Below are 144,179 nucleotides of genomic sequence, written 5' to 3' on the forward strand. Positions count from 1 at the left end.
GATGAAAATGGGCCTACATACAAAATACAGCCTTTTTTTTTTTTTTTTTTTTTAATCTCTGATGTCTGTTAACTTTGGAATTGGGCGCAGTGGGTCGCACGTCCGCCTCAACGCTCAATCCTTGGGATCTCCGTTCGACCTCGACCAATGAGGGCAGGAATTATAATCCACGCCTTCCCTCATTAAAATATTTGCAAGTCACTTGGGGTGTCTTAACAGTTTTGCACATCGAGAGACTGAAATTGTTGGCCATTCTTGCAAAACAGGTCGAGCTCAGTGAGTTTGGATGGAAAGCATTTGCAAACAGCAGTCTTAAGCTCTTTCCAGAGATTTGGGCATTCTAACACCTGGATAAGTTTATTTGTGAAGCATTCCATTGTATATTTGGCTTTGTTTTGGATCATTGTCATGGAAGATAAATCTCCGTCCCAGTCTGAGGTCTTTTACAGATCCCAACAGGTTTTCTTCCAGAATGGGCCTGTATTTAGCTCCACCCATCTTCTCATCAATTGTTACCATCTTCCCCGTCCATGCTGAAGAAAAGGCCCAAACCACAATTCTGCCACCACCGTGTTTGATAGAAGGGCACGGTGTGTTCTTGGTGATGAGCTGTGTTGCTTTTATGCCAAACATACTGTTTTGCATTGTGGCTAAGAAGTTGGATTTTGGTTTCATCTGACCCAAGCACCTTCTTCCTTATGGTTGGTGTGTCTCCCTGGTGGCTTTGTGGCAAACTTTATGGATATCCTTGAGAAATGGCTTTCTTCTTGCCACTCATGCATAAGGACCAGATTTTTGCAGCGTACGGCGGACTGTTGCCCTATGTCCCGCCTCAGCTGTAAATCTCTGCAGTTCATCCAGAGTGATCATGGGCGAATCAGTCTTCTCCTTATTCAAGATGGCAGTTTAGAGGGAACGACTGGTCTTGGTAGATTTGCAGTGGTCTGATACGCTTTCCATTTCAATATGAAATTGTCATCAATGCAGCGCTGCATCATGTTGTTGTCATTATTACAGAACGATTCCAATTTTTTTTCACTAGTTTGTTGGTTGCCGCTTGTACTGAATAATTTTTCAACGCTACAGTACAGTTGTAGTTTAGGATTTACTGATGTAGTACATTTTTAGGTAAAGTTTAATTGCATACTAGTAGGCCAAAAGTGATGGAAAAAGTGGATGGGGGTGCCGCAGATGGAAACACACGGTCTACTACTAGTGCACTGAATTGTGTTGCTAGTAAGGATAACAAGTGTACTAGTACATGGACCTCAAATATATGAAATAAATGCTCAGTTAAATTTCCATTTTTGTCTGCAGCCTTTTAATTCCGGTCGTCGAGTAGTGGTGGAGTGTCACAGCCGGGAGCCAGGCATGAGGAAGGAATGGCACAGTGGTTCAGCTTCCCGTGGAGGAGGCAGCGGAGGAGGCTTCTCTGACACCCGCAGGATGAGCAACAGTCGCAGCAGCATAATGTCACCACCCTCTGGGTAAAATATTTTGTCATTATATGTACAAGGTTTTACATTAGTTGCTTTACAAAGAAATGGCTTTTTTTGTTGGTTTTTTGGTTTTTTGGTTTTGTTTTTTTTTTGTTTGTTTTTCTTTTGCGTTTTTTCACTACTGTATGTACACCGTTTGTTGAATTAAGCACTTCATACAAGGGATGGATGATAATTGTCAGATGAGTCAAACAAAACATAACTTAACAAATACTATTGCAAGGCCCGAAATAAGGCTTGGCATCACTGTTTGTGGTGTAAATTTTTGACTTGGCGCTGCTTATAAATGCATACAGTCAGTAAAGTGAGAAACAAGCGCCTACCTTTGGTCGCAAAAGGTATTTGAAAGACAGGTCACTTTGCCAGGTTTTGCTAGACAGTTCGTGATGAGTTTCGAACAAGTGCCATGGTTCCCACCACACGTTTTCTGTACTGCGTTCTCGTGGAGGCTGCATGTTCTCTTCACAGCATATAATTGAAAATAATAATAAACTAAATAATTATGGCAAAAACTTGCTGAGCGCAAACCACTGAAAAAATGAAGCCTACTGAGAACCAAGCACATACTACAACAGACCTGTAAGAACACCTAAAACAGCCTTAAAGTTTTTTTTTTGCAAGAAAAAAAAAAAAAAGTACAAAAGTACCAGAATCACTCGAAGTTAGAATGGACTTAGCATGGGTCTCAATTGACAGTTAGTACGGTATACTAGGAGCTGAGAAAAGCAAAGGCTTTTGGCTTGCAAACATGTGGTAAACATTGTCATCTAAAGGCTTTTAGGATGGAATTGAAACCCCATATCTCCGGAGCGCGCCAGTGAAACCAACTTGGGTTGAACTTGCGGGGTGTCAAGCGTAAACCAAGCTGGAGACGTACTTGCAGGATTTGCTCGCTTGCTATTTCTTAAGCTTAATGATGTCTTAACCTTGCGTTTGCCTCCTGGTGGTAGGATGACTGAAATTGCTTGATTTGACATGTATTGGTCAGTGGATTTTTAAATGTTAATATCGCCGATTTTCATCTTAGCTTAATTAATCGTGGCAGCCAATGTCGTCATTGCGATTAAAATTCGATTAAACATGCAGCCCTACCGTAATTTATTTATTCATTTTTTTAATTGGCTACATGAGCACTTGTCAGATGTTGAAATATGTTAGGGAATTTCTGGAGTCACTCTGTTTTGATCACAGCAAACATTTGTTTGGATGAAACTTCAGAACGCGTTTCATGTTTAAAATGGCTTGCCTGCACTGGAACCTGATCAGTTGCGGTGTCTTTTAAACCTGTAAGCAGTGAACTCTTGCAAATGTTGGTTGGTTGTCAGGGTTAAAATGATGTTCCCAAACAGTCTATACTTGTGCAACAAGAAAAACACTGAGGAATTCTGACCAAGATGACATTCACTACATGTAAGATGTTGCACCTCAGTGAGATAATCTTTAAAAAAAAAAAAAAAAAAGAAAAAATAGATATTTTAAATGTGAGGGCTGCACAGTGTAAAACTGGATAGAACGTCGGCCTCAATAGTTCCGAAGTACCGGGTTTGATTCCGGCACCTGCCTTCCTGTGTGTTTTTTGCATTTTTCTCCCCTTGCTCTCATGGGTTTTCATTGGTTAGTCCGGTTTCTTCCCACACTCCCCCCAAAAACATGTATGCTAGGTGAATTGGGCACTCCCGAATTGGCCTTTAGGTGAATCGGTAGTTTGAGTGGTCGTCGGTCTCTATGCGTTGTGATTTGCTGGCACTCATTTGAGTGTGTCCCCCACCTTCTGCCCAAAAACTGCTGGGTAAGGCGCCAGCAACTCAAGTGAGGAAAAGCGGCTATATGAAATGGATGGACGGATTTTTCAATCTGATTGATTATTATCTATTGGACAATGACTATATCAGAGTATTTTGTATTACAGCATAAATATTCTTGAACTGTAATATTTTTTTTTTTCCCCTCCCACCCACCCCAGTCACTCATCGGGAATGAGGCGCATCGTCCAAATCACAAGCAGCTCCGTTTCCAGCGGTGGCAGCTCGGGGAGCTTTAAGCCTTTCAAAGGATCCCGACAATTCTAACATGACCACATCAAATCGATCAAAACTGAGGACCCTCTGATGTTTTATTTCTTTGTATAGGTATTTTAGGTGGCTGTGGCGCAGTTAACAATTTTCATTTTGTACAAAAGTTTTCGTCATAGGCGTTTTCTTTACATTTCTGCTTTGCACACAATTTGAATTGTATTTAGGAGTGATGTAAGTCTTTGTAATATGTTTAATATTTGCCTCCACTTGTCATTTGTTGTCATGTTTTCTTCTCATGATGGCAGTTCATGTCCCTTTCCTCCTGAACTGAAAAAATGTTTCTCGCATGTAGCACAAAAAGTGTCATTACTGGTAGTATGTTTTGTAAAAATCTAAGAGTTATAGATTCGTTTGGAAATTTTTACAAGCTATTATTTAGCTCCCATGCGTACCTCATAACTGTCAGTACATGTGAATGAAATAAAAACATTCAAACATGTTGTAGTGACGTTCCAATCAGTGTTTGAATCTAATAAAATCCATTTGAGATATATGTACATACATACATACGCACACAGTGTTTGGAGTAATGCATTACAAATACTGTATATTGTAACTGCTGTTGATGGGGAATCTCCAATCTCGCTGTGTTTTTGGTGAATTTCTGGCTAAAAATGCATTGTCCTGCATTACTTCAATCACATTTGTAACAAGTATGCTATTTTTTGTGTGTGTGATACATTACTGCTTTACAGTAAAAAGTAATGCATTACAGTAATTGCATTTGTAATGTGTTACTCCCAACACTGATCACTCTGTGGTTAAGCATCACTAAGGTTTAACAGTGCACTGGTAGCAACAATACAACTAATGCACTTGTGGTTTCCCCTATTTGATGGACCTTAAGCTGGATATTGGATATGCTCATTCACAAGTCATGTGTTCCTTTTTCATTCCAAATGATGACAGCAGAAGATGGTGATGATTGGGCTTTTATTGGCAATTCTAATCAGGTTGAATGTCCCTCGTCTCTAAGGCATTTAGTTATTTTTTTTTTTTTCACCATTTACATCATGTAACTGCAATGTGAAAAGCTACATACATTATTTGGTCATTTATGTAAATAGATTAAGTTAAAACAAATGAGTCCTTTGTTGAAAAGCATGTTTGCTTCAAAAAAAAATCAGAAGGGGTCCTACAGGAAAGTGAAAGAATGAAAATGAGAACATTGAGTCGTTTCTGTGAATACAAAGCTGCAGCTCCTTTGGAGTTGTGTTTAGAACATGAACATAGCAATTTGTCATAGTCATCAACAGCAACAACATTAAAACAGCCCTTCTTGTTATTTAATAAGTTAATAGGAGTTCAGCTGGCTTAAGATTGCTACCAGGTTTCGATAACTTTTGGCCATCAGGTTTTTTTTCTTTGTTTTCTCTGAAAGGTACCCAAGAGAACAACAGTGCCCTTTTGCACTCTTACGATCCATACAAAATGAGGTATGTTGCTTTGCTGTAAGTGCATATCAAAAACCAAATGAAAACCACTATTAGTTTCTGTTTCGAAATATACACTTTACAGGATTTACTTTTTTTTTTTTTTTGCAAGGCAAAGGAGAAACCATGGTGACACAATATGTCCTTCCCATCAACTAACTTCAATCTTAGTGGGATTGACTGGAATGAAAACAAAAAGTATTTTAAAAAGGCCTTGTTTAATTCGTCCATAGCAACTGCCATCAATGTCATTTCAGTTTCAAAATCTCACCAGCATTATGTCAAACCAATAACCTCATATTGGCTCTTCATCTGTGAATTCAATTTACAAATTCTGCACTTGTAAAAGCACCCCCCCCACACACACACACAATATTGTTTTTCCACTAAATTATGTTGTCCTTTGTCATCTTTTTCTACAGAGGTACCATTTTTGTTTCCTTTTTATATTCATTGGAAATGTTGCTGAACCCTGTTGAAAGGTGGCTCGTATTAGTTTACAGTGAACCCCTGCTATTTATTCTACTATTGCTGCTTGATTCCCTTAGAATGGCTAACATTTGCAGAAAGATGCCACTAATTGGCAACAAAGCGCTACATGAAGATCCTTCCATCCACCAGGTTGCCGCACTATTCTCTAAATGAAGCTAAACTCATTTTAGTATACAGTACACAGCTCAGTGACATCAAGGTGGTAGCAAAGCACTACATGAAGTTCTTCAACTCACTTCAACATAGTTCCTTGGCATCAAAATCCCACAAGATGTCAGCAAAGTACTACTGTTTGTTTTTTTTCAATGCTCACCAATAAAGTTTACTGGCAACAAGAGCGTAGCAAAGTGCAAGACGAAGGTCCTCAACTGACTTGAACATAGTTTCTTGTCGTCTTGCCAAGATGGTGGCAAATCACTCATCTCAATTCCTCATCTCACACTACAGTTCATTGGCACCAGGATGGCAGCAAAGCATGCTTTAAAAAAAAACAATAAACAAACAGCAGGGGTTCACTGTACAATTTAGGTAGTCCGCAAGCGAAAGCAGCTTTAGTTTGGTGTATTGTCTACGAATCAAGCATTCTTCATAGTGTGCACGCGCATTTGTGTAGCAATAGTTCAACGTGTGACTCTACAGGCCAGAGGAAGTGCGTTCATACAAAGCTTGTAAAAGAGCTAGACTAGTATGTCCCTTCACAAAAAGGCCTGAGTAGTTGGCATGTTGGCGGATTGTCTCAAACTGCTCCGACGCCTGGATTTATCCTAGAAAACATCGAAAGGCGTCTTGGATGTCTATTTAAAAAAAAAAAAAGCTTTGAAGAGGAGTTTCCCCTCCACACGTGTTTCCCTCCTCTTGAGTCAAGGCATCCGACTGGAATGTTTCGATTCAAAGAAAAAAAAAAAAGTTCTCAGCAGTGTCCTCTTGCAGATGCATTTCAGAAATATGTACACAGTCATGTGGACGAAGCGCATCTTTATGGAAAGCCATTTCAGTATTTCCCCTAGATCCTTCATATCCAACTTCCACGTACTAGTACACAGGTAGACGGACAGTATCTTGCTAGTGAGGTTTCCCACTAAGAGTGTGACTTTTGGATGATTGGTACAAATTGAAGCCTTACACACAACTACAGAGCACTAAATGCCGAATCCATCTAGTTGACATGAGTGGTGCACTAGCAGCCTCCTTGATGCTACAAGAAACACAAAAAAGGTTAAGTAGTTTTGCCTCACTGGTCCTACCGGTAAAACAAATACATGTTCCATCAATTACACAGAAATGTCCGTATTTTTTGTTTATGTTTTTTGAAGGACTATTAGTTAGAGACAATAGTAGTACTAGAACTCAGCTGTCATTCTACTAGCAATACAAATTATACAACTAGTGAGGGCAAAGAGCATACTAATATATGTATTTTAAGACGGATATACAGATATCAAATATGATCCAACAGCTTTGATAATCCTACTAGCAGGACCTCTTTATTGCACCAGCACAGTGCTTCTCATATATATATATATATATATATATATATATATATATATATATATATATATATATATATATATATATATGTGTGTGTGTGTGTGTGTGTGTGTTAATTTCATTTTATATTAAAGTATTCAAGACGCTTTAATTAAGCTATCAATTCAACAAGTTTAATATATTTTTTTATAAATGTAATAATTTGCCAAAAATTGGCAGCAACCTGTTTGGGGGAAATTGACCCATTTGTTATAAGGAGGCGTACAATTTGCAATTTTGGAAACTTCAGTATAGTTGAACAGTGACAAAAATACTCAAATTGAATCTGTTGATGAATATGAAGGGCACCTAAATGAAAAAGGGCTTAAATTATATTTTTTTGTTTTGTTTTGTTTCCGCAAACATTTGCAATGTGGGTCCTTGGAAAAATTGTCTTTTTAAAGCGGTTCCTGTGTCCAAAAAGTTTGAGAACTCCTGCACGAGTAGAACAAGTGTGTGAAACTTTTTCCCCACTACTGTGTGACATTTTTGTGCGCTATTAACCACAAATTAAAAAGCAGTAATATGACAAATACATAATAATAGTTAGGCAAAGCTACACAAGTTGGGGTCTGTGTGCAACTAGATCTATTGGTGAAACACTAAATGTCAAAGAATGAGTATTTATTCGATATCCATTTTGAGGTCCAAGTAGTCTGCTCTATGTCCTCACTGGTAAGGCTATTCAGCGCAGGTGTAGAACAACTGTCTTTACATGTAACATTTTTTTTTCAGCTTTGACTTACAGTAGGACAAGTACTAGAGGCAAAACTGCACGTTGTCACTGCTAAATGCTATAAGAACTTGCTATATATGTGACTTGACTATAATGTTATATATATATGTATATATATATATATATATATATATATATATATATATATATATATATATATATATGTATGTATGTATGTATATATAAAAATGATTCACCGCTGTAAAAGTCGGGACTATCGTTGCATCAATGTTTGATCATTTTCCGGACTGGCTGAATACAGAACACGCATTCTAAGTGAGGCTGGCTGCAGTAACGCACGCAAACCAATAAGGCTAAACTGTGACGAACAATGTTCACCGTATCAGAACAACTTGAGTGGGCATACAAAAGCATCACTGTTATTTCCAAAGCAGGCAAACAAGAGAATTCAAAAAGACTATTCGGGCCACACTTACTAGATAAAATGCTTGAAAAATTATGACAACTAAACATTATTTCACAACATTATATTCTTTTTTTTTTTTTTTTAACCAGAATACACTTATCATTTCATGAGAAATGAAGTTGAGAAAATGTGAATGAAGTTAGAACCTTACAAGCAGAGTTGCATGACAATAAACACGCAATGTTGCAAAAATAACGTAATGTCGTAAAAAAAAGTTAGATAAGATTGTAACTGAAACAAAAGTTCTAATGCTAAAGTTCTAATGGTACGACGGTAAAAATACGTCCATTAAGTCGTAATATTGCAAGCATAAAGTGGACTTTACTGAAGAAAATGAAAAAAAAAAAATCTGAGAACTTTAGCAACGTGACAAGAAAAACTACAAGCATTAGTTTGTAAAGTTGCAAATTGTCAATTACAAAAACGGGAGGACTGTAGTCACGTTATAACACTAAAATCAAACATGAGAATAAAGTCTTGTTACAAAAAGAAAAAATTTGAAATATCACGTCTTACAAGTACATTTTGTTTATGTCATAGTTGGATATTTGTGACGTCAATAAAAGAACAGTCAGTGGCACCGGATTAAAATTTCATTTAAAAAAAGTCAAGTTACTTAAATAATACAACAGGAGTCAGTTAAAATAGGTTACCATATAAATTTGTAATGCTAAAACAAAAAATGTTTGTATGATTACAAGAACAGGAGCAAAAAGATTGTTTCAAGTCTGCTTGTGATATTATACCGTAAAGTCGTCTACAGCAAAGTTATATTGCAAGAACAAAATCATTATTTTAGCGGACTGGAAGCTATTACTGTTAATTAACCTTCAAGTCACATTTACATAAATAATGTTGTAGGCAAAATGCTGTAAAGTTAGAATAGTCATCACATAAATTGATGTAATGGAACAACAGTAGAGTCAAAATAGCGCTGTGCAAACATCACCGGAAGAATGCGACATTATAAAAGAGCCGCAATGTAAAACCTTTACAAGGATGAAGCCTAATTATTCTTACATTTACGTATTTACACAACAGTGTGTGAGCCGCTATTGCAAATTACAAATTTGAACAATTTATTGCAAACTTATTCCGCGATTTTCTTCAGATAAATCTTCATGCTTGTAATATTGCAACTTTTTTCTTATAAATTAGCATCTTTACTTTTTTCCTTTACATTGTTTGATTCCATGATTTTTATTGCAGTATTTTTTTGTGTGTGGCCCTATAGTCCTTTGTATAGAAAAATACCTCGGTCATCTGAGCATTTATTCCATATCCTTGACAATTAACTTAAGGTCCATGTACTATCGTACTCTACAGCACGCTAGTAGCACAAACGCTTCCACTGCTGTATGACACTACTCTAATAAATGGATCTCAAATAAATGTTCAATGTGTGTGACATTTCAAAATTCTATTAACATCCAGGCTGAACAATTAATACATTTCAAATTGTCAACAATGCGGCAGAATGCAATTTTCAAAATCACAAAAGCTACAATTTGGGGGGGAAACAACTAAAGCAAAATCCTTTTGTTTTGGTTGGTCGGTAGACTTTAGTTTTGGTATATTTCAAATGTTTATTTTTTTTTAAATACAGTTTTTAAATATGGTACATTCAGTGCTTAAGACAAGCAGTGGACAAGTTGACATGTGATTGTTTGGATATGATTATTGACTTAAAAACTTGTTTACAAAATTGATTATTAAATTGAAATCTCCAATTCAAACTGATTATCTGTATATATATGAAATCGCACTGGATTTGCTTTAAATTTAGCATGAGCCTAACCCGTAAGACAAAAACATTAACATTTTGTTTAACAAAACACAAATGAATTTTATGCCTGTTAAAAAAAAATACACGTGAAGGGGACCTTAAAAAATTACCACATATTAAACTGCATTGCATTATTGAGTAAATAAATCATAATTGTATTATTTTCTAAACCAGTCCCCTCTAGTAGATAGAGCTTAAGATGGATATCAAGAATCCGGAATAAATGGCTTTCCACGCTTTAGTGTAAGTCAAAGTGACAACAAAGAAATGTTGGCATCAATATCTCACTTTTGCAGATGAATTTTGTTGCATAATGCATACCAAAATAATAATAACAAAGTTCTAAGGTTCATGCTAAGGAGAACATGAGTGACACAGTTTCCATTGATGTTCGCTCTTTCACTAAAAAAAACAAAACAAAAAAAACACCGTGACCAATATAGTGTGCAACTTGTAACAAAGTTTGGCTGACTCGGTCAAAGGATCCTGGGGGGGGGGGGGGGGGGGGGTGTTGAGGGCTATCTGCCGAGGATGGAGGCTAGCAGGCACCAGTGGTTTGGGAAGCAAATCCTCTCATGAGTGTCTCCTCAAGCGTCTCCTTTCCTCGCTGGACGCCAAAAACACATCAAACACGTACACGTATGGCAAACACCTTGAGCACTTAATCGATATGCTTTATATCCAAGGTCCATACTCTGGTATGCTTTTTGTTCTCACTAGTAAGACAAATAGGCACACGAGTAGAATGTTAAAGAAATGCTTCATTATAACTCAACATTAAAATTACATGAGTGTGTACATAGTGTATATAAGTGTGTGTGAATACATATACACACATAACTAGACAGACAGACAGACAGACAGACAGACAGACAGACAGACAGACACAGACAGACAGACAGATAGATAGATAGATAGATAGATAGATAGATAGATAGATAGATAGATAGATAGATAGATAGATAGACTGTACATACACACTCATGTAAGTTGAAGTTTGAGAGTTTTGAGAAAAACATGTTTAAAGTTTTGGCACATTCATCTTTCAATGGTGTGCATAGTCTACCAATCCCTTATTTTCATACACTTTGATTACAATTTGAACCCTATATATAGTACTAGTGACACTACCAAGGAAAAAAAAATCATACAATACTAGAACGACTGTGTCTTATTTGTATTTTTATCCGCTACTATTTCCACTGGGACTACGTAGGCAAAACTACCGGTGCACATTTTGCTACTGAAAACGTCCAGAGGGCGACAGGAGGGTGACGCATTCCTACTAGTCGGTCAAAGGAATGTTACTAGTGCTGCACAGTAGTTTAATTAATTATAATGTTTAATTGCATACTAATAGGTCAGAAGTGGCATTATTAGTGTAAAAAAGAATGACTAATAAGGCAATCATTCCACAAATGCGCTGAAACGTCTCACCAGCGAGGACAACTAGTGCACTAGTGTATGTACCGTTAGCTGGATAAAAAGCATATGGACCACAAGCTCAAATGGCTTGCCATACGCTTGCTTAGTGTTACAAAATGACACATTTGTCTTTATCCTTGGCTTCCTTCTTGGCTTTGCGCTCGCCGCTAGATGACTGTTTTCCTGGGCTGGCTGTGGACTGGCCGGCCGCCGCAGGTGCCGCGCCGGCCGTCTCGGCGCCAGCCGATGGGCCGCCGGCTCTAGCTGCCCCTCTGTCCGCCTCATCTCCCCCTGCGGCATCCTGCTGAGCCTGCAGCACACACATGAACCATAGAGGCCGGCAGGTGTCATCCAAACATTTTCTATGCTACTTTGTCCCCCTAAAAGGTTTGAATTTGCTTAAGGATGTCACAAGGTAGCGGCAAAATATTGCTCTTTGATTAGACGAGGTGATTGCAAGAATAAAGCTCATCCTCTCACTTCGATATAGTTCTTTGGCCTCAAGATTCCACAAGGTAGTGCCAAAGTAAACTGGGTAGGATTGGGAAATTAATGATTTAAATTCTGGCTTCTTACGATCCAAAATCATTATAATTAAAGAAAAATAATGGATGCGTTGAACCGCGCAGTATGTGTGTGCAGGTTCCTACAGTATGTTGTGAAAATGCCTGAATGTATTATAAGCAAAAAATATATGCCAAATCTTAATTGACCCTCCCTCAATGACATACGAGTTGAGTTTACAGAAATACTACTCAAACATACTCGGTTTTATAAACATCGCTGTGCTAAAGGTCAATTAGCATTGGGTTCCAGGAGGGATGTATCTTCAAATGACCAATGTTCACAAACAAATACTATCGTAAACAAACAATAAACACGTTAAACTAGGCTTCCCTGTCACAAAAATGATGTGCCCGTTTTTGCGTTGAAAGTATGGGCACCCATCTTAAAAAATAGGTTCCTTTGTGTTTTTCTCTACTTTTGTATTATACCGGCCCCAGGTGGCCAAATACATAAAAGGGCGGCACAATGGCCATTGAGTCAAGCAAAAACCTCGGCAAATTGGTTAAAATCTTTACATTCGATTTGATTGTGTAATTAATTGATTTATAAAGTGTAATACTGTACTGGACAGTGCTATTTCCCTTATTAAAAAAAACAAAAAATATGTTTGTAATTTGGGATTAATGGCATTTCTGTTTGACAAGGAAGGATTGTCTGAATCTCAATGCACCAGTGGTGTGCCGTGAGGGCCTTCGAGGCCTTTTCTGAAGGTATAAACAACATCAACAGCATGGACCTTTGTTTTAAAACTTTGTATGAATTTGTAAAATATTGTATAAATCAATTACCGACATTACTTTCTCTTCATTTAATAGCGTGTGAGTTAAAAAGGCTTTCAGACTCAGGTTTGTAAATCCCCTATAAGTGAAACAGCTCAAGATGGGTTTTTTTTTTCAGAATTTGAGCCAATCAAATTTCAGGAGACATCAGCCCTTTTGTGTCCTCTGATTGGTTCAGAGCAACTTCATTGAGCTTTATTGCCAGATGTGGGGATGGGACGACCCGACACGACGGCCGTTCACGCCCGTACATCACTGGCAATGCATTTTCAAGGCAAAATTTTCACAAAATAAAAATCGGAAAGTGTGAGGGTGGGGGTGTTGCTCAGTGAAGGCCCAGGTCCGCAACTTACCGGCTGCCGCTGCGATGCACTATTAATTCCATGCCGTTTCACCGGATAGCAGAAGGTGCATGACAATCTTTTTCCACCGGTTGCAGTTTACGCACCAGAATATGAACTGTGTTCAATTAAACAGGCTTGGATTTAACACTGTTGATAATGACGAGGCCCACTGTGGTGCATTGAGTGCTTCCCATTGGCTTCAAGCCCCTCTGCGCCTGCCTAACTTGTTTCCATCTGCACAGAGCCGGCTATCACACACACACACAGACACGCACACACACACACACACACACACACACACACACACACACCTGCACTTGTGCCGCCTGTGCTGCCGCCGCCTGCTCTTGCTCCTGTTCCTGGTAGAACTGCGATGCTCGGCGGTCCTCCTCCTCCTGCAGTTTTTTGGCCAGCTCCAAGTCGCTGATGCCGGGGAGCTGCTCCCACTGGAGGTCCTGACTCTGCTGCTCCTGCTGCAGCGACAGCGCCATCAAGTAGTCCTGACACGCATGAGAATCACGTTAAAATGCTAAAAGCAATCCAGACCAGGTCAATGTCGAACTAAGTTGAACGTAAACACTAATGAGCTCCCTCTAGCGGTATGTGGAAAACCGCTGAACGAAATGTCAAGTCTGGACATTGTTCGAGTTGCTTGAACTTTTTAAATGTAGTGCAGTTATTGTATTTAACAGTCAAGTTCAAAACATTTGAATTGAATCTAGATAATAATAATATTATTACTAGTAATATCATACTCAAGCATACCAGTATCTTCATCATTTGCAAAGAACAACTAACATTAACTGTATCTTATTGAAGGGTTTGGAGTTTCCTCATTTATTTCTATAGTTCTGTTTTAGACAGGCACCCCAGAAGAAGCAACACAATGGTGACTGGACTGAAGCATAACAAAAAAAATGATTTGAGATGCAAATGTTTTGAGTTACTAAAGTGGTCAAAGAGCAAATTAAACTCATATCTCAAAACACAACGTTTTAAAGGTGTGGTTCAGTAGTAGTCACGATTTTGACACAATTTTCAGTTTTGAACAGTAGCTATAGGTTGTACTTTTTGTAAGGAGTTTAAGAAGCACTGGCCGAGACTAACAGTTCAATTAAGCAGCTCTCAATATGATGTAGTGCAATTGCCCACAAACTGCAATCAAAACAATACACACAATACTGATATATCTCTTGTTTAGATCTTATTGGGTTGTGCAGCTATACTTGACGTTTGATATACGAGATATTCTCTTCCCTCTTGTTTGCAATCTTGGTGCAAAGAACCTGATGAGACCGCGGGCCTCATTAGTGCCTTCTCTAATCTAAAGGTGTTGATTATACCTTCAGAAATTGATCTTCTCGCTCGAACCGGGCCTGTAAGTAAACAAGTCATTTATAAGGTCTCGCCACGCTATTGTCTGAGGGGAGAATTTGCCGGCAAGTTCTGCTTTTGAACAGATGGCTGTGAAATCAGCAAAACTGCAGAGAAGACAAAAGCCTGATGAATAATTAAGGGGCCACTGAGAAGCTTTGGTATATTGTGGAGAGAATGCAGTAGGAGCAGTAGTTAGTATGTCTGCCTCACAATCAAAAGGTTCTGGGTTTTTTAATCTTGTGTGGAGTTTGCATGTTCTTCCCATGCTTCCTTGGACATTTCAAAAGCATGCACATTGGGTTAATTCAGGGGTCGGCAACCTTTAGGAGCCATTTTGACCAGGTTCCAACAGTACACTGGGAGCCGCAAACACTTTATTACATTACGTAGCAGTTGTGTGATAGCAGCTTTTGTTAACCAAGTTTCAGACCAACGTCTGAATCCATCTGTGTTCACAAACAGAGGCATTAAGATGAGATTTATTCAGTGTTAATTCATCAACTGCTCCAGTTTGTATTCTTTACTTTCCTCTCGCCTTATTTTGAAAGATCTGCTTTTAATCTGGAAGTATTTCCTCTTTACTTTCTATGTTTGTCATTTAGCTTTAAGCGGCGTTTGTGTTAGCCAAGGTGGTTACTGTCTTGGTTTTAAGAAACTAACTAGCAGACTGAGCAAACGTTTGACTCCATCCTCATTCACACACAGGGGCATTAAGACGACATTCACTTTGTGTGAAGAATTTTTCAAGCGCTTTAGTTTTTAGTTCATCTGGATGGCGGCGCTATATTTCAATTTCCTGTTTTTACCTTCCCGAAACTTGATTGGCTGTCTTGCGTCACATTTCATGTTTCGTTGCACCGAACATGTCCTATAGATGCCGCACTATCACCCAATCACGCAAACATCATTGACTGCAATTTAAAAGCCTCGCTTGTTACGCCGTCCACGTAGTCGGTCAGAAGCAATCTTTTTTTTTTTTTTATTTTCCCAAACCACGGAGTGACGCAACTTCAGAATGAAAGAGCCACAGGTTGCTGACCTCTGGGTTAATTGAAGACTAACTTTCCATGAGGTGTGAATGAACGCATGTTTGTGTTAGGGAGCACAAAAGCAGGAATCTACACTTTTCTGTGAATTAAGTGAAATGAGTCATATTAAAATTTGTAATTTAGGGTGAGTTTATGTAGTTTTCTAAAAATATTCTACAAGTTTTGATAAAATGCAAGTCCTGCTAGCCTTGCCTGTATCAGTGCTCAGACCTGGTCTATCTGATCCTGCTGTCCTCGGTAAACGGTCTCCGGGTCCGACGGGGGCCTCAACCGGAATTCGGAATCGCAGAAATTGCCATCTCCGTCCACGTTGTGAAGACTCTCCCACACAACCTTTTCTTCTGTCAGGAACCCTTGATCGGTCACCAGCAGGTATAGCTGACCCTGAAGATAAACACGCTTGTAGCGTAAACACCTACTTTATGGTCTTATAAAGTACATTATCGTGTGCAATTTTTCTCTCCATTAAAATATACAGTGCAATTAATTTAGGCTGAATCAGATGAATGGCAATGCCCTTCATTTCAATGGCAAAAGATGACTTGAGGTAGTTGTATTTCACCTATTAGTTGAGCTGAGATACAAGATATACATTTTCTTTTTTGGGGGAGAACATGGGGTCATGTGAAGGTGAATGTGACGCACAAAAGCTTTGCCAGCATTGGCAATGCCAGTGTGTGATCGCGAGAAGTTCAAAACACAGTCCAAAGGAGTCACTTCCCCTCCAGAAGATAACAGGAAAAGTCTGGTCCAGCTGCACTGTCAATACAGGCAAGTAACTGCATGCAGCTCATCTTAGCAGGACCCCACTTATTTATAATTATAATGACCACTTACACGGAATAACAGCTTCATTTTTTTTTTTAAATCGCTTTTACAACGGCAAACGCTTCGCTGCAATGAATGAGGAGCTTCACCCAGGAGGAACATGTGAGTGACCGTTTTCTTTGTTTTCAGGCTACTACCTGAAAACATATTTTTAAAGGCAAATGTATTTTTCATGAATAGCAAGGCTATACTGTTTGTCAGGCATACAGGCCCAGCTGCCCACTGGGCAGAATTTTTACGGTCAGATTTGATGCGATTTAATGATTATTTTACTGCAAGACCAGCCCACAATTTACTGGTAGAAGCCCATTATGGACAGTAAACTGAACCAATCAACATCAGTGGCAGAGCTCCGTGGTAGCCAGGGGTGGTCAGGAGTTATGTCTGAATACAAATTTAATGAGGATCTCTTTAGAACGTTAGATTCTTGGAGTCAATATTAATTATAGCCGTTAATTTGCCACCAGACAATGTGCTTTCACCGTGGTTCCACACTGTCATTATGGGGCATTATTTGTAAGATTTTGAAAAAGAGAAAAAGGGAGGGAAAAAAGAATGTACTTGGAAATAATGCTGTATTGTAACAAAATCTTGAACAATTGAAGCATTGTACTAAATGCATTGAAACTGCCAAGATTTAGCGTCTGTAGCAACAATAGTCTTTCCCAAAAACGATGATGAATGCTAGTGCACATTTGGCGTGTCATACCTTGTATTTAATCATGGTGCTGAAGTGGTTATTCCTGAAAAAGACGCAGAGTTCTCCCTCCTGCACAGTGGATGTGAGCTCACACAGGCCATGGTACGTCAGCTGAGTGGCTGTGCTGCTCAGGAACTGCTCTGCCACAATGCCTGCCGCACATGGATGCCGAAACAAGATTACAATTGTTGGCAAAGTAAAACGATGTCAGTGTATGCCTTCAAAAACCCTCCTTACTCATTCATGAACATGAGTCAGAAGTAGGAAGATATTTATGAAAAAAATGAAGCAGCGCTTGCAGGCAGTAAACCTTGTGTGAGGCTCAGTTTTGATTGAAACTGTCAGGGATGTATTCGTTTCCAAATATATTTATTTTTAGCTGTGCTAAGAAGGTTAGCTTTTCATTGCTTATTAATTTGTCAGATGGATTATGCAGATAGTATTTAAGGATTCACTTTTTAGAAGGCGGGCTCATGGTTAACCCAAAGGAAGAATCCATTATATTTTGTTATGGCTCAAAATTGCTTTCACTGACTTTAGCTGATTCTTTTTTTTTTTTTTGTCTTTGTTCTTATGTGCAAGGAAACATTTTAGATTATAGCGCTATATCATGGCAGTGAACTCAACTCATGTAATTGCCAACCCTAGTTAATGTTTACTGTCAGATATGAAACAAAAAATGTGACATTGTATATTTAAAACAACAACATCACTTTGCCTTACTGTCCACTAGCTAACACATCGTATTGACGGGCTCACGATGTAATAAAGACTCACTAGGTGGCAGTATAATATAGACAAACATGCAAAGAAGAGTTTCACAACCAACTCCGCAGGCTGCAGTAATAGGGATGTCCAGATCCTGATTACATTTTAAAAACAATATTATTATAATATAAAAAAAAAAAAATTCCAGAAGTACACAGACATCGCCAAGAGGAAAAAGTATATATAGTTATACTGTACAAGTTTTATAATACACCACATCACAACACAGCCGGAAACAGTGAAAGTGAACGCAGCCCATGTGGGAACTTTCTGGCGCTTGTCGCGAGAAGGCAAGTTGAAGGGAGTGTGGTCTAACAATGCAAATATATTAATGTGGAAAAGTGGAGACAGTACAACGATAACTTGCAAATCTATGCGAATTGAGCATTCGCGTGACAGAAAGGACAGAACTGCATTTAACACAACTAAATGTATAATCTTCTTCCTCATAATCTGACGTGCCCCCCCGCGCACCCCTCAAAAAAAATTGAAATTTTCTAATTGATTCAAACCACTGCTCCACTAATCTTAAAGGTCTTATGATAGTTTTTTGATTGTTTGTTTTTTAAATAAATAAGACAATTTGGATGCATTTTTTCCCCTATTCAATACATCGCTGCAATTTTGGATCAGGACGCAATCTCGGCAGATTGGCAAAATAGAATATACGATCGTGATTCATGACATATTTTGCTCCTTGGTTTGTGTACAAATATACTGTATGTTCCTTAAAAGTTTATAACAGTGCAACATCATAAGTCATGTCACCTGTATCTCAAAACACCACACTCTTATGATTGTTAACCAGTTTTGAACAGAAGTCAAGGAAAAATGTGGTAATCTTTCTTAGGCAACAACCGAGGGGGAAAAATAACTTGAAATGCGTTGCAGTGTGAGACAAGAGAGGGAGGAGCAGAAGGAGTGTGCCTGGAGAGAGACGTACTGACCTTCGCCTGCCAGCTCGCTGTTGTCTGACTGTTTACAGGATATTATCTTCTCCACCAGCTGGTTGTAGCTGCAGTTGCCCACTGCCTTGACAATGTCACACATCTGCAAACAAAGATAGACGCTGTGGGGAAAGAACATTTGCCAAGAACTGATGCAGGCAGCACAAAGCTACCGTCAGTCATGAAAAAAAGCAAGGTTGAAACGAGCACCCTACTTGCCTAGTATGAAGTAGCACAATTGTTAAAGCTCATTTTGACTATGGAGAATGGATAAGCCATACCTGGGGGTCTACCAGCCAGCCGTGGTAGAGGGGGATATCCAGCAGATCAAACACAATGCATTCTGGGGTGTACTCAAAAACTCGCACGCCAGTGAACTTCACATTCACATCCAGGCCTGTCTGTAGCTTGTGCAACACTGCCATGGCGTCACTCATGTTCTAGGAGGAAAAAAAAAAGAAGTGAATGTACTTGCTTACATCGTCATAATGCTACGTCACTCAGAATGACAATAACAATTTGAATAATCCCATAACGCATTTAACTGTGTTCAATACCAGACTTCCTCTTCTTCGGTGCTCCATAATGTATAGTTATTTCTTAAGTACACCCTTTAATGACAATAATAGTGTTAGGAGTCAGGTGATGTTCTGTATTTCATTATTCATTACCTGTGTTACATTACACTGTGAGTGACAAGTCTGAGCTTTTCCATATGAATGTTGTCAATACTTTCTCACTGGTGTCTCCTGCAGGCAACTTTCTGTTAATACATTAAGCAATTATTCATGCTTCTCCCGGTCTTGTCAAGTTACATATTGGTTTGAACCATACATATAATAACTAACGAATACACTTGCAATTTTAACCTTCTCGACGCATCGAGCTCTCCTGCTCTGAGCATCGCAGCTCAAAACGATTATTCAATTAATAAAATATTTATCCATTGATTGATTAGATGTCAAAGACTCGATTAATCGTGACACCTCTGATGAAGATTTCTCAACCCTTGAAGCTTGTCATCAAAACGGATGACAAAAAGGTTCAGCTCATGACACGTTCTGTGTATGGTCAAAACCTTAATTGCCATTTGGACTACTGTATGTGATTACTCCCACCAGTCTTAACGTCAGTGTCTGCAGTAACTGGAATTCATACATGTAAACTGTTTATGATTAATAGGACGAAAGTGAATGTTTATTTATATAAATAAAACGGATTCATCTGGATATATACACAGCTGACATACTTAAAGGGAATTGCCATTTTTTAATTTTATTTTCACTTAAAGAATGTCGTCAGTCTTGGGAATTGTGAGGTGTCACTAACTTTCAAGCAAGATCTTCCCCAGAAGGTAAAAACAAAACACTAAAAGATTAGGTTATAACTACCAAAAAGTCTGGCAAAACAAAAAAAAACAACCTTGAAATTATAATATTCCAAAAAGTTCAAAAAGTTAAGTCATTAAATAAAATCAAAAATATCATTGCGCATACTCGATTTTTTTCTTCACAAAATAAAATCATCCGAATCCAGATATTTCTGCGTAATTAGGTCTGAAGTCTACTTTCAATTCAAATTTGTTTTGTTTTTTCAGCGTATAATATCTTGGAGAGATTTATTTGTGTTGTAAGGAAACTTGTTTGGTTTTTTTTCGGGTGGGGACTTCCAGAAATCGGCCAAGCACCAACAGGACAACGAAACAAAATTATGCAGATCTTCATTTGTTCATTAATGATGCCAAAATGTGAACCATTTCTTGAAACAAGACTATTGTGTAAATGCACATCAGTGACGCCACTTCCTGAGAAGGAAATACGCTCCGATACGCACCTCAGATATTCCACCCACCTCTGAACATTTTGACCTTTCACTAACCTCTAGTAGTTACCAGTAGGTTAAAAACACAAAATCCTGAATTCATAAACGGAGATGACTGTAATCCTATTCATGAAAACAGAGCGATGAAAACACATGTCTTTCGACAGAGCCATATATAGAATCCAGTCCGACTGGTGTACATTCTAGCCTTCCCACTGCCAGGATAGCAGCCCATTGATTTTTTTCTGCTTTTACAAGAAACCATTAGCTTCTCGACTGTTATTGCTTTTAAGTATAGCACCGCCTCTCTTCTTCGGGTCTGTCCGGTTCGACCATGTCTATGCTCCCTTTGATGACATACATTTGACATGATAATGCAGTCCAGCAGCTGCCTAATGAAGGCTGCTGGGCTATTGAGCCATGCAATCAACAGGATGATCAGTGGAGAAAATTGAACCCGGAAGACGAAATGGGACGTGCTAATAAGACATGAATCAAATGATTTGATCACTGGCTTATGTTTCCGCAATGCCTGTATGTTCCACTGTTAGAAAAGAGGAGAGCACACTAAAACAAACCACTTTATGACATTCTCAGCATTTGCATTAAAAAGTCTTGTCGAGAACACGCAGATCTCTGCAGAGGTCCAATAAACAGTTACTTCAGAAGGTTTAATTTGGCTTTCTTGAATCTTCTGAATGTAGATGTCAATGGATGTCCATACGATGGAGGCGCTTCAATGTTTTGTCAAATCGGTAGTGCAGTTTTGTGCTTGGCAGAGCTAGAAAGGCATGCAAAGAACAACTTCCTACCTCTTTGAAAAACCTCCATGATTTTGAAATGGCGAGCCTTAAAACGGTGCCTTTTCATTGCCTTGTTACTCACACACATGCTTTGCCATCGTACGTAGGCGTATACGGAACAAGTGCCAGGCACCCACACACCTGAGAACCTGATGAGTCCCAGTCAGAGCCGTTCTCGCGTTCAGCATTTCCCAGCTGGCTGCAAGCCATACTGCCATTAAAGTCTGGACTCAAGATAAGGCCTGCAGCTGAGCCCTCAAACTCGGTTATGACAATGACACCTGAGCGCTTCAAAGTTTCCATTGCACAGCTGACAGAAAACAAGGTAAGAAGATACACTGTACTCGATCAGACACAAATGTTTATTATTAAAGTGCTTTAGAACTCTACTGTATCGAATGTTTTGTCCTCAAACATTAAAAACATCTCAGCTGTACCTACCCCGCTCCGACAAAGTGAAGGAAAAAAATTATGAACTTGAAATAAAACGCAAAATAAACATCAAAAAGCCTACTAAAACACCTGAAAATGTTTTTGGGTTTAATCACTGGCACTCAAAATAGTATGTGTTTGTTGTCTCCAATTTAACAGCAGTTTGAATGTGATTGATATATTATGAACACAGCCAAATTTTAGTTAGAAGAGGATGTGTACATATGTGTTGTGCAGCCACATCAAATAATTTTAATTTGTCTTATGAAGGCTACACATGTCATGTTAATACTAGGTAATGTTTGTCAATGATTTATCTTGTCTGATGTTTTTTAATTTTCAAAAAACCTGGCATTTGAACAGGGGTGCATGGACACTGTCAACAAAAGGGGGATTTTTTTTTTTTTTTTTTTTTTGTGCTGCAACATTTTCTGTTGAAGTTGATGCAGGTTAACACCAGTGGGACAGTGTTCAGTTATTGCAGCTTCACTCTATCCCAAATTTTCATTTATGACCATAAAGTTTTCGATTGCAGGTTCACGTCCCAATTTTTTCTCACAAGTTTTATCCCTTGTAAGTCAAACCAGTCAAAAAATAGCAGTTTGTTAAAAAAAAACAAAACTGTGCTATATGGATTTTTGTTTATGACCATATCTATTGCATGTTTACCTCACTATTTTTTTCAAAAAAAAAAGTGTACATACATGGTATATATATATATATATATATATATATATATATATATATATATATATATATATATATATATATATATATATATATTACACTGTATAAAGACACTTCAAAAGAAATGTAAAATCTCTTTCGCTTACTGCGGGTATTTTTCGGAAGATAACCCCATGATAAACAAGTAAACACATTACATAATGCGGCATACATAGCGGCATTATTTATCAGTCTTCATGCTTAGTCACTTGAGGTCCCGTGTCGAGGTGTAAACCCTTGAGATGCCGTGTCGAGGTGTAAACCCTAGGTCCGACACATGAGAGTGTGCAGATTAGGACGCTTTCGAGCTCCACGGATGCTGGGATTAACTGAAGTTTTGTAATGGACCACATCTGGTCCAACCAACAGCAGAGCAGCATCAGATGATATGATTAGTACCGCATCACTCAAACTCATCTGGGCCTGTGGCGGACCCCAGCTAAAGGAGGTCATTAGTAATATACAGTAATGGGCTAGAACTGAATCGCTTGGGCCGATACATCACACTAAATTGGTCAAATACATGAGTGGTCGGCATAAATAAATGACTGTATAGCATATCGTTACTGCAAAAGATATTTGGAAAGCCGTTTCTTCAATAACCTTCGTATGCAGCATAAGGTCCATATTAGAATGCACGTTTTTAATCACGTAGGCTCCAGTTTAATTCAATCCATTTAAACCTTCTCCATATACTAGTTCACTCTTTGTCTTTGTTAGTCAGGCAGTTTAGCACACCGGTGGAATGACAAGCGCACAAAAATACAATGACTTCATGAATGACTCAAAAGTTTAATGGTGCAATCGGAGGAATCCGTTTGGAGTACATTGCGGTCCTTCACGTCTATTCATTTCTACTGTGTTTCTGCAAGTACTTAAAGGTAAGATATGAAAAGAAAAGAGATGCTGTTAAAATGAGGTTTAGGATGGTGTATTTGCCTTGCAAAAATGCAGCTCAGCTCCACTGAGATTTATTTGCAACACCGAACTCTTCACTTACACAGCTCTGCTGAGTGAATATTTAACAACTGCTAAGGAGCAGCAACTGCTATTTTAATCCTTGCACACTCGTGTGACAAATGCCGTATGTACGTGAATGTAAAAATAGAACTGTTGTGAACTCAAGGTGAAAACGGTTCAATCCAACAAGCAGAAGAAAAAAAAATCCTTTCAGAATAAAATGTGCAAGGCACACATTCACAATCAGTCATTTTCCCTGTTAATTTAGAATCAGGTTCAAAAACACAAAATGGAGCCACAGGAATTCATTAGATTTTAATATTTATTTGGTCAGACGACCCAGAAGCATTAGTAAGGACGTGCTAGGTTACATTACCTATTTATGACTTGAGCCACAAATGTGTATATGCAGTATATGTGTGTGGATGGAATTTACACATCTGTGATGGCACCATGAATGCTGAAAGGTCGATAGACACTGGAAAGAATTCCACCGACAAAGCTTCAACAATATGAGTTCCCAAACGCCAGTTAAGTATTGTTAGAAGGAAAGGTGCTGTAAAACAATGGTGAACATGTCCCCTGTCCCAACTTCATTCAAACGTTTTGCAAGAATCAAATTCAAAACAAATGAATATTTGCAAAAAACAATAAGGTTTATCACATGAAAGAAATATCTTGTTTTTATATTCTTTTTTTAACTGAATATAGGTTGAAGATAATCAGCAAATCTGTGTAGTCTGTTTTTGTTTACATTTTACACAATGTCCAAACTGGACGGCACAGTGGCCGACTGGTTCGCACGTCTGCCTCACAGTTCAGAGCTTGCACGGTAGGTGTATTGGACACTCCAAATTGCCCTTAGTTGTGATTGTAAATGTGAATGGCTGTTTGTCTCTGTGTGGCCTGCGATTGGCTAGCAACCAGACCAGGATGTCCCCCGATATACGATATGCTGCCCGAAGATGGCTGAGATAGGCACCAGCGACCCTAGTTAGGATAAGTGGCTATAGAAAATGGATGGATGGACAACATCCCAAATTAATCGGAATAGTAGTTGTAAAAGGAACAACTTTTACTTGAAAATCTATAGTGAAGTTGCACGATTTACATTTACTTTTGCATTTCGACGGTCAAACGAACGGAAAGAACAAATGATTATTCACACTCTCGACCTGAGCTTCCAGTACCGCCCACTGTTGTCTGCAGCAACACAAATGGCGCATGGACACCCACATGCATTAGAGCTCCCAGGCCGCAGCCTAGGATTAGACTGCCATAATTACCGTGCAATGCAAAACTCCAGCCCCTCCCTGAAGACGCCGCTGATTTTTTTAAGAAGTTGCATTTCAGCCCCGCTTAAATTTAGAAAGCCGGTGCCACTGAGCAAGTGAGCAGCAGCGAGCGCGCTGCCAAAAAATGTTCTCCTCGCCTTTAAAACGTGGCTTCAAATCATCCACAGATGTGCTGCTGGAGCCAGAACAGGCCGCAACGTAGGCAGGCCACAGGAGATGGGAGGAAGCAGAGGAAGTGGAGCTCCATCTTCGACCGAGTGCCTCGCACGGTGAACCGCACACACACAAAGCAAGCCTCAGTAATAGCCTGAAGCCGAACCCAGCCGTGCGTCTCCAAGCATTTACCACCACTGCGAGCGACATCGCATACCCCTGACCTTCGTTGTTCACTGAATCTCGCAAGACGCATCTTACGTAATACGGAGCGGTGGAGAAAGAGCTGAGCTTCACTTTTACGAGGTTCCCTATCAAGTGTGTGTAAATGTCTGCAGTAAAGAACATCCTCTTCTTCCACATTTTAGTACAAGCATGTAAATACAGCATATTCTTCTTTAGGCCGTCTGAAAAAAAGATGGGGTTCCTGCAAACGGGCGGTAAATATTTCCGGTCTGCCCCTATTTTCAAACCAAAGTGGAGATTTGCCAATGTCTCCGGATCGTTGTTTGCATATAGCAACCATAAACTGCGCGACTTGTGTTTGAGAATCAGCATGGATACATCTCCCCTCAAAAACTGTGTTGGTTGCAACCATTCTCCAGGTGCTAGCTGCTTGTTTATTGTTGCAAGGCCAACTATGGTGCAACTTCCAAGCGCTCAAGCAAAGGATGGCTGTAAAGTTGGCTCTTTGCTGGTGCATAACAAGGGTACAGCCAAGGCATATTTGCCGCCAAAGACACCGACACCGATGACGTTGAGAAACACAGTTCTTTCTGATTGGACAGAATTTGGTTGAATTACTGCTGCCAGCGGCTTGGCACGCTTGTGAATGGATTTAAAACCGCACAATACGGATTCATGTTTCAGCATCTTTTTTCCATGAACAAAGCTATATTAATGTTTTTGTTTTTTTTAACACAAAGAAGGGAAGGAATTACGCAGGTTTACATAGCCCAGGTTATGTGTAGACAAGACCTAAAGCTCCTTATTCTCCAAAGTACACTGTTTTGAGATACAATAAACGAGGGGTGCATGAAATGTTTTAAGGATCGTATATAAGAAGTATTGATGCATGTCCCAAACAAGCGTTCTTCTACACTAGGATAAAAGCACTTTAGCACCGTTGGAGCAAGTGGTCAGCAATTCACTCTAAATAAAAAAGCCAACAAAACAACAGATGTTTGTGAAAATATTTAAACCAGCTGTCGGGATGATGTTGTGTGATGTCTACTGTGTAAATTTTGGAGCATTATTATATTTTAGTATTATTTTCTTTCGGGCCTAACCTCAGCAGGCAGAAGCTACAACCAGATGCACTAAATAATGCTGGTGATTGCACATATGAGTGTACTGTACTTGTAATGTTGCACATTGATCTGGTAGATATTGTAGTTAGAACTTACCTGTTCATAATTTAGTCGCTGGGCCTCTGAGATCTCTTTTGGTTTTGTTTCAAGGATGTAGTCTCCTGCAAGGGCACATAAAGATTGCTCAGTATGGCCAAGGAAATCACCAGAGGTGTGCCAAAACATTGATTGACCAAAAAAACAAAAAACAAACAAAACAAAAAAAACCCCATCAAGGGCATCATTTACGATAATTCAGATTTGTTATAAAATGTCCCAGAATCAATGTTATTAATAACAAAATGCACAAATACACATCCTGTCGTCTTCCAATTAACTACATCCAACGCGCACTGCCAAGTAAGTGACAACAAGATCGCAATAAACACCAAATAGTAGATGGAAGTCCATGCGATGGCCATACTACGTTTTTATTTTGAAGTTGACCTACGCAGCAGTGGTTGCACTACTACTCCCCATTGCGACTCCGTTTCATTTGCCATCACGTCTTGTTTCCACCACCATGAACATACCACTATTAAAAAAAAAACAAACACATTAATTCACTAATAAAGGATGCTAATTCCGCTGTCTTTGTACAAAACAGCATCTCCAGCGTTAGCGCTAGCCGCTAACTAAGTTGTGCCTTCAAATGCAGTCAGACAATAAGATGGACAGATAAACAGTCCATCTTTGTATTAAACATTATTAACTGCAAATATCTAAACAAGGTGGGCTTTATATCAATTTGTAAAAGAAGAATAATGGGCATGAAACTACTCAGGTTTTTAATACTTAATCCAAATATGTTACAATAATAGTCTCAAAGCTAGGAAGTGAAGAATACGGTTAGTGGTTTAGTACGTGCTATTGATTTGACAGTCCCTAACCCTGAAGCCGTTCAGACTATGCAGCAACACGTGACGTAAAGAATCAAATATTAAAGGTAAGAATCCTATTAGAACCAAAATATGTTTTGGATTTACAATTTCTAAACGTAGGCACCTTTTGCCAAAAAGACAGCTTTGCACATCTTGTTTTCTCAGTCAGCTTTCGAATTCAGATGACGCTTAAAATGACCTGATGACCTGAAATGATTTTCAGCTTAAAGGTGTACATTTTCAAGAGGTAAGTGAGGGAAATTCTTGACCTCTTAACGTATATCAGAGCATTTTAATTGGAAGGTGTTTCCAAACTTTTGACAGATATTGTCTGTAGGTTTTTCAAAAGTGGTAATCCATATTTTGTTCAGGCCCAAAAGCCTGAAAAAAAACCCACACAGCTTTAAAGACTTTCCAAACAATGACAGTAAAACAGCTCCTATCAGTTGTTTCCAAAGTCTACGGAGGGTCATGATGGAGTCCTCGCAATCCATTTTGTTCCTATTTGAAAGTTCTATTGGCCTGGCTGTGTAGCAGCAGACAGCCGTCTCTCTCTAGCTTGGCTTCTTCCCCAGCAAAAACGATGAACCTACTCTATTTCCCCCTTCATGATTCATAGATCTAATGGAAAGCAAAATATTCGCACCATGGCCACAAATGTGCTATTGTAGTCAGCTAGTTGTCAAGCTCTCACACTCTTGGGACTGTTTTAACAGGAGAGGAAAAGCATCACTATTTCTCATCAGATTCCATCTTAAAATGAGGCTCATTTGAGACGAGAGAGCCATTATTTTTCTTAGCCCGGGAGCGCGTTGGTTCTGAAATACTTCAAGCAAAAGGTAGAGACTTGAAGATATATATTTATATTATTATTACAGGAAAAATAAACAGTGAATGTAACTGTCTTTGTGTTCATCCCATTTGCAGATTAAAGTCGCAAGCATGCGTACTTGTCTGGTATCTGGGGATTACTGAAGTGATATGCTGTGATGTAACAAGCCTCTTTAAAAGGAGAAACGAGGATAAACAAAATTAGGGAATTTAACAAACATTGTCTTTTTTTTTTTTTTTAACAATTTGGCTTTCAGCCAGAGCCTTCTTTCATGACTCTCATACAGCAAGCAGGCCTGCGAGTATCTCAAGGATAAACTTTTCTTTGTTTTCTTTTTCTTTTACTTTTTTATACTACCTTTGAAATACTGTCCTTCACATGAAATTAAAAGCTAAAGGCAATAAGAATATTGCTGTCCTTTGCTTCAAATTCTGGAATGCGCTTCCTTTTGGGTTGAAGAGCATCTTCGGTGGACATTATTTAAAAAAGACTTTCAAAACAATTGCTCATGCAGGCATTGAGGATTAGTTATTTAATTATTACCAGGAGGGTTTTTTTGGTACTCTTAATTCAGCGTAACCTGAACAACTGAGAATCTACATCAACATATCAAAATATACTTCTTTTCAACACCAATTGTCAACATGAAGCTCCTTGGTGCTGAGTGCACCAGTGCGCGTTTGGTGTCCCAGCTGACAGCACAACGCACCACGAGCTGCTGAGTGACGCCCACTACCCTCTGAATCATCTGTCACCGTTGTGTCAACGCACATGGATGACAGATTGTTCTTAGATTAGAAGCCTCACAGTATTGTCATGCAAACAGTGTGGCGGAAAACACTCTCCAAAGACATTAACATAAAACTCTCATTGCAGTGTACAGTGAATCGGTTTCAGCTTCACCAGTGACGCATGAAAAGTCGAAACATGAAGAATGAGCAAATTAAAAAAAAAAAAAAAAAAAACATTTCCCAAGGGGTAAGCACAACTAAACTTGTTAAAACACACAATTATTTTTTTTTTTTTTACTGTCAAGAAATGGAGGACTAAAAAAAAGGCTGTCTCACTTGGACACTTCATCGAGAAGCAAAATGTGTTTGCTGGACACATAAAACAAAAATATTAGTTTGAACACCAAAAGCATGTCTTTTTAATGACAGCATGCTATCTTAAAGCTAAGATCTACCCGTAATGCAAAAGTTGCCACGGAGGGACAAAAGATTAAAAAAAAAAACATACAACAACATTCACTCTTCTTTGTAGGTTCACTGACTACTGCAGTACAGATTAAATTATGTTGGGGACCTTCTCTAGATTTTATTCTTCTTGTGCTTCTATTACACGCAACATCCCTTCCAATAGAGCTTGGTGCTATAGCAAGTTCTGGCGTGGCACTACTGTATACTAAAACCTTAAAACTTAAAACCTCTTATTTGTCTCAGAAAACTCTGCCAAGTTAATAAATGGTAACACATATGGTGAAACAAGACACACTGACAAAAAAAAAAAAAAAAGAATCAATGTTATGGGAATTGCAAACTTTCAAACGGTATATTTTAATTAAAAAAATCTTTTATATAGAAATGGAAACATGGTAACTGTTACTGCACAAGAAAAACTACAATGATCAGTCACCCTCCAATTTTTAAACTGCTTTCCTGCAATAGGGTCGTCTTTATGGACAATAGCCAATAAGAGGAAAAAGACATCCATCCATCCATTTTCTAGAGCTGCTCATCCTCACATGTAGGGCTGCAATATTATGTCCAAAATAAAAATCACTACTATTATGGTCATTATTGAATTTCCGATTATTAATCCCAATTATTCATGATGTTTGGTCAAACATGTCTTTTTTTAAAGAAGCAATATATAAACAAGGCTTCAAGGCTTGATACTTGAAAATAATAATAATAAACTAAAATAACAAAACTCAAATAAATAATTGATCGCAAAAACCTGGCACAAAGGGCAACACAGCTAACTTGCTTGCTGATTGTAAACCAATTAAAAAAAAAGCCTGCCTAGAACCAAGCACATTTACTTTTAAGCAAATTCAAATCAATTAGCAGTCAAAATGTCAAGTCAAACTGAATTTCTCGCCAATTGGATTTTTCAAAATGGGTCTGAATTGACAGCTAGCACTATATATATTAGGAATCAGGTGAAAAACTCAATGTCATTTCACAAAGGTAAATAATATATTAGCGTGAGAAAAGCTGAGGCTTTTGTCATGCAAACATGTGAGAAACATTGCCCCCTGGTGGTAGGATGACAAAGTGCTTGATTTGACTAGTAATCAAAAAAGTGCTTGGCTTTTTAAATGTTAATATCGCCAAGGATCATCTTAACTAATCATGGTAGCCAATATCGTGATCACGATTAAGATTTGATTGATTGTGCAGCCCTACTCACAAGGGTCGCAGGCTTGCTGGTGCCTATCCCAGCTGGCTTCGGGCAGTAAGCGGGGGACACCCTGAACTGATTGCCAGCCAATTGCAGGGCACACAAAGACAAACAACCAGTCACTCATAAATCACACCTAAGGACAATTTAGTATGTCCACAACAACGACAATATAAGCGTATCGCATTCTCTGAGACAGCACCAAATCCTTCATTCATTTTCTATAGGGTGTTGATTTGCCACAAAGCATGAAATCCGGGCCAGTTCCGACATATACGATAATGACCAATTAATAACATTTACAAGTTGAAACATTCACACTCACCCAGATATTCCATCAGTTGCTCGGCCGTAATAATCTCCATCATCGGAGGCATCTTAACCTGTGACAGAGACATTCATAAAGAAGGTAAAGTTTTGGTTAAGTGTATACAACAAATATAACAGAGAGTACAGTTTCAACACATCTATTCATTCATAGATCATTCATCCATCCATTTTCTATAGCATTCATTTTTTTTAACTGCTTTTACACATAAGGGTTGGAGACGAGCTCTGAAAACTATTATTTATTCATAAATAATGTATCTGTTCATCTAGCTGACGTAAAAATGTAGGCAAAACATTGAAATACTCTATCACTAGAGGGCAGGAGCATATGCTGCAATGACACATTTTATAAAAAGTTTCAAATATTTTTTTGGCATATTGATTAAAATCAATTAATTAATTAAAATTAATTAATTAATTAATTAATTAATTATTAATTAAAATCCTCTTGTTTGCAAAGTTGAGGATCCCGGTTCATAATGTGTACTGTATAATATCACAGTGGCTTCATAGTTTTAAAATCTAATGCAGTATACTTATTGAGTACAGTTCAGCTATACTTAGCAACTTAAGTAAGAATGTCTTGATTTCATCCAGTTTGCATCCATCCATCTTCTTGACCACTAATTTACAAGGGTCGCGGGCATGCTGGAGCCTAACCTACCTGTCTTCGGGCAGTAGGTGGGGTACACTCTAAACTGGTTGCCAAGCCAATTGCAGGGCACACAGATACAAACAAATCGTTACTCACCAATTACAATTACACCTGTGGACAATTTAGAGCAGTGAATAAACCTAAAATGCATATCTCTGCCAGAGATATAAGTAACCCACACGGGCACGGGGAGAAGACGCAAACTCCACACATGAAGGCCGGAGCCGTAAGCGAATGCGACCCCTGCTTGGTGAGGCAGACGTAGAAACCAGTCACCCACCGTACCACCTTTCATCAAATTTCTTTGAGAAATTTGTAATGGTGGCCCGATCAGACACCTACAGGTGGCCTGGCGCTCCCATGGTGGCCCATCAGGACAATGTTAATGTCGGACCCTGCTGGTTTAACGCAGCGTAGTGGCTTAAAACATTAATCACTGTCACTGATGATGTAAAAGTGCGTATGGATGACGTCCGTGCAGGCTACGTGGCTCAGTTCCCACTTAATGACTTTGTGAATATGAATGTGAATGCTTGCCCTGTGATTGGGATTGACCATGCCAGGGTGTTGTCTCCCTTTCAAGCATATGTCAGCAGGAATAGACTCCAACTAATCATGCAATATAGAAAAGGAGTGGACGGGAAGAAACCATTGCTTAACTAAGTTGAGTTCAGTTCAGTAATATATAATATATAGTTTAATATATAAACTTTTAATCTGGATCAGATGAGAAGGGTTTGATTTGAAACTTTTATTACGGTACAATATTGTTGTAACTCTTACGTGCAATACTTCTAATCAAATCATCAATTCAATTTACTCATTTAAAGGGCGGTGATCATTTTTTACACAGAGGCTTACAACATTATGCACTGTATTCTTTTGGGGAATAAGGCCTGCGGTGCGTGTTTTACCTTCCAGGCAAGCAGAAGCACGTTCATGATGGCCAGCAGCGGACAGGGGCCATTCTCGTTCTGGGTGATGATCGGCGTGTTCTCCTCCCTCCACTTGATCCACTTGATGTGGTAGATGGACTGGCCGGCCGCTCGGTCCTTGGCGCACGCCGTCTTGGTGCCGTCTAGGCCGAGCTCGCCTTGCAGGGCCAGAGCCAGCCCTCGCTCCTCCAGACCTTCGCTGTTCAAGTCCGAGCTGGGGCACGAATTGAGCTTGGAGAAGGACTCCTCCAATGAGTCCAGGCTGCGAGACTCGCACCCGCCAAGGCTGGCGTCCGGGTCCAGCTCGCTGCCGCTGCCCAGCCCCTCGGATAAGGCGCGGGGGGCGCTCAGATCCTCAGGGATCGTCCTGCCCGGGCACAGATGGGTGGGTTTGGCAACTTTGCTCGACTCGCTTTCCTTCTCGTCCACACCTGAGGACGGCCCATCGGTTTGGTTGTTTACTAACTTTGAGGCGCCACCCTCCTTATCTGGATCCGAACCCATCCCGTTACCGATCGACTGCTCCGCGCTCGACTCGGCGTTTTTGTTCTCCTCCTGATCGGCGAGGACTTCCACGACCTGCGCTAAATCACACCTGCCCGCGCCGGGGGTGACGTGAAGGGTGCTAGGCTCCTCAACAGTGCTGTTATTACAGCTATCCCCATCCAGCAAAGTAGTGAGACGAGCCTCACTATTTGTGCATTTCTCCGCCGCACCTTTCCCGTCTCCCGCCGCAGGATCGTTGCCGGTGTCCGCCACGATGGTGTCGCTCCCGACGGCGTCTCGATGCACGTCTGCATTTTTCTCCATTTCGATTTGGCGAGTGTCGACAGATTCTAGCTAAACTGCAGCAGTAGATTCGGTCCGAAAGACGCCATGACAACTCTGCCGGTGACGTCATCGGAATGAGATTTTTTTCAGGTTGACTAGGGGGCGCTCCAGGCACAGATGTAAAGTGGTGATGCGTTTGCGGACCCTCGGATATTCGTTTGAAAAGCCTTCTCATTTGTGTTGCTATAATTCTGTTTACATCATGCATTGTCCGAATGTCCGCTGAGCCTGCTGTTGTGCCTGATCATTTGAATCAAGTATGTTGGAGCACAGGAAACCTCAAAAACATGCCCCCCCCCCCCCCCCCCCCCTCCACACACACACACACACTCACACACAAACTCAGAAAAAAAAATACAGGACGACTGATGAATATACCTTTATTAAATGACTAGTAAATTCAAATAACGTATGGATTGTACTATTGTACTAATACGACATTAACTGTACAATCCCTTCAAGTGCATGATTAAAGACAGAAACACAACGCAAATAATTTATAGTATTGAGAACATTGATAACTTCCGGATAAATATTAAAACTCAATCTAAAACGTCTGCCGGGGGGCATCAATGCAGTGTTCGTCAGATGCATGGGGGAAAAAAACAAACTAACCATAACTATACTCTCAACAATACTGGCAAACATTTGCCTTTCGCAATCCGATTTTTATTTATTTATTTTTTTTAATATTTGTTTGCACCCGCAAATCGTGCTTTTTAAAGCATAGCAAGACTGATGGGGAAAACTAGTGCTTTTTTTGCTGCAAGGTAACATTTTTTCTGCCTTTTTTCAAGTCCGGTATGTTGCAGGTTTTGGAGATTATTATTATTCTAAGTTTATTATTTATGTTAATGTATGACGTGATTCTCGCAAGAACCATTTTCCCCATTCAATGTTCCCCTTTTTTTTCTTAATTTTCCATCCGTGTAGAACACCTTTCAATGGCTCATCCACGAAATCCACGCAAGCGACAATATCGCCAGATAAAAAAAAGTAATCCTGTATTTCAGGGAGCGGGATGTGGCTTGTAAGCAATCAGCAGTTCTTAAAAAAAGTAAAATACATTTAAAAAAAATATGCGGCTTGTTTAAGTTATTTAAAAAAAATCAACACTTTGTACTTTTGGTTCTCGCGTTGAACTGTCTTACCACAAAACCGCACAAAAGCAAGACAGCGGAAAAAAGCGTGTAAGGCTTTCAAAATATGAGCGATGAACGTGATTGTCCTGATTTAGATGCAGTACCGACTTACAGACGCTGAGAGTCAGCATTTCATTCATTTTACACTGATCAAGACGTTATTTGATATACCAAAATTGTATTTTTAAATCCCAAAATGTAGATTGTGTGCCATTGCTTATCAGCAGGTACAAACTGTTTCTAGTAACATTATTTACTCCTACCACAACTATTTCTTGATTATCACTGTGTGTGTGTGTGTGTGTGTGTGTGTGTGTGTGTGTGTAAACACATTTGAATTGATGTTAATTTTACAATATTAGCAGTAGTAACGTGATATAATAATCATCAATATAGAGACAATTTCTACTTTCCCTCTCAAAGATGACAAACCAGGAAGTCAGGATTTGCGGAAGTACGCAAGGCAGCGCGGGGTGATTCATGTAAACAAACCTGTATACAGCCGCTTTGCGTGTTTATGTCGAGCTTTCAGTTGCACACGCACTCGGCTTTGAACGTTTTCACGTGTTTCATCGCATGTGTAATAATCTTTCGAAATGTGTTTTATTCCGTGAACAAAGTGCTTCAAAATGACGACGTTAAAAAGGAGGAAGGGAGGCGTACGCGTGACGTCACACTGTCGGAGGAAAGTCGAGGTTTCAACCTGGTTGAGTCGCCGCGCAACTAGGAAGCGCAACAATTTCTACACAACGGAAAAATCTTTCTAACCTCTGCTAACCTTGCCCCTTTTTTTTACCCCCGCGATGTTAATTTTTCAATATGTTATTGGTCAACGTGCTTCCCATGTTTTGCTGCATTCTTCATACTACAGGTGAGTTTTGTGACTAAGTCTTCGTCAATCCAGAACTGTCTTTTTTTAATAGATCATAGAAATAATTTATGCTCATTTATTTGATGTCTAGCTGCATTTACTTTATAACCTTGTTATTCATGTTTTTTTTAATAGATCATAGAAATAATTTCTGCTCATTTATTTGATGTGTAGCAGCATTTACTTCATAACCTTGTTATTCGTGTTTTTTTTTTAAATTAGGATATAGAAATAATGTATGCTAATTGATTTGAATATCTAGCAACATTTACTTTGTAACCTTGGTATTCATGTTAACGGCACTTGATGCACTCTTGCTATGTTCCTCCAACACACATATGCACACACACTACAACCAGCAGCGTTACCCTCGGCCAAATAGTTGAATTAAACCTTGGCATAATGGAAAGCCATTCATTCAATTACTGTTAAATCCATCTAAGTCCATGGAGTAGTACATTCTTTGTCCTCATTAATAATACAATTAACCATACAAATATAACCAGTAATGGATAACATTAAAAATGAAACTATGGTATTTCTGTACACTAGTAATTCAAATTTGGACAACGTGGACAACTACATGTTTCTAGAAAATGAAGCCAAACTGCAATTGGGATTCAGCCAAAGGTGGATCTCAAGGCTATTTTAAATGCTCCAACAGCTTTAAGGCCTGTATTGCGGTATTATAATCCTTCCACTGTTAAATATACACTGAAAAAAGAAAACATGACTTTACGTAATTCCGTACAGCCAACATTCAGGCTCAGATCAATTAAAAAATATTCAATTAGGTTTATCTTCAAGAAATGTCAAGGCAACGCTAACCCATTATTGTTGCTAGTCTAATTTAAAATAATTAAGTTGGATTAATTACATAACAAATACCAGTAATTCTTTTTTTTTTAATATGAAAACATCCTTTATGCAGACCATAGGAGCAATGTATGTTTTACTTCTCAAAGATTTAACATTGTCATAATATTGCATTTTAAAAAAATACTTCAAATAAATTTTGAATGACAATTCAATTTTATTTGTACAGAACCTAATTACAAGTACTTTAAAAGCATTCAAAAACATTGGGTTATTTTTCTTTACCGTTATCAACGTCTGCCACTCCTCCTCGAGTCCAGCGATGGCGGCGACACACCAAGTTAGGGCGGCGACACAACAAGTTAGGGAAGAAGCTTCACCTGATATTTGACGTACCGCAAAATCACACAATCCCCCCAAATTATTCTGTCCAAATAAACTATTACATTTGTTGAGTTGAATATGGTCATCTTAATTAATTACGTTCAACCTTCTTAATTACATTCAACCACAAATATGAATTAGAAAGTTAATTAGAAGGGAGAAAACTAATACAATGGTCCCCCGTATTACGAGATTAATCCGTTCCACGGTTGGGCTCGTAAGGCGAATTCGCCGTTTGGCGGACAATCTAAACCTATGTTAAATAGCTAATGCATTTAGAACCCCAGGTAAAAATGTGACAATTGTACTTACATATAAAAAATTGCTACCAAAATAGTAGTAAGTGCTACGTATTTATAATATACTTGTATACACTCAGAAAACATCATAAATAAAAAATCTAGAAAGGCTTTATTTACCTTGAGTGTCGCTTGTTATGCCCATATTCCCTAGAAAGGGTGGCCTAGGCTAGGCTAGCTTCGTATTTCTTGATTTTCTCCAGCTTCGTTTCCATATAAATCATCTTCTTGCTTCTCTTTAACATCACTCGCAATCTTGGGACCCATGGCTAACCTATTAAAGTTTGAATTAAGAAGTAAAATGCACTATAAATACAGTTTTGTAACCACTCATGATAGAACAAAGCTTAACCATTCCACCATTTTGAAACGAGTGAGGCCGTCCAATCACAGACCAGCATCTTCTTGAGATGCCTACCAATAGCAGACCAGCATTGTCATGACGCCTTGCATGGAAGCAGTTTGATGGCAACAGATAATAAGTGCAATTAGCTAAAAATGTCTGCAGATGGAGACAAAACAACACAAATACAGCCAGCCCCCTAGGGTCATGACAGTTGTTTTTGTCACAATACGGGGAAAATACCTTACAGAGGGGATGAAAAAAACTCAGTATTCCACATTGCAACATGAAAAAAACGTAAACCAGGGATGCTGTAACCCAGGGGTCCACTGTATTTTTAAACTATGTCACCATATGATGAATACAAAATTTAGACACCAGTCTCTCCTGTCCGTGCAGACTCGAGTCACCGGGGTCCTCTTTTGCAGCCAGGCCTGGGGGAGGGGCTCATTAACACTCACCAGGTGGCCATGCCTGCACCCATGGAGTGCATCAGAGTTCGGCCAACTGGTCTACTTGTGTTTGGAAAAGGTGTTCAATCGCGTCTCTTGGGTGGGTGGTAATTCGGAACAAGGGGGACTTAGCCTCCTGATACAAGCTGCCCGGTTCTGTTCATTGTCTTCTGACAATTTCTATGCTTAGCTGGAGTGTTGTGGTCTCGGCATTGCACCTCTGCTTTTTGCATATGATGTGGCGCTATTAGCTTGTTCAGACCATGATCAAATGTCACTGGAGTGGTTTGCAGCTGAGTGTGAAGGGATGAAAATCAGCCCTCTCCCCCACCGAGTGGAGGAGTTTAAGTATCTCGACTTGTAGTGAAGTCGAGCCACTGCTCTCCCACGTTGAGAGGAGCCAGATTATGTGGCTCGGGCATCTGTTTAGGATGTCTCCTGGTGACCTCTCCGGTGAGGTGTTCTGGGCATGTTCCCCGGGGCAATCCAGGACACGCTAGATAAGGCTGTCTCTCGGCTGGCCTGGGAACGCCTGGGGAACGAGCCGAGCTTCTCTGAGTCATAGCTGGACGAAATGGCCAGGTATTGGCATCCTCTGCTAAAGCTTCTGCTCCTGTGACTTAATACTTGTTGAGCAGTAGATATTGATGGATTCATATTTCAATTTAAAAAAAAAATGGAACCAATGACAGCTGTCATATACTTTTTTAAGAGTAGATATGTACCGGTATATGACTATACAGGGGGATTTAAACTTTCCTATTTTAAAATACAGTACTGTACTTACTTGTGTGTTTTTAATGATTTAGTATTTCTTTCATGATTTACGGCAAATACTGTACATCTGTTGTTTTCTTTTCGTATAGGTTAGTTGGTTTGAAATGTAAAAGCCAACAAAAGTGGCAAAAAGGCCTAACATGCCAAGGAACATGCCAAGCTTCTTGGAGTAATCGCCACAGTTCCTGTTGTGATGAGTTTTGAATTACGCTTCTCGATTAATGTAGCGTCAACTGCATTTTTAACTAATTCAATCCTAAAGTTATTTATTTATTTATTTGTTTGTTTCTTTTTTTAAAAATCAAGACATTTACTCCTCAGGACAGGCGAAGGAATCCGGTTGTGTAAATAGTTATCTTACTGCTTCCATGGACAAGTTGCTACGGGCCTGTAACAGTCTTTGCCTGTTAGGTCCTCGTTATATGGAATCCTCATACTGTAAAGCAACTAATTTAAATTGCGTGGCAAGGTGTAGTCTCTTGGTCTTTATGATTAATGTTAATTTATTTTCCAATGACCTCCGATGGTTGCATCCCTGATTTTAAAAGCCATTTTGCGATCCTGTTACATTTATTCTGAAAGCCTTCTTTGTTTTGTCTGAGAATTTGGGATAAACATTTATTGATATAACCTAATTTGTTTACAGGAATTAGTATATATGAATATGAATATGTTTAAACATTTCACACTCTAAAAAGGACAGTGTATCAGCTGCAAAGCAGAACTAATGAACCTCAACAGTTGGTATGCTACATATTGATGTTAGCTCATTTGTTTAGTGCTGTCAAGGGATTCAAAAGTAAGACAACATGTTATTGATCTGATCTTTTTAATTTCACACTTTTTTTTAAAGATAATTAGTGTTACTGTGGCAGAGCAAAAGACTGATTTAGAACAACAAAAGTGTCTACGTTCATCAACATTGTTTTTGAGATTTCACAGTGCATTTGAGACAAGTCCCAAGTGCTGGCTGCAACCTTTAGTTTCAACCATCAGGAGGAATGGCGCTTACTTTTTTCTATCGCCGCAGTATTAGAAAATAACATTAAAACATTGTCCATTCAGTCCGTCGCAGACACGCTCAAATACTACGGGTTCTTTAGGTTGACAAAGAGCCTTGCTAATGGTTGTTACATAAGTGTTACATAAGTGCTATCGTTAACTGTTGCAATTGCAGTGGATGCTTTGCATTGATGTGGCAAGCTAAACTTTAGGCGCATGTGCTAAACAAGTGCCTTTTTTTTTTTTTTTTACAAATCTACCTTGATTAAAGGTGGAATTGGGGCATTTTTTTAAAGTTAAATTTGCCATTCAGTCTGACCACTCTTATGCGCTTCCTTCTTCTCCTGAACTTTTCCTCCCATCCACTGTCGGAGCCTGTCAGTTTGTGACAAACACTGACAACCAATCAATGTCCACTCAGTGTGTGCTTTACCTTGTTTTTCCAACCTCTGACTCAAGCACAAGAAGCCTGATGCATTTAAAAATAAATAAATAAATGGGTCTAATCATCATACTGAAAGAATAAAGTTAGAGATAAAAACTTTGACTAATGTGATTAAAAATGTAATGCTTTAACTGAATTAATTCATCACATTTCGCCTCATTTTGACTCAACCGCACTTTATATATCTTAGCACTGATAGAACACATTTTCATGTCCTCCATCCTAATGTAACAAAATGAGCATAGGCAGGCATACTGCCTCACCGTTCTGGGGGGGGGTAAAAAAAAAAAAGAATCACCTGATGTGCTGTATATCATGTGATCCTTGTTTGGGGTTGAAATGGATCACGTTCTTTGCTAGAAGGCAGAACAAAGAACAATGAACTTGCCAATATGAAAGTCAGTAGGGTTAACTCTTGATCATGTGGGGATGCTTAACAAGCCTGTTTCGTACAACCATTGACCATACTGAAACTGGCATTGTGCCAGCTTAACCCGCGTCATCTCCATCAATGAAAACTGTTCTTTGGTGTTTTTCTGGTGTCTCCGAATTTTGACATTTTTGTTTTTTGTTGCAGCTTTGTTACGAAAACCCTTGAACAAATACATTGGCCATTATGAGGGTTTATTCTACGACACCGAGGCCTTGCACGACAGACACCAGAGAGTCAAGAGGTCTCTCTCACCTCAAGACGATACCCTGCAACTTAATTTCCATTCACATGGCAGGTCAGTTGGAAAACGTTCATCCCCCATTCCTTGTCTCTGGGCCACACAATTTCTCAATACTGACTGTATTTAAACCCCTCTACTAGGATTCAGAAATTGAACACATCTGTATCCAAATATACAATACATCCTGAAGTTTTTTTTTTATTTTGGGGAATTTCTACAATATTTTTTTGTGGAATGTCTACATTAGTCATTGGATCCTTACGTTGATCCTTACGTTGTTTCCCCGTCAGGAAACAAGTGGCTTAATGATGTGTTGATCCAAAAATGGGGCTTTGATATTTCTCAGTCATACAAAAATGTTGACACGGTGATCAAAATGAGTTCTGTTAAATACCCACAATCGCTGGCCATGTAATAATTACTATAATTGAATTACATAATAAAGACACAGGCTATGTGTCTATTATTAATTAATTATTATTAATTATTATTTATTATATATTATTATATATTATATATTATAAATTATATATTATATATTATTATTAATTATTTACATTCTCTCAAAGTCTGGTCTAATTGGTTTGCACCCCACCACGGTATTTTTGTGCATAACACAGATAAATAAAAATTGCACTGGATGGATGGAAACCATTGACTCCTTCATATATTAATAAATTTACACCTATTTTTTTTTTAATCAAATGGTACATACTTAAAAGTCTGACTGTCATGATAAAGGGATTACAGTTTTGTGGCATGTCTGAATAATTCATCATCAGCCAACTGCTCCTAGAGCAACACCGAGCCTCCATTATTTCTAGACTATAAATTGAATTTGATACAGATGTTCATTTTAGTATTGAAGTTTTTGATAGGTATGAATCAGGGGTGGGCAAACCTTTTGACTTCAAGACTGCAGAGGTTTCTAAAAATCAACAAAAGGGCTGAACCAGGAGCAGATGGATGGAGTGTTATGATAATCCACCTCATAAGAGAAAAAAATGTGGGATATCTAGAAAACATGCGCTATAATTTGAAGATAAAATGAACAAAATCATTACAACAGTGTTACTCAAGTCCCATGTAGTTCACTATTGAAGTTACTTGTGCCCCAAATTGCCAATTTTCTTTTTTTCATAGTTATAATCGATAACGTGTTAGGGACCAGCTGACAAGAAAAATGAGCATAATGCTCTGAATTCTTGACATGTCTTTTTATAAATTCCCTCACTCAGTTCTTATCTTAAGCATGTTAACCCTCCAAGACGAGCATGCCATTAGTATTTAATTTCATGTGCTCTTCATGTGATGTGGTGGGATGTGATTTGAAAGAGGATTATGAAAACTGAAGTCAGTCTGACCGAGTGCTGACTGGTTAGCCTCAAGAGATTCCCCCAAATCATCGAGCAGTCATGCAACACAAACAAGAGTATTTCTTCTTTTACTACTACTGTACCTGACAATAATATGGAGTAATGTGGGGAGGTTTTGTGGACCATATGCCTGACTACAGCTCTTTTATATCTACATGCGTTACACTGTTGTGACTCCACGTTACTCTGTCTTGTGATAAATATGCCTGATTGCCAACAGAACCCTAGTACACATTAGTTCAAACACCCACCCAGCCATATTGTGTTAGCGCGAGAGCCAATGCTGGCTGCCAAATGAGTTTGTCTTAATCGATAACCTTATGTGAAGGCGTTTCCTATGCAGTTATGCAGGGTAATCTATAGATGTTCAAGAACATGGGTTCATATTTGTGTACGTGCTAGATGCATGGTGTTGGGGCTTTTAGGTATCCTCCACTTCAAGTGCTTTGCTGCCATGTTGTGGCAGATGTATTTTTAAACACTTTTTTGGGGTGCCACTTTGGATTTTCGTTTTTACGAGGCTCTCTCTTTATATATATATATATATATATATATATATATATATATATATATATATATATATATATATATATATATATATATATATATATATATATATATATATATATTTTTTTTTTTACATACACTGTACTTGTATTCTACATTTAGGCAATTCAACCTGCACATGAAGAGAGACAAATCAGTATTTTCTCCAGATGTCGTCATGGATGTGTCAGGAGAGGAGGAACCAATTGACACGTCATATATCTACACCGGAAAAGTCTTGGGTAGGTCTCTACTTTTTATAACAGCGCAACATTCAAGCACTCACTTCCTTCTGTTTTTGATGGTTTCCCCCCTTGGGTGTCCCCCTGCTGTGTGTCTTTAGCGTTCAAATGAACCCAATTTCCTTTTTTTCAGGTTTGTGTCTCAGGACAGAACAAATTGAGCCAGATACATTCTATCCTGGTTCAATGTTATCTGAGATTGTAAACAATCGTTTTTTGTTTTTTTGTTTTTTAGCTATGAAGGTATAAAAGAATGCAGACACAATTTTGTTGTTTTATAAGGAACATTTATATTGGGCAGCATGAAATTACTGTATTGTGGGATTTAGTTGCAGTATTTGCAAAATAATAAAATATGCAGCAAATAAGTGACTACTGTGTGGAAATGCTACATTTGGCTTACGCATTGCATTAACTGCCTTATCTAGGTTCCTCTATGTTCCAGGTGAAAAGGGAACACTGAGCCATGGAGCTGTGATCAACGGGCGATTTGAGGGCTTTGTTAAAACGCAGCAGGGGATATATTACATTGAACCCTCAGAAAGGTACTTGGAGAAGAACACCCCCTTTCACTCCATCATTTATCATGAGGATGACATCAGTAAGTATCTGCCTCTATTTTCACTGAATTTATGGTGTTGTTGGTTGATGCTAAACACCACCTTGGTTATTATTTACATACAATATGTATATAAAATAGCAGGAAGTGGTATGGTTTTTCAAAATCTCACTTGAAATATAATCACAACATAGATAGACCATACGGATTTCAGTTAGACATGCAATGAGTCTGACAGGAGCCCCACCCTACCTCAGGGCTGCCTGATTTTTACGCGGTGAATCGTCAATTGTGCACATGTAAAGCAGGAATGTATGGAGACTGACTACCGGTACTTGAGTTACAAGTTACCTGTCTTAAGACTTTTTGGAGATGCCAGCTGTCCCTTGGCCAATGATATTTTTCCGTGGACAAATACTTATTTATAATTATTTTTGAGAACAGGTCTGACACTTTATATTATTTTTTTGGTGGAAAACTATTAAGTATTTCTTTTTGAAGCAGATTTCTTCTATGATCCAAAAGATGACACTTTAGGTTGATTTTTTTTTTTTTTTTTTGTGGACCAATGCAGATGTATTTTTAAAGGGTCTAAAGTTTAAGACACTGATTTAAGTCTTGTTTTTTTAAAGCCAAAATGCTTTGCACTGGTTAAGGGGTACTTGGCTGAAAAGATATTTAACAGTCACTGAAAAAAGGTTGAGAACCACTTACTGGTCGATCTACTTTCCTCCCATCACCTATGGTCACGTGCTGTGGGCCGTGACCGAAAGAACAAGATCCGGATACAAGGACCGAAATGAGTTTCCTCTGGAGAGTATCCGGGCCCCCCTTAGCGATAGGGTGAGAAGCTCAGTCATCCGGGAAGGGGCTGCGTCGAGCCACTGCTCCTCCGTGTTGAGAGGAGCCATTTGAGGTGGTTCGGCTATCTGGTCAGGATGCCTCCCAGACGCCTCCCTGGTGAGGTGTTCCGGGCATGTCCCACTGGGAGGAGTCCCCAGGGATGACCCGGGACTCGCTGGAGAGACTGTCTCTCTGCTGGCCTGGGAACGCCTGGGGATCCTCCTGGAGGATCTGGAAAAAGTGGCTAGGGAGAGGGAAGTCTGGGTTTTACTGCTCAAGCTGCTGCCCCTGCGGTCCAACTCTGGAATACAGCGGTAGAAAACAGATGGATGGACATCTCAGGGACACTTTTAACATGTTCACAATAGTTGGGGGATGGAACTCACAGTCTTGACCATTTAGTGACGACCACTCTACCAATGAGCCTTCTTGCCAACATACAGTGTGTTAAAAGCATTCTAATGCAATACAAATACATAAGACCAAACAAAAGCTGTTAGTAGCATTTTATATAGTAAAATTCTCAAAACAAACATAATTTTCACCATTATTGTCAGCTATTATTGGCCATGAAAAAAAAAACAACGTAATTTTATAACTGTGAAAAATACCCAAGATTTAAAGCTTTGGGCTTTAGATTGGCACTGAGTTCAGACTTTACACACAATGCCGTGTTGGTTGGCACCATTCATGTACTTGTGTTCTGCCTCTTACCAGCTTATCCTTATAAATATGGTGCTAATGGAGGCTGTGTTGATGACACAAAGAAGTACCAGAAATGTTGGGTTGACCCACCTGATGAAGTAAGTGCCAACATTTCTATTATTGCAATTGCCGCATATTGTAAATGATATAAATTAACTGCACTTCCACATTGCGTTTTTATTTTTTTAAAAACAAACTTTTTTCTTTTTTAATGTTAATTTTTTTTTCATTTCTCTAGAGTGCAAATAGTGACCAGGATAACAAGAAAGGCTACGGTTCTGTCATTTTAAGTAGGAAAAGAGCAGCAGCGACTGATAAAAATACCTGCCCACTTTATATTCAGACTGATCACCTTTTCTACGGATACTACGGCTCACGGGAAACTGTCATTGCACAGGTATCATCACATAGACCAAGGGGTGGTACTTAGATGCCCCCAAATTAATCAAAATTTTAATTTTGGTCTCAGATCTCCAGCCATGTTCAGGCAGCAAACTCCATTTACAAAGTCACAGATTTCAATGGCATCAGGAATATCGGCTTCATGGTTAAAAGAATCAGGGTGAGTTGCAAAGCTACGTTCAGCCTTCACATTTTGCAAACAAAAAAATCTCACTTTTCTACTATTAGTATTACATGTATGACATTACTCGTGTAGTACATAATGTATGTATGCATGTAAATCCACAGGTACAGTGATTCCTCGCTGTATTGCGTTCGTGGTTTCACTACAATGTGGATTTTTCAAACGTATACATGTCAACCATCATATATTCCATAGATAAAGTGTTGACAACCAATTACGTCACTGCTTCACGACAGCACCTACTCAAGCAATGATTCCTACGCGCAGTCAAACTTCGAGTCCGAACCAGTCTAATTGCCTATTAATATTCAGTCTTGTTCAGCCACAAATAAAAGAATCTTTGCTTAAACTAAACTACTGCATGTCATTCTAACAGAGACATGGCATTATATAAAGGCATTTTGGCCCAAAAGAAACAGCAGCAACAACTTCGCTTCACAATTTTTACAGGCGAGCTGCGTGTGGACATGGGAGAGGGAGTGAGGATGCATGAGACTTGCGCGTGGCCGAAATAAGGAATAGATGGATGTGTTTGCTTGTTTGTTGAAGCGGCATGTTGTTAAAATCAAATGACTGCTGCAATTGTGATCCCTCTCCATCGTCCTGTCACTTGGGTTGACATTCGACGGATGCTACCCCGCGGGCAATGCCGGCCCTGGAGAGAGAATCTCCTGTGTTTCCAGACTTCCGACGGGGGGGAAGAAACCGAAATGGACAACACTGGCCAAGCATGGCCTTTCCAAAAAGCTTCAATTGTGGGAAATGGTCATTGTGATTCAGTGTGATGGCAGGGTGTGGGGCTCGTGACAGCGGGGAAAGTTAGGGGCTCCCCGCCACACTCTGGCACATAAGTTTTTGCCCTAAGAGACACATGCCTGTTCACAGCTTCCAAAGTACTGCTGGAGATCACTGGGCATGGGCAAGGGGCAGGCATGGTTTTATTAAACACGTTTCATTCACTTTATGTACGTACAACTTCACAAGAGGTTTCATTCACTATGTACGTACAACTTCATAAGAGGGCAAATCATACTTAGCAGAATTCACTTATAACGGGGTTTTGCTTTCCCTGTTAACTGTGATAAATTAGAGATTACTGTAGCATGCAGTATTTATAACTACAGTAGATTTAATTTCTTCCACGGTAAATGATATATTTTTTATGTATTCTGTGCAACTGCATAGAGGCAGGCTATGTGTTCTATAATTATTTTACATACAGGATTGTTGGTGACAAAATAATGCATTTGGTGACTTCAACAAGTCTTTGAAATTGTTGCATGCTAACGTATAGTTTTTCAAATTCTTGCTATTACATGGTGCCCATTAGCAATGCTCTTTGTCAGTTGCTTGCTAACTAGTTAGACAGTCTTTGGAAATTTTACACAGTCAAGCACTATACAGATAGTGTGTTGATTGTGCATATAGCCCAAGGTGCATTTGAAGAACAATTTTGGTCCTGACTGTTGGCCTCACCTCGCAGATAAACACCACAAACGACCAGAGCGACAATCCTTTCCGGTTTTCCAACATCAAAGTGGAGAAGCTTTTGGACTTAAACTCTGAACAGAACCATGATGACTACTGCCTGGCCTACCTCTTCACTGACAGAGATTTTGACAATGGCGTCGTTGGCTTTGCTTGGGTTGCTACTCCGTCAGGTTGGTGAGATGCAGTATGGGTGAAAGAAACTTCCTGTTTTTACAAAAGAAAATGGATGGATATATAGGGAGATCATCTCTCCGGGGCCGGAGTTGCCCTCGGGGTAGTGGCCGTCGCATGTCGAGCCAACTGACAGGACGATACGAAGGGAGTGTTCACGCTTGCAGCAGTCATTTGATTTTAACAACACGCGTGCAACACATATATAATACGTGCACGCACACACACACACACACACACACACACACACACACACACACACACACACACACACACATATATATATATATATATATATATATATATATATATATATATATATATATATATATATATATATATATATATATATATATATATATATATACACATGGTACCATGTACTGTACTGTACTGTTGTGTGGCTTTCCCTTTGGTTAACATCAGTCATCTGCTGGCTGCCATCAAAGCATATGTAATATCAACAGCGGCCAGAGGCGGCGCCAAAAGTTTTCAATGTCGCAATCTCGCAGTGGCCGAAACCGTGCTAAATATTGTTCTGACAGTCCTGCGCTATCGTTAGCTTAGCACAGTAACTACGGTTCAACAGCTGTTAAGTGAAGCAAACGCTGTACATACCAGTTGTCCCAAGTTCTCGCTTCTGTCTTTCTAAAAGTCAGGTGAGTGCTCTTGCTTGGCTCTGTTTTGAATTGAAAGCTCAGCTTGCCGTGTTGGCTCGCTCCCGGTGACCGCAAAGCGGCCGCCATGATTCATTCCTGCCCCTGCGTGAGCTGTTGAATGTTCCTCGAAGTTGATTGGCTGTCGCGACGCAAATCGCGGAAAAAAAACACGCGAAAGGCGAAATCGCATCTCGTGACAGCGCGCGGCCATTCGCGTCGCTCCATTCGCGTCCATTGCGTCGAAGGTGTGCACGTACCATGAAACTAAATCATCTCCAAAACATTTCGGGTGCAGCCCACGCGGCCCAGTACCAGTTGATCCACGGACCGGGGGTTGGGGACCACTGATGTAAAGCATGATAATGCCATCCAGTGCACATGACTGTTGAACTTCGTCCCCGAAGTTTCTCAAATGTGAGATAATAAACATGATGGTATTATAGCCTAGGGTTAAACCCCTTTGCTGGCTTTATTTTCATGTAACACTTAATGTATTTTTTGGATTATAAACTGCAACTTTTGCCTCGTTTCTAGCCCTTTATAGTCCAGTGCGGCTTATCTGTTTTTTTTTTTGTTTTTTGTTTTTTTTGGGGGGGGGTTGTTTGTTTGCTATGTGAATCAATGGCTGTACTCAAAAAGAAAACAATAGAATACTAAAAAAAAATATATATGTCTAAATTTAATAGAATGTTTTTGGGTAAATTTGTAATGTAATGTGTAAATTTTATATACACTACACAGTATATGTGATTTTATTTATGTATTTATGATTGTATGTGAATTATGTAGAATGTGTTATTACGTTCACTAAAATAAACTGTCAAAGGGAGACAAGATGCTATTGCAGTATTGATTTTGATTTTGAACTGCTATTAACTAACCAATATCCATCCATCGTCCATCCATTTTCTATAAATATGTTGGGACTAAGTATGCAGGCATGTTCAGTCTGTTAAAGAGAGGATGTTGCTTATATTTTGCTGCTGCAGCTTATATACCAGTGCGCCTTATAGTCCAGTATATTACTGTGTTGTGTTTCAACTGCAGTGTAGCTGTAGAACCACAGACATGCTGTTACTGCAAGTACTAAAAGTGTGATTGGAGACAGAATTAGTTCAGCGCCTGACGAATGACGGACCAGAAAAAAAAAGTCAATGTCACCCTCTAGAGGTGGCGAAACATTGGGCAAAAATACACACAGACGGACCGACGATTACAATTTCGTTTGGCTTGAAAAAAAATGATGGACCGACTCTTCAGCAAAAAGTGTCCCACCTCTGCCATTGAGATAACATTTAGTGCAGTAAGGTTTGAGTAAACAGGTCCATATTTAATCACATTTTATTAAATATCAACTTAATCATTGTGTAATAATATTACTGGCATAATGCATCTAACAAACCGTTTTTATTTGCTCAGGCAGGGCTGGTGCTAAGAGTGCCAAATAAGCAATTCTTTGAAATGTGTCAATGAAGGAAAATAACATTGGGGGTTTCTAGTGTGAAAAATTACCATTGTAAAATGATTTAAAGTTATATAAAGTTTAATATCCTAGAAAAGGGCCCTTTCAAATATCCTCTTGTTAGTGAAGTGCGACTCATCGGTTTTCCATCTCTTCGTTCTTTTAGGGAAATGACCAGGTTGAACAATAAATAATTTTGCGATAAATAAGTCATGAATAAATCAGTCAGTCTTGCTCTGACCACAGAATACTCCGGAGGGATATGTGCAAAATACAGAAAAGACTCAAAAGGGAAAATGAAGTCACTGAACACTGGCATTATCACCGTGAAGAACTGTGCTGAGCACTTGCCTGCAAAAGTGTCACATGTCATCTTCGCCCATGAGATTGGACACAACTTTGGCTCTTATGTAAGTACAAACACACAATATCTATCTATCTATCTATCTATCTATCTATCTATCTATCTATCTATCTATCTATCTATCTATCTATCTATCTATCTATCTATCTATCTATCTATCTATCTATCTATCTATCTATCTATCTATCTATCTATCTATCTATCTATCTATCTATCTATCTATCTATCTATCTATCTATCTATCTATCTATCTATCTATTAACTAACTAACTAACTAACTAACTAACCAGCACCCGTATTGTCTGTACTGACAGCATGACTCTGGGCCCCTCTGCACCCCCGGAGACTCCACCGATCCATCCATAAAGGAGTTAGGAAATTACATTATGTATGAACGTACCACCGCGGGAAACAAGATCAACAATCGCAAGTTTTCACCGTGCAGCATCAAAAGAATGAGTGCTGTTCTGGCAGTAAAAAAGGATAACTGCTTTGTTGGTAAAGCCTGTAGTTTTTCTACTTTTGAATTTTGGACATTTATACCAAAACCTGTTTCGTTTGGGCGTGCCATTCTCTGACCCCTAAATTTTGACTGCGGTCAAGCCATTCTGCACAGCCGCTCCTAGTTTGTTTCATCCTAGGCATTACGGTAACGGGTCGCCAATGGCGCACGTCACTTTCAAAGTAAACGGCTCCCGCTTGGCCAAAGCACGATTAACAGAAAATAAAATATAAAATATTTCCTGTCAAATTCAAAGTCCCCTGAAAATTCCATATTTCAAGAAGAATAAAACACTTGAAAAAGAACAATCTGGCTATTGTAAATCATTCACTGTCCCAGGAATACCTTAATCGGTGCATGATAAAGATAAAATCTAAAACACCATTCCTTATAAGGCTTTAAAAATGTATTGTTTTCTTTCCAGCTTCTGATGGTGTTGTGGTACATTTGCATTTGACTTCAGTTCAGCCAACGTTGGTTTGTTTCCTACTCCTTCATGTTCTCTACAGTTGATATGGTCTGTGACTGGATTCCAGTTCAGGTTGCTTTATACAAAGTCAGCAGAGATAGTATACAACATCCAGAGAGCTTCTACATCATCAGTGCTGTTGAAATGGATGACTTTCCAATTTACAGATTGCAATAAGAATTGATTTCAGTGTCATTTAATTTACAACTACTGTTGTGTCATTAATCATACAATAACAAAAATTGCCATAGAACATTTTGGATTAAGATGTTGCAAATAATGCTAAAAGTACCGTATTTTCTACACTATCAGGCGCACTGGATAATAAAGCGCACCCTCAATTAATGACATATTTTAATGAATGTCAATATAACCAACCTTGTTCTACTGTAAAGGTAAAGCTTACTTTATCAAATCATTACCCATCTCCCAATCCCAATCTCAATATTGATCCATATATAAGGCTCACCTGATTATACAGCGCACCATCAGGTTTTACAAAAAATTAAGGTTTAGGTGCGCCTTATAGTGCGGAAAATACGGTACATCCAAATCTGTAAACAAGACTGATAGGATCTGGTTAGGATGCATCCCAGACGCCTCCCTGGTGAGGTGTTCCGGGCATGTACTACCAAGAGGAGGCCCCAGGGGCAACTCAGGAAACGCTGGAAAGACTATGTCTCTCGGCTGGCCTGGGAACGCCCGGGGATCCTCCCGGAGCTGGACGAAGTGGCCTGGGAGAGGGAAGTTCCCTGCTGAGGCTGCTGTCCCCGTGACCCAATTCCAGATAAGCGAAAGAGAATGGATGGATATATGGGCTCATCGGCCCATTACCATAATGCCTAGTATTAAAGAAATTCGGGGCGGCTGGGTTAAATTTGTCTTTTCAAGTGGAAGCCAGAGATGGGAAATCCAAGACCAGGAAGGCAAAACTGCCACAGTTGGGTTTTAGCCTCAGGCGCTTCCACCTGAGCACCTTTGGCTGAAGACAAACTGCCAGGGTTTTTACTTTCTGGACCTGATTTTTCCATCTCTGGTGGGGGGCTAACTTCACCGCAGTTGATGACGCTACTGGGATAAAATGCGTTGGGATTTTGTTTTCATTCTGTTGTCTGAATGTGCAGTGTCTGGAGAGCCTTTTTGTGGCAATGGACTTGTGGAGGAAGGAGAAGAGTGTGACTGTGGCTATAACGATCAGTGTACAGACCCATGCTGCTATGACGCCAATCAAGACCAGGACAAAAAGTGTAAACTTCGAAAGATCTGCAGGTATAATTTTAAGCCTTTGTTTCCAGCGAGCATTTCAATAGTAATTCCCCGTTTCCAGAGGTGGTCAACCCCCCCCCCCTTACATCGTCAGTCTTTTTCCTGCTTAAAACTAATTGTTGGTCCATTATGCACCCATTGGTTACTTGCTTGAAGGAGTGAGCTGCTTGCAGGGGAGATGCATCCCAGAATGCTCTTCTCAGCATGCAATTTCTTTATGTAAAACATTTAAAAAGCAAAATAACTCTCTCAACACCTAATTCTAACCATTACTTCTAATTTTTGGTCGGCGAGATTGTGTTCAGTATGCATTTTGGTTCATGAAACAGCACTAAAAAAGATACAAGGAAATGTCCGGTAAAGTCAGCTCTGCCATAGCTGTGAATGACATGTAGTGAATTGAAGCAACCGAGTTTATTCACTCAACTGAACACGTTTTTCCACTGCTTGGTGGAGCTGCAAAGTGACTTATCACATTGACTGTAGAGTGATTGAGGTTTGTTCTCTACAGATGCAGTAATTTAGCAAACATATGCAAACTTATATTTCAGTAAGCAACAAGGGGGGTTGGTGGACTGGACATCTGATGTAATGTCTATCCCGACCATGACGGACGAAAATTCCACTTTCGACTTTCTTAATTTGCTGGGTTTTTTTGGCCAATGGCCAATGGTTTATTTTATTTCTCATTATTTCACTTATGTAGTTGCTGCACACTGACACCCATTTTGATTCACATATTTTTTTCCTCTAATAATCCTTGAGGGTTACACAGTTTAAGAAGTGAACTCCTGCATATTCCAAATTAATACTAATGCTTTTCTGTCATCTCGTGGCATCTACAGGCAATGATAAATCTTTTTATTTGCAGATTTTTGCTTGAAAGACAGCTTAGTTCTTTTAACCTAAGCTACAATTTACAATTGAAATTACATATTTAAATTAAAAGTATTTTAGCAGAAACCTCCTTGGTTTCCATCTTTTTTAGTTTAAAAAAAGCTTGATTTAAATGAGCTTTCAGGCTTCATTTTGCATGAATTGGTTTGGCTGTAAAGGGTCAAAGGATGTTGTTCACTTTGTTAGTTGTTCTTGACAGATACTAATATTTTAAAATGAACCAATAAATTGAGGCAATTTTTGTTGCTTGGTAGTAGGTGACATGTGTCAACTTTCCTTTTTCAAATTTAAGTTGTCAAGTGACAACTCACTATCAGTAAAAATCTCAAACTATTGTTGTCCGTTCCCGTTCATCCGGTGGCCGTAGACACAAGATACGGGGGAAACCTCATTTCCAGGGCCAGATTTGCCCGTCCGGGTAAATAGCCCGCGCAGGACGGCTCGAAACGGTGCTCCAAGCGGTGCTCGACTCGGTACAAACGGCAGAGGGAAGGCAGCGCCGGTCTCAACCGTCACTTTATTTTTGTAAATACAACAGAGAACTGCACAGCACTTCCGCAGATTTTTTTGTATGTTAACACGTTTTTCTCAGAAACAGAACTCTCCCTGCGCATGCGTTGTCTTTTCTTCACATTCTCCTTCGTCTCTCGCGTGATCAGCCACCCTCTCTCTCTCTACACAACACTATCATAACCCTTGCACAAATTAGTCTAAACAAGCCATCAGGGGTTTCTTTCCTAAATGGCATTGTGGGTACGGGAATAAGTGCAGACCCATTGTCTGAATAAACACCTTTTCTTTCAGTCCAAGCCAAGGCCCATGCTGTACTGAGACATGCTTGTTTAAGGGCACACTTGACACGTGCAGGAAGGAGTCTGAGTGTGCTTTTGAGAGCATGTGCAATGGAATCTCTGCTCAGTGTCCGCCTTCGCAACCCAAGGAAAACTTCACTTCTTGCCATGAGGAATCTAAAGTCAGTATCAATGGGGTACGTGACCAATTCCAGTGGGCTTAATTTCACTGCACTGATTTCAGCTTAACATCTTCTATCCACTTATTTGGAGCAGGTCTGTTCAGGTTCCATATGTGAGAAGTACAATCTAGAAGAATGCACATGTGTTAGTGGGGATGAAGCGGAGGCAGAGGAGCTCTGTCAGGTGTGCTGCATGGAAAAAAGTGAGTTGGGAAACTGTCTACTACATCTATGCCAGTCAGTTATTTTCAAACTTTAAAGCATTGTATTTGTACATTGTTTAAACATCCTGCCTAATTGCGTGAAAATAGACTTTCAGTTCATTGAAGCCACCTATGTCCAAAGTCCGGCCCGGGGGCCAAATGCGGCCCGTGGTCAATTGCCATCCGGCCCGCAACCTCCGTCATAAAATCAATAACGTCTGGCCCGCGAGGAGAATGAATACATTGGGCAGCAGCGCTGTTACGTGCGTGTGCTAATTGCTGCCATCTATAGGCTCGGTATGAGCCCCTAACTTTCTAAAATGGCGACAATCGACAAAAGGAGGAAAGTTGACTGCGAGAGCCGACGGTTCAAGGATGAGTGGACTAATTCTTCACTGAAATACCGAACAACTGTGTCTGCTTCATTTGTAAAAAGACAGTGGCTGTTTTTAAAGAGTTCGATGTGAAGCGACATTACCAAACAAAACATGCTGACGTACGTATATGGCAAGATCACAGGTAATGAACGCAGCGAGAAACTGAAACATCTTGAAGCTAGTTTAATCTCACGGCAGCAATATTTTACAACTTTTACCGAGCATTTGGTAAGAAAATGCTAAGCTTGTTCGGGTCGACGTGTTTGTGTGAGGAGACATTCTCGGTTATGAACTTAAACACGGCTATCGGACTCTCACTTACAAGACATCTTGCGCATCCATACTACTGCCAAAGAGCCACACCTGGCCTTTTCTTTTTCTTTCTTTCTTTTCTTTGCACTCCAGATCTCAGTTTCACCCATCACACATGCGGACGAGTCATTTTTCATTTACGATCAGTCTGAAAATGTTTTTTTTTTAACTTTTCACTCCAGAATAATGACCATTAAAAATGCAATCAACATTTATAGTTACTAATGTCATATTTTAAATGAGCCCTGCACTTGTTGATATGACTATTACTTGTTCGTTTCTCTGTTATTGTGTTTACAATTTTTATAAATATTAAACTGCTGTGGTGAGATATTTTTTGATGTTTCAAATGTAATTTGCACCCAAGATTGAATATTCAATTTCAATATTTAATGCCAATTCAATTTTGATATGCACGTTTCAAATGAACAAAAACACAAGCTTAAGATAGCTGAAATTAAAATAAAAAAAATCGCTGAAATGTATTTAATTACTGTTATATGTAAAGAACGCCCGCCAAGGTTGGCCCCCCCTACATTTTTAACACACCAAATCTGGCCCCCTTTGCAAAAATGTGGACACCCCTGATTTAAGCAAACAAAAATGTTGTATTCCGGCCCACAGTGAACCCTAGCACTTGTCGAAGCTCAGGCTCGGAGAAGTGGGCCCGGTTCTTCAACAGAAAGATAACAAATCTGCAGCCCGGCTCACCGTGTAATGACTACAAGGGCTACTGTGACGTGTTCACGAAGTGCCGTCTGGTGGATGCTGACGGGCCTCTGTCAAGGCTAAAGAAAGCCATATTCATTGCAGCAGTTTATGAGACCGTAACAGTCTGGATAGTGGTGAGTGATGACAATCTATTCAGTTGTATGTTTATTTTCAGAGGCGGGCACTAGACTATCTGTCAGTCCGTTGCTGATGGACGCCCGTTTTGCTGACAGACAGACGAATGACAGGAATGCTAAAAAAAAAGTGGAGAATTAAAAATGCAATTTTCATCTGTTGTAATCGTCGGGAAAGTCCGTCAGATGTTCGTTGGTCCGCCACACCCCTTTATGCTTACTGAAAAATATTTCAGCTGACTTCTCTGCTATAATACTACATCTTGACAATTGTCTTGACACATTGTTGTCAATGTGACAACAGGTACTTTATAGTACCCATAAACAGTGATGAAACTGTTGATGAAACTGAAAATGAAACTCGTTTCATTTTTTGCTGATAAGAGCATTCTGGGATGTGTTTCAAGTAACCAATGAATGCAGGCCAATTTTAATCTTTTCTATGATTGACTCTTGGCCAGGAAATGCAAGACAGATTTGTTTTTTGTTTTGTTTATAATTCCCTAATTAGACGTTTTTTAGTTAATTCAACCAAAGCAATACTTGTTTTGATATTATCTTATAGCTTGCTTTTTTTCATGTTACTTATATTACTTTGTTTCAATTGCATTGTAAGTGTAGAACTACAGAAACGGTTAAGAGTGAATAATAAAACTGAAAAGTACTAGTAGACCATGGCAAAGACGGACCAGAAAAAAAGGTCAAATGTCACCTTCTAGTGGTGGCGGAGGGTCGGGCAAAAATACGCCGACGGACTGCAGGATGTCAATTACAATTCCATCTGACTTGAAAAAATGACAGACCGACGATGACGGAAAGGGGGCGGGGCTCTGACGAATGTCGGACCAGCAAAAAAATATAAGTTGCCCACCTCTGTTTATTTTGTTCATTTGATATGTCTCGCAGGATCACTGGTGGGCAGTGGTTTTGATGGGTATCGCTCTTATATTGTTAATGGCCGGTTTTATCAAGGTCTGCAGTGTCCACACCCCCAGCAGCAACCCCAAATTGCCTCCGCCAAAGCCGCTGCCAGGTAGCCGACAAAAGATACACCTGTCACAATTACAATATCATTTTATAGAATAAAGCACAAAAGTGTACTAACAGAAGTGCACCGTAGTACACTTCTGTGCTGGGCAGGTTACTACAAAACTCAGGCATTATTTATTACTGTCATTTCAAAGTAATTAGTTGTATTACTGTATTAAGGCATTGCACTACTATTGCATTACTTTTATGTCACTCTCACCAACATAACTGCAAATACGGATTTGCCATTCCGAATGTAGCTCATTACGCTCATTGCACAATCAGTGGAAGGTTGCCTTAAGCCTAAAAACAGTACAAATCATTCATCATTCATCTGCATTGTAAACCTTTAAAAAAAGATACATCTTTTTTATATTTGAATCCCTTTATTACTGTACTTAGCTTCACAGCAAAGTGATGCATTGTTCTTGCGTTTGGCAGAAATAGTGCATTCCACAATGTCAATGTTAATATTCCAGTTCCAGTATAGAATAGGTTAGGGACAGACCTTTCAACAATAGATGGTTTTGGTGGGGCTAACGTTACCAGCTAGCGTGTGTTTACCGTACTGTTTAACATGATTTTTTTTGTATGCCTCATCTTGAGCAACATTGACCAGAAGTATTTGTAGACTACAGTATAATTAATAGCAATTGTACTATGAAAATGACCGTAGCGTTAGCTTACCTTGTCATTATTGGGTTTAGGGATCTCGCTGACAAGGTTTCCGAATGCTACCAGATCCACTGTGGATCCGCCACGAGTCTCCCGGCATCTCTGAGCGAGAGATCATTTTGCCTGCTTTGTGTTAGCCCCACTCAATCCTCCGCCTGTTTTCTTTTTGCTAACTCGATGTTACTATGGCTCTAAAATTACTGGTGCTATTTCTCAAAGTGGACAGGTCTTTCGGTGTCATGCACAAAGTGCACCTAATTATATTCTTATTATTGGTGAACTGAAAGTAATGCCCATAACATCTTGTGTGCATATTGTCCATATTCAATCTATCGTCTGCTGCTGCCACACTCATCTGTTGTAAGTAGATAAAAATAACAGAAAGTAAACATTTTGCCTCTCCGATCTTGCTTGCTGAATTTGGGGGGAGAAAAAGCATTGCGTTACTCATTTGTAAAATAGTACAATTTTTTGTGTGTAATCCATTACACTACAGCGTTACAGCAAAAAGTAATGCATAAGGAATTACATTATTTGATTTAAACTGAGCTCTTGTTACCATAGGTACCTTGAGGAGAAGGCACTACCTTTCCAGGAGCCAGCCTCAGATTTTGCGGCGTTACCACTATCAAGGAGAGGAATACCAAATGGGTCAGATGAGGCCTTGAAATTCTTGCTCTCAGCCTTTCTAGTTCCTTCATCAGAACTACTTGACTCCTGAAGAGTTCCTGGAACTAATTGATGCAAGGCTGACCAAGCTCAAGGCCTCTGTGCTAGCTTTCTAAAGGAACAGACGTTTACTGATTTGTTGTGCGTTCTGACTTTTTTTGCCTTTCAATCGCCTCTTCAGGTGTCTTTCCGAACAGTTCTCTTTTGTTGACTTTGCTGGGACTGCAACAGGACTGACAAGTGTAATACTGCATATCACCTTTATATTCTTTCCATAACAAATTTTGAATCTATTTTTGCTCTATGCTTGGAATACTTGGGTTTGGCGTCGGAAATTAGAATCGTCCATCTACAGTTCCAAATTGATCACTGAATTATTGCGGGCAATGGAATGTTTTCTCGGCTTTCACAACTTTACCTTTCAGTGACTTGTTTACTTCCTGTCATGCAGGCAATGCTGCTCTAAATAAAGGCTGTCATTTTTTTTTTCTTTTACCCAGGTATCACCTCATAAAATGAAACCCAGTTTGAGCCATATTGTTTTCAGTTGGCAGCATGGGGCAAAATGGTTACACCTGTAGATAACAGCTTAAACAAATACAATGGACAAGTGGGGGCCCACAACGTATTGTGACATTGTTTTTGACAGCGTATGCCTTCAAAATTGTAAACTATGGCCACTTCCTTTCTGTAGAAATTGTGTATACCATTAATATTTTGTTTCTGCTGTTATATCTGACTTGACATAGCAAAATATTCTTCAATTCCATGTACAATTTTATGAATGACTTGTTTACTTGGATGCCACTTCACTGAAACTGCCTTTGGATTTTCATCAAATTTGGAAAGCAGGACAAAAAGTATCCTGTCCAGTGCCCACTTTTTAAGTGTCTAAATCCAAAGGGGTGACAATTACCTGTTTTTGTACTGTAATGGCTTTTAGATGCTTTTTGAATGCTAATTTGTACTACTTCAAATGCATGAACCCTTTGTTAGCTTGAGTTTTGATTTTACATTCCTTATTTTTTGAACAATTTCATGTTTTCAGTAGCAGCTTCAGCAAGAGGGATACAACTTGCTAACAGAATACCATGTTTATATTAGGGGAAAAGTACCAGTTATTTAGTTAAAATTAAGTACGATTTTTCCCGTCACTTTCTCAGAATAGTGGTAGTCACACCTATCTACGTACACAAATATTTCTTGGGTGTATATTTGCCATTGGGTCATTCTACTCGGATGTTTGTGTATTCAGGTAATCCAAATGATATTCTGTTAGCTATTGTCAACTTTGAAAGAAGCAGTTACAAGCCTCCCCAATTTGTGTGTTTGCTCTGGAAGGGGAAAAGACATGGACATTGTTTAATTCACTTGTTCGCCTTTGAGCCTTTTTTTCACATTTACATTTGTGTTCAGTGTCATCTGCCAATTGAACTAGCCCAATTACCAAAGGTGGTTTTAGAACTTCCATCTGCTCAGGAAGTGATGCAATCAAATTATTTCTACCCAATAAACAAGATCACGAAACATTGTCTCCTGTTTCTCTGTCATAGACCTTTCAGTTCTTGGAGCAGGACACGTGTGCCTCATTGCTTCCTTCTGTATGCTTTACTCCTGTGCGGTTTTTCTGGCTCTTGACATCGCACAAACACTTTCACTTCCGACATTTCCACGTGCTGGTCGTCATTGGTCATGGCACAAAAGGATGTCCTGGGGTAGGGAAAAGAGTTTGTCATAGATCCACTAGGTGGTGTTAGAATCCCATGGTAGTTGTTGCATATTGGCGCTGGCCCCTGCATAATTCAGATTTTTTTTATAAACCAAGACTGAATTTTGCAAAAATAGCCAGTTGTGTACTTCAAATCAGACTTTAACTGAGGACGATTTTCCATATATCAATTACACCGCCAAAGGAGTCCGTTAAGTGTTAGGGTTCCCATAGGCTCATGATAGTGAAGCCAAACAAGCAAATGTGTCATTGGTCAGTCCACACCTGTAGGTGGTATGTTTACTAATCATTAATCGGTGATTATTGAATATCACTTGCTAGCCTTCAAGATGCAACACGCTTTTTAGGGTATACAGAATAATGATATTTGATATGCAACATAAGGATTCCACCAGAAACCAACATAATGATGGTGCCAGGCGGAATCCTTAAACAATGATATATTAGTGTTAATCCATTTGAGAGTGATGAGGAAATCTTCAACATTATTACGCATTGAAACTTTTAGTTTAGTATTGTCTTTTAATAATGATACATTGGATCACATTGACCCGTGAACATTTAAACCTTTTTAGGATTGAATTAAACAAGTTTTCATACCGTGCTTGTGTGTCACCATCTTTGAGAGTGATTTTTGCTACTGTCAGCAGTAGTTTGTTGTCATGACCACCCCAAGGCATGATGGTCTGCATTCGGTTCCACACATTTTTCCACAGAGCTGAGCCCTCCCAGTGGAACTTTAGCAACATCAAATCGCCCAAATGTTTGTCCATGGTGATTAGGAAGGTGTACGTCTTATTCTCTAAAACTTGCTCGGTGCTTGCAGGGTGGAGAAGTAAAGCAATGGTAGATTATTAAAACACGCTGCATGTAATTTGATGAAGATGCTTTGAGCAGATTTTCACACAGGAGTGAATTATTCATTTCCAAATGCTGTCTTGCGTGCAATAACACATGGCAGCGCATTTCACAGGCGTGAACGATGGTACTCACAAGGCGATGGGGAGTGCTCCGCTTTCCTCTTTTGTGCCGGTCAGGGAGATGCTGAGAGCGGGCTTGATGCTCAGCATGGAATGCGCAAACTGGATTCTTAACTGGTAGTGATACACTGCACAGGAAGAAGATCAAGGCAGAATCTCCTTATCATGTTTCTTTCTTTTTCTTTTTATGGGTAAAACGGACAATGCATATTTGAAAACAAAGGGTGCAGCAACACAAGTCGACAAAATCTAAACGTGTTACGTTTAAAGGGCATCCTGGAGCGTGTTTTCAGGTAGAGCTTCTTGTTGCGTTGCCCGGCGTGGACCTTCTTAATGTTGTAGCCCAACGTGTTGCAGCGGTTCCTTCGACAGTCCAGACACATGCCTCTGTCAAAGGCCCGGCTGTCGCTGCATCTGTACGCCGTGCTTGGACGGTCCTCGTTGAGCACAGAATCCATGAACAGATGCACAGAACGCTCATGGGCGCATTTGGCTGTTTGCCCAAAACCTGGAAGCGTAGAATGAAAGACATGGCACATCAGCTTTACAGAATTGTGCAAAATGTGGTTATACTGTAGCCTATCAATGCCACAAGATGACAGAAAATATCCACTTAAAAATATATAAAATACAGACGGTAAAGAATGTACGTTTTTGACAGCAGAAACATGTCGTCAGAAAACATAGCAGACATCACAGTCGTATATGTTTTATCCTCTGTGAAAACTATTATTTATTATTAAAAATTTTACTGAATCAATTCCGAAATGCTTCTTTATTGTTTGTCTTTGACTGCATCATACTGCTCCTAAGTGGCCAATTAACTATTAGCAATTTTCAGCAGTATATAGGTATTTTGTAAATATTTAATTTGATATTTCATGAACACTTAATACACTGGAAAACACATTTCGCCACTTGCCGTCACCTTGAAACCTCATAACATACACAGAGCTTAGGCCAGAACCCATTATGGCAAAGTTTGCATTGTCACATGAACAAACCCAGATAACATACGAGCCTTGATTGTTACCTGAGACTTGATTAAATTTCATTTTCATTATACAACAAGTCTAAGAATGTCTTTTTAAAGGTATGAATTGTAAATGAAAGACAGTTAGCTAATTAATAAAATGTGTTTTTTACTGCTGATCATATGTCAAGTTTCCCTGGAGCAACACAAAGTCCGTTAAATAGTAGCCAAAAAACAGTCCTTTGCATTTAATTTAAAAGCAATATATTTTTACTGGATGGTTTGATGCAACACAAAGTACAATGAATAAATAAAATAAAGAATACTGGTTTTCTTGATTAAAATAATGTATTTTTCTTTTGGCAACTAAATTGATAGCTCAAAGTACCCACTGGCTGTAGGTAGTGATCCCATCTGGCTTGGGCACTGATAGGCTGTGAATAGCTTTCATAATGACATTTAGATGTACGTAAACGACCATGATTCTTGTCCAAGGCTGACACCTGTCACACGTTGGCGTTGTCCCGTCCCCTTTCAAGTCATCACGTGACTGCGTAGCCTGGAGGCAGCTCGCCTCAGACAGTCGAATCAAGCACAGGAAGGAAAGGCACATGTTGCTAATTAAATCTCGAGCTTGACAGATGCTTTAATGTGATGCTTGCGGTCATTTTATGCGGATGCCTTTTGAGGCACTAAAACACCACCAATCGGTGAGCCACCGGCACTCAGCTGGAGGGAATTAAATTCATCTGCTCCAACGCACACAGGGAGAAACTGTCAACACTAGCATAGATGAACGGGCTCAGCGCATCCAGGCTCCTCGAATCTCTGTTTTGAGGTGGTGGCACTAATTAAGAAAAAACAATGTTATGACAGAGCAGTAGAGGAGCATGCGACGCATGGCTTCGTCTCGGGCTGACGTTTGCCTTTACACATACCGCGCATCAAAATATTTCATTTGGAAGATGAAAAAACTACAGCGAGATTGCCATGTTATTATTCTGAAAAGCTTTTAACAATCTTAACATTATTCATTGTTTTTTTTTCAATACTATTTTTTTATCTTGCACCGTGGCTATAACTTGCTTGCACGTCCCTTTCAATGATCGGGTTCTATGTGAAAAAATTAGACCAAGATAAATGACGTCAAAACTTTGTCCATCGAACAACAGTGCTCTAAAATCGGATCTTTTTATTTTTTAACCAATCTAGTTGGTTGAGGAAATTTCAGACACACCAACCAATAAATTGATCAGAATTCGGTTGGTTATGGGACTACCAATTTGATTGGATAGCGGCTAACTGTTAGCCAAACAATCAACACATATTATGCAATTAAACCTCTGTGGTACTCTGACTGACTGGTTAGCGTGTCCGCTTACCAAAACATACATTTAAGGTCTGAATCTGGGCTTCAACAGTTCCTTTATGGATGCTTTAGTTTCCTCACAACATCCCAAGACCTACACGGTCAGTAAAGCGAACAGTCTGAACTGTCCATAGATGCAAATGGATGTTTGTCTACACAAGATCCAGTGTGAGTTTTTATTTTTATAGTCATTGGACCAATCACCAGTTTAGATTGCTTGAAAACACTGCCATTCTAGATTTTGCTGTTTTAAGCAAAAAAAAAAAGATGGCTGGACACATACTCACCGATTGGATTGATCAAATTTAACTAATTTTTTGGATCAATTTGACCGATGCATTTCTAAAATGAACTAAACATCAATAACTTCAACAATGTGACAAAGGTCCACATCTACTGCTACTTATATCATAGATGTGCCTGTGTCCTAAAAACAACCAATCACATTCAAACACAACATTAGTTGGAGCCAGCCAACACTTTTCTTGATTTTTGTTTCAATTGTATTTTTTTTCTTCCTATTAAAAGCCTGAAGGTTTTTTGAAATTCAATAAAATATTTAGGTTTGTTCATCACTTCTTATGTCTGCGCATGTGCTGATAAAAGGGAGAGAGAGAGTGTGTGTGTGTGTGTGTGTGTGTTTCAAAGTGTTTGCACTTTGCATGTGCCATTAGAATTTTATGGTCATTTTGCCAATGACTTAATGGAACCTCCGAAACCTCTGGTGCTGCATCCAAAAACACAGCACATTTACCTGGTGTTTTGATCTGTACGTTTGTAGTGCAAGATGCTCACCAAGAAGGCCGTACTGGGAGACGTGCTCGTAGATGTTGTGCAGGTGGCACCCAGGTTGGAAGTCCCCACCATTGGGATAAAAGTCATAGTGGGCCACAGCTTGCTTGATGCCCACACTGAGGCCCAAACGCTGGTGGGTGAAAGTGTGAACGGCATCCACGAACTCGGCGTCGTCTGGCGACAGCCTGTCCGCTGGCGACATGCCTTCAAATAAGGGCCCGGCGGGATCCAGGCCTGCGTAAATGTCAAAGGTCACCAAGAATTGCTGTGTGCGTCAACACATTCTTCAAATTTCCACTTCAAACTCACCAGTAATTCTTCCAATTTGTCCTGACCCTTTAAGATAGCTTCCTGCAAACCCAGAGATGTGAGCGCCCAGGCTATAACCAATCAAATGAACCTTCTGGAATGAATAGTCAAAGTGCTCCTGTGAGAGTGAGAGGAATAGAATTCTATTACTACTTACTATCATTAGTACTCACAGTCATTAAAAAGTTGGCGTCAGCGGTGCAAACAAAATTGCACATCCAAGAAGCTATTTCAGCATTTATTCCATATCCTAGATCTCTAACTTAAGGTCCATAGATGAGTTTGGTGTTTATTCTAGCAAGTTTTTTTTTCAACTAAAATTGTTTAACTTTTGGCATACTTGCACACAACTAGGCCATACAAGTAAGCTCACCAGAATGCAGAATAAGATCCAATTTGTGGGTAAGACTAACTCAATCCTCCTGGACTTGTCACACCCAACATGCTCACTGGCAGTTTCACTGCAGCAATAACATGAAATTGTCTTACTAGTGTGTAGAAATATCAAACAGTAATATTTATAATAAGCGAAAAAAAAAAAAATGCTTGACACCCGACTTAAGGTCTTTGTCCAAGTAGCTCGTTGTCATCATTAGTGAGACTATAAAGTGCACCAGTAGAACGCCAAAGGAACTCACGTACTAAATCTTTCTGTAACTTTTTACTTTTTTTGATGACTGTTTAGTCATTTAGCCTACAAGTACGTGAAACTATTTCACTAATAAACTACCATGCTGCACTGGTAACACTGCTAGGTCCAACCTCCTGGTAGGACCGAAATACCCACTCATAGGTTTGACTCATGAGCAGAGACCTTCTATACATTTTGCATTCACTACAAACACACTCCTTGCCATTTGACTCGGAAGCGTCTCAGACTTGGCCATTGGACCATTGGCCATTTGCCAAAATATTTGTATTGACTCAATCGAGTCCAAGATGAGCCATGCTATGAAGCCAGGGGAAAGAGAAGTTGAAGCTAGACTTAGGGGAGAAGTGAGCATTTGTGAGCAGCAGTATGGTTTCATGCAGGATATGTACGAGGACAGTAAGACAGTGGTGAGATGTGCTGCAGGCATGACAAAAGATGGGCGTGGGACCACTTGAGGGATCAGCTCTGAGCCACTATTCATTCGCTACTGTGATGGACAGGCTGACAAATGTGCTTCGAGGGAAATCTCTATGGACTATGATATTTGCAAATTGTGATCTGCAGTGAGAGTAGGGAACAGGTAGAGGGGAAGCTAGAGCGGTGGAGGTTTGCCCTGGAAATGAGGGCAGTAAAACATAGTATATGTGTGTGAATGAGAGGGACTCAAGTGGAAGAGTGACGATACAGGGAGAAGAGATAAAGACGGTGGTCAACAGTCCAGAACAATGGAGAGTTTGGAGAACATATGCAGTCAGGCTGAAACAGGTGGGGAAAATTTTCAGGTGTGAAGACTTTCAGCTAAAACGAAAGGAAAGGTGTGCGAAAATGTGGTGAGACCAGCAATGCTATTTGGCCTGGAAACAGCGCCAGTGAGGAAAAGACAGGCAGAGCTGGAGGTAGCGGAGAAGAAGATGCTGAGGTTCTCTTTGGGAGTGACCAGGATGGCTTGGATCAAAAATGAATACATCAGAAGCACAGCACATGCTAGAGGTTTTGGAGATAAAGTCAGAGAGGCCATACTGAGATGGTTCAGACATGTCCAGAGAAGAGATAGAAAATATATAGGTTGATAAGAAAAGTCCAGTTTTATTGTTCAGACTGTCCTACTAGTGTGCAAGATTGTCAACCAGCTGTGAAAAACCCATTTTGGTACCTTGAGTGAGGACAACAGATGCGCTATGTCTTTTCCAACCGTGCGCGTGCTGTGCACCGCTTTGGGGTAGTGCTGGTAAGCAAGGGACAGCCAGTCGGTCATCACCACGTTGACGTCTCGCAGATGAGTCTTGAGGACAGAGGCCAATCTCCTCACCCAGCTCTCCATCATGCCATCCATCTGACCAAACATCGCAAGACAAACCATCTTCTCCGTGTTGCTTCTGAAGACAATAACTTTTAGTGCTAATGTTAATATTATGACCAAGTATAGATATATACAAAACATACATATTTTACACTTTGCTTCTCTAATGCATGTGTATTTTTTCTGATGGCTGCCCGTCTTTGGATTGGGCACCGGCACCCAAAATCGTGTGTACATGCAGATTACTGTGGTTGCAGTTTCCAAGCATTTAGAATTGGACTTTATCTCGCTGTTTCTAATATTGCGGTTTCCCTCATTTTGTTCAGTGGCTGAAGGGGCCAAGCATATTCCAAGCAGCAGAAAGCTACATACATAGGAATGCACAAAAAGAAAAGAAAACAACTCCTAGGAAAAATTCAAACACATAAAAAAGTGCAGCAACAACATTTAATGACAAAAAAATGGAAGCAAAATAACAACAAAGCAAACGCGAAAAATCTGTGTTATTTTTGCATTAGTATTGTTGTAAATTGTCTTTTCATTTAAGTGATAGAATCTTTTTTTTTTTTTTTTTTTACTCTGTGGTCTTTAAATGTTTGCTTTATTTGGCATTTTTTTACTTGTAACATGTGTTTGCATTTTCGCTTGCCATTTTTTTGTTCGCTTCTTTAACATTTTCTGTGTTTTTGTTGATATTCTGTCAGTTGCAGCGCGTTAGCCCTCTTCAGCCACTGTAATGTAGTTATTAATTGGGTGACAAATTATTCCAGATTCTCAAAGCCGCCAATAAAACTAGCTGTTACATGGATAACCCAATCCAAAGTCGGCACTGAGGCCTTTTTGAGAAAGCCCTCATTAAACAGAGCAGGTGTAGCCGCGGTGAGTCGTTCCTCGTCACGCTTCACAGCGAGCCGGCCCGCAGAGTGACCTTACCGACCACCCGTGAGTGATGATGATGAGGGGATTAGTGGCGTTGAAGCCGCAGGACGAGAGGCCGTGCAGCTGCGCCGGCTCCAGCGTGCAGGTGTCCTCCCCTGCCACCAACAGCCGGAAGACTGAGCTGCTGACATGGGGCTCTTTCGCCTTCAGAGGGGCCCACTTGTCACCGGGAAAGGCCACATCTTGGGGAGAATGCACATGCTGATATCCCATTGACATAACAGGTTTCCTAGATCCAAAGCCTAACCTTAACCAATGCAACAGGTTGCCTAACTCGAACTAATTGTGTTTTGTGTGTATTGATTTTTTCCCCTCTATTATGTAACGTTTCTGAATACTAGTAGGACAACTAGTCAGGTAAATGTGCTGAATTAGTTGAGACCGCAATGTCAACCCGAAGAATTTCATAAAGTCATTTGGTTTTCAACGATTGCAGTTTTCCGTGGCAAATAACACTGTTGCCCTACTGGTATGCCAGAGTTGTCTGATTAGAGCAGATAATGAGTGTACTTGTATGTAGACATGAATCTGCGTACCAAAGATATTGATTAAACGTTAAAATGAATGGAAAGCTTCTTGAGTGTTTATGCACTAGCTTACGGCCTTTCAATCAAGCTGACAAAATAATTCATTGCGCTAGTACAGTGCTTCTCAAATAGTGGGGCGGATTCCCCTTGGAGAGGACATGAGGCGATGCCAGGCAAAAGGCTTTGTTTTTGTCATGTCATTATCTTTTTTTTTTTTTTTTTTTAATTTCAGGCCATTTGATGCACATTTTTTTCTGTTTTGTATTGAGCTGTATACTTGTATAAATGCTGTAAAAAATAATCAACAGTTGCTGAACGTTGCTTTTTTAAGTGCACTACTAACTTTACTAGGCCCAGCTAGTTTATTTTACACGAGTGACATGTATTGTCCAACTAGTGTATTCAAGTTGTCTCACTAGTGTGCAGAAATGTTTTACAGTAATGTAAGGCAGTTGTCCCGAAACGGCACTTGCAGTGGGGAATATAAAAGGGTGGCTAATATGCTCGTCATTCTACTACTCTGCCACTCTACCGCAATCAGAAACATTTCCATCCATCCATCTATTTTCGCTTATCCCCAAAAATAAATAAACAAATGAATAAATGAACAAATAAAAGGAATAAATTGGAGGCGCTGTGGCAGACTGGGTAGCATGGATGGATTGATGGATGGATGGATGGATAGCTGGATGTATGGATGGATGAATAGATGGATAAAAGAACTTGACACGTGGGCCCAGTGTGTCTTTAGATGGTTGCATGTTGATCTATTTTTAGTTTATTTTCTTAACAGTAAAGTCACAGCTATACTTTACAGCATGACAAGGTGTTGTGAGGTACTGTAAAAGGACAGCTGCTCTGGATAACACCTTATCATCTCTTTCTGCTGTTTGTGCACCAAACCCTCGTGCCGCATTAGCACTAGCATTATTGCTAATGCTACAGTTCAGACATCCAGTATTTAAAGTGCTTCAAAGGTAACAGACAGACTTATCAGACATAAGAGGCAGGCTCAGTTAGTTAAACAATAACACTGTGATGAAATGAAAACAAACAATTCAAGTGACTTATTATTGTTGTGAGCTGGCCAGAACTCTTCAGCGTATATTCAGCAAAGACATCACAGTGTATTAGATTAGTGACTTGATTGCAAATGTGGAAATACAGAAATTAACAGTAGCGTTTATTTATTTATGTATACATTTTTTTTGTGCTTTTTTTTTTTCAAATAGGTGAAGAAAGAAACATTTCAGATTACCACTAATTCACAATCACTTAATACACCAATACCTAGGAAGAATTTCCTCAAGTATTTTGCTCAACCTAAATTTCCATTGAAATAAACAGGATATTCGTATTCTAAATTAAATATATATACTGTTTTACCATGTCAAGATTAGTGATTACCAACCGCTGGATTGCTGTAAATTATTCAAGTTTTTTTGAACGCTTCAGAAATCTATCATTTACTATCAAGAGATGTAGCCTATTGTTTTGCTCAAAAATGCATTAATATTTGTTAGTGGCCTGTGCTGATTAGATGTTACTCTTACATCCACGCAAGTAGTTTCCAAGTTTACAGTATACAAGTTTACTGTTGATTTGTCTGTCTTTCACTTGACTGATTTTGGAGCTCGTGAAGTTCTCGTGTCACTCACCTACTGGATTTCCTCTCATTTTCCTTCCATCGACGGCGCGGCACATTAGCAGCAGACAGCACAGGAGTTTGAGCACAGAAAAGATGTCACAGCAGCTCATCATTCCTCCAGGTGTCCCAGTCAAGTCTGATAATGAGATCCTTTTTCTCTGGTTGTTTGTGTCAGATGGGCCGATTTGTGGTCATGTGGACTAACAGCGTGAGAAGTACAGTAGAGAACATACGCGTGAGGCCCACAGCTGGCTGCATATGGATAAGGGGCACTGGACCCGTGTTGATTGGCTCAGGCCAGGACGGAGGGATCGAACAGGTTGTGAAATACCCAAACAGTGGGGAGAGCTTCTGATATAATGTAATATGACCCATGAGCCACTTCCAACTTCCAGTACTTGCTTAGTAGTTTCACAGTATTCAGTATAATCTCCAAGATGTATTCAGCACTACAAAACTTCTTAGAAGACTAGTTTCTACCAACAGTATTTTCTATTCATTCTGGAAATAGACTGTTTTCAATATTTATATTGCTCTTGTACATGCATTGCAATCACATGTATTTGTGATTTTTGCAGGTATTTACTCTCGTACCTCTGTGCATCCATGGGTGCCAAAATCAAGTAGGGATGGATCAAAATGCAAACAAATAAGGGCACTTCCAAAGTTCATGCTCTTTCCAGTCTGGAGTTACATTTAGTTGAAAGTGAGCTCGGGTCGGAATAAATGATCGGATTAGATGTTCAGCAAATTAATGCAACAGATAATGATTTTTCCCTATATACAAGTGAACAAATATGAAGAAAAAGAATAAACCGGAGCAGACATACTGTATTATCTGTTGTACAATGGTGGTTACTGCTTTTCTCTACCGTAAAAATTTTCTTTGTGTGGGTAGTGGTTTGAAATTATTGAGATTGTTTTTTTTTTTAAGTCATCCAACATCTAGATAGCTCCCCATCAACTCCCAATGAACCCCAAATGGTAGCATTCATTCAAACATCACACCGGTCTAAAGCCTGGCCATTTCTTAAAAAAAAACAAAACAAAACACCTATTGATTCATGGTGGTTGTTTTGTTTTAATGGTTTTGGTCAAATGTGTTGATTGCATTGCTATATAGGGTCTTGTTTTGAAACATATTGCACCGTCGACATTTTAAAAAAAACAAACAGATGACTTGACATGGCGATCATTTAGAATAAATTTAGAATATATAGAATATTTTGACCTTGTATTCCTCTGTGAATATTTAGACTGAGCCAAAAGCACTGGAGGGTAATTAAGACTTCAGAAGTATATTAGGCAGCTTCCCAAACAAGCTTTTAACCTCCCGTATAGGAAATCATTACAGCGCCATTACTGTACGACACTCATTAAATATGAACTTTAAAACTTGACTCTTTATTCAATTATCCATTAATGCACATATTTAGAAATCATGCTGCCCATTATTACTGACATTAGAGATCAGCAAAACAACAATGTAGTCTATTTTTATATGCTTCCACCTCAGTTTTATTTGAAATACTGGACTTGCACGTACAATAAAATAAAAAATAATTTTATATGTCAACTCCTTTGCAAAAAAAAAAAAGAACACACACAGATTAATTCATAACCATGCAGTGTCAAGTAAATCCACATTTAAGTTTTTTATTACTTTCTTACACTACAATTTAAGTTTCTACATGTAAACAATTACAGTGTTACAGGCTTTTTAATGACACTGTAGCAATACAACACCAAACATTTAAGTGTCACTTTGACTTTATAGCTTGCGGGCGCTTGAGTACAAAAGAATGGACATGCATAGAGTCATTTAAGGCGGGGGTTTCTTAAAATAAGGAAAAAAAAATGAGGAAACAACTCCAACTACTGACACAGCTTTGAACACATGCAAAATAGAACTGAAAAATAATGATTGTAATGCTTTCGTATACAATGAAACCTCCACAGGGCACATGACATTTTTCAGTCCAACATGATCAATATAATTAATTATATAACATGCAAAAAAAAAAAGAAGTCAATATTACTGAAAAATAATTATTATAATGCTTTCGTATAGAATGGAACCTTCACAGGGCTCATTAAATTTTACAGTCCAACATTACCAATATAATTCATCTCAGCAATGCCAAAAAATGTCACACAGGGTAAGTACTTGTACTTTACCGTAGTTTTATTTGACAGTAATTAGATTAGCTTCTCTAAACGCAGTTAGGAGAGTTAATGGTATGTGCATTTTATGAGGCCACAAAGGGCAGACTCGCAACTATAGGAAATATCATACACATATTTTTAATACGTGAAACACAGTTTCAGAATTTTAATTACCGGTACATTTTGCTGTTGATGTATTTTTATTTGTATATGAGAAATGAGGTTCACTCCATTGTGTATTTCATCGATGAGTGTTTGTGTAATTGTGTTTCTTTGCGTGAGTATGACAGTTAAAAATGCTAGGCAACAATTTTACTTAAACATTACCTACACACTTGGTATGATGGACCAGACAACTTGACTGCATTATTTCTTCTTGACAAAAATCACATTAAAAAGACCACAACTTGGGAGACAACATGGGAAGGAATAGTGTGGAGGTTCCGCTGTACCTTAGATAACCGTATATACATATTTATAAATATTTAGTTATATATGTAATAATCAGAATAACAACAGTATATTTAAAGTATATTTAAAGACCATGCTGTTTTGAAAGGGTGTGTGTATGTGTGTTCTGACAAAACCAGGCATATGTCGGGGATTTTAGATTTGACTCAGTGAGAAAAATACAAATGTCTTGATTTTCATTTTCCAGAAGCCAAAAAAATAAGAGATCAGTAGACAATGAATGTGCCAAAACTTTAAAAATGTGTTTTTCTCAAAACTGGGGATTTCAACTTGGCAACATTCAAATTACTGTAACTTAGTGAATTTTACCTCCTTATGCATAAGTTTAAAGGGAATTATGTTTAAAATGAGAACATATCAATATCCCAATTATCATTTTCACTGATATAAGCCTGGTTCTGTGGAATAAATACATATATATATTTATATATATATATATATATATATATATATATATATATATATATATATATATATATATATATATATATATATATATATATATATATGTATATATATATATATATATATATATATATATATATATATATATATATATATATATATATATATATATATATATATATATATATATATATATATATATATATATATGTATATATACTGTATCTATGTATATATCTCCACACATTTATATACAGTACGTACATAGATCACATGCAAGTACATTTTCCCTCTAAACTGATGTTACAATAATATCCTAATATACTGTATGCTCCATTTTGTCTAAATAATATTTACCTAAATGTATTGATAACTACTCAGTCAAAAAAAAGTATTTAATATTTGTGTGTGTGTGTGTGTGTGTGTGTGTGTGTATTTTATAAACAATTTCCCTCTACTTGGTAGTTCAAATACAGCATCGTAATTAAAAAATATTCAAATAAAAAGTGAATAATAACAATATACCTGTGCCATTTAGTAAATTATTTTTAAAAGCACTTTGTAATTGTCGTATTTCAATGATTGGTTGGGCAAAAAAACTGAGTTCATCTACAGCTTGGCAAAGAGCCGATTCTTTTTGTTACCATATTTGGTTCTAAGACAAAGTTATAATTTCATACTTTTGCTGACCGTTGTTCTCTTCTTGTTGTTTGGGTTCGGCATGGTGCAGCTCGATGAAAAGGAAGTAAATAGCAGCTCCCACTGCGCCACCAACCATAGGTCCGAACACGGGGATCCACCACCAGCAACCTCCAGCCCTGCAAGCAAAAAACACATTGATGTGAACACAGACCAATTCTATTGATTTTAATCACTAGATCGACTTCACTACAGCGGTTTAACAATGGTCATTATTGCGGTACTAGGATCGCTCAGTATATTTTTTATGTGATACTTAGTCCATAATGTTTGAGAATGACTGCACTGCAGTATCCTTGAATTCTGTGAAAATAACTGAGAGTAAAATGAACAAAAAAAACCATTTGAAACGATAACAACATGCAAAAGTCACTTGGCTGAGATAGCATCGTGACGAAACAAAGAAAAGTATATGTGTTGAAGGAGCATTCACACAGTAGGACATCTCAAACATCAATAGAAATACTAATGCACCAAATCGCAAAGTCTACTCCGTGACTGGCATTGTTCGGGGTGAGTGGAAATATTTCATAATTTTTTTGAGATAAGAGCAGCCAAGTCGCGTGGGGCAGGGAACACACATTTTACGACACTGGCAAAACCAAGCATAAAAGATTGGATCATGATGAGTGCCTTGGCCAGTTTAGCACCCTTGATCTGTCAAGATAGCATTTAGCTTTAGCTAAATTAATAACAAAATCACAAGATTGACTCACAATTAAATTTGTTATATAGTTCCTGATGAGAATAGTTTTATATTACAGGATGTCCACAGTCTCTTTGCATTTGCCAAGAATATTACAAAGTACATTGTTAAAGGGCTCAACCTTTGGGAGATTTTAACCGTATTACATTGTACAATGGCTGATGATGATGGTGAGACCGCATACCACCTTTGCAAGAATAAGCACACACGTCTTTTAGTTTAATTTTCAGGATCTGAGGAGGAGAGGTGTTGCACTGAGTCGGCCAAGTAAATAGCAAATGTTTTACTGTAGAAAATGCAAAGTGGTGAAAATGTGTGCACACAGCCAGATAATCAATGTCAGTAGAAAAGAATTCCCCCACGGGCGGAACTGTTGTTGTTTATGAATATTGGTTTTCCACAGGACCGATTTGATAAGAGGAATGGCTCTTAGTGTAGTAACTTGATACTGTTAGGCATTTTAATGTCAGTAAGTGCCTGTTTTGGCTCCTTTAGTCACTTGGCTGGGGTAGGCTCTAGCAACCCTTGTGAGGATAAGAGGGTCAAGATTATGACGGCTGGATGGATGTTTCTGCATCGAATGACGTCATGGAAGGGGCGGGGCAGCCACACTGTGAGAGAAGTGGTTTCGGTAAACAAGACCTTTAACTTCCCGGTTGGAATTATCAGTACCATACAACTCATATGTAATAAGAAATGACAAGATGCAATTTATAAGCATATATCATGGGGAAAAATATCATGATCTAGGACAGTGGCTCTCAGCCTTTTTTCAGTGACGCACCCCTTGGGAAATGTTTTCAGCCAAGTACCCCTTAATCTGCCCGAATAATTTTTGGGTTAAAAATAAACGATTTTAAACGTGCCATCAATGATTGATTAATTCAACCTTAGAACCTCCTAAACATAATCAACGTAAAGTGTCCTGTTTTGGATTATAGAAGAGATCTGTTATCAAAAAATAACTTCACTGTTAATAAATATTTGTTCACAAAAAAAATCAACATAAAATGTCAGGCCTGCTCTCGAAAATAAATAATTATAAATAAACATTTGTCCACAGAAATATCTTAAATATTAGAAGTCCTCCATTGGGATTACAGTAGAGATCTGTTCACAAAAATCAAAAATCAAACATCAAGTGTCAGAGCTGTTCTAAAAAAGAAATAATTAGACAAAAAAATTTGTCCACAGAAAAATATTGAACTTGAAGTGTCCTCTTTTGGGAGAAGAGATCTGGTCACAAAAAATAAATCACTAACTTGACATACAACGAGAGGTGGCATGTGATAAGTTTGGTCGAACCATTCTAGTATGGGGCAGAATCTGTTTTTTTTTTAAATAATTAAATTGAATAACATACCGAACATAAAATCTGCTTTATGAATGCAAATTTCCCTGATACATTGAATTAATTCAATAATTATTTTTAAGTGATTTTTGCATGTTTGTTGGTTTTATTTAAACTCTTGAGTACCCCCTGGAGTTGCCCCCAGGGGTACCCAACCATACAAAGTAATGAATGCATGCATATGAATTCATTGAATGAATGTAAAAATATGATCATTGACTCACTGAAGACAAAAGCACCTCAACAATACTAAAATATCCACAGATTTGACTACTGACTTACGCATTTCCAATAAATGCGTTTAATCACAAAGCAACTCCATAGATACTCATTTTGGTCTTGGCCGTGAAAATGCATTGTTCATGTGATCATAGATGAAACCCTACCCACTTCCAGACCCGCGCATGAACGTTGATGTCAATGTGGACCGTTGCAGGTCCTTGCCTTATCCCCGATTAAAGTAAAGTCTTCTAATAAGCTGCTCTAGTGCGTCTGCTGCATTTTTCCTCGCTGTCATTTGGCTGACTTTCTATTCGAGTGATTAGCATTGTAGCACAGCGGGTGAAGAAAGAAGCTGGTTTATTCCAAATTTAAACAAAAGTGAACAAGATCCTCGAGGGGTGGGGCGGTGAGGCTCTCTAGTCTGTCCTGGAGGCTCCCAGGAAGTCTTATGCTGTCGACAGGCGACATGCCAATGGATTATCCACTTATGTACCGCCTCATTTAGAGTGATCTGTCCAGGACACTGGGGATCAAGAAATCCCCTGCCTTGATTGGAAATATTTTTGCATAAAATGCATTGTGTGTCCACAAAGTGCTTTTACAATAATATAATAATAGTAAAAGTCAGAAGTAGTGCTACGAATAAATCCTGGAGTACGTGGAAGTACATATTTAGTTAAAAAAAAAAAAAAAAACTCTAGCAAGTAACTTTCAATCATCAAACCAGGGCAGGAATGCCAAATAAAATCTAAACTAGGAATGGCCATATTTTTCCAGTCAATATTACATACTGTAAGTTTCTTCTGCTGATGTTGGACACTTGAATGTAAAACATACAATAAGATGTTTAACATAAGACTAATCATATATGACACACATGGATGTTTTTTTCCCCCATATAAGCGATTCTTCTGGAAATGTTCGGATTCACATCATTAGTCAGTGTGGGAGAATGATTACCACAAAATAATGCGAAAAAATCTTTGACGTAAAATTGTGTTGTCCTTTGAAAAAATATCAATATATTTTGAAAAAGTCCACGTTAAAGTGAGACCAAAAAAGTGAACTGTGATATGGCGAAGGATGATATCATAGTCTGAAAGAGCAAATCTATCCAGCCAAGTGTGACAAACATCCACTATCCAGGGTTAGTTTGGGATTTTTTCAGAGTTAGTTTTTAATTTGACTTACCGTATGTATTTCATATTCAATTAGTTTGCAGTAATTTTAAGAATGACAATAAATATTCTGTAATTAAGTAAAGTACCGGGACATAAAATCAAGTATGATAAATCATGTATGAAAATAATGTAAAACTATAAAAAAGAAGGCCATTTGTAACTATTTTTGGTTAGCTCTATTAATAGAAAATGTAGTTTCAGTCTTAAGTGCTGTTTTTTTTTATTTTAAAGACAAAATCTTTTTTTCAATTGCATTTCCATTACTCAGAAAGTTTTTTGTTCATTCAGATGACATTGGCACCGTCTCATAATGTACACAGCACGCACAATTTATGGAAATGGGGCCCTTGTTTTTAGTGTTGTGAACAACAGTAACAAAGGACAAGGCCAAAAAGAAAAAAAAAAACTTGAATATTTACTCCTCATTTAGTAATACTTAAATGGAGAATAATTGGATGAATTTATTCCACAATATCTCCATCCCTTAGAAATCGAATGATAAGCGCGGTCATTGGGGAAAGGCAAATGAGGTGGCTCGGGCATCTGGGACCAAGCGCTGGCCTTCTTTGCGTGAGTTGCTGCCCCCGTGAACCCGCCGAAAATGGAGGAAAATGGGCGGACGGATTAAATATAAGATTAAACGCGGATTAGATATAAGATTAAATGCACATATGTTTTACTAAAAGTAGAGCTTATGCATGCGTCAATATGAGCATATTTTTGAAGTGCTTAAGCCATATGGTGATTAACATGGACACACAAGGCCTTGAAGAGTCTACATTTATAAAATATGTTCTGTTTTGATTCTTTTTTTTTTCAAATAATTCCATCAATATTTATCCTTAATGTCGATGATTTAAGAATGATCTACAATTCAATACTTTTTTTTAGACAATCAAAAAAATCAAAAGGTGTCCCTAAACCTTTGGATGGTTCTAGTTATTCTTCAAATAAATTGGCAAAAATCTCAAAAAGGTAAATTTCGCATCGGCGCAATATGGTGTTATGTGTAGAATTGTGAGGTGAAAAAGAAGAGAATGAATTAAATTCATTTAAAAACAATGCTGTAACATAAAATGGGGGGAAAATAAAGCACTGCGAACGTTTTGCGGTGTTTTTGTTGTTAATCTCTCATTTGTTGCATCAAAAGAAGTGCCGACTTCATTCGGATGAAGAAGCCACATGACCTGGAAACTTTTTACACTACATTATTATTGTCACTTCAAAGCGCCGCTGTGGAACATTGCCAACGGGGTTTTAGAAAGTCTGGTGCAACTGAATCACTGACAGACAAGCATGTCATCCATTAAATGAGTCCAGATGAATCCGGTCCAATTTTCCAGTGACTTTATCTTAACGGGAATTCAAGCTTAGCTGTGCTGCCCAGGAGACTTTACTATCTGATCAATATGATCCGCACACTTGAGACAGAAAATATTTTAGGCCCAAAAAACAACCGCACAAAAAAGGAGTTACAAGAAATGTTGCACTTTAGCATTTTGTACCAATATTGTTTGCACCCTGTCCTTTAAATGCATTTTATGCTACCTTCATTAAAAATGGATGGACAGCAGCTAAAGAAGAAAACGTCAGTGAGGGTCTATTGGCTCAGAAATATTATTCCCTCAAAGGCATTATGTTTTTAAAGAACCAAAAATTATTGGTGTTTTCTACTAGTCGTTGTAGTGCATTATTGTGTGAATGCTAAAAGTATTAACACATGTTATTTTACCTTTATGTCATTTTTCCCACTATAATTTGGCATTCATTTTTGTTCTACCTTTCATGACCGAACAAACCATTCCGACATCAGCATATTCCAAAATTCCATGCTTCCAATGCTATTATTTTTCTCTTTTATAACTTTCACAGTTTTCCTACGTTATTCAGCCCCCACCAAATCCCCGTTCGTTCCTGATGACAACTCCAAAAACGTGTTCCCATTTGAAATCATAAATGCTCAGCTCAGTCAGTTAACCTTGTGATCAAGTTTCAACATTTCCACAGTTCCTGCTTTGCAAAAATGTCTTACTTTTCACAAGCATATTTTTGACTTTTCACCAACAAAATTCATTAGTCATCCAGGCAAAGGTGGTTTTGGTCATACTTCAAATAGTCCTACATTTCTTGCCCACAAGTCTCATCTTTCAAATTCAACACATTCTAACAATACACTCCCTTCGGAGTGTATTTCTTCCCTTCTCCACTTCCCTTCTCATTTTTTCTCATTCCCAAAGACCCTTAATTTCCCAAATATTTGGACAAAACTGTTTCAAAATGTTCACATTTTAATTATTGTTTTTCCACTCTAGTTTGCACATTGTTTGACCCATTCAAATGTTCTAAATTCTGACTGTTTAGCTTATCTCTACCACATTTTTTCACTTTAAAAATAAAAACAATATTTTCATCTTTTTTTCCCCTCAAATGTCCAAATGTTTTGACCGATTCAAACCGTTCCAATATCAAACTGTTCGTCCCTGGTGAAATTGCTTCCTCCAAAATTCAGAGTAAAATGAAAAACACTTTTCTACATTCCTTTGCAATCCACGGTTCCACATTGTTCAGTATCATTCTATATCATTCAAAATCATTCAATTTTGTCCCATGATTCCAATGCGTATCATTGCACATGCTTGCATAATTTTTCATTCGGCTTTCAGCACTCACAAGCAATTTCCCCAGAAATTGCTTCATCTCGTATATGTATAAAAGCCGACTAAATTTCCACGAGGACCGAGGGAAACGTTCTGAAGGCAATATGTCCCGTGTACAGTAGTGGACTGTGATCAAGCGAAGTCAAAAAAGTTGCAGTAGTTTGAAGTCGGATCTGACTACCGGGTCAAGCCACTTTGGCATCCTTTCAGAGACAAAATCATTGAATATTTTATATCGCGGGCAGGCAAATGAATTCCATGAGCGGCAATGAATGCCACAGTACAATTTCAAAATTCAGAATATACACGAGTGCTCTTTGAAATATTCATAACAAAGAGAGTCGGGAAGGAAGAGACGTGGCTGTGAATTCTGCTTCTCATGAGGGACGTGCAATAATGCATTGTGGGAGTGTCATCAAGCGGTGAGCCACGGCCACAATGCTGCTTCACTTTTACTTCAATTTGTCACATACTGTCGTGGTTCACATAGGATTAAGCACGGTTCCGGAAAATCCAGAATCTCGTGTGTGTGTACTTATCGATGCCAGTAGTCATATACTTTGTGATACGATACTGCAGATACAGTGGGGGTAATGGCCATCTCGTCACTTTCATTTTCCTTTTGTTGTCCTAATGTGCGTTTTGGCTCGGACACACCGCTCACTTTATGTGGAGCAAGGCCGACTTATTCATCGGGGTCTTCTGAGTTTTGGATCGCAATGAAAAACGACGTTTATCCAGGTCACGTATAGCGTTGTTGATCATAGAATAAAGGCAATGTAAGATATGCATCTGTTCTTAAGAGGTCTGGCTGAACCCACATTACAGTTTTGATGCATTCACAATCACACTGTGCAACACAAGAGTTATTCGGGAAATTCTTTCCTACTTATGTGTTAAGACATATTTTCTTATAGAGTTTTAGTAAGATATTAGCAAGGATAGATGAGTACTGATACCAAGTAATGGTTTTTGCATTTTTTCAAATTGGTATCGCTCTTCATAATGCATTCTTGTGTATCAAAAATATTCATGGTATCAGTAATGGGCATCGGTATCACGACTAGACTACTCAAGACTACCCATGAATTGGATTGATACAGTATTTTACAGTACCACGTAGGTCCCCTGAATCAAAAATATACAAACAAAAATGGCTGCGTTATTTTTGAATGGGTGGAAGAGATTAAGAGCGTTTTGATTAGAAAAATACAAACAACAAAATATACTAAGGAGTCAAGGTATTCACAACATGTTCTCGATTCAAATTACCTGAAGACATCCCATCCCCATCCGGCCACGGCGGTGAAGAGTCGCGGGCTGAGGTCTCGTGCGGGGTTGATGGGATAGCCACAGTTCAAGCCCATGGACACGGCGATGGCCAAGATGATCAGGCCGATGCAAAGGGGCTCCATGCCTTTGGGGGCGCCGATGTTCCTCGAGTCCGTTATGGCCAGGATGCACAGGATCAATGCAGCGCTTCCTGCCACCTGACCCAGCAAAAAAGTGGTCAATACATTGTAACCCCAAACCAAAACTCATAAATTCTCTCAAACTGCGATCACCTTTGTGGTTTGCTTTAAGCTTACTACATCGCTTCCTCGTTACACTGCTTTGTGACGCAGCTTTAAACTAAGCAAAACTAAATTAGAAAAAAATCAAACTATGTGGTGAAAAATCGTCCGTGCCTTTAATGTTGCAACCCACATATTCCGAACATATCCAGGCCACGTGATATCTATTTTCAGCATTGTGCGGAATTGTTCACTCAGCAGAGAAACAAGTCACATCAACGTTAACATTTATGCCCATGAGTCCATGTATGCTCTCAAGCATCTTTACATGCTCCAGTAGCTTTTACATACACTACGAGTCAGTGTTACGTCACATTGTTTGCCTTCGTCATCATTAATTATTCCATGTGGAAACCACGAGCACTCACAGACCATGAGCCTGCCTGCCTGCCTATCTATCTATCTATCTATCTATCTATCTATCTATCTATCTATCTATCTATCTATCTATCTATCTATCTATCTATCTATCTATCTATCTATCTATCTATCTATCTATCTATCTATCTATCTATCTATCTATCTATCTATCTATCTATCTATCTGTCTGTCTGTCTGTCTGTCTGTCTGTCTGTCTGTCTGTCTGTCTGTCCATCTTTATGTTTAGTTGTTACCTGGTCGAGGAATCCATTTAGCGCAGAGAGATGTTTTGCAGGATAAGAAGCAAATATACCAGCTGTGGCGTTCTCTCCAGTAACGATAAATTCTCCATTGCTGTAGTTCATTAAAGCATCTACAAAAAGAGCACATGCAGTCAAAAAGCTGTTTGAAAATGCAAATCACAAATATATGGAGGAAATCACTGTTAGGAAATGTCACATGTTCAAATCTGAACAGTAGAACTGTTAAAGTGAATACAACAATTTCAGGAAGATATCAATAGTCTAATTGCATAATTGTCCAGGTATTATTATTATTATTTTTATATTTGCAGGAAACAAAAAGTAAATTGACTTTTATCGTTTTACTGAGAGCAACGTCTCAGTATCATTGAGATTGAAAATGAAATGCCAAGCATAGCATGGCTTCACCACACAGTATGCACACCATGTATAACCTCTTCCATATGTGTATCTGCAGTTAGCAGTTTTCTTTAGTCTGTTTTGTTCTTTCGTTTGTTTGTTTTTTTTTTTTTGCAATATCACACGATCTACCAATACAACCTTCATGATCGACCCGTTGACTGTGATTGATGCATTTAGCATCACTACACAAGAATGGTTCACAAATACGACACTTGACCCTGTTCACTCACCATAATTCAACATGTAGACGCAGCAGGCTCCAGCAAAGGCCCCCAAAAACTGCGCTGCCACATATACGGGAAACTTCTTCCAGGATATCTTGCCGAGCATCACCATAGCCAGGGTGACGGCTGGGTTCACGTGGGCTCCTAACGGAGCCACATAGCACACAATCATTGCTCTGACTTAAAAGGGGCATACTTCTGTGACTTCAAAAACTGGATAGGTTGGAAAACTAGATTTACAGATTTATTTTTCAACATCTCCACCGTTCCTTGTTGTTTGATTGCTCAGGTCAAAGAAATACAGTTAGTGCTGCGCTGGCGCCAGCTGGTGCAATCTTGGTGCCAAGAACTGTTGAGGTGACTTGAGCAACTTTCTTTAGAGTAGTCCATTAGCACTATTCTGCGGCATCCTTTTACGGTACATTATAAACTTTTTTTAGTAGTGGCGGGAATGACTTCACTTTGGCTATTCGGAGCATGGTTCGATCCCTATCCCTTGAGGATGATCACGTAATTTTCAGGTGAGTGGCAGTGGCTCACAGCAGCAGTGTGCACATCTGCTGGGCAGCGTTGTGCACCTCAGTGGCCAGCACCTTTTACCGGCCAGAAAAAGAGGGACGGAGTGCGCACATATGTTTTGCTTACACGGTCACATTGGGACATTTGCGTCAGGTACAGCAATCCCATGAACCACATAAAATCTGCAAAGCTATTTGAATACACTATATAGAGTCTTTTTTCTTCATGCACTGCCAAGGAATCCGGCCAGACTCACTATCGTCAATACTCGAAACAACTCAGGTGCAAAAAAACATGAGCATACCATCCCTAAAATTTAGAATTAGAGAAGTAATTCTCTCTGAGACCTTATAAAAAGGATCTCCTGACCATTCCTGACCCAGGAAGCGTCGTCTCGATCGGTACTTGGTTTCCTCGGCTACCAAATTACAAAAGGAAGCAAAGCGGCCATCTGAAAATTTCTTGTCTGCCGGTGGAGCTGCGGATAGCCACTCCTTTCACCACCGTCACCCCCCCAAAATCGTAGTGAACAACATACCATCAAAATGTTGTGGGCCTGTGCTGACAGTGTGGGCTCATTTATTTAACACTCTGGGATCTCCATTTTGACCTTTCTGTGGTGACACCGCTGGGGGGTATCAAGCATGCGGCCATTGTTCATGTCCCCATCCTGTTCACAAACACCGGGCGCGACAAAGCAGCCAGACGCAGCGGGCCCAATTGCATGTGACATAATCTGGCTGAAGCGGCTTAAGGCACACGTAGAGCGCGGGTCATTAGAGTGACCAGGATGTGTCACACTTGTGCTCCGCCGCCCTCCAAAACGGGGGACTACAAAGCGAAGACAATTGTATTTTCTTGGGCGACGGGGCCTCCCCGCCAGGGAAACCTTGAAAGGCGGGCTGCTCACACCTGACCCCCCACCCCCCTACCTTCCTCTCTGGAAACCCATGCCCCAGTAAAGCTCATTAGTCCAATACCTATGATCATCTTCAGACATGTCGTCCCACAGAAGCTTCCCACTGCGCTGTGGACCCCGGGGCCCAATGGCCCAGTCATGCAGCAGAATCTTTCCATATATTAACCTCCTTGTCCTCTCAAGCCTTACCACTACAACTCTCATTAACCATTGAGAAAGCAACGAGACAGCACAAGCGTCTTCCAGTCAAATCCTTACATTAGGTTTGTCTGTATCCCAATCAGATCTTGGTCAGCAAAAGAAGTTTGTCTGCCATCCTTCTGTCCGTCCATCCGTCCGTCCTTCCTTCCGTCCGTCCATCCGTCCATCCGTCCATCCGTCCATCCATCCATCCATCCATCCATCCAATGAAACCACATCCTCTTTTCACCCATAGTCAACTGGGATAGGCTCCAGTTCACCTTTGGCCCTTATGAGACAAACGTTTAACCTTATTTATTAGTTATTATTATGACTGTGCCTTCTGGCAACTGTCAATGTGGTATTCATTATTGATTTGATTTACTTTATTCGGTATTTGTAGCCATGGAAAGGGACAAATTGTTTGAGCTTTTTCATGTGTGAGTTCTTGCCCCACTAACTTTTGAAAGTTGCAATCCAAAATTGTACTGCAAGCTGTAACGATGTCTTCTCCGCTTCGATTTAAGATGTGCTGTCTCTGAGTGAAGGAAATGATGTGCATTGATAAAACCCGCACATTAAATCCTTTCATATTCACTCTAAATACGGTTTAAAAATTAATGATGTTCGTTATTGATGTTTTGCGAGCCAACAATCATTTTTAAGGTATTATATTTCAGGATATTTTAATATCGCTGCGAAGAAGGGCTATGAGTACTGTAATAGAACATTTTGATATTCAATTCTGAAGCGGGTGATACTTTTTTTTTGGGGGGGGGGGGCAGTTCATGTAGGAATAATCACTAGACAACAATATGACAAAGTTTTAAGAAGGCATATTATGGATTGTCCTCCAAACAGTTTTCAGGGATTTCAATAACATACTTTCGTCACAATATCACTTGTACAGATTCCCATACACTTTACATGAAACATTTCCTAAGGAGGGCATTCCCATATCATGCAAGTGACTTTAAACAGGAAATTTTTGAGAATGTTAGGCAAGATATGTTCAAGTATGATAGGCAGAAGTACCAAATTAAAGCGGCAGCCATTTTGCCACTACACTTGCCATCAACTATGTGGAACATGAATTAAGCATCATTTATCTATCTCAGTGGTGGCCATTTTGCCGCTTGCTGTCGACTGAAAATGACATCAAAGTATTTCAGGGCTCAGGTGACAAGCAATCATGCGGCATCCGTTTTCTGACTTTGCCATTTACACGCTGAGCCGTGATTGGTCGTTGCCTGAACCCTGAGGAGCTGTGTGTCATTTTTAGTCAACAGGGAGTAAAAAAATGGCCGCCACAGTGCTGGATCAAAACAGATGCAACTGGGGCCGCTCAGAACTTGTTATTGAATAGAGAATTTTTTATCTTGACTTTAATTAAAGATTAATAGACAGGTTAATTAAACCTTCTGTCATTAAAGGTTTGCAACATGGGACTGAAAATGTGTCAGATGCTGAGAGGTAGGTCTATTATGTTAACAAATGTAACAGCGCTGGCTTATCTGTTATGCTGCTTATATCTGTTCCACAGATATTCATAATTCATAATTCAAATGTTTTTAAGGATGATGCCCGATAATCCTGCTTGTGTCACTTTTACATTTTTCAAGTAGGTTTTCAGTAGCATCAACAGCAGCCATATGATTCCCCTCCACTACTGTTTTAGGATATGAACGCAAACTCGGGTTTACCTGAAACCCCTCCTGCGACATAGGCGGCCATCATCAGTCCCAGAGTGAAGCCAAGGTGGATTGACAGGGGCTCCCCCAGAGCCCCCTTGCTCAGGACAGCCTGAGCCACTGAACCGCATCCAAAGAGCTGCGAGACACACAGGGATGAGAAGCCGCTCGTTTGTTTTTCTTTTTTTTTTCACCATTCCAATTATAGGCAGCCTTAACACTAGCCCCTTGTCCAACAACAGCCTTCAACTGCCAGCAACAATTTGTCTGAGCAAAATAAAGAATCCCCCCACTTAGTTTTCACAAAACAAAGGGAGAGCAGTCATCCACACATAAAAAGGCTGCACTAATGGGTCACAGTCATTGAACTTAGGAGGTGACAGGTGGAGGTGAAGAGAAGTGGGGCAAAAGCTCACAAATATATTCAATGTAAGGACATTTAAAAACTGACTATGATGCTGAAGATGTTGTTCCTCATCAAAGTGCGTGCTACATGTCTCGCTAGTATGTGACAGACAGCAGAGTCCCAGGAGAGCTCGAGAGACACCTAATTAGCAGCCTTAAAGCGGCGTTTTAAGCTGAATGACAGGTGCATACAGGCAGACGGGACAGCTACTCACTATCAGGACAAATATCCCCAGAAACTCCGCCAGAAACTCCTTCAAGATGTCTCGCCTCAGGGCAAATCTCGCCTTCCACTTCCTTCGGCATTCACTCTCCATTTCCCCTCGTCACGTTAGGTGCTCCTTCCACACAATAAACACATAACGAGAGGAGAGAGGAGAAGCGATGATGCTCGCTACAGGTTGCCGCCTCCCACTCCATGCCAGAGGCCCGGCGAGATGCACCTCCCTTTGCCACCACTAGTGGGGCTACTTTGGACACCGAGGACCACCTAGAAAATAGAAAACACAGTACAGCACCATCGTCGGGGAACCTAAGGGTTTGGGTTCATTTATTAATATTGTAAGCCAATGTAAAATCACACCTAGTTCAAACTGCACTTAATTATGGGAATAAACAATGACTTTAATAATTATAAACTGTAAAGTACTGCACATACAAAATTAAATAGAAATTGTGCCAAAATAAGTGCTCTGAAACAAAAAAGGTTGAATGAAATTATATTTAACTATACAGACAGTGATTTTCTTCACGTATCACGAGAGGAAGCCCACTAAGACTGTAGCTATTTGATACTTTTTTTTTTTTTTAGAATCAATTATTTTTCCAATGAGTCCCTCACAAAAAAATAATATTATTTGCCGCCACTTCATGTTTTACTGTAGTATGTGTGAGTTTGTCTATGTATGCCTCTAAAAGACCTGGTCTAGTGAGTGACATAAGAACAATTTCTTATACAGTAGGGATAGTACACATATTAAGCCATTTTCAGCGGTAAATTGTTATCATTTTGGCCATAATTAATTCTTGTACAAATACAATGCCAAAAAAAAACCCAAATTCCCACTTGCTCTTGACTAAAACTGACACCACATTTGCTTAAGGCTCATGTAATGACCATTTGTGGCGCGGCTTACGAACGTCACATGACCAAGCAGATGAGCTGTGACTGGTCGTTAACTGGTCGTGAGAAATAACTTACTCATCAAATGAATTATGGAGATTTTTGTAGACCTGGAAATGGCCAAATAACTGTAATATCCCCTCCCCAAAAAAGAACAATTTATACACATATCGATGTATTTCCTTGGCATGTGCTTAATGCTTAACTCGTCGTCCATCCAACAGAGGGAGCTCCATGAATAGGTTTAGCAGTGCCGGTTGAGTTTTGTCACCCCCATCCACACGCCGCCTTATCTTCCGTTCACTTGGATTTGTGAAGCGCTCAGGCGACAGGCTTGAGGAGCCTTGTGTTTGTTTGCAATGCATTCGTCATTGTCACTGAGTGTATGCGCACTTTTCTTTGAAGTTGAGCTCGCACAAGCGCACACAGCCGCGTGCGCGCGCACACACTCTCGTATTTGATTGTGAAGAAGAAAAGAGGTCTGATGTGCTGATGGACAGCAAGCGTCCTTTGGGACATTTCATCCTCATCTTCGTCATCATTAGCGTCATCATCAACATCCTCACTCAATCTTTTCATATTAGAACTTGTTAAAGTTTGCAGGACTGTGTTCGGGGTACATGTGTCTTCTCTGAGTGACACGTGCACAAAACTTGGGAGTAGTTGTTGGATTCAAACTAAAGATAGCAGCTGTCGTATCAGCGATTACAAAAGTACCTGCGGTTGCATAACAATCAGTGTTCGCATCAGTTGTAGACAAAGTTACTAGTCTTAATGGCGGTGGTCGAAGTCGTGCCGCTATTATTTTCAGTGGTTGTACTAGTGTCAGGTGGTGGTGCTAGTATTTGCAGTAGTAGAGCTAGTAGCAGTAGTTTATCAGAAATAATACAATGAACAGTGGTAGATATATCAGTGATAGTATCACTCCAGTAATATTAAATGCACTGAGGGTAAGTGTTGTAGTCCCAGTACAAGTACAGAAAGAGTGGGAGGTTGACCGGAAGTAGTAATCGTTCTGCTGCTAAAATAAGTATTACTGCTACTATTCATAGTAGTAGTGATTGTAGGAAATATATTAGAAAACTAGTAGTTGAGTACAGGTAGTAGTAATGGTAAAGGCAGTAGTGTGGTAGTGTCAGTAATAGTACTCGTGCTGATGGTGATAGTGCCAGAACCGATGGTAGCAGCAGCATCTGTAATAGTACAGTACTAGTATTTCTTGTAGTGGTGGTAATAGGAGTAGCAGCAGTTGTGACGGTGATTGTCGTGGTAATAATCCTATCACTACAACAATGGTGTATTAAAAATTGTAAATATATCAGTTGAAATACTTTATCAGTTGTAAACGTAGTAATAGCAGTATTTAATACAAGTACCTGGGGCGATTGAAGTATCAGTGGTAGTAGAGGTAGTCGTAAGAGTAGTGGTCAAAATAGTATGTTTGTAGTAGGGGTGGTGAGGGGCTGGTTATGGTTGTGAGAGTCATAACATATTATTCTGCTATATGACAACAAGGTAACAAAGTATTAGTACCATTAGCACTGATAATGTCAGTACTAGAGGCTGTGGTTTCAAAGCTATGAATGGAAATATCAATTGAAATAGAAGCACTAATAGCAGTTGTAGTGGTGGTAGTTGTAGTAATAGTAGCATCAGTAATTGTAGAAGTGGTAAGTAATAAGCTACATTTACTTTAATTCACTCAAATAATTTGGGTAATATATTGTGTCTTGACAGAGTAGTTTCAATGCGAGATGCTTTTTAATGTTTGATTTATTTACTTAGTAATCGCTACATTAACTCCATTACTTTTATTGAAGTAACTTTTCGGATAGTCGTCAGAGAAGTTTCAATGCAAAATACTTTTAATTTATTTTATTTCAGTACAGTAAGTCCAGAACGTAGCTTTCTATATATGCCTGAAGCAAATATTGCTAAAAAAAAAAAAAAAAAAAAAGTGTAAACAACTTTGAACTTTGGCCGAATCTGTCTTAATACGAAGTTTTACAAAACTTTATTGTTAATATTATATCGGTGGATGACGTTAAAAGTTGCACATTCATACTATGTCTATTTGACGTTCATACTACGTACTTTTTTCCATTGAATTATCACTCAAGTCATTACTTTTAACACTTTTTAAAATGACTTTTACTGGAGTCATATAAATACTCTTACTTGAATACAATTTGTGTGTACTCCACCCACCTCTGAGTAACAGCTTTAAATAGCAGTGACGGTAAAAGAATAATGTGGTATTAGTAGAAATTGAGGTGGTGTTGGTGGACAAGCTGTGATTTTATCAAAAGACGCTATTTTTGGATGTTTATTGCGAGGCTGAATGGAGGCGCTACGTGTGGAGGATTATCACCTGTAGGAGTAAGTAGTGCAGAATAGTGGTGGTAGTAATAGTGTAGTGCTCATTTGCATGACATTTTAGAGAGGTCGATGGTCGTTTGGCACCCCCGTGTCACTGAGGAAATAGTGGCACACAATGAAGGTGTCGAAGGAGTGCGCGTGGAAGTGGGAGATTAAAAATGCACGCACGGGGAAAAACGAACGCAAGAAAACAGGAAGAAAAAAAGATCATTACGTGGAAGTTTAAAAGCAAACGGTATGGAAAGAGAAGCGGTGACGATGAGGAGTGAATCAACGACGAGTGGGCGTGGTGCGTGCGTTCCACCTCCTTAACTTTATGTAAATTTGCGGACTAGTGTGGAGTGGAGAGGTAGTTTGCAAAAAAAAAAAAAAATGGAGGAAAAGAAAGGACAGCCCTTCTGGTGTCGGCCCAATGAAAGTGAGCCTCGGCTGACACCTGGCTATAAACCCACGGAAGGAAAAGCCCAAAGTCCACAGCAGCGTTGTCTTCCTTGCTCGCTCGGCCGTGGGGGGACGCAAAAGATAGGCGAAAAGCAACGCCGCGATGACTTCCAGTGAGATCCACATGCCCGGCGAGGTGAAGAGCGATCCGGCCGCTCTCATGGCATCCCTGCAGCTCATGCCCACGCCGGTACCCAACCCGGAGATCAAGTACACCAAGGTCAGTCCTCCACCTTGCGTTCTTCGCCCGCTCAAGACGCTTCCACCCTCTCCGATGCGCTGTTGTCGCACTTCAAAAAGTCGGAAAGTTGTAATCAGTTAACTCTTTGCTGAGTAAAATCTTGAAAAGGTGTTAGAGCCGAAGTAAAGTGCGAATTGGAAGTGAAAACTTAATTCTGGCATTTTAAAATATCTATAAACGCTGTACATCACTGAAAGAGGCGATGCATTCGATGCATTTTGGAAGTTTGAGTTAAAACAGTCTAAATCACATATATTGACCCCCTTTTCAAAGAATTCAATTCATAACATGTGTTTTCTTATCAACACAGGCTGCATTGATTTTACACTCCGGAGTCTATTAATCCACTACAAATGTTCAGAGATTCAAAATATGAATAAATATGTAACAACTGTTATGGCTAAGTTTTGACCTATTCAATATTTTATTGTGTTTGATTTAATGTTAAGTCGAGCTGTGATTTGCCTCCCGTAGCCCATTTTTGGTTACCTCATTTTGCTACAAAATATTAGAAACAGCTCTCAGCGTGTGCAGTTATTTAATTCAATTGTTTATTTAAAAGTAAATGTTAAAAATTATGCAAAGCTTAAATAAAATGCAATAGCTTTCAAGAACTATAAAACAAACTCTTCATCGTTTATTTTAAAGTTAGAAAACTACAGCAACAGTAGTACACATTAGTGAATTAAAACCACTCTGGCAGGTGCGTTATTATCTTCACAAAAGTAGAATTGTGGCATCCTGTACTGAGAGTGTGCACTTTTTATTTTTTTTCTATTGTTTGCATTATGTGCATTTGAAAGCCTTCATGCATGAATAACACAAAGCCACCATTAAAGTGTCAGATTTAAAATTACTAGCAACAAAAGTCCACAATGATGATAGAGTTTCACTGCCCGAGTAGCCGTGTGTGTGTTTACACTGATCACTGGCGTGTAACTCGTTCATTTTGCGTAACTAAGATTGCTGTCAATCATTTTAAGAAGCATCTGTGTGGAAAGGTGAAAGTGAAATCTTTGCATGTGTGGTCTCCTCGCTCACAAGAAAGCTGTCTGTGAAATGCTAATGATAGAATGACATATGTTTAGCTGGAGCGCGTAGCGATATCGCAAATGTTTCTGAACGTGGGAGGAGGACAGAGATGGAGAAACAGCTGGAGAATGGAGTCACGCGAAGATGTTGATTTGAGTTGTGAAGCAACATGAGCTGCACCACCGCCTAAATAATGTTCAATTTAACCTTATTGCATATTTTTGCTGAGTAATTCAATATTTTGTCAACGCAGGGTCTATTGTCAATGGACAAGTATGACCAGATTTTGATCTGTGTCTTGGCCTCAAATACAGATCTCAATAGCCTAACGGGCATAATTGACATGGTTGTTTTGAACATTTTTGCAAAACAAGAAAAAACTTTCCAGTTTCCTCGATTTGACCTTTGCAGATTACTGCGCCCTGACTGACAAGCTATACAAACATAAAGAACAATTTTAGCCAAGTGCATTGCCATTTTTTATTGACATTGTGACAGTAAATAAAAAATGACAGAGTAACGATAAATTCTTAACTTAAAAGCATTTTTACCAATACAATGGTATTTTTTATTTATTTTTGACTGATTTGATTCTTTATTCTGAAAAATGAGTTAGGCAATTTTGTTAATAGGCGGACGATATGTTTCAAATCTCATTATTTTCTCTAACAAACTTGAGTAAATTCTATTGTGTTGCGAGCAAAGCTCATGCACAGGACAAGGCTACCGACCTGATCGATAAGTTGGTTACCAGAGGTGGCATAAATACTAAATCTTATTTAAAAATACTCTCATACACTCACCTAAGAGAGAGCTAAGATTTCACTTATTTGTCTAGACTCAAACAAGAACAAACTCTGAATTTGGAAGAAAAAAACAATTTTTGTTTTCATAATCTGGCACAAAGACACAAGATTCTCAGGTTAAAAAAAATCATGCTAAAACTTGACATCTGTGTGATCAAAAAAAAAAAATGTGTCTTCACAATTTTGTTTATGTTGTGAAGTGAGGAATAAGTATCCTAAGTCAGCGATTGGTAAATACACTCACTGAGTATCTGAACAGTACAGTACATTCCAAAATGCTACCTATGTGTACATTATTAACCTGAAAACCCACAACAAATTCAAATTTAACTGATGCTCTCCCTGAGAAAAAAAAACAGCTTGTAAATTCTTTGAAAAAAGAGGTCAGAGTTGTATCACAAGCAGTAAAGTAAACCATAGCATAGTTACCTAAGGAAATGTTGCCTTTTTAAAAAAAAACAAAAACAACAAGGACGTCTGGTTGCTTTGAATCAGCCTCACCTTAATACCATGACTTGGGTCAGCGATAATAGACAAAGAAATACAATTAATTTCAGGAAGCTATATTTTTTATTGATATTGTTAAAATCAATTCAAAATGATTTGGGTAATTATGCTATCAACTTGACACTATGTATTTTTTTTTCCTTAGAGAATTTTCGAATGCCGAAGGGTTTTAGGTTTTCGGCTGGCCTGGGGTACAATAAGATTTTCCCCCTTAAGATCTCATTCAATCAAGGTCTTAAACACTCTCTAATGTACGTCTGTTTTATGTCGTGTCAATGGACATTGAATAAAAGTGACTACCGTTAGCCTATTTCAACACTAAGGAATAGAAATGAGTTATCTGTTGGCGAATCTACATTTAAAGCACTCGTAATACAGGATACCTGAAAAGTCTACTTAAGTACAGTAATGAAGTATTTGTACTTTGTACTGTATTTAGTTACTTCCCGACACAATTGGGAACAAGTGTTTTTTTTATTTTTTACGATAGCGAGATTAAAGGGCAATGCTGGATGATAGTGTGGTGTAAGTCCATTCAGTTCTATAATTGCACTCTTAACACATACCTTGGTGCCACAAGTGCAAAGGTCAGAGCGCTGCGGAGGATGTTGTGTGTGCGTGTGTCGGCCCCGAGCCGTTCTTCCGTTCCCTCGTACAGGAGGAAATGTTTGGGAGCGACTTGGTGAATTAACCCCAAGGAATTTGGATCATCCAGTCCCGGATGGTTTGGTGGACACGGGGGGCACAAGGCCTCTGATTTATGGGCACCCCTAGCGTGGGCTCTCCTGTTGTCCACCCTGCTGACTGGGAGGGAGCGTTGAGGCTCACCGGCCCGCGATGCAACTACGCGCCTCCCTTACGGCTTTCTTTACAAGCATGCGGCCTGATGAATAGTGGCCATTCTAAAATTGGACCGCAATTTCGGCACAAGCGTTTTTGAGAAATTGACTATTTATTTGAACACGTTGCGAGGGTTGCAGGCTTACCGGTGCCTATCCCGGCAGGCTTTTGGCAGTAGGCGGGGGACAGCCTCGGTTGCCACCCAATCGCAGGGCGCTATTATAATAAGCAGCTAGGATATTAATGTCTTTGTATGATAATATGACTGAATGGGATGAGTTGGTTTCCGTCCGAAAAAAGAAATGTAAAAAAAAATAAAAAAAATAGAAGCAAGTCTACAAGATTGTTCGTACAATTAGTTTGAAGAAGTAATTTCTGCTGAGTCATGTGGTTCAGGTTTTTGTAAAGGAGTTCCAAGACACACCTTCAGGGGATAGTTAAGCAATTTCATTTGAAATTGTTGCAAAGAAGACACACCCACAAAATCAAAAGATTACTTAAAGCTGATTTTATGTTCTATTTTATATGCGAGTAGGTCATGAACAGCAAGAGAAAATAGAAAAGAAAACCATTTGTTTCACTTACATTTTGTCTCAGGACAGGCCACACGGAATTAACAATGCATGCTTCTACATTTTGTGCATGGATGATTTGAAAATTGACAAAATGTTCTGTAACGCCGCAATGTCCCAAACACAATCGAAGATGATATGGTCAGTGTCACAGTCATTGCCTCGCCCAGCCGTTGCACAAACAATACGTCGCAATGCAACAGTGACATCTGAGTGACCCTGCGAACATCTCACATCGAGCTGATACAGTATCGTTATTGATGATAAAGGCGGCTTGGGGCCATTGACGTTTGCTCCTTGTCCTTTTCACCCAGTCGGGAACTGCGCTCAGTGGGAAGCACTTGTAACGCCCCATTGAAATCTTTACCAAGAAAAAAAATGAAAGCTAGTCTCTTTGACTGACCAGCCAAAAACTCTATGCGATGAAGGTTCTTCTTTAGTCACCGTGCTCGCCCTCTCCCGCCCCCGCATTTCCATAGCGTGGAGCCTCCGACAGCTGGCTTACAAGACGCAAACTGTTTAAAGGTTGTCGGGACCACGACGGAAGCCATAAATAAAGGGAGCCATGATAGATGATACTGACACTTTTTGCTGGCAAAAGAAGGAAGGAGACGCTCACTGTAGGAAGAATGTTTGTTACCTAGCTTTAATCTCTCTATTCTGTAGACATGTCAGTGGGACATAATTCACAGATTTACAAGTAGAAACCTAATGCTTTCTGATATAAGACAATATCAGTTATCCATTTTTATCCATCTTATAGCCAAGACAAAAGACACTTGCTGTCGACAGAAATTGGCATCACAGTACCTAAAGGTTCAGGTTACAATTAGTCATGGCTCATGTTATTTGGGTTTGGCCATGTGACCTGGGCAAATTTCTAACTTGACTTCTTTAAATATAAATAAAGTTTACAGCACTTCCGCCATATTAGAATTAAACTTAACTCTAAAAATGTTAATGATTTTTTTTTTTTACAGTTCATTACTATACTGTATATATATATTTTTATAGGATAGTATGGCTGTAGTTTACTTTTGAGTACAAAACATTTTAAAGTACTGTTTATTTTTAAAAGTTAAGTGCAATACAGTAATAGCCTAATATGATAATTGCATATATATTTTTTTTACTTTGATGACGCACACACACACACACACACACACACACACACACACACACACGCAAGAAAACACATCAACAGAGACAGTCCAGAGTTCACTTACCTCTACTAAAAAAATTATAGCAAACATATTTTTTTAAAGTAAATTGAGACAGTACCTTAAAAAAAACCTAGTGCTTCTCAAAGTTTATACACTAAGTACTAAACTGCTTTTTGTAGAACTACTACAAAAATTGTTTTGCTAAGTATGACAAAAAACCACCAACAAATCAATATAATACTGCAATTGTTCAACAAAACAAGAAGTTTTATTCCTAAAACTGGATTTGAATATTCACACTGCACTTAAATATACAGAATTATTTTAAACAATATTAAAAATAAATGGAATTAATGTATTATAAAACCCCCAAAATAAATACCAGAGAAAATTAACAATCCCTAAAATGTATATCAAAGCAAATTTAAATAAGCGTAAATGTATTGTACTAAATCAGTAAAGTCAAGTTTTTAAGTGTTTCATTTGATTTCTTGTTTTAATCTTTGGAATCTCATGCATTTAATTAATGGGATTTAATTCAGTGATTCTTTTGCAGATCACTAGAGGGCGCCCACGTATCCCACTTTGATGAATTAAACCTCAACTTCATTTTTGGTGACATCACACGTTACAGCACTTAACTTTTTTCAACAAAAGGATTATATATTACTGTTAGAATTATTTTGTATCTAGTGCTACAAGCAATGTATTTTCCGATTTTTCCGTAACTACTAATAATGGCTGTTATTCTTTATCCCTTACTAGTATTATTATAATCATAAAATGTTGCAGAATATTTTTTTAGTCAGCTGATTCACGTCCCATAAATAAATGGGCATGTTTAAGGACAGTCACATTTTTTTTTTGTGGCCATCCAATTTAGAAATTTGTTTAGTAATGAGCATGTGAGGAGCAATTAAGCTGCCCACTGTTGACAAACGGGCGGTTTAATGTGTACTTACAATGTGGGCTAGAGAATAGCGTCCCATTTTGTTTGGGATCTGTTCGCCAGTCATAAATAGCGAGCGCACTTTCACCATAGAAACCTGCGCCGCGCAACCTGGCTGCCCGTGCAGAGTGCGTGTTTGTACACAGACACGCACTCACTCTGGATGAAGAAGGGGCTCCATCAATCCGTCACTGATTGAGATAGTACAGACGGGGATTCGGGAGGGGTTCCGCGATGCTCGGCGCTGTCCACCCGGGTGTAAATTATGAGGCGGCTTCACCATGTGGGTGCTTGGCCCTGCTTCGCCAGAGTCTGACCTGCAGTTCTGGACTTTTTCACTTCAAAACCACCATCTCGCTGCCATCAAGATCAAACACAGAGCAAGTTAGGGGATACTGTGCAACCCGATGATTTATCACGAGCAGCACAGCGAGAATCCCCCCCCTCCCCACCCGAGTCTCCCCTCCCTCCGCTTGCCTTGCACAATCTCCTCGCCCGCGCACACACGCAGCCACATCTCAAGTCTAAAGCGTATCTCCTCGATTGTGACGGTTTAAGTGCTCGGCGTCATTTAGATGTCCGTTGGTGTGAAATGCCCGCTTGTGCAGCCCATGTAAATTTGGGTGGTAGCGCACACATGTCAACATGCCGTCCCCCGCCTCTTAATCACGTCCGAGGGGAAGGCCGGTGACAGGGAGGCCGCTCCGTTCACTTCCTACGAGACCCTACTTCTGCAGGCCTCCCGACGGCGAACGTGTAAATCCTGGAGGTGTGCTTCGGAAAAACACTGGGCTTCATAAATCTGCTAGAATCAGTTCCTTCCCCCCGGCGAGCGCAAGACGCAAGCGCTTTTCAAGATGTTTATTTGTCTGTTGAAAAGCATCACATGTCTTCAACGTGAAATGATTGCTTGCCCCCCTATCACCCCATTCACTCATCCCATGCGTAGAACAACATCTTTAAATATTTCTTTCACCTACGCTTTCGGCAATGATGGAGAGGCATGAAAAATGACACGCCAAAAACAGATCATCAGCCCAGCCTCAAATTGACATGGCAATGTTAGTAGAAGCATATATTTCGGGGGGATGTTTCATTTCGGTCCGTTGGCAGGCTCTTTATTATTTTTTTTAAAGTAATTTAAAGTCAGCGTTCAAGAAGTACAGTGCACGTTTACGTAATGATTCATTGTTTCATGAAATACAAACGTTTAAGTGACAAAGCTGTAGATTGATTTGCATTAAGATTGATGTACTTTATGATTTACGTATTGGCATATGTTTACGCCACACTTGTTTGGTGTGTTTCTATTCTATTCTCTTCTATTTATTGTAAGACAGATGTGTCTAGTCTAATGAAATCACACTCGTGACATTGAAACTTAGATTACTTTTCAAAATCGTTCCGCCACTTGTGGAATAGTTGTACTTCATTGTGACTCGCGAATATAACCATTGTGTCGTATTTAACAACAACTTACTGTAGTATCTTGATTTACAAATAACCCAAATTCCAAGAGTTTTTGTTAACGCGCTCGACAGAGTTTGGAAAAAAAAATAACGAGCTATGAGAGCTGTGTCTTGGCTGCAAACTCAAGTCACTTCACAACAAGTAATAGTTTGGTAATTATGATCACTTCTTCAAATAAAGACACTTTAAGCTATTTATTGCTACTCAAAGTTAAACAAAGCAAAAGTAATTCAACATTTGTGCATTCTACCAAAGCACAATAATGTTCTTACGTCGAATCGAGACCTTAGTGCTAACACAATGGAAAACAAAGACAAAAACAGAGAGAACTAGCATCATTGTTGTGATTGAACTTGAAGAAAATCACATGTGATGTAATTATTGCGTTATTGTGTTTATGGCTTTATAGCTTTAATCTATTGAATACTATCTATGTGGTAGTGTCATAACAGTTCAAGCAAGGGTTATTTGAAACACCAACAGTGCGATGTTACAATATTTACGGGCATATATTCTTTATCATCTGCAAAGAATAACTAATATTACTGTAAATTACCAGGGTCACTTTTAGAAACCCTTTTTCATTTGTGTCTGTCTGACGTTATTATAGCGCCACTTTTTTATTACGATGCCACATCTGCATTTCCATTCCGATACACTTGATGTTGTTTTAAGAAACAAGAACAAATCAAGTTGTCTCAAATCAACCTTTACAGACTATAATGAATGATGGCTGGATGACTCACAAAATTTGCAGGTACCAGTTTTTCACTCAGAAGAATTTTTACTTGTGTCAAATGTGTTTTCTCCTCCCAAGTGGGAACTATACAATTACAGACACACAGAACCTAAACAAAGACGTGTAGTCGGTGACATCGGGCTCTGCCGCAGCCCACATGAATGCCGGGTGGCATTGTCTGCGGGGTCAAACACGGCGGAAGAAAATGCTCACATGTAACTGCAGTAATTATGAGCGACCTATCCACTCGGAAAGAGGAAATGGTCGGTCACATGACAGAGGAGGATATGAAACTTCCTGCACAGACGAGACTCACAGGTGTTCGAGTATAAGACTGTGGAATCTTGGTGTGTTGTGAATCATACATTCACACACTCTTGCACCCTTTCACCCCCCTTACCTCCACTCAAGTGTGTCCATTTAAACAAACCACAAAAAAAAAAAAAAGACAAAAAGTGTGTACTGCTGCATATTTTTCCTGCCGTGAGCTGCTGAGCTGTAGCGGCCAAACAGATGTTTCACTGGCCGCTTCAGCTTATTTTCACTCTTCTTAATTCTTCCCATCACCGCCCATTCATTTAAAACAAATTATCCCACCAAAGCACACACGATGCCTCGTTAATATTAAATAAAAGAACGTGCTCAGAGGTGGGGTCTCAGCTTAAATGACGTCATTTACGGCTGCAGGATCTGCCAAACTAAATAGCACAATGCATTTAAGAGACCGAATTACCATCTGAATCGTACAACGTGCCGAAATAATTGTGTACATTGTTTTAATCTTTATGACTCCCATGGTGTGAATGGTGATTGAAAGCCTTTGGAGGGAGGCAAGGGAGATTTATTTTGTTGTTTGCAGTTGCTCTGTGGCCTCCGTAATCAGCTTCATTCTATAAAATAACACGTATTTTAGGAGTGCTAACTGCTTAAAACACGCCTACAATATAAGAGCTGTCAAAAGAATTCATTGCTAATCATCCTTAAAAAATGTCTTTGATAGAAGTTGTGTTTTTTTTTTCTTTTCTAAATTAAATTCCCAGTCATTTGGGTCATTATTTTGTGCACAGGTGGAATTGAGGGGAAAAGGTTTGGTGAGTCCTAAAGCTAATGATCCTGTAGATATCAGAATTCCTTTATTCCTGGTTATCTTACAATAGATTGGTCCAACTTTAATTCTGAATGTAGAGATGTGACTTTGTTGCTGCTCTGTGCAGGGCCGAATCTTTTCTAGTTGGATATTACAGTTATTTTGTCATGTCTCAGTTTTTTTTTGCTTATCTTACTATTTACCCTGTTGAAAAATTAAAGGTGACTAGCATACTTTAGATTTTCTGTATGCAGTCATCTGTCAAAAACCCCCCAAAAAGGTAAAAAAAAAAAAAAAAAAAAAAAAAAGGGATCCACACGCCAGTGCATGAGAAGACGATATGCACAGCAGCTCACAACATAATCTTCTAGGTATATCTTCCACACAAGGCTGGCCCGTACTGACCTGCCGGTATTGAATATGAGAATGAAGCTTTTTTCAGCCTCTTCCCATACGCGCTGTATGAAAGTTTGTTTCAATTTTGAGGTGTAATTTTACAAGGGGGCAAAAAAAATATATTAATTTGACTGATATAATTATTCTTTAACTTTTTTTTTTTTTTTTTTACTTTTTGCTTTCTGTATGCTAATTAAATCGATTTTTATCCATCAGAATTCTTGTGCTTGAGTTTTTGGCTCTTGGCAAACAAAGGTAAATCATCAAGTTTGGCACAACCTCCTATTGTAGGTTGGCTGTGCCAGTTCAGGCACAGAAGGAAGAGTTGTCTTTCCGATAAATGGGAAACTTAAAAAAAAAAAAAAAAAGCCATGATGGCAACTTTGATAAAAGTAGAATGATATGCAGTCTTCAAAAGAGCTTGCTTACCACAGAAGCAGCACCAGTTTAGCCCACCACATAAATGCAAAACATCCAGCTGCGATTACAGCCACAGCTACCGACAGCAATAAAATGCTAATGTAGCGAGCCATAGCAAAGCTCTTTTCCAAATTAAACTCAAGAGAACTTCGCATTTGAGCAAATCTACGACGGACAGGATGGATGTTGTCTCTTTCTAATATTATTTTCTAATTATTTGATAACAAAAATAAAACAGCACAATTCCTCCCAATGCTCTTAAATATAGCAGAAGGTAAATGGTTAAAAGTCCTTTAAAATGATTTAAAAATTACCGTAGATCAATCGATTACACATTCATATGATGCTGTCAACATGTTGTAATTCAATTTTGTGCGTAGGTTGGAAAACACCTCTGGCCTCAGTCCATAAATTATGATAATGCTGCAATAAAGTAACAATTATTATAGCAAATAGTTGCATGAAAAGCATTTAAAGGGCCATAAATTGTTAACATCAGCAAAAAAAAAAAAAAAAAGTTTTAGCTTTGATGCCTGTGGTCGGATTGTTTTACTTTGAAGAACATCGAGTGCCATGTGATGAAGAATTCTTATATAACAGCATAAATAAGTTCGTCCCTTGGTTAATATTAAACCTGAAAATCTAGGACAGTTGATCCACACAATAACTAAATTGCACATGACTGAAAAGAAATTTGCTGCGGTGAAAACGTTTCAATACAATTGCAAGCTGCATAGAGTATTTTATTGTTCTGGGGGAAAAGGGTCGTGGCTTAAAATCAATGTCAGTTTACATATTTTAGGCTCACGCATGTCATCACGATACATATGCATAACTACCGCATATCTGCATTGAAGAAACATCCCTGCCAAGTGAGGAAAACAGAGGCAACGCTGGTAGTACGTAAGACTTCAAAAGTCATAATACGCGACGGTAAAACGAGTGTGAGAATTGTTTTTCCCGAACGCGAAGGCATCATGTGAATGCACGGCGGCGCCCCCGCAGGGGATGGGAAAGAAAACACAATTTGTCATTTGAAAATGTGCGCTCTTGCTCTTGTTTTCTCACTCTTGCGCTCTTTGCCCTTCTTCCAAATGATCCTAAAAGCAATTTTCGTAAACCTCGAGAGTTGATTTACTCGGCGGCCCTGTCATCTCAATCAAGCTCTTCAATGGAACCAGACAAAAGTCTTAACACCAGTCCGAGGCCGAAGAAGGGCCGAGCCAAACGTGTCCTTTTCTTAGCGTGATTTAGATGGCGGCTCGCTCCGCTCCTCTCGCGCTTCTCCTTTTAGCAGCGCCTTGTGAGAGGGGTTACGCCACGCACAAAGCTACCCACCGTCTGCATTCTTGCCGGGACTGTTCAGGCTGTCAGGGGGGCTCGGCTGATTTAGGACTCCCCACTTCAGTGGAGACTATAAATTCAAAAACTAATTCAGTGCTCTCCGGGACTTTGTGTTTTTGTAGCTGGCCCCGCTGCTACTTATCGTTCCTGACAATTTTATGAAGTGCTCTTAATGAGCGGCAGATTAAAGGTGGCCTCTGATGGAAGGCGCCTGAGAATACTTGACTGGTTGAGACAAGCCTCGCTGGCCTGTGCGCCAGGGTCACCGGAACAAAGGAGCGCCTGAGAAGAGGGCTTCCGGAGCGTACCTTTCTCTCAGGTGGCGTGCACTGATACTGAGCACCTTCGTGTTCTGCATGACAGAAAGAAGACGTTTTTCAGTCTTTTTCAGACTTCCGAGCATGTTACAGTTACCTCTAGCTTTCTTGACCCAACACTATTTGTGAAAATCCACCACACTTCATGTTTTTCATTTAATTCAATCATCAAAAAAAGGCGACAGCGGACTAGACGGCACATCCTAAAATGATTTCGAGCCGGCTTTTCCAAACTGATATCGTCACCCAACGACAAGTATTGCTGATGTGAGCGTCGAGCATGAAATGTTGGAGTAGCTCTCGAAACTGTAAAAAAGGTCTTACATGTAACATTTTTTTCCGCTTGTAAAAGATAGTCAGAAATAACCGTTGCCAAAGTTCGGGGGAAAAATGATGCATCGGGGAGATGTTCAGAAGTATTTTTAATATTAAAAAAAAACTTTCCTTTAAGCACCTTCCGGTCATTTCACATATTTAGGAAAACAAAGTTAATTTTTCCATACAAGTAGAAACTAACATACAAAAAAGCTCAAAGACTAAAGGAACGATTCTTCTTGCAACAACCCTTGTTGATGCTGAACGTGCCCTCGGAAGAGAGAACTAGTAACGGTTGGTCATTCGGCGAAACGAAAATGTTTGGCGAAACCATAATCAGAAACGGAAAACAAAACTTTTTTCTCACATCGCCTCACAATGGACTTTCATGCATGTGCTTGAAATGCGTGCCCAGAGGGAAGCCTTGCGAGCACGGGGAGGACATGCACACTCTACACAGAAAGTCTGGAGTGAGCCGGAATGCAACAATATACTGTCAAAAACAAAACAAAAAATGAAACAGCAAAGTTATTTCAAGTCCCAGTGTGTAATATTTTTATGATTAATTTTAAAACCCCACTATGAATTTAAATAAGATGTAATTAAAAGTGTTCTATATCTTGTTTATCCATTTCTTGTATATCATCGTAGTCTAGCTAATTATATCACACTGGGAGCACAGCTCAGACGGAGGCCGTCACGTTTCTTTTACGGAAATTGAAGGAAAACGTGTTTGTCTGGATGTCGATTTGTGTCTGTGTGCAGTCGAGTCAGTTTCTGATTTGTAAGCCAATCATAAAAAAAATGGAAAAAAGAAATAGAAGGTTTGCATGCCAATGGTCAATAAAAGGAGAAACTTTTCAGTGGCCGAAAATTTGGTGCATCCATCGTGAGGTTTGTCGATTCGAGCTGACCCAGCACGGTCTGCTGAGGTATTGCGTGACATCATGCATGACCGATTAAACTTGGAACAATAAAAGAGGTGTGTTTTTGTGAATATTTCTGCCAAATTCCGATACTGGGTTTCAGAGGTTCCATTACACTCAGTGACTTTAGTTTCAGGGGGCAAACTTGGGAAGTCAGAAACTTGAGTAGCGCTATCAGGTTTGTTCTGAGTCCATTTGCGTTTTTCCAAAGAAGAAAAACAGGAAGAGTGTAAACACAAAACGACTGGAGCCAGCAGATGTTGCTTTTTGAGCTCCATCTATCAAAGAGTGACAGCCATTAAAAAGAGTCTTCCTAATGGATCTAAACATGTCTAACAATATTTTGTATTTTCTGGAGGGAAGAGCGTTAAGGATTTCATATCGCAGCATTCTTTCCAGCCTTTTAACACCAAAGTCTTGAACGGGGATTCTTGGAATTTGTTTTGGTGATGCCCATAAAGATTGCATATCATATACCATGTACGGGATCCCAGGTGGTTGTTTAACGCGAGGTTCGCTTTAACGCATCACAGAGACCAAGTGCGGCACGTGTTTTATGATATCGTAAACGAACAGTGATGTTGTGAAACGTGCGCTTGAGGGGGATGGCGGATGGGAGTCTGGTGTCTGATAGGGATTTATCTGTGCCCCCCCCACCCTTCTGCCATTCTCCACACCCCCACCCCATTTGTCTGGATGGTGGAGTACTCCCAAGAGAGCCGTGGTGAACACGCAGGAATCCTCAGGCAACATTTCCAGAGATTCTCCCACATCCTTTACGCAAGAGTCTGGATGTGCAAAATAATGCTACGTCCTGCAGCCAAAACGCAGCCATAAATACTCCACTTGTAATGCGTAACACTCACACATTACGATGACAACTAAGACTAAGAAAAGAAGTTTTTATGTTTCCCTTGGCGAATTTCAGTCCTCATCTTCTTCTCTTTCACGTGGAGTACACCAAGGTTCCATTCTGGGCTGATTATTTTTTCTTTGTACCTGCTCTCCCTGAGTGATGTGAATAAAGATCCTTTTTATGCTGATGACTAAAATCGCCCTGTGACTGGAGACAAATGACCCTGGCGTTTATTTGCAGAGTTTCAACATGTCACTGGTCTTTTTTTGCCGACCGTGTCCTCTTACTACGGAAACCTGTGTTCCTTGAAAGACATCGTGCCGTATTACACATTATTTACGGGACCTAGTAGAGTGCCTGGCAGCTAATTCTCAACCTGTGCGCACCTTGTAGACAAATAGAATTGATTAATCTGATCATGCCCGTGGTCACAAATCTTGGTGTAGAGTTGACTTGAGTTTTTAAATTGAGTTGAGGATTAACTGCAAAAACTGCTACTCTTTGCACAGGCTCATTTTACGATGAATTTTAAAATGTTACCTTTTCACCTGTAAAGCTCTTAATGGTTTTGTTGAATCCTATATGTGATATGTTACAAACAATTTGTGTTCAATAAGATCTGGAGGTAATTCACTGCTTGGCCATCTGATTGGGTGATTGGGTGATTGAGCGTTTGCGCTAATGACTCCCCAAATGTGTAAACACGCCCACTTCTCTTTGTTTTTCACTGGCCACACATACGTTATTATGTTTTATTGCTTGCATTTTTAGTATTAACAAGTTTTATTCTTTAAATCTGTTTTTTTTTTCATTCCAGATTTTTATCAATAACGAGTGGCAGGACTCCGTCAGTGGGAAGGTCTTTCCAGCTGTCAACCCAGCAACCGGGGAGCAGATCTGTGACGTCCAAGAAGCAGATAAGGTTGTTTACTTAATTTCCCGGTATTTGAAACCAGTCAAAACAGCGGGGGAGTTTCTTTAAGGTGAAATCCTGAATTTGTTACCTTCATCCCAATGCCAGGCCGATGTTGATAAAGCAGTGCAGGCTGCACGTCTGGCCTTTTCACTGGGCTCAGTGTGGCGAAGGATGGATGCATCCGAACGGGGCCGACTGCTCTCCAAGCTGGCTGATCTGGTGGAGAGAGACAGCATCTATTTAGCTGTAAGAAGACATTTAATTTATCTGTTTCATCTAAATAATTTGTGGTCTTCATACTGCAATGAAACTCGAGTTGATCCATTATTCTTGGACTCTGTCCGTTTATCTTTATGTTGTTTTTTTTCCTGGTTATTTAATACTCTATTATGCCTGATAAAAAGCACATTTGACTTACTTCTGTGTCAAGCAAAAACAAATAAAATGTCTTCCCCCAGTGGAGAAACATATAACTGTAACTTTGCGGCTGTGTTGGAAATGTAGTATTATCTTAGGTTCACATTTCAGCCAAGGGTGGGTGCAAAAACTGGAGCAGTATGGAGTTATACATGAGGAGCACAAGGTTATTCAACATATTTCTCAAATGGCCCCGTCCTCCCTCCATCTCTCCTCAGACTATTGAGTCGCTCAACAGTGGGAAGCCTTTCTTGACCACCCTTTTTGTGGACCTTCAAGGGACCATAAAGACATTGAGATACTTTGCTGGGTACGCAGACAAGATCCACGGCACTTCCATTCCTATGGGTAAGGACAAAGTGAACTCATCACAATATCACCATTAAAATAATGTGTTATCATATCCAGAGTCCCAGAACACGGCTGCTTATTATGAAAACAGAGTGTCATTATAGGTGTGTTTTGGCATTTAACAGCAATTGCAGTCGATTTTATCCCACTGAGGCAAATTTGATTTATGATCTGGCATGTTCGATACACAGATTTATCGTGTGCACAACACAGTTCGCAGTTTAATTTGGAAGTGTTCTCGTTTTCTGTTTATGTAGTACTTGACGTACTGTACGTGCTATAATATAACCAGAGGCAGCGCTACGTGGTGGCCATAGCCATCCCTTGTCTCGCGAGGAGAACATTTTGATATCTTTGATTTTTCTGCTATATTTTCATGCATGCAAAATTCTTGCACGTTTTTTGAGAGGTCCACTCAGAGTTAAAGTTTATTGTCAAACTAAAAGTGAAACAATAATAATTACACTCTCAGCATTTCAGTTCTCTAGTTTTGTACTAATTCTAACTAGTATTGATGTGGCATGGATGCAACCACACATGCCAACAAATAATATAGCAATACACCGTATTCTTTATCCGCCGCATAGAACGGCATATTCTGTAACGAGGAGCTGAGAGTAACTGAAAAACACGATGGCCGTTCAGTTGATGTAGTATGACAAGAACCGTTTGATTTTGCTCATTCAAATACACGTGACAACAATATTTATTCATTTATCTATGGTGGGGGTGCAGATTGATGGCATTTTCCATCATTTAATTGGGGAAAGTTTTTTTTAGTTACGAGCGCTGATTGGAAACGAATGAAACTCATCTTTCGCGCTCTTTTAAACGCCTTCACGAAATACCTCGGGAAAAAAAAAGATCACATATTAAATGTCGACAATTAGATTATATTCCAAAATGGTTTGGCCTAAAATGAGATACCAAAATCACAATCAATGGGAAGCAATCATTTATTGTCCCGAGGAGGCTGCCGCAAGTGTTGCCAGTGAATGGGATGAGTCCGGCGGTGCGAAAGGGGAAAGTAGGCTGTCTGCTTTCAACGGGCGGCACTAAAAGAGGAGGAAAAATACGAATAAGAATAAGAAAGGACTTGGGAAACCTCTCGATACCGCTGTATTGTCCCTCTCAAAGCTTCTCTTGTACTCGGCTGCCAAAGCAACCACAGTGAGCGCTTTCCCAGGGCTTTAGTTGAATCTTTATTCCTCTCGTAGACTTCCAGAGAAAACAAACACGGGTATTCCCGCTGCCCCAATGCTTCGAGCGCTCGTATTTGGACACAACCATCAACAACACGTTTTTCGCCTTTTCCTAATATTATGCTGATCAACAGGGACAGTGTGAAAGGAATGGGCGTTGTCCTCATATTCCGCACATTTGTCGGTACGGTTTACGCTCTAATCTTCCAAAATGAAGTTAAGCAACTAGCACACGTTCAATCGCTTATTCCCCAAATAACAACAGCATGTTTTGAGTTCTTTCCTTATGCTATTTTCCCATGATTCAAACCACTGATCATCGCTGTCCAAATGTATATTGAGGCAAGGTGTCAGCTGAGGGCTGTTTTAGGAAATTTATACACGTTTCCCAAAATCAATTGTTTGCTGAGAGTGGCACACCCTCAAGTAATGCAAGAGGAATGAGAGAGCCTTTCCAGCATGACACCATGTCCATGACCTTAAAACAGTTACACACATGCCTTGTGTTGCTCGCAACGTAATCTCTCACAGGGGTAAGAGGAAGCAGGATTGTTGTGGGTGGATTCGCTTAACGAACGAGCATGAAGGGGCAATGCGGACTGACCGTTTTCACATGTTTCGCGCATTAAAACCAAAGCGACAGCGGAGTTGAATAAACTTGTTATCCTTGTGTGTGCGCGTGTTCCTTCCCAGATGGAGAGTATCTGACGTTTACCAGATATGAGCCCATTGGAGTTTGTGGACAAATTATCCCTGTGAGTATAATAATCTCTGCAAAAAAAAAAAAAAAAAATATATATATATATATATATATATATATATATATATATATATAGTGGTGCCTTGAGGTAAGCGTTAAGCAAGTTTTTTTTATATTGTATTGGTTAGACCTCTCACTGTAATATGCTAACAGGCCTGTGGCAATTGGGAACAATTAAACTCGTATCTCAAGGCATGTGAACAATATCTGTTCAAGTAAGGTGTTGCAAGTCCACCGCTTGGCCATATTGTGATAGGAAGTGAACTTTTTCTCACTTGGCCGTTTAGACAGACTGAAAGCGAGAGTAAATGACTGGTGAGCAATGAATGCCTTTTTGCGATTTGTCTTGTGATCACCCGGTGTAGGATCATAATGTAATGTAATGATAATGTATAATCAGTTTGAATGCATGATGTCTTTTGTCTGTGTACATGTATGTGTGTCATGCACAGTGGAACTTCCCTCTGATGATGACGGCGTGGAAGTTGGGGCCGGCGCTGGCATGTGGGAACACTGTCATCCTCAAACCTGCTGAGCAAACACCGCTCACTTGCCTCTACATGGCGGCCCTCGTTAAGGAGGTAACAAACACCTATGTTCGGACCAATACAGACGATTATGATTCTTTTCCGACTATGAAGGGGAAAGTCGAAAAACAAAGATTTTAGAATAGACTATTGTCACCAATTACTCTGTCAATGAATTGAGTGATCGGACACAATTTTAATTTGTGTTAAAATGTAAACCAGTGAGAGCGTTATCAATCATAAGCGATCGGAGAAAAGCCAAGACTCTTTTTGCAAAAGAGAAAGAGAGCGCCAAGTTCTTCCGGTGTTCTCGGGAATCACCTGTTTTCCTGACTTCTGTTTGTAAAGCAATTATAGTTGTTTATTTGGTAAAGAAAAAAACAACAACTAAATATTGAATTCTCATTTGTTAAGGTATTTTTTTTTTTGGGGGGGGGGGGGGGGGGTTGATGTTATTCAGTACCCACCTCAATTTTTTTTAACTGTTTCAACTCATGGTTCAATGATCGTTTTCTATATCAAAGTGGATGCTAACAAATTATTTTGCAGAATTTGCAGAATTTCTACTCGTAAGGTTAATATTTCGTGTACAGAAGTGGGGTTTCCAGGGTTTTCCAGGGTTTCCAAGGGTTTCCACTGTACATATCATGCATATTACACATTATACATATTATGATTATTTAACGCATACCATACAATTATATGCATAACAAGAATGACATAAATCACATCATGTAATTTGTATTATTTAATTTGGTCTACTAATGAGAAATGATAACAGAACTGATAATTACTTTGACTGAGAAGCAGTTCCCATAATGAAACTGTCATTTCTTTTGAAATCCCGAATCCTCATCCCAACTGTGATATGAAAAACAATGAGCGGCGATCCATCTAAGGTGGCACCGGACAGGGTAGAAAAGCCCAGAAAAGAATCAAGCGAAATGAAAAAATGAATAAGTACCGTACATGTCATTCCTCATGTGTGTGCGGATCTCAAGTACGGTGATGAGATTAGAACAATATTATCCTGTTCTATCTCATCCTGCAAATCTGGAGACTGTCTGTCTGTGTCCTTCCTCTCTTTTGACGTTTTCTGCTGTTTGGGAGGTTGGGTTGGGTCCGGATTCTCCCGCACTGCCTGTGGTTTTACTTGGCTCTGCTGTCATCCCCGCTAAGGCCTTGTTTCCTCTCACATTGTTTTGACAGGCCGGCTTTCCGCCGGGAGTCGTCAATATTTTGCCGGGATTCGGGCCAACGGCGGGAGCGGCGATCGCTTCGCACATGGGCATCGACAAAGTGGCGTTCACAGGCTCGACGGAGGTAACGTTTGGTTGCGGAAGGCCACCTCATCGCGATACACTTAACGTACGTGTGCGACACAGGGGGGCGCGCCGGCTAATTAGAGAACAATAAGCCTGCATTGGGGCCTAAATGACAAACAAATGTGAGTCTTATATAAACGGCGAGCCCTGTCGTTATTCCTTTTGGCAGTCATCAGTGATTTTATCTCGCACATGTGCACATATTTGCTCTGTCAAGAGTATACAAACACATCTGTCTAAAACGCTGGTCCTCCTCTGTTAACTCTCCACAGCACATCCTCGCACTATTGTACTGTAGCTTACATGACAAGGAAACTAAGCTCAATGATCAAGTACATACCATGTTAGCGGATGGATCCAAGTGCATTCTTTGGCAGCTCAGCAGATTCCTCTCCTGCAGACCATTAATAGCAGACCATATCTCCAACTGCATACATGCCTCGATGATAAAAGCTTTCACAGTAAACCCAAAGCAGAGTGAATGGTTTAATTTTGCCAACTTGCATTTCTTCAGCGCCTTTTTGTCAAATGAGCCGTGACCTGTTTACATTCTGGAGTCGATATAGTCTGTTTTGACTCTTTGAGTATGTGCAGGTATGTGTTGTTGGCTGCTGTATGAACAGCCCCCTCATACATATCACAAGGAGCCAAAAGGCTTACAGAAGCGGAGTCACGCCCTAAAGCAGGGGTGCCCGAATGCCCAAACCTTTTTGCCCCGAGATCTGCTTTTCCAGCAGCCCACATCCCATGATCTCCCAGTGGATAGACACGTTTACTGGGCAGTAACTATGGGACAAGATATGGTTTTGTTTGTTTGTTTATTGGCCCAGAAGTTAAATGAGGCCGTCTTAACCAGCTTATTTAAACCCGCCGTCGCTCCCTCGTCGTTGTTGTTTATTTTTTTTAAAGAAATTGCATCTATACGAATCCAGTACAGTGCAGTTTCATTCACTTACAAGCATGCCAAGTCGCTAGGCGGCAGTAGTGTCGCCAAATTTTGGCGATCAGAAAGAACATCCGCCACAAAATCTGTGTCTTTGGCGGTAAAAAGACATTTTCGTTCTAAGCTGGTTACACGCAACCACGAAAGCGGAGGCTTCTGCAAATCTCCACTTTGGCCGGGGGTTTTCAAAGATTTGGTTTTGATGAAGTAAAAAAAAAGCCATGTAAAGCAAATAGGGCAAAACTGAGCCATTTACTGGCAATTTGCAGGAACCCCGGCTACATGTAGACAATGCCTGAGACTTGGGAAGAATCCGCTGTCTGTCAATCCAGTGTCATTTTGTCAATAGGCCGAATATTCTGGGGAAGCCAGAAAATGTTTCAAAATAAATTGCGAGATATCAAGTAAAGTATGAAACGAACAGCATCGGAACACATTTATTTTGAAGTTCCTCCCAGACGCAAGGTTGTGACACCAATCTGCTACTTGTTGATCTGATGATCCCAGCGTGGGCAGCGTTGGATGTAAATGACGCAGTGTTCTTTTTTCTCGATTGATGTTTTTTCTCAATTTTTTTTAATTTAACAATAGCTAGGTGGACCCTCTGTCGACCGCAATTGACACAATGGACACCCCTGCCCTAAAGGTTTCTCAATAAACAGTACAATCAGTTGGTTTTGATTTGAAAGGCTCACTTGGCAAAGCGTGAAAAAACAGGCATGGATGGGAAAAATAAGGGCCAAATCTATGTCCAGCAGGTCTACTGAAATAGATGTTAAAAAGATGTTGTACTACGTGTTTTCGCTCTCACGCAATCTCGCATCAAGCCACCTTGTAAGAGAAACATATACGTATTTGTTTTTTGTTTGTTTTTAATCATCCCGTCTTGATTGAACATTTCCCTTGTGAGTGGCCCGCATGCTTTTTTCCCCCCGCAAGTTTCCCTGTTTTCCATGTGATCTGGAGGCAATTAGTATGGAAAAGAGCCAGCGCTGTCAGAAGCTGCCCGTGCCCAGACAGTGAGTCACCGCAAAAGTAGTAGCGGGATATCGCAGGGAGAGGAGCATCTCCTTGTCCGGCGCGGCTTGGCGCTATGCTGCGTGTGGCTGCAGGTGGATTGGGGTGCGGCGACTCACGTGAGGCTGTGACTCCTCGGGGAAAAGTCTGGCAGCTCAGCTTGCCGTGTTTACCTCTCGTTGAGGATACGCTAGCCTCTCCTTAGTCAACCACGGCGCTGATCAAAGACACATGAGTCCAAGGCAAATGTTGTGCTGTGTGATTAAACTTGTGGCGCAGAGCCAACAACGCACACCTGACTGCCGAGGAACCACGCGGAGAAAATGTCTTTTGTTTACAGAGATGGATTTCTTGGATAAAATAACTGTTTGCTTTGACTTCCTTTGCCGGGGGAAATACACGCTGGCGTGATACAAGGACAATCTGGTCTTTACAAAGACGATAATGCGCTTTGCCTGAAGCGTCTGTCTTATGTGGACGCACACACGACACGCACCGCTTGCGAGTGAACGTAACGAAACAGTTTAGGCCTGCATCTCGTAGTTAACTTAATAATCGATTAATCTGTTGATTGTTTTGAAGAATCCATTTCAATTAAAAGTGATGTTAACTGCAAATTAGATCCGACTGTGCGGGTATCCGGAGAACAACACGATATCATTGATTTGCTCCGACTGAAATGTTTTTAAGTCTCTATATAGGTTAAATAAATGACAGCATGAGAAATGTAGTTTGCCAGAATGCTTATTAAGGAAACCTCCCCACTGATAGATGAGCACTCCTCTCTTTTGGTGAGCTGACAACGAGCCACCCACACATTGTTCTTGCTTCCTCCCTTCTCACAAATATTGTACGACCTCCAAAACTCTTTGTGGTAGTGCATGGCCGAACTACGGAAGAAATTGAAGTGAACGCCACCACTTGATTTAGTGAGGAGGCGTTGGGCCTGCGTCACTCTGACTAAACTTTCATATTGTATTTCCCTTTAGGTTGGAAAACTGATCCAGGAAGCAGCCGGCAAGACTAACCTGAAGAGAGTGACGTTGGAGCTGGGAGGCAAGAATCCAAACATCATATTTGCAGATGCTGACTGTAAGTTTACGAGTGATGTTTTCCTCATTTGTACATTGTAGGGCAAGTGTGATGCTATTCTGGTTGGACAATGGCACTTTATTACAAGTAAAATTCAAATAGTTGAATTTTCTTTGGTTGCACTTTGAAATGTGGTACAGTAAATTGTAAAGTTACAGCTAACCTTTTTTTTTGTTTAGTTTTTTGTTTTATTGCTTATATTATTTGCTCGATTGTGGAATGTAGTCTGCTCAAGGAAGATAATAAGAAGTTCCTTGTGTAGTATTACTATGCTTGTGACTATAAAACTCTTGAATCTTGAATTTTAAAGACTTTAACTTGTGATTTAACTTGGGATTTTTTGTCTTTTTATTTTTATTTTGATGGCAAATAGGTGTCTGGTGTATCAACATACAATTAAATGTCATTCTAACCAGTGACAAAAAAAGAGCTCCAGAATTGTATTTTTACAATTGCTGGAGGATTTTTTTTTTCATCACACAAATATTGTGCCCCGTTCGCCACCTATCTTAACACTTCATGGGGTGTTGTATTTTATGAACCCTCAATCCATAGAGGTATGCACAAGGTGTGACAACCCTAACATCGGATGGTGTTGGATGGATGACTCAGATTTGAAGTGGCTCACCAAACTGTGCGTGGTGAGGCGTTCAAATGCTTTCAACAGCCGTGAGAGGGTCTCCCTGAGGTCTGTAAATCAGGAAAATAGACCCAGACTCAGTCAGTGCTTTGGCTGAGACCCATAAATCACGGGGGTCTGTTAACCCTTAGCGCTGAACAGCAGGGTCTTGTCTCTCAGGTGTCACTTTTGCACAAGGTAGTAGCTAAACTCAGACAAAAAAATTCTGTGCCTTGCAGACGAGACGCTATCTGTTACATCAATTTTTCCATCTCGCTATCTTTAGCTGAAGGGTGTTCATCAAGCTTTTATTTTGGTTTAAATTGATGCCCTCCTCATTCCTCAGTGGACCTGGCTGTGGAACAAGCTCACCAGGGCGTGTTCTTCAACGCGGGCCAGTGCTGCACCGCGGGCTCACGCGTCTTTGTGGAGGAGCCCATCTATGAAGAGTTTGTGCGCAGGAGCGTGGAGCGAGCCAAGAGGAGGACGGTCGGCAGCCCCTTTGATCCCACTGCGGAGCAGGGTCCACAGGTGAGAGGACGCACTCCTTTTTTAGACTATGGCCTGTATCTTTTTTTGACAATCCCTCTTCCTCATCTTTTATTGCATATCTCTTCTGTTATCAGATCAGTCGGGAGCATCAGAATCGCGTGCTGGAGTACATTCAGAGTGGCATCAGTGAAGGTGCCAAACTGGAGTGTGGAGGCAAAGCTCTAGGGGTGAAGGGCTTCTTCATTGAGCCCACTGTGTTTTCCAACGTGAGGGACGACATGCGCATTGCCAGAGAAGAGGTACACTTGCTAATGGGAGGAAACCTAGTATGCCTAGAGAGGGCCCGTTTTTATTTAGTTTATATGTCGAAACTATGGGTCTGTCCCCTTGTAGTGTTAGAAAATGAAACTTCTTCCCTCACTCTGCGGATGCCGTGCAGCATTATACCTTATATAAAAAAATGTGTTTGATATATTTGAGTAAGCTTTTATTTTTTTATTTTGGTGCAGAAGGAACTAGTTAGCTGTGAATGTTATTTTGTGTGCAGCTTCATTTCTGGCTATTACACTGCAATAGAGTCAGTTTTCATTATCGTATAGCTTAGGCCTTTTAGGCAGATTTTTGCAATTTACGGCTTTGAGGACATATCCGGCCTTCACGGTGATAATAAAATAAAAATAACACGTAAGATATATTTTGAAGGTTAAGCTTTTAAAATGTAGCGAGCAGGATTTTGTTTGAAGTGCTGCCAAATTTGCAACATCTTTTTCAACTCCAACAGCTTTTTTTTTTTTTTGCAAAAACAGTGGTCGTAATGTTAGCAACATTCTCACTGCCTGCATGGTTATCGTCAATAATAGTAAATTTCCCGCGTATCTATAGTATGTATACGGGAGTCTTGACTAAGAGCTGCTATCATGATTTGTAACGATGTCATTAGAACTACCAAAACTGTCATTTGTCAGTTCTCAAACTTTGATGTTATTACACTGTTTGCATAGTAAATGATTGATTCTTCTGTTTGACTTTTCTTGTGAGTTTGCTTACCACAAATGCATCTCAAGTTTAGCCCAGCACATAAATGCAAAGCATCCAGCTGTAACTGCAGCTATGACTAATGCTAGCAACAAAGGTGCTAATGTAGCGAGCCATAGCAGAGCTCTCTGCCAAGCTAAACAGGATGAACGGTGTTTTACTTTAATGTTAATTCCCAATTATTTGACAATTGACAAAAGAAAATTGCATCATTCCGTTATATGTATCATTCCCATACGTCAATTTTATTGTGTAAAAACATAATGAATACCTTGCTAGTCAATGTACAGTAATGTCACTAAATCAATTTGTAGCGGCCAGTCACCGTAGTATAATAAGAAAAAATGCATACACTAGAGGAGACACTAATCTGATGAGGCTAAGGTGAATGAGTTCTTCCTTTGGACCACGCCCAACCCCCGCACAAAGTTCCGTGGAAAAGTTGTTTTTGCATCTTCTTGCTACCAGACAACCAAACTGTGATGAAAATATAACTGCCTTGGCGGAGGTAACAACTCAATCACCATTAAAACCTCTGAGTGAGCCATGCGTATGTTTTGAAATGCTTTGCAGATTTTTGGACCAGTGCAGCAGATCATGAAGTTCAAAACGATGGAGGAAGTGATTGAACGAGCCAACAACACAGACTACGGTTTGGCTGCCGCGGTTTTCACTAGTGACATCAACAAAGCCATGACCATATCTACAGCCATGCAGGCTGGCACCGTCTGGTAAGTTTCATTTATTACTCCACTCCTTCCGGCAGCACCTGCCATTTCTACACTTGGCCCTCACTAATTGCATGTTGGCCATTTGCCATTTCACTATTATTACACAAGAAATGCTTCCTTTCTTTTTTTTCTACACTGCAGTGTACACATTCTCAAAGTAAAACACAGAAACAGAGTCTACCGACACACAACTACAAAACAGCGGTGTATGTAAATTGCAACCTTAATTTCAATATGAAATGGCTATAAAATGTTACTTCCTGATTACACTCCTAATTGTTGAGTTTTTCTTGTATAATTATGTGCAGATGGCTCTGGCACAGGGGAAGTTTTTAGCTAACATTCAAAATGAGTTGAACATTTTTCACTACTTACCATCGTGAACTGCAATCCTGCAAGCTATATTTACAGTCTGTTTCCGGCGGCCACGACGGCCTTGTTCCAGGCCACTTGCCATTTGCCAGTGCAGTCACTGCGTAGACGAGAAATCTAGTGGGCCATAGTAAAATGAAACTCTTGCAACTAATCCAGATAGTACAAAAGGACCTTATATAACTTGGAGTCCATCTTGAGACTTTCTGTCTACAACTCTTCTGACGCTTAACTGAACCTACAATGCCGCCATGGCATCCTTGTTGATAATGCTTGAAGGGATAATTTACTTATTTAGCCATAGTCTGACGTAAAATGTTCACATTTCGTCAATGCATTTCATAAGTTCATTATTTTCGATGCACGAATGATACCTTTAAAAATTGCACAGGTGCTCAGGATTCAGGCAATCACTACTCACCTGTTGCCTGCCTTTAGTCATGTGAAGTTTGCAAGTCACAAAATTGATCAAACGAAGCACCCGTTCTTCACTCTGCATTTTTTAATCCATCGTGTATGACATCAAATTGTCATCACCAATTACTGTTCTTTTTTTATTTTACAAGAATGTTTTTAAACGATTTTAACCATGACCGTTCACAATGGGTTTCAAATGTCAGCTTTGTCTCAAAACATTTAATAAAAATGTCCTCAATAAATTGCCACCATTTCTTTCAAATGAAGTCCCTATTCCGCTTTTGAGTTTCTCCCGCGTTGAATAATTTCATGTTGTCTTTCCCAGATGGCTGAAGTTAAGCAACTCCCAAATATGCAACTGACTACTTTCAGCTGTGTTTGCTAAAAACTAATGGGATTATGTTATCAAATCCAGAGGGTGGCTAAAATAGCAATGGCGCTGGTGATGATATGTTCCTACATCCATCATCATGAACGCCGCTATGATATTATGCATCAGCCAAAAATTCTGCGCTGTGAGTCCAATGCACGAGAGCAATAATGAATGTTTTGTGTACTTTTTAGGATAAACTGCTTCAACGCTCTCAGCACACAGTGTCCATTTGGAGGATATAAAATGTCTGGCAATGGACGTGAATTGTGAGTATGTCTTGTAAGGAACTGTCCACTAAGTATATACAATGAACCACGACATCACTAATATTGACTTCAGGGCTTTTTGAGAGGATGTGACCATATTCCTATGCCAAGACTCTTGCAGTTAGTCACAGCAAAATTTTACCCCCAGCCCCCAAGCACACACACACATACACACACGCACACAAAATAATTGCAAGATGCAGGGGGAAAAACAATAACACCATTATATGTATGACTACTAAGTCAATGAACACATCAACGAGCTCTCCAACATCATATTACAACATCTCTTTTGGATATAAAAGCTTTTGCTTAATTTTGGGGGATGTTTTATTCCTATTCATCGTAAATAACCTGCAATTTGCAGACTGTCCCTGCGTAAGTCAGCTCCTGCAGTGCATCAAGATCAATGTTGTCTATGTGTCCAAGAGGACGGTTTAAATATTTTACAAATGTTGTTTTTGTCATTGTAGCTAGTAATCTGCGTTGGTGTTCAGACAACGTTTTGACTGAGATGTATTGTTCCCGAAAGTCTGAATCTGCACATAAGTATTAGTAATGTAGCGTGTCCCGCGTGAGGTGTTCCAAACACTTTGCGTTTGACAGGAGGAAAACACAGAACTTGTACTTCTTTGAGAGTGGAACAGCTGACACCCGTTTATTTTATACTCATTCCAAATTCTCCCTTTCATCGCCCTCATGTCATCACCCCGGGACCCCTCCCTTCCAACTAGCGTTTACAGTAAATTGAGGGTGCGGTTTACTAAACGGAGGGTACGTATTACTAAATTGAGGGAACGGATTATTAAATTAAGGGTATGGATTAGTAAATTTAGGGTACGGATTAGTGCAAACATATTTTATCATACTCTGCCACTAGAGGCTCTCCATAATAATTGGTTCACTGACTCGATTTGTATATAATTCAGACGGATTTTCCTATGCTGTTGTCACATTTATGAACGAAATACGATGCCATGCACGTACGCATATCGCGGAGCATGGAATCCGTCCACAGGCGTATACTTCTATTCGACTAAAATTACGTCGGGTTGACACCACCTACCACAAAAGGGACCACCTTTTAGGTAGTCAAAAATAGTCTATTTTTGGGAGAAAAATTTGTTGTTGCTCCGAGAGGTTAAACCCCCCCCCATATTCACAAACACACCTATTTTTGAGACTGAATGACAGACTAGCATTCCAATACTGATGTTTGATGTTGTACATTTCAGGGGAGAATGTGGCCTGAGGGAGTATTCAGAGGTGAAGACCATCACTATGAAGATGGTCGCCAAAAACTCTTAAAGCATCCTATCGTTTTCGGGGGAGGAGGTAGCAACTTCCTTAGTACCGACCTCTGAGCAAACCATCGAATCCTTCATGGTGACGAAAGGCTGTGACCGCTCTCCGCCCCTCGACTGCCCTCACCTCCCTTGCGCCCCTCGGACAGCCGGCCAGTCCCAATGTGACGACTTTGAGCCGACCCGACGTGCCGACCGGACGACCACCGAAGCATTATCTCCTCCACTAACTCCACTAAAGCACTCACAAAGACAATGGGGCAAATCCAGATTCTCTCCAACTGCTACAACCTTATCTCCACCTGCACCTCCCTCTTCAGAGTGTGTAGAAGCTGCTGCCAGACTCCATCGCCCCACTTGCTATCAAACATTTCAATGCCGCCTGTGTTGGAGCCAGTGCCATCAAACTTCACGTGTCATCGCTTTTGGCTCGAATTTATGCAAGCATGCGCCCCCTGGTTTCAAGACCTCTGATGATGTCATCAGCCTCAGTTATGAATGGATGAAATGTTAATTCCGAATCGATTTCTAATTGTCTTTTATTTTAACTTGACTTAACACTGTATGTCAACCTTTGACTTTGATTTGATCCTCTTTAAAAAAAATAAAAATAAAATCTTTTCACCTGCTTAAAGAGGGCTAGATGTGTTTAAAATGTTATGTAACTGATTGTCATTGATGTCCATCTATGTTATGTTTATACAACCATATGCTATAAAATTATAAAATGACCTTTTTTTCCCAGTAAAAAAACTTTTTTCCTGTAACTTTTTGGTCTATGCATCATTACTGGGGCTCGAATACCTATTTGAGAGATGCACCACATAGTTTGAAACAGTTCTTCAACTCAAACTGATAAGTGAAAGGAAGAGCTTTTCAACTGGGATGTAGTAACATCCTGAATATGAATCTGCAAGCCGTAATTACTCAATATACTGATAAAATTAAAGAACGTTCAGCAATTCAACCTTGAATATTATTTATTTGAACTTCCCTAGAAATCTGAATGCTGATACATGGTCACAGTGTTTCGAAAACAAATAAATTCTAAGATTCACCTTAACACCCAATTCAATTTCAGTGACACAGCACTTTATATACTCTACCCAATGTTGTTTGTGTGCCTGCTGTACAACAACTAGAAAGAAATGACGTTTCATTCTTTAAAAACACCTGCAGCCAACACCTGCGACGACAGCCGTAACATCATTTAAAAACAACGTAGCGTTATCAAAAACAATGAGCATATAAGACGCTAAAATAAGGGCTTAATTCTTACGCTCTGCTGCAATGCCCAGGAATAAAATTGTATTGTCTCGCAGGCTCAAGTAGACATAGCAAAACTCGCAATTTCTGTACAGAAAATTACTACAGTATAACGAAATGGCTACAGCAACTAGTCGAATCTGAAGTTGATACTTCTTTCTTTGTGTCCGCATGATGATATTATACAGTAACCGCCTACTGGTGGTCAAGGTGGGCACACCAGAAGGAGCTGAACACCGAATCGGATCGAAGCATTAAATCGTGACGCACTGTTGGATGTTTCACATTATTTATTATTTGCTAATCATCCTATTAATCCTGCTTTATTAACATAAGGAATTACGTGTTATTTTTTTCATATGTAAATAAAAAATAAAAAAATGGAGGGGAGTCTGAAACCAAATAAAGGCATTTCATTTGAGAAATTGAGAGCCTCATTCGAGACACTAGTTCTGAAATCTTTCTGACACACCTCTCGTCCTTTAGCTCAAACGCATCCATCAGTACTGGGTTTCGCACACAGACTGAGAAAAATGTACAAATGTATCCCCGCAAGCTTGCAAAAGTTGTTTTGGAAGATTTTCTTCAGAAAGAGGAAAATGGCAAATGAAGAGATGAAACAAAGTGTCATTGAAGAGCAGCATTTCAGAGTCCTACTTCGGGGTTTGTCATGCGCCAATGTAAATGGTGACAGAGGAACCCCTTGACAGAGAAGCAATCGTGCTAACCACTGCCCTACCCACTACCTTGATCCGTATACAAAAGTTAGATTTTTAACTACCGGTGTATTGTTGTCTCATAAGGCATCTGGCCTCAAAGATCCAAGAGTCCACGCTGACTTACGTCAACGGTTGCCATTACGCGACGTTGGCATTGCTGGTCAAATAAAAATGAGCTTTGTTCTTGGCACTGAACTTGATTCCACCAGCATGTTGTACAGTGTTTTGTTATGAAAGCCTTCAAACATAATTGTGTCAGGCAGGGTCAGGGTCAAGTGTTGGTGGGGAAATAAGAGCTGTTCTCATACTTAGAACCACATGATCCTAATCAACTTCTATACATCAATGTCTTGAGTCTTTGTTAGTAGGTGCTGAAGCTTGGAGAGACAGAAACAAGCTTTTGATTTTGGATGTTTTCATTTCTCTAGGCTGAGCTGCCCGTAGACAGTTGCTACACAAAAAAAGATGGATCCAGTAGGAACCTTTGGGCATAAAAGGACAGTGATGCCTTGTCATAAGTGAAAAATAGGTCACTAACACCTCCAGTTGGCGCTATCTCATAAAGCATAGTTTGCATTAAGAAGTGCTGTCCTTAAAGACTGGTCAAGCCGTTATAGGATAGACAATCCATTGAACGATTTAAGCCGTATCTTGGATTGATTCCAAGGTTAAGTGCTAATCCCATATCCATCAACACTTGAATCCCGGTACAAATGACCCACGCTATGTCTTTATTGGAAGGACCACTTACCGAGCTTGATAAGTATCATCCAGCAGCCATTACCCTATGCTCAGAAAAATGATCTATGCGAGCCATTTCGTGTTAAAGAAAAGACTGAGAGTCGTGATCTATTGGTGCTCCGCGGTGTGCCAAATTCATTCCTGAAATGACTGGTGCGTACCTCAGGGACACCCGTGAGATGGTGACATTGCGGCTTCGAATGTCGTCATAAAATGAGATCTTGACGTGTCTACTGCCAAGACAGCCATCAAAGTGACCCGTATGGAGTCCGCGGCGCTTTGCTGCCACCGAGCTAGATGCGACATGGGACGACGCGACATTAAACGCGCCATCGCACGCAATAGGTTTGACGTTTGCGTGAAGTTCAGAGGATTGTCCGTTTCTGAAGCACTACCAAAAATAATCACCAAAGCCTTTCTCTCAAAGATGATGTCATCTTAATGATTGTAATGCTTGCTGTAATTATGTTGAAATCGTTTCCATCTGTCCATCAAGTGAGTCACAGGGGGTGGAAGTGTGATGTAAGTTGCACAAATTGAGTTGTCTCTCTGAGTTTGAAAGGAAATAAATCCATCTTGTTTCTATACCACTTATCCAGAACAGGCTCACATGGAACTGGAGCTACAGGCCACCTGGAAACTCCACTAGGATGATTTGACTTTGTACCCAGATTTTTTTTTTTTTTACTGCAAAAATCAAAGCAAACTGCAGAAAATGAAAAAAAAAATCTCTATACCAACAAACCTCTAAAAAGAATACACATTCATTGGAATGGGACTTTTAAAACAGGTGGATTAGGATAAAAGATTAAAATTGTAGCCCGTATACTTTTCATATTATTATAAATTCTTTTGGATTGTTCTGAGTAAAATTACATTTTTGTTGGCTCTACCTGAACATGTTCAACATGTTTTGAAAAGGAAAACTTCTTAGACTATTACCACAAACTGTATGCAAATACATTACATACTATTGAAAGGTGAGTTTCAAATCCCATAGAAACTGGAGTACCGGTCAAAGGTTTGTAACCGACTTTAAATCAGAAATGATCAGGAGATCGAGAACTTCAAGCTGAAATGCACAGCCGAGAAATGAAAGTCATTTCAGTTCATAAAGCATCATCCACTTTACGCAGTAAAGTGGATTTACTTTCATTATAGTCAGTTTTGCCAATAAATCGGAAGTGTGTTTTTAATAGTGAAAGAGACAAGACAACATTGACAACATTGCCTTACTTAAATTAAAAAAAAAAATCATGCGAATCTTCAGGATTTCATTTTACACATGTGCTACTTATTGAAAACTAAAAAGACTACAGTAAAATTATTTTTTTGCTCATTTCTAAAATAAAAGCATCTTACTTTACATATTTAACTACCATACTAATGATGTAATGGCAAAACTAAAATTTCATAATGGACATTGTTTATAAATAGCAGCAAATAGTGGAAGAGTGGTTAGCACGTCAATCGTCGGGTTCGAATTCAGTTTGCTCTGGCCTTCCTGTGTGGAGTTTGCATGTTCTCCCCATGCCCGTGTGGGGTTCCTCTTTGCACTCAGGATTCCTCATACATTCCAAAAACATGCATGCTTATCGGACACTCTAATTTGTCCTTAGTAGTGATTTTTAGTATGATTGGTTGTTTAACTCTGTGTGCCTACTAAAGTGTGTTAGAAATTGTTCATCTTCCTGTATTTTTGAGTTACCTATTTTATGTGGCTTATGCGACATAAGAAACACGTGAGAGGCATCACTGGTGCCCAGGCATATTTCTGTTCTAGCTTCCTATCACAAATAGGATAATGACTATAAAAACCTTCCTTCCTAAAAGAACAAAATTAAAAGCAGCAACTCCTGCTAGTGTTTGAAACAAATCAACAAATAGGATCAAACACACAGCTGTTACAGTGGTAATAAAACACGTCTTCAGAAAGAACACTGTGACTTCATAATAATGTCGCAGTAAATAATGTACAGTGAAGATTTTTGCTCATTTTCTCTCACAATGCATTGTAGTTAGAAGAGAATTGACTTATGATGAAATTCCTGAATTGTGTGAATATCGTTGCGCCTTGCAGCAGGGCCCATTTTGAAACGCCTGGCTGCAAACTACAAGGTGACAAAAAGCAATCTTTCACATATTGGGTGGTGTTGATTTTTCATTTGAGGTAATAAAGGACCTGGCTTTAATGTGGCCAATGAATGAGTTTGACGGGAACCTCCATTTGTCCGATCCATTTAGAACAGCGCCTTTCATCAGCGCAGGGCCATTTTGCTGCCTGTCCCATTTAAAAAAAAAAAAAATCTTTAACCCCAAAATGGCAACTCTTCTCCATTAAGATAAATCAAAGCCGATCATCAGATATGCCACAAGGAAGCAGAATCCTGGCCACCCGAGCCATTTGGACCGAGCGCTTTTTATGCTTTTAAGGAAAGCACGAGGAACAGCGTGAACGGAAAGTCTTTAAGTCGGTCTGGGTTTGTGCCAAGCCTCGCCTAACCTCCGTTCTTCTTGTTTGGGAGTTAGCGAGTTTCCCTCTTCCTCTGACATCACTCTCCAGGATCCACACAACGATAACATGGCCCCGATTGCATGACATTAGCGTTTCCTTGAATGCACACGGGAGTGTTGTGTTTAAAAAGCCCTCCCGACGACAAGCTTGCTGCACTTTTCCAGCAAGCAGCAGCAGCAGCACAGCTGGTGTCCATGGGAGAGACTCAACGGATACGTGCAGACGCAAATTCCAGACTGTGTTATGCAGCGAGGAAATACGTATTCCTGGGCAGGAGTCTCTTACTGTGCTCGTCTTAAGGCATGAGATAAGCGGGCTTGACAGCTGAAAAAAGACAGCCAAAGTCTGTTTACGTGTGTATACGCTGACACTCTGTTTTTAGAAATTGCTTTTCATTTCACATCGCAATAACAAATTACAAACCGAGTGTTGTTCTATGACCTCAAATATAAAGTCAATTTACACCTCAGCAAAAATGATGTGGCGTAATTTGTAAATATGAAGTCAAAACAAAACGCACACACCCAAAGAGTACAGAAAAAAATGCACCTTGTGTGATTTTTTTTTTTTTTTATGTCGGTAACGCAAGCCATATGTGAGCAGGACCGTGGAAACAGGTGATGATAGCATTACGCCGGGATTGCAAACAGATGGAGGAGGGCTTGAACTTACTCTAGTGTCACTGTCGGGGTCATTAATAAAGATTTTCCCCTCTGATGAAATGATTTCGCCACACTTAACGTGACGGGATAGGTAAACAAAGGAGAGGTGAGAATCGCTTGAACTGGCTGAAGAACTTGTTTCATTGGGTTTAATGGTCCCCACCGCTGTTGCGCACAGGCGGCCGGCCGTTCTACCTCGTTGGCATGGAATGAGTTGAGAGGATTCACTCGGCGCTAAATGGAAGGATTTGGGCTGTCGGCGTAGGTGTGTCGAACCAAGAGTATGACGCAAGGGCTTTGTCACCGTTTTGCAAGCTTTTTTTTTCCCCTCTGGCTTTTGACAAATTGGACACTTGATTTCCCACCTCCTGTTTCGCTGGCCACATAAACACACCGGAGGCGTCTGCTTCACATCAGGTGAGCGCATGTATAGTCGCCTGAGGAATGTCTGCAGCAATCAGACTTGATGAAGCGGTCCCGGAGGCACAAAACAAAGCCACTGTACGTGTTAGAGTGGAAGAGGACACTGTGCAGACGTTTTTGTGAATGGCAGGCGGGCCCACCCATGAGAGATGCTTATTTAGGGAGCAATTACGCTCGGAGGCTCAGAGAGAAGCAGTGACTGGCCTCTTGCCCCAAAAGACACTAGCTCAAATGCTCAAATTGGGCATGCTGAAAAAACAATGACAATACAAAACAAACAGAAACCAAGTCCAATACCACGATGCCTTTTGAGTTGAATTTGTTCTGTGACCACGTTTGAAACCTAAATCACACCTATATAAAATCCGTTATACCAGATGAAATGAATGGAAATTCCATCAATCTGTAATAACCTCAAATAGAACGCAAAAAAGTTGTTTTTTTTCCAGTGAGAAAAAAAATGTGGTTCACAATTATGGTTTGTCATTAGCTTGAGGCTAGCGAAGTAAAGGCGAATCTATGTGCCTGTTTTAAATATAAAGTTAGTAATTCTCTTTATGTTTAGTTCACGAATTTACAATACTTCACTAGAAATGTTATTGAACAGTTTGATGCCTCTTTTTTTCCCCAAATTAAAATCTCCAATTTTAACAGTTTTATTTTAATTGAAGAAAAAGCTTTTCATTCAAATAATTGTTTTTTTTTAATCCTGTGCAAAATGTTTATGCAACATGTTACATGTGACACAATGATGTTACTCATTTTCAATCAAATTTAATGTAAACCTAGCATTCCTTGCTTGTGCATAACCTGCTTAAAAGCCACATTTAAGTAGTTAGTAGCAATTGTAAACACCTCGCAAACGCCACCCGGGATTGTGTCACTTGTGCAAAACCTTGATTTTACGATTAGCTAAATTTAAAAAACAAAGATTTTTAAAACAACAAATAAATCTATTAATTAGATTGATTTCCTAGCCCTTTCCTACTCATTGAGCTTTTGCATATGTAATGAGTGGGACAATGCACAAGCAGATCCAAAAGCTACCACCAGCCCCGAGTTTGCCGTTCAAACAGCCCAGATTGATATGGTGTGCTTGGGATGTAATAACTTCAGTCCATTGGTAAGTACGCTGCGGATCGGTTGCTAGACAAAAGGGTAAGCATTACTGATAGTATTATATTACAATATTAATATCCGCGGTCTGTAATAACTGACGGTCGTGTTGGCGGATATCGGAAATGATATTTTCCAGGCTGTCCCCGAAGCCACCGCAAGAGCGCACAGCTGGCTGATCCTTGTGTCACACACAGGTGTAAACACACGGGACATGAGCACAGCTTCAAGCGGCCACCCCAAATGGGGCCTCCCATTCGGCCATTTGGAAGAGCGAACTTTCACAATAATGGACACATAAGAAGGCGACACCTCGGCCCAGCGTGGTGCCACGTGACAATGTGACAAATAGTGAGCGACTTACGGAGCCAAATGATTTATTGGCCTCTGGAGCAGACGGCGTCACCCTGGGAGCATTAAAGATGTTCTGTGATTTCACACATTCGGTAACATGTTTATGCAGCTGGATTGTTTTATGGGAGCCATTGAACGAACACGTGATAAGCGAAGCGAAATAACAAGCTCCGGAGTCCTCTCGAGAAATCATCGAGTGACCGAACGTCACATTTTAACATTCATTTATCACTCTTTATATGCCGAAAATGCACAAAGCCTATTCGGTTCCACTTTTTACCTTGCCTGAAGCTGTGGATTAAGAGCTACTATGGCTGAAAATAAAAAAGGCAAAGCTTAGTTATGGTCTGCTCAAGAGGATCAGCTCATTTCCTTGAGTACACAACACAGCGCAGTGAGAGCAGAGCTCGCCTCGAAAGATCAATGTCGACTCTTTTGTGGCATCAGTCATGCAGCCCGATTCCCACAATGGCATGGAGGGGTTCGGCAGAGGGGAGGGACGCACCATTCCAGAGCGCGGGGGACCACCTGACCACCTACTGATCCCTTCAGATTTCACCTTTCCCTGCTGCCGTCATCCTTCTTTTTTCCGGCTCCCGTGGAATGACTTTATACAACGGGGGGAACGCCTTTCGAGAAGGTTTCGAATGAAACAATCCTCGTTCACACTCACCTGCAACAACGAATAAGAATGCTTTAATATGCATACCGGCCAGGAGGCGCTTATTATTAGGCAAATAAAGGCAGTTGCCCGAAGACCCCAGATGTCTCCTGAGAACCCTATCATAAAAAGAGTGTAGTATCTATTTTTTTTTTTTTTTACCCCGGTATAAAGCTAATATAATCAAATGAATTGACATGTTATATACTGTAGCTCAGGCCAGAGACGCAGTCGAGTCTCAAACTGGGTTACAAATACTACTAGAGGTACACAAGCTACCCCTCGTGGCAGTGTGGTATGTGAGTAACATTCCAACGATTTGTCGAAAACTAAAGTGCAGCTCTTTAGGAAATACATTGCGTTAAACACGGATATGGAGTGTCCTGTCACCAGACTTGCCTTGGGTTACCAGTTGACACACTACGCACCTGCATACCTGATGAGTACTTGGCAAGGACTCAGCTGTGTGCATGCATGTCAAAGATTCCAAAAAGCCCCCCCCCCCCCCTCCCCCCAATAATCCCCCCCAACTAGGTTTGTGAGGTACGTGTGCATACTACAACACAGCTTGCCTTTGCATTGCCTTTCATCATTAAGGTGAAGAAAATAAAGTGGCTAACTTGGCTAACATTGAAATCTTTCAAACCTGGTTTGAGGTCTTTTGAGGACAAAAGTTTGAAACTGATTATTTCCACTTGTATTATTTACGATAGAAAAGTGAACCTGTTAGAGCTTGGCCAGCATTGCAGAACGGAATGGGTGAGACCGTGTGAGTAGCTGTAACACAACTCCACTGACTTAAGCATCTCATTGGTCCATTGTTGTTTTGGTTGGGCTTGCACAGCATGTTTAAAGGAAGTTACAGAATATGATGATGGTTTCATTAGACCAAATTTCATTTTTAATTAAGCAGTGCTCATGATTTTTTTTTTTAAATAAATGTTTGTCAAAACTTGTCAAATAAACACTTTTAAACTTGCCTGCAACGCAGCTCAGCCTTAGATTACATTCAATAATCTAAATATTTTTTTCATCTGTGGTAGATTCACAATTTTACAGTTCTTCATTGACCAAACTGTAGCAGCAAATTACAAGTTTATTTTTGTCGGACTACAAAAAAAAAAGACTAGGAAGGAGTCAGAGCTCCTCTGCACCTTCTCAATAAAAAAAGGGAGACTAAAGACAAGATAGCCAAACATAATAAACAGTCAGTCCTTGTGGACCAAGAATGTCGGTGCAGAAGGATCCAGGGGACGATTAGTGATGACACTTGTGATCTATTTACTCTACAACCTCTCAGCCTTGACAAAGTCCAGCATCACTTGATCAAACACACACAGGCCATTTGTTTTGTTAAGTAGGTGCTAAATGCTACAAGGTGATTATCAGAGAAAACTGGTGATTGGTTCCATTTTCTGGTGGGACAAAAATGAATGTGTCTAACCAATTTCTTGGAAATACATTTTGCATCAAACAGAAGACGACACTAAAAAGGAGGTTGCTTGTCTTTTTTTTTTAGGTGGCCACTACAAAATGATAAATGATGCCTTTTCTGAAAATTTAAAAAGTGATGAAAAAGAAAATAGAGTACCCTAAATCAGATGACTTTGCATCTGAAATGTATGTTTAGCCATTTTTAACCAAGTGACCCTTGAATTAAGTGGTGGGAATACACTATTAGAAGTTAAGGGACATTAGTAGTGCATGGGAGTCCAGTGGATAAGACCAGCACTAAAACAAGGCTTCCAAAGAACTTTTTTTTTCTTTTTATTGTGCAAGTGCGTTTATTCAGAATTGCCAGCATTGCTCTTTCTACACATCTCCAAAAGGCTACTTTTTACTCTGTCTGCACGCATTACTGCCATAGTCCGTTGAAGGCTGATCCTGTCACCCACATTTCTCCTGTAGCCGGGCCACCCAGCCTGGATGTGCCTCCAACATGTCATCCCTCTGTGTGGTCCTCAACAAAAGAGAAATACTTGGAGACACAGGGAAGCACAGCCATGCCAAACGAGAGAGAGATGTTTCAAAATATGACATTGACATCTCTGGGAAGGGAGACGTTACGGAGAGCGGACTATGTATAGCAACAAAAATGGGAAGAGGAAAAGAGAAACTAAAGTGGAACCAAGTAAGGTAAGTTTTGCTCACAACTGTAGTACACTTTGTGTTTATGTTGTCAAAAAGTGCTTATTCGTGCTTGAGAAAGTGTGTGAATACTTCGTTTTTTTTTTTTTTTTTATCTTTCAATACACCAAATCTTTTGAATAAAACCACATCTAACAATAGAGATAATGTTTGTACAAATGTATGCTGTTTTTGTCAGAACAACCACTGCTGTTTTAAGGAACAAAAACAAAAAATGGTTGTTGTTGTTGGTTTTTTTTGTTTTTGTTTTATAGATTTGGTGGAATAATTGAGATACAGTAATTGGATTAAGGCCTGTAGTAGGTCAATAACTGATATTGCCTTTGTCTTATGCCACCTTTTCTTCTCTTCTTGACGCATGCGCGGGTGGAGGACTCGCAGATCAAGTACTAAATAGTAACTGGTGATGTCGTCCCAATTAGCATGTTCTGTTTCATTTTCAGAGCAGACAATCCACAGAAGAGATTCATACCTACTGGCGGCAAGCCACAGGAAAAGTTCATGCGCAAACATGAAGTTGTGTGAGTGAAGCTTCATAGTCATATAAGTGAGTTTTGTTGAAAAGACTATACATTTCCAAAAAAGTAGACTGCACTTAAATTTTCTTAAGTTTTGTGCCAGTACATGTCTAGCTCAGCGTGTTTGTGAATTTGGTAGTTGGGCTCTGCTCTGCGACATGTGTATGTGGATGGCTTCGTATTTCATTCATTAATGTGACAATGGCATTGGAAAAGCCATCTGAATTACATACTGTGTCACCCAACGAAATACTCAAGATTCAAGAGTTTTATTGCCAAGTCCATAGTAATGCTACACAATAAAATTCTGTTCACTTCCCCGAGCAGACAAACATTACACACAATAGACATAACAATAAAGTAAATAAAACAAAACGGTAATAGGGCAATAAGGGTAGTGATAATGAAGCACTAATGAAGGAATAGACTCACATTCCTAACATACTATGGAGTAGATGGAGTGAAACAAACTATATACTGCACATATGAAGTTGAGGTACAAAATATTGTGTAATGCAAACTATTGTGTAGTTAGCAGCGTTCCTGCACTGTGCAGGATTTGTAAGGTGCAGTGTGCATGTGGTAAATTGGTGATGAGACGGATCAATGGGTGAGGGATTCGTTCATAATCAGATGGCCTGAAGGTAGAAGCTGTTAGCCAGCCTCGCAGCCTGGCCCTCAGGCTCCTGTAGCATCTGCCTAATTGGAGCAGTTCAACAGTTATAATCATGATCATTTAAAAAAAAAAATACTTTAAGCAAGGTCACGGAGGTCTACTTTTGACAACAACATGACAATCCCCCCTAATTTATATGATGCAATAATGTATTGATTTACAGTAAATAACTCAGTCAAAAAACAATCGATATAATTAGTTCATAAAACTCAGGAATACTTGAATTGCATGTCGTGATTGACAGAAAAATCTTTTGGTTGGGTGGTGAGGTTGTGTCACACGGTTATGGTCTCAAGGCAGTTCTCAAAACATGTACACATCCGCATGCATCATCCACAAAGAGATACGCCTGCGGGAACATGGGCCATTGTATCATGCGCATAGTGTAGCAAATTACCAAAAGAGAGAAAACTCCAACCAGGTACACATTTAGAGTGGACACTGTGCCAGAACTGCGCCTGAGCACCAAAACCATAGTCAGGAAAAAACATTCCAAACACACAAATTATTACTGTTCCTGATTCAAAAGGTTAATCACTCATATGTCTTTTTTGACAGTGACCTTATTTCATAACAAAGGCCTGTTCTAACACAGCAACACTTTGAAACATTATTCCACGTCTTCATTACATCTTGGCAGGATTACTGTAATGCACTTTACTTTGAAGTCAGGACAGTCCACTATCAAAGTCCTATCACTATCAAACTGGCCGCTGTTTGCCTCTTAACTTGAACACTTGAGAGTGCATATTGGAGTTCATTTTAAGATACTGCTTTATTTAAAAATTTCTAAACAGTTTCACCCCACCTTACATCCTCCTTTCTGGACTCCTGGTTGGTGTCTCAGGTCAGCTGACAGGCTACTCATGAAGATACCAATGTCCACCAGTTCTTAAAGGTTTGAAAGATTGTTCTGTCTTTGGTTCCAAATTATAAAGAGAGCCGAAAAGCGCCTTTTTGTTTTAAACGTGCCTTAAATTTTTTGTTCTTGTTTTAGAAACAGCATGAAACTCTCAAGAGACTCTTTAGTGTCCTATTTGTTCTTAACATTGTTCCAGTTTTATGGTTTTTAAATTACATTACGTTCGTTCAATAGTCTCATTATTAGTGGTCTGTTTTTAATTACACTTTGTCTCATCTGTGGTGGTTTTACAGTCTTTATAAACAAAACTGAGTGGGGTTGAGAGAAGAAAAAAAACTTGAATATATGCTATCTAGTTAAACAATTCAAACAATAGGTCACTGATTCCAAGTGTTTTTTTTTCTCCCTTTGGCGCTCACCCCCATTTGATGCCGATAGACATCTGCGGCAGTCCAAGGGAGGCTTTGGGATTTCCAGTGTTAAGATCCTGACATTGACATTAGTTAAATGATTTTTTTTAACAACTATCAGACACAAACTCTAAAATGCATTTTGATAAATCTATGCTAAATCATTGCAGGACACATGTGAGCTGCGTTGGACAAACGCAAATACGGCCGCTCCATTACTTCACGCAATGCAGGTTTCAACCAATGTATATACATGGGAAAGTGGGAATACATGATTGGTGAGCAGCTGGGTGACTTTAAGAAATGTAACCTTGCTGCTCTGGTCTTTAGAGATCTAGTTAATGACCATTCATCTGAAGCGAACACAAGTGAACACACATGAACACAATAAGTAGCCATAAGCTCTCCTGAGAATCCTCTTTTTATTTTTCTGGGAGAACTCTCATTGACAAATAAGTTATCCATATGTTAGCGAGCAACGCACTACAAATGCTTGGCCTGCGAGAAACAACAACGCGTTCCCCATCATTTGTTGTGAAAACAGTTCCTCTGGTGGCCTCCCTGCCCCCAGACTGCATTCCCCCCACTGTAAATCATAATGAAATGGCTTGCAGGTGTCAGGATTAAAGAATACTCTCACAGGACTGTGGGACACAGACACAATCCCAGCTGCTTCTCTACTTTTGCCAGGTCTTTATTGCCATTTTGTTTGTTTTTTCAGACTGATAGCATCTTGAGGTACCACTGCCGGCTCCGCTCAAATGGATGGCGAAGGCAGTACATGGAACCATGCCACAATATAAAAACCGTCCAAATACCTCGCTCCATCCATTCCAGGCACCAGCAGGCGTACAAGATTCAAGTTAATATTTCACTGCATGTGAGAACCAGAATTTCTGTCCTCGCCAGACTTCTGGAACCAATAAACACCGGTCACAGAGCAAAACTGTATTGTCTTCAAGTGGTTATGCTTCCTTATCTCGAGACTGGCATCAATAAGCACATTAAAATATCATTAGAACCCACCAAAGCATTCCAGAAGTGACACGAATGACAACAAGACGTCCGCAGCGACGCGTTAAAAAAACAAAACAAAAAAAAAACCTAACCCGGAATGAACTGTCGTTTTCTTCACAGTGTGTTTGTGCCGTCTTTAGAATGAGCATTACAGATAGTGACAGAGAGGTAAGCCTCTATTGATCATATGGGAGCTGTCACCGTGGAAACACGCATACGTACTCATCTGTAATGAGGCAAATCCCCACCGATGAAACAGCCATCGCGCGGCTCAAAGTGGAAATGACCGCATCGGCTGATATAGATCTTTCTCCCAGCAGACGGTTGGACTTGTCAGGTGTAACTAATAACATTACCGATGGCTCCGTTCCATTTAGGTGGCCCAGAAAACGACACAAGTGAGCCAGCGTGCACAAAGGAGAGCCCTGGCACTGGGCAAGGCCTCCAGGAAATGCAGAATACTGCTGTGTTAGACAAGACAAACTGCTGTGAGAAACAAGAATGGCTCTTAATGGAAAGCTTCCTGAACAAAATTACCTCATGCAAAGGATAAAAAGAAAAAAATGAAAACCACTATCCATGATGGGAATTTGGATGAATATAGAACTTCTCTTATCAAATTCCTAAACGCGTTGTTTGGATCACGGGTGTATAGTCCCGATCCGTTCCAAGCACGTACCACGCTCACTACACGTGCGAAGCTGACGTAAATTGTCTGCCCTAGTTTGCTCACAATTGGCCTTTGAAGAATCGTCGCCTTGCAACACAAGTCCAAACCACGCCAGTTAGTGTGTGTGCCTGTTGGAGAGGGATGCGGGGTGATGAAACTGAATCAGCTCGACCTCAGATACCCCCTATCATCCTGTTTTAGATGTCTTTCCCAAAGTATCAGGCTTTGTATTGTTTGAAGATGACATGGAACTTCTCCCTACCAGTCAACAATAGAGATCTTGGTTTGACTGGAGTGACTAAACCCTGAAACATTTGGGTGGACCTTGAATACAATAGTCTGACTGTAGAGTGTATCAACAGGGCTTTTAATCCCCTGAAAGTTGATATCTACTATTTTGAGCGGACAGTGATGCAGCAGACATTGCAGACCGAGAGTGTCACTGGGTTTTATGGACGGAGGGGATGTGAACGAATCCAGCGCATGAGCACAACATTTTACAAGCAGCTCTTGAAGACTGTTAATACTGTGTAAATGTTGAGTCAACAGATTTGATTTGTAGTGTTATTTCACTCTGTTTTTAATACACTACACAAGCACGGTAAATATCTTTGTAGCGTTAAAGACCAAATAAAAAATATGTACACAGTTTTAGCAACGCTGTATGAAAAAATGTCAGTGTGCTGTCACGAAGTAAGCCGAGCCCGTCATTTTCAATTAACAACAACAACAACAAAAAGTATCTTCTAAGACTTGAGTGTAAGCAAAATCAAGTTGCAAGCTGCCATCAAAAGCTACTGGTCAGTGGAAGCGTCAAAGAAAGACGCATGTTTTATCATGGGCAAATTGGTGGATTACACTGTCAAGCATAGCATCAAACATTATTTAATAGCATTTTGGCTCACAGCACAAGACATGTTTGGGCCAAAATACTTTTGAAGCTGCAGGAATTACAATTTCTTGCATATGCGCATTCACAAAAATATTCCTCAATGACCTTTTAAAACAACAGCAAAAGTCATATTGAATTGACTATTTTGACCGGCTAATTTGGTTTAATCTCTTGGATCGCTCTGTTTTCTAGTAATGACTTTTCTAAATAAAGTTTCAAGTATTACAAGTCAGACATATGTACTTGTGTTCAAAATAACAGTTGTGTCTTTAAAAAGGTGAATAAAGGTTAACATTTCTCAAATGAATTGTCCTTTAATGAACACAAAGAAATCGAATTCTATTTCAAAGAATTAGAATATTCTAAAAGAATTCTATTTCAAAGCAAGAGAATTGCAATTATTGATTACCATTTGTAATATTTCACAGAGAATCAAGATATGCAAAGCTCAATAAAAGAGCAGCAATGACATCTGTCTTTGGAAACTCAACGTATCATGCATGCAGTGGACAAAGAGTCACCAGGTATTGCACCCTGGGTCAAATGTACTATGCTCCGCAATTACTCTGTATTTCCTGGTATTGGCCCATGAACAGCATTTTTTTGTCATCCCGCAAGTTTTCTATGAGGTTAAAGTCCGGAAATTGTGCTAGCCATTGTGTTGTTTGTTTGGAACCATGATTTTGCTCTTCATCATTGGCAACACGACTTCTTCCGGTCTCTTGATGTGCTCAAATTGATCCATGATCCCTTGTATGCGGTAAATAGGAACAACACTGTAGTCCAAAAAACATCCCCGTATCATGAAATGATACCAGCAATTTACTTGCGGTGTAGGGAATGAGAAACAGCTCTCACAGAGCAACGTTAAAAGGGCACAAGCAGTTTTTGCATGAGGTGTATCTTCCTCAGTGTTCTTGAATTGTCTCTACTGCGCTTTCTTGATGATGGTTCAGAAATCTGAACTCAGACACATTCTCCAAAGATCTAAGTATTTTCTCTATTTGATTAAGAGGAACAGATTGGATAATGACGCATCGCGAGCGAGGCCCTGAAGAGGAAACCTGCAGATCCTATGATCTGTATATGATCATATGATGAGGAGCCTGATGATGATGTATGGTGATATTCTCTTGAGCTGACAAGGAAAATGATGAATTGGGTGTGGATTTACTCAAAATAATTTTATGGCCGTTTTATATTGAACACATGATAAAAGGTCGAAATCAAACTTTAAAAAGTTTCAAAAGAAAAACAAACCAAGCCCACTAAATAGGTCTAATGACACAATCGTTGCGGACTAGGCTTGAAGGCACTTCTAAATAGTTCCTTCCAAAAGGTAACAAGTAACAAGATTATGAGGGCCGATATATATAATAATGGGACTGCATCGGTCTGAGTCAGGCACGTTAATAGACTTGAATTTCCATCTTTGAAGTAATACCTTGCAGGACGTTTAATGACCAGCGTGTGAGGTGGAAGAGATAGAGCGAAATTTATGGGCAACCACATGAAAGCGGATTCAACTTCATCTCCCAGATGAATCATGACATGTTTACTGCCTATTTACAGCATGTGTCTCACACACAAAGACAGAACAGCCATAACTCCTCCAACAACAGCACAAGCTCATCAACATGGACCAAAAGCAGATGGGTACACCTGCTCTATGACAAAAGATCACAGCTAATGACCATTTACCCTTACTTTTATGAGCCACTCAACTGTTCCTTACTCAAACTAAGACGGCGGCTAATCCAAGTTTACTATTTGTTGAAATACAAAACGTGTCTCAAAAGAAACATTAAAGCTACAGTGTCACTGAATCGAACGTCGCGATGTACATAGACGACTTTCCTATGTGTCACTGACTTTTATGCTCTCGTACATTTGGTTAAATCACATCCAGTATGAATATTCTCTAACTCTGTCTCACCCCGTGACATCTGGATTTTGGCCTGTCTTATTGATGCTTCTCCCTCTCTCAGGATCCAATTTTTTTAAAACTATGTTGTGAGTTCTTCTTTGGCTGGCATCCTCCTTTGCCACAATTACCTGAGGTAAAGCAAACCCCTGGATCTGCATCTTTTGGGTTCTCACTTGCTCCAGATCCAAAGTCCTCAGTCTTTGCAGGAAATGAGGATAATTCTGCAAACCCAACCAAAACTGAACCACCTTGGTGGAGCTCATATGGGGGAAAAGATGTCCTGAAATGCCATACGTATCCCCATCTGCAGAAAAACATGTGTTCTTTCTTGCTTGACCAATCCTTACACAAACATACGGTTGACAATATGTTATATCTGTTCGCAGTCCTATAAACAATGGTGATACAGTATTAAAAACGTGAAATACATCATATGTCTATTTTGGTATATTACCTGGTAATCTACAATGTTTCATAGTTTTTCTAGATTGTTTAAATGATCCCGGAAACAACTGCAATTAAAAAAAAAAAATGTAACCTTGGCTACGGTCCCAAAAGGTGAAAATTCAGCAACATTTCAGGATCTGCAAGAAAATCGACCTTTTCCCTCATTGTGGCAGATGGTACACTTAAAATACCTAAGACATGAATTACTTACTTCAAATGCCATTGAACTACCACACCATTAAAATCAGGTAAAAAGTTAGCACTGGTTGAGGTTTTGTCCAACAAAGTGGCAGACAAAAGTCTCAGCGAAGTGGCTTTAGAAACAGGATGTAACCCTAGCCTGAAAGTCATTGACATTTCCAGTACGCATAACTGTGAAAGCACAATGTGAGTGGTAGCACCTGCTTGAGGAAGCACACGCATATTATAAAACAAGTCACAGGGGAACCCCGTTCATTGGCTCCTCTACCTCTTCCTGCATCCACACTCTGTTTTTTATTAGCCGGTGGCGTGGCACCTGTAGAGCCTGAGAGAGGGACGTATACACAAAAGTCAAGCAGGACCATCTGCAGCCTGTAAACGTTCACTTCAGTGTCATAACATTCTTCATTGGTCACAGCCCTATTTCAAAATTTCCTTTGTATTATATAAAAAAAAGAAAGTATATATATATATATATATATATATATATATATATATATATATATATATATATATATATATATATATATATATATATATATATATATATATATATATATATATATATATATATATATATATATATATATATATGTCAAAAGAAGTAAAAGGAGCTTCATTTGTGAGTTATCCCTCTAGGATGAATAAAATATCAACCAATCTGAAAAACTGAATGTTTTTTTTATATGTTTGACACAAATGTTTGCATGATCTTGTTTTAAAATGATATTTCATGTAAGATAAAAGATGTAACATAAAACCTTACTAACCCCACTGTTTCAATGTGAACCAACAGCAGCATCAAGATCAAAGCGTATGTAACGTTTAACTGAAAGCATCCGTGAATCCATAATACAGATTAATGACAGCTGCTTTAAGTTTGTTAAACTCTCCTTTAATGTTGAGTGCTCCAGCAGTGAATCAACAACCCATTCAAGAGACAATATGTTTTCATTTGGTCTTAAACTAACAGCTTCAAATCATGTTAGCGCTACTAATGGCTTACAATAAGGACAATGGCATGTCTGCCATTACCATGGGAACCCAGGATCCCCTACTTAAGTGTTTTGTAATAATGGTGAATCGGGGCAGGACACATACTTTTGCTAGGCTAGCTAGCACCAGCATAACTGCTCTAAACTGTGTGCAACACTTGGTCTCACTTGCTGTTATCTAAATATCCGTTGATTTGGTCTCAAAAAATATGTTACTCACATGTATGTACTGTTTAAGCCATTAGCCGTTACTGAAAAGTTCCTAAAGTATGATCTTGAATCGAACAGATCATGTTTATCCAGAAACATGTTATGGTATTAAAATGTACAACATGGAGAATATCAGAGTAGTCGAGAACCCTACCGGCAAGACACTAAATGCTTCCTAAAAGCTTATTGTGTTCTTTCTGTCTAATTGCCTTGATATTGACATTCCAGACTCTTTGTGTATAAATTGCTGTCATAAGGAATATCCACAAAAATAGGACAAACGGAACGAAACAAAAACAATTTTCTGAGAGTAGTGAAGAACTTATTATAGGAACGTTGCACGAAAGCATGTCGTTCCCTCAAAAACTAAGCGTCTTAAACGCATGAAGGAGATAAGATTATTATTAAGATTTATTTAGCGGTTGTCCACAATAATGCTTCTCAAAGTACTTTTCAAATGTGCGCACAGTGATGATATAGGGTTCCAAGAAGCAGGCCAACTATTTGAATGACACTTTACATAGTCAGCGGAGACAGGAAGCAAGAAACGAAATATTCGATTGGCCATGTCACTCCTGATCAGCACGTTTACCGCACGCAATTATAGATACCAGATGCAATGACAATGACTCTGCAACGAGGCAGGCAAGAGATAGGGGAAATTCAGCAACGACGATGAATGTGCCGATTGTGCTTAAGGCAGCAGTTGAAGTGGGCAGGTTTTCTGCACTTTCCAAATGAGGCCTTCCTACTTGAAGAGGGACTATATGTGCCTGCAATCTAGGACAGGCTGGCTCCAAAGCCAAGACATTGACGAAAAAAAAGGAAAAAAAGAACAACCTGAGCCTCTTGTTCCCACCCCTGTGTTTTATACTCTCCGAACATTCTGTGGGGTCAGCGCGGTGCTCTGCTACATGCTGCAGCACAATCAAAAACACCTGGCCTGCGGGCTTGGAATGGTCACAACATTGCAGCGTATAAACGAGCCAACTACTTCATATAGAGGCCCCCTAATTGTTGGGTTGAAGAGGATTTCTGCTTTATTTTACTGCGCCGTTTTACAATTGTTGTTCTGGCGCAGAGCCCGGCGTCCGGCACCCACTTCGTGAATATAATATTACAAACAACGAGGAATAGCGGGCTGAACTGCATGACACTCACTCTCTGGAGTTGGACTTTTCTCTGCGCTATGAAACACCATTCCCACCATTCACACTTTAGAATGTCAATAAAACGCTTGACGTTCATAAGCGCCTCAAAATTTGAGTTTTTGTTTTATTGCGTACGGTATTTTACAGCATATTGTGTGTGAGCGTTGTGGCACGTGAAGCGAAACTCGAATTGGATTGAATGAATGTAAACATGTGGTGGATGTTTGGCTATTCCAATCTGAAGAAGAGAACTTCAGCACATGTGCCATGTTTGATTGGCACACATAACACTACCCAGATTTTTAAAATCCTCTGACGAGGTAATAGTGGAGCAAAGTGCACTCGGATAATCAGCTGGGCCTTTGGGACAGATAATGGAAAAGAACATGTGAAGTTTAGGTTTCGGACTCAGGAACTGCTTATGTGTGTATGTATTGCACATATATATATATATATATATATATATATATATATATATATATATATATATATATATATATATGTATATGTGTGTGTGTGTGTGTGTGTGTGTGTGTGTTTCATTATACATAAACTCATAATTCTCATACTATAAAAATAACAGAGGGTTCACATTTCTCCAAAGAGCGTAAACAGAGAAGATGAAAAGTTAAAAAAAAAAAAAAAGCCTGAAAGATAGCGCGGGAGCGAGAGAGCGGAGCACTTGGACAACAGCGTATTGTTGTTGTAACCTTAATGGGGATACAATAATAAGAATGTTCCTGCTCATTACGACCAAGCGGCTGGGCCAGGTCTCGGGTTGCCCCCCTCCACCCCTGCCGAGCCTGGCAAGCCGGCGCATCCCCACAGAGATGGCTTCCTTGCTGTGATGAGCTTTTGACAGGCCCCAAAACAGGCCGCTTAATGCCGTGCCAGGCCAGACATGGAGCGGCTGGGACACTGGCAGCTTCTTGGCCCGCACCGCACATCACGGGCCTCGGCCCGTTTTACCCCTCCTCTTCCTTGTCCTCCTCCTCTTTCTTTGCCTTTCCTTCCGAGCGCCTCAAGATTGTTATGCAAAAGCTTTGGAGCGAAGATGGCGAGCGCCATTTCAAGCGCAGATGTATGCTGATCATAAGCAATATCTTATTGCGCGGCACAAGAAGTAGGCGCGGATCTTTGATCTGGGCTCAACCACTGGGTGACGTGCACCTCCACGTTGAAACTTTCAGAATGAGGCACCAAGTCGTTGGAGAATTGATTCCTGTACTGTGCCAACTATCACGTTTGACCTGTGATTGGCTAACAACCACTCAAAATGTCACCATCTTTTACCCAAAATCAGATAGACAATGAGGACCTCTGGGGGCAATCACCAACCAGATCATCGACCAGATGGAGCAATATGTTCACTGAGTATCACTGATGTCATTGTTTATCAAGCTTAAAAAAAACCTACTGCTTTCTGTATATTGATTAGATTTGTTTTTAATGCATCAGGCTTCTTGTGCTTAAGTCGTTGGGGATTGGAAAACAAAGATTGAACGCACCCTGAAATGGACATTGATTGGCTCTCATTTTGTTTAACATAACTTGATGGGCTCCTGTTGTAGGTTCAGGTTGTAAGTTCAAAAGCAGAAAGAAGATGTAAAAATGGAAGAGCATGTGAAATTTGGTGGGCTGATGATAGTAAACTTAACTTTTAAAAAATGTCCAAATTAGAGGTTAGAGCACCTGTTCAAATCTGTTAAGAAAATCAATAAAAGAAGCTACTTTTTACCTTTGGATGTGAACCTCTGCCACAATAACTCAAGATATCTAACTTTAAAAAAAATCATTGGCTGAGGGTTTTTCTCAGAAATGTTTAGGGGGGATTAAAATGTCAGTAATTAGATCAATTAATTACAGATTTTAAATGATTAATTTCCATATGTTTTTAATCTCTTGACAGCACTACTAATAACTACTGTACACGGAAATGGTACTGAACTTTTGCACATCTTCTTGCCAAGAAATTTCTAACATACAAGGAAACACTGTCTGGGAATGATTTGTGTGTGTGTTTGTGTGCGCGTGTGTGCGCGAGTGTGTGTGTGTTAGTTTTTAACATTACATTTTTGAGGGTTATAAGAAAAACTATTGGCAAACATCTAAGCAACCTTTTCTGAAATGTGGCGGAAACCCAAAACGTGCAAACATTCACCTCACAGTGAAATCCTATCTTATAGTTGACTTTCACCTATCACGTTTAGAAAACTTAACCCTTGCAAAGAACGAGGATCACTAAAACAGCAACGGCATCTCAATTTACCTACAAATTGAAGTTAATTGCAAATCTTCCATCCGTTGAAGGAACATCAGAACAAGGACAAACCAAAAAAAGTCTTCACAGACCTGTTCAGACATGCAAAAAAAAATAGTCCCAAGATTTTTTTTACTCACTGTGAAGACCTATAACCTGCTAAAACTCATGTGAATTTAAAAAAAAAAAAAAAAAAACTTTCAAAAAAAGTAAATGACTGAAATAAAGTGATAAATGTGTCTGAACACACCTGCCACTATTGAAACTATCTCTGATCATCCCAAATAATTTTAATCTGTTCCCGGAGGCATTGCACGATTTTTTGAGTGCTCATTCCCAGTTTCAGATGAGGAAACCCAACCCCAGAGCATCATGCTGCAAGCACCATGCTTCACTGAATGACGTTCTTTTGGTGAAGAGCAGGTGTTGCGCGCCAAACATTCATTTTTATAAGTATTGACACTAAATTTAACCACAGTTCTGTTGTACCATAATGTTCTCATATGCGTTGGGGAGAATTTATTATGGTCTATAATTTCCCATTGCACTGTTTGAAAAACACCAAAAAGTGAGATGGTACATGGGTTTGGAATTGCTTGTATAGAAACCGGCTACACGATCAGACTCAAAGAATCGCTGCTGTGACAAAAACTAGTTGTTACATCGCTAGTGCGTCCGATTCCCTCAAAGGCAAAACTACAGCCGTAATGACAGCTCCCATATCATGAAACGAGCAGGATTTTGGCAGAGCAAAGAAAAATGAGCTGCAAAGATACACTACTGTCATCTAGCGTTTGAGCAGCGCAACTACCGAGCAGGGGCGAACATGCATAAATGCGAAGCATCTGCTTGCTACACCAAGTGAGGAGACAGGGATAAGCCGTCGCAGCTTCTTTCCATTTGTGGTCCATTTTGTGGCCTGAGAATTGTAAACATTGGTCCAAGGAGAAGGAAACATGAAACGTGCGTGGGGGCATCGTTAACCTCTGCCGTCGCTTGATTTAGTGGACTTGTTGGAAGAATAATCCCAACAGTGTCGAAAAAAAAGAACAGCCTGTGCGCATTGCACAATAATGACAAGCATGTGCTGTCTTCCGATCTTTGATGATCAATGTCAGAGTAAATGCGCGCAGACAAACAAAAGACCTTCGCGGAGGATGCTGACGTCTTACTGTTGTCGTTCACACACTCGGGCCTGTAGACGACATTTCCAAGTGTGAAACAAAGCGGGGCTCCACAGATTGTCACACTTGACAAATTTAACACATGTAAAGTCAAATACACACCCTCACACACCGAATGCAGCTGCCACACAAGTGCGGCTTTGAGGGGCTAAAACATTTGAGACAGCGCGAGCATTTGTCCGAATGCTTCTCGCTGGAGTTGAAACATTGGAAATAGAGGGCGGATAACGTCTTCCGAAGATGTTTAACACGGTCCTCCTAAAGTTAATTTTAAAGCTCTGGCACCGTAGTTTTAAATTTTAAAAGAGCAATTATGTATGATAATTATTTTTGCTTCAAAGAGGTCTCCGGAATAACCTTCTACGGCGTTACTTTTAATCGCTTCTCATTTGAAGCCATGTGAATTTGGTGGCTTCTCTCGAAGTCTGGACATCAATCACAGGACAGTGTGATTGACTTTACTATATCGTCATGTTGTTATTGTATTTAGAGTTGTGGCTGTCATTTGCGGCTGGATACAAACAATAATTGAACATGATTTCCGATACAGGGTGTCCCACTGCCACTATACAATTACTTTGTTAGTTTCACCTATCAATTGGACAGGCGTGAGACCACCAGCATTCGAGCGTTTTGCCTTGCAAGGCTTTGTTGGTGTATCATATGACTTGTTTGCACCAGTTCAATTCAGCCCAGCCATCCAGATACTTTGTACCAAACACCTGGTCAAGGAGTTTGCTGTTTACAGCATCGGCAGGAGTAGCAGGCCTTCGGTTGTATGCTTTGTCAAGAAAAAGGGTGGAAAAAAAAGAGTTAAAAAAAAAGACTCGTTCCATCACCATTTTATCTTGAAGCAACCTGTTTCTCAAATTGTGGGGATTTGTTTTTCCCATGTGAAGTGTAATTGTGATAGATAAAAAAAAAAAAAAAAAAAAGGATTGGCATCTTTTTTTTTTCCCAGGCACTTTGATGCCCGTTTTTTTCCTGCTTAGACCAGGGGTGTCAAACTCGTTTTAACTCTGCTGGCCTTATGGAGGAAACTCTATTCCCAAATGGGCCGGACCAATAAAATCATGGTACTATATATATTTATATAACTTTAAAACAACAACTTCAAATGTATTAGAATTTTTCATTACTGTCCAAAAAAGTAAAAACACAACTTCACTGTTGATCATAAAACATTAACATTCACTAATAATCATAAAACTTTTCCATTTTTTAATTTATTAAATAAATCAGCTCATTTTTATCCTTACAAAAATGATCTTGCTGTCCGGATCAAAGCCCTTTGCGGGCCAAAACCGCCCTGCGGGCTGCATGTTTGACACCTCTGGCTTAGTTTTCTCTTTCTTGGGGAGGGCTTTGCAAAATGTAATTGAAAAGCACTGTCTTAAGTGATACGGTGTACAGTATATGCAAAACAAGCTACATGTTCATAATGTTCCTATTCTGAACAAGACTTTTCTCTGTGACATACTGTAGCTAGTAGCGACATCATCACAGTCTGAGGAAAAATCAACAGAATCATCTCTCAGTTGTAAATCATTGCCAAAATCTACTTGGAGTGAAAAACAAGGTGGCATGAAAAAAAAGACAATTTCTTGCAAAAAAAAAAAGTGATAGACAAGATAAAAATTGCGTCTTGTGCAATGCGCGGAAAGGCTTGAACCTCATCACCACAAAACTGCCGTACGCTACATTATTTCATCTAGTTGCGTGCCACCAAAAATATGACAAGTGGAAAAAAGTATGAGCTCAGACTCGGCAAGCTGGCAGATATAATCCAATCACGGGGCCGAGGGCCCGACTCGACGCATAGATCATACTTTATATCTAACTTAAGACCGAGCTGACTGCCCTTGATCAGCGCATTCCACTTCCCGCTCCAAAACATCAAATTATTCCTATTCCCGCGTGACGTCCAATTTCGGATGCGAGAGCCGGAGCAAATCACTTGCAGACTACTTCACGGGGCGCTTATGAATGCGAGACAAGGGGCCCGGGGACCCGAGTCCAAGTATAAACAACCTCATCAGCGGACAATGTGAATGCTTTGATAGAAAGCGTGTGAATGGTTCCTCCTTAACGACAAAAAAGTGCCCCATAATTGGGACCAGTCACCGAGGTGGGCTGTGATTAATTCCAGCACGATGAGGATCCTCTGCGGAGCCCGTTTGTTATTGGACCTCATTCGCACCGGCCGCTCTGGGGCCTTTCGCCAATCACAAGGATGATTTCAGCAACGTTTCCTAAAGGTTATCAAGGGTCATCTCGAGACGTCACTCTGACCCGCGTGATCCCTCTCTTCGCATCGGCTTGTTTGAATTTACTTGGCGAGCGCTTTGAGCGCCGGATGAGGGATGACGGGAAAGGTACCGGCTGGAGCTGGCACAGCTTATCTCCCGCGTATTAGCAAAGCCCGAAGACGCTATTTGCCGCCTTGCCCGCCCACGGCGGCCAGCAAAAACACCGTTCAAATGTAGTCCAGATGTTTCAATATTTCACTCCGTCCTGAATTACTGTTATCGAGCGTGCCACTGATCTCTGCGTGATATCGCTTCATGTGATCTTAAGACAAGCGGCGCCCCCGTCTGCACCGCTTCGAACCCGCATATTTGCACTTACCAAACGTTCGAAAACGATAGTTGAAAGTGTTTAGCAAGAAGCTTATTGTGTTTCACACTTTAGCGGAGCAGCTTGATAAGAGAATATACGACACATACAGTATATGACAGTCCAGAGAGAATATGTTCATAATCAATTTATATCACATATTGTGATATTATGCCAGAACGTTTTGATACACAAGTCATATGCTTGTTTGAATACGGTTGACGCCATTCTCATTACACTTGGGTT

The 144,179-nt window shown here is 39.8% G+C and overlaps 7 protein-coding genes and 1 long non-coding RNA gene across 17 annotated transcripts in view; 4 read left to right on the forward strand and 4 right to left on the reverse strand.

The window, feature by feature from the left end:
• The window catches only part of sltm (SAFB-like, transcription modulator), a 13,865-nt gene extending 9,852 nt beyond the window's left edge, over positions 1-4,013 (forward strand). For all 3 annotated transcript variants that reach the window (XM_088413115.1, XM_088413116.1, XM_088413117.1), the window contains exons 19-20: positions 1,318-1,487; positions 3,463-4,013. In XM_088413115.1, coding sequence (XP_088269241.1) covers positions 1,318-1,487; positions 3,463-3,568 — 276 coding nt within the window. In that variant the 3' untranslated portion in view covers positions 3,569-4,013. The remainder of the gene's footprint in view (positions 1-1,317; positions 1,488-3,462) is intronic.
• Positions 4,014-8,834: 4,821 nt separating this feature from the next.
• On the reverse strand, positions 8,835-33,238 carry mindy2 (MINDY lysine 48 deubiquitinase 2). 3 transcript variants are annotated; one of them, XM_088414056.1, is made up of 10 exons: positions 33,030-33,238; positions 32,317-32,962; positions 30,743-30,800; positions 26,356-26,420; positions 19,041-19,199; positions 18,760-18,862; positions 17,054-17,196; positions 15,727-15,900; positions 13,402-13,590; positions 8,835-11,710 (listed from the first exon to the last, which is right to left on the reverse strand). In XM_088414056.1, the coding sequence occupies exons 1-10, from the start codon at positions 33,236-33,238 to the stop codon at positions 11,510-11,512; spliced, it is 1,947 nt and encodes a 648-aa protein (XP_088270182.1). In that variant the 3' UTR covers positions 8,835-11,509. The 3 variants fall into 3 exon arrangements, with proteins under 3 accessions (XP_088270182.1, XP_088270180.1, XP_088270181.1); XM_088414054.1 differs by having other exon boundaries at positions 32,317-33,218; XM_088414055.1 differs by lacking the exon at positions 15,727-15,900 and having other exon boundaries at positions 32,317-33,218.
• A 1,552-nt stretch (positions 33,239-34,790) lies between these two features.
• Positions 34,791-59,121, forward strand: adam10a (ADAM metallopeptidase domain 10a). 5 transcript variants are annotated; one of them, XM_088412260.1, is made up of 16 exons: positions 34,796-35,181; positions 40,277-40,427; positions 42,419-42,537; positions 42,983-43,138; positions 44,657-44,742; positions 44,883-45,041; positions 45,114-45,206; positions 46,714-46,891; positions 49,260-49,423; positions 49,692-49,875; positions 51,473-51,617; positions 53,316-53,484; positions 53,579-53,687; positions 55,001-55,221; positions 56,128-56,254; positions 57,490-59,121. In XM_088412260.1, exons 1-16 carry the CDS (start codon positions 35,130-35,132, stop codon positions 57,591-57,593), a joined length of 2,217 nt encoding a protein of 738 aa, XP_088268386.1. In that variant the 5' UTR covers positions 34,796-35,129; the 3' UTR covers positions 57,594-59,121. The 5 variants fall into 5 exon arrangements, with proteins under 5 accessions (XP_088268389.1, XP_088268388.1, XP_088268387.1 ...); XM_088412259.1 differs by having other exon boundaries at positions 34,798-35,181; positions 53,316-53,499; XM_088412261.1 differs by lacking the exon at positions 56,128-56,254 and having other exon boundaries at positions 34,794-35,181; positions 53,316-53,499.
• Positions 53,011-69,063, reverse strand: lipca (lipase, hepatic a). 2 transcript variants are annotated; one of them, XM_088412266.1, is made up of 10 exons: positions 68,826-69,063; positions 66,635-66,822; positions 65,555-65,734; positions 63,750-63,867; positions 63,441-63,674; positions 60,566-60,811; positions 60,317-60,431; positions 59,924-60,142; positions 59,150-59,304; positions 53,011-53,611 (listed from the first exon to the last, which is right to left on the reverse strand). In XM_088412266.1, the coding sequence occupies exons 1-9, from the start codon at positions 68,926-68,928 to the stop codon at positions 59,181-59,183; spliced, it is 1,527 nt and encodes a 508-aa protein (XP_088268392.1). In that variant the 5' UTR covers positions 68,929-69,063; the 3' UTR covers positions 53,011-53,611; positions 59,150-59,180. The 2 variants fall into 2 exon arrangements, with proteins under 2 accessions (XP_088268392.1, XP_088268391.1); XM_088412265.1 differs by lacking the exon at positions 53,011-53,611 and having other exon boundaries at positions 56,278-59,304.
• Positions 69,064-72,021: 2,958 nt separating this feature from the next.
• On the reverse strand, positions 72,022-85,648 carry aqp9b (aquaporin 9b). The gene is made up of 6 exons (XM_088413282.1): positions 85,426-85,648; positions 84,818-84,944; positions 81,503-81,640; positions 80,862-80,980; positions 79,946-80,163; positions 72,022-72,675 (listed from the first exon to the last, which is right to left on the reverse strand). Exons 1-6 carry the CDS (start codon positions 85,525-85,527, stop codon positions 72,513-72,515), a joined length of 867 nt encoding a protein of 288 aa, XP_088269408.1. The 5' UTR covers positions 85,528-85,648; the 3' UTR covers positions 72,022-72,512.
• Positions 85,649-89,139: 3,491 nt separating this feature from the next.
• aldh1a2 (aldehyde dehydrogenase 1 family, member A2) lies at positions 89,140-118,059 on the forward strand. Its single transcript, XM_088413085.1, has 13 exons — positions 89,140-89,373; positions 103,951-104,055; positions 104,155-104,295; positions 104,685-104,814; positions 106,713-106,774; positions 107,232-107,360; positions 108,516-108,629; positions 111,581-111,683; positions 112,649-112,833; positions 112,929-113,093; positions 114,403-114,560; positions 115,914-115,988; positions 117,224-118,059. Exons 1-13 carry the CDS (start codon positions 89,257-89,259, stop codon positions 117,294-117,296), a joined length of 1,557 nt encoding a protein of 518 aa, XP_088269211.1. The 5' UTR covers positions 89,140-89,256; the 3' UTR covers positions 117,297-118,059.
• Positions 118,060-127,645: 9,586 nt separating this feature from the next.
• LOC148424862 (uncharacterized) lies at positions 127,646-131,357 on the forward strand. Its single transcript, XR_015865476.1, has 3 exons — positions 127,646-127,885; positions 128,341-128,444; positions 131,085-131,357. It is a non-coding gene; the product is annotated as an uncharacterized LOC148424862 (long non-coding RNA).
• A 12,709-nt stretch (positions 131,358-144,066) lies between these two features.
• polr2m (RNA polymerase II subunit M) overlaps positions 144,067-144,179 on the reverse strand; it is a 4,980-nt gene continuing 4,867 nt past the window's right edge. The window contains exon 4 of the mRNA XM_088413541.1: positions 144,067-144,179. This exon is cut by the window's right edge and continues 295 nt beyond it. The gene's annotated coding sequence lies outside the window, so the exon portion shown is untranslated.

The sequence above is a fragment of the Hippichthys cyanospilos genome, chromosome 4, assembly GCF_059441005.1.
Source record: "Hippichthys cyanospilos isolate Australia breed blue-spotted pipefish chromosome 4, RoL_Hcya_1.0, whole genome shotgun sequence".
Lineage (NCBI taxonomy): Eukaryota > Metazoa > Chordata > Actinopteri > Syngnathiformes > Syngnathidae > Hippichthys > Hippichthys cyanospilos.

Excerpts from the sequence above, each read along its gene's own strand:
- mindy2 (XM_088414056.1), bottom strand. The coding sequence starts at position 33,238 with ATGACGTCACCGGCAGAGTTGTCATGGCGTCTTTCGGACCGAATCTAC. Across the intron at positions 30,801-32,316 it reads TGCTTCTGCTTGCCTGGAAG|GTTAAGATGCCTCCGATGAT; the intron begins GTAAAACACGCA and ends TCTCTGTCACAG. Across the intron at positions 26,421-30,742 it reads GCAACTGATGGAATATCTGG|GAGACTACATCCTTGAAACA; the intron begins GTGAGTGTGAAT and ends GTGCCCTTGCAG.
- adam10a (XM_088412259.1), top strand. The coding sequence starts at position 35,130 with ATGTTATTGGTCAACGTGCTTCCCATGTTTTGCTGCATTCTTCATACT. Across the intron at positions 42,538-42,982 it reads CTACACCGGAAAAGTCTTGG|GTGAAAAGGGAACACTGAGC; the intron begins GTAGGTCTCTAC and ends TCTATGTTCCAG. Across the intron at positions 55,222-56,127 it reads CCGTAACAGTCTGGATAGTG|GATCACTGGTGGGCAGTGGT; the intron begins GTGAGTGATGAC and ends TATGTCTCGCAG.
- lipca (XM_088412266.1), bottom strand. The coding sequence starts at position 68,928 with ATGATGAGCTGCTGTGACATCTTTTCTGTGCTCAAACTCCTGTGCTGT. Across the intron at positions 66,823-68,825 it reads AATGAGAGGAAATCCAGTAG|ATGTGGCCTTTCCCGGTGAC; the intron begins GTGAGTGACACG and ends ATTCTCCCCAAG. Across the intron at positions 65,735-66,634 it reads TCATCACTCACGGGTGGTCG|ATGGATGGCATGATGGAGAG; the intron begins GTAAGGTCACTC and ends ATGTTTGGTCAG.
- aqp9b (XM_088413282.1), bottom strand. The coding sequence starts at position 85,527 with ATGGAGAGTGAATGCCGAAGGAAGTGGAAGGCGAGATTTGCCCTGAGG. Across the intron at positions 81,641-84,817 it reads TGTCGCAGGAGGGGTTTCAG|GAGCCCACGTGAACCCAGCC; the intron begins GTAAACCCGAGT and ends TGGCTCCGTTAG. Across the intron at positions 72,676-79,945 it reads TGGGGATGGGATGTCTTCAG|GGCTGGAGGTTGCTGGTGGT; the intron begins GTAATTTGAATC and ends TTTTGCTTGCAG.
- aldh1a2 (XM_088413085.1), top strand. The coding sequence starts at position 89,257 with ATGACTTCCAGTGAGATCCACATGCCCGGCGAGGTGAAGAGCGATCCG. Across the intron at positions 104,815-106,712 it reads CGGCACTTCCATTCCTATGG|ATGGAGAGTATCTGACGTTT; the intron begins GTAAGGACAAAG and ends GTTCCTTCCCAG. Across the intron at positions 114,561-115,913 it reads ATGCAGGCTGGCACCGTCTG|GATAAACTGCTTCAACGCTC; the intron begins GTAAGTTTCATT and ends TGTACTTTTTAG.